This window comes from Rosa chinensis, chromosome 1, assembly GCF_002994745.2.
Source record: "Rosa chinensis cultivar Old Blush chromosome 1, RchiOBHm-V2, whole genome shotgun sequence".
NCBI lineage: Eukaryota > Viridiplantae > Streptophyta > Magnoliopsida > Rosales > Rosaceae > Rosa > Rosa chinensis.
The window spans coordinates 36378113-36520734 of NC_037088.1; the positions used below are offsets into that span (position 1 = coordinate 36378113).

General features: G+C 37.6%; 9 protein-coding genes, 7 long non-coding RNA genes, 1 other non-coding gene and 2 pseudogenes across 48 annotated transcripts in view; 5 read left to right on the forward strand and 14 right to left on the reverse strand.

Annotated features, from left to right (window-relative positions):
• Positions 1 to 659: 659 nt before the first annotated feature.
• LOC112186884 lies at positions 660 to 10659 on the reverse strand. 10 transcript variants are annotated; one of them, XR_005804003.1, is made up of 9 exons: positions 10504 to 10659; positions 8749 to 10412; positions 8488 to 8614; positions 7960 to 8109; positions 5156 to 5267; positions 4989 to 5072; positions 4757 to 4820; positions 4542 to 4659; positions 660 to 998 (listed from the first exon to the last, which is right to left on the reverse strand). It is a non-coding gene; the product is annotated as an uncharacterized LOC112186884 (long non-coding RNA). The 10 variants fall into 10 exon arrangements; XR_005803985.1 differs by having other exon boundaries at positions 7960 to 8614; positions 8749 to 9540; positions 10288 to 10412; positions 10504 to 10655; XR_005803992.1 differs by having other exon boundaries at positions 7960 to 8614; positions 8749 to 8842; positions 8935 to 10412; positions 10504 to 10655.
• A 12653-nt stretch (positions 10660 to 23312) lies between these two features.
• On the reverse strand, positions 23313 to 23984 carry LOC112196180 (putative invertase inhibitor). The gene has a single exon (XM_024336486.2). The coding sequence runs from the start codon at positions 23964 to 23966 to the stop codon at positions 23406 to 23408; it is 561 nt and encodes a 186-aa protein (XP_024192254.1). The 5' UTR covers positions 23967 to 23984; the 3' UTR covers positions 23313 to 23405.
• A 10559-nt stretch (positions 23985 to 34543) lies between these two features.
• LOC112196189 lies at positions 34544 to 40615 on the reverse strand. 8 transcript variants are annotated; one of them, XR_005804948.1, is made up of 14 exons: positions 40234 to 40615; positions 39618 to 39835; positions 39387 to 39471; positions 39212 to 39272; positions 38959 to 39104; positions 38813 to 38847; positions 38563 to 38695; positions 38109 to 38268; positions 37774 to 37871; positions 36505 to 37219; positions 36069 to 36145; positions 35287 to 35372; positions 35057 to 35196; positions 34544 to 34837 (listed from the first exon to the last, which is right to left on the reverse strand). It is a non-coding gene; the product is annotated as an uncharacterized LOC112196189 (long non-coding RNA). The 8 variants fall into 8 exon arrangements; XR_005804954.1 differs by lacking the exon at positions 39618 to 39835 and having other exon boundaries at positions 39045 to 39104; XR_005804951.1 differs by lacking the exon at positions 39618 to 39835 and having other exon boundaries at positions 38813 to 38839.
• Positions 40616 to 43142: 2527 nt separating this feature from the next.
• LOC112196201 (putative invertase inhibitor) lies at positions 43143 to 43986 on the reverse strand. Its single transcript, XM_024336521.2, has one exon. The coding sequence runs from the start codon at positions 43934 to 43936 to the stop codon at positions 43373 to 43375; it is 564 nt and encodes a 187-aa protein (XP_024192289.1). The 5' UTR covers positions 43937 to 43986; the 3' UTR covers positions 43143 to 43372.
• A 1257-nt stretch (positions 43987 to 45243) lies between these two features.
• LOC112187778 lies at positions 45244 to 54273 on the reverse strand. Of its 5 annotated transcripts, none has more exons than XR_002931225.2 (5): positions 53417 to 54273; positions 53241 to 53320; positions 52481 to 52564; positions 49381 to 49438; positions 48187 to 49166 (listed from the first exon to the last, which is right to left on the reverse strand). It is a non-coding gene; the product is annotated as an uncharacterized LOC112187778 (transcript). The 5 variants fall into 5 exon arrangements; XR_005804955.1 differs by lacking the exons at positions 48187 to 49166; positions 49381 to 49438 and adding an exon at positions 51494 to 51797 and having other exon boundaries at positions 53417 to 53679; positions 53773 to 54273; XR_005804956.1 differs by lacking the exons at positions 48187 to 49166; positions 49381 to 49438 and adding an exon at positions 45244 to 45331.
• Positions 45625 to 48048, forward strand: LOC112196211 (acyl carrier protein 1, mitochondrial). The gene is made up of 2 exons (XM_024336527.2): positions 45625 to 45907; positions 47639 to 48048. Exons 1-2 carry the CDS (start codon positions 45707 to 45709, stop codon positions 47813 to 47815), a joined length of 378 nt encoding a protein of 125 aa, XP_024192295.1. The 5' UTR covers positions 45625 to 45706; the 3' UTR covers positions 47816 to 48048.
• Positions 49556 to 51387, reverse strand: LOC121048891 (putative invertase inhibitor). Its single transcript, XM_040512929.1, has one exon. It carries the CDS (start codon positions 50435 to 50437, stop codon positions 49877 to 49879), a length of 561 nt encoding a protein of 186 aa, XP_040368863.1. The 5' UTR covers positions 50438 to 51387; the 3' UTR covers positions 49556 to 49876.
• A 13138-nt stretch (positions 54274 to 67411) lies between the features above and the next one.
• Positions 67412 to 72034, forward strand: LOC112201538 (protein TRIGALACTOSYLDIACYLGLYCEROL 4, chloroplastic). Its single transcript, XM_024342470.2, has 5 exons — positions 67412 to 67758; positions 69051 to 69300; positions 69973 to 70354; positions 70878 to 71194; positions 71575 to 72034. Exons 1-5 carry the CDS (start codon positions 67487 to 67489, stop codon positions 71770 to 71772), a joined length of 1419 nt encoding a protein of 472 aa, XP_024198238.1. The 5' UTR covers positions 67412 to 67486; the 3' UTR covers positions 71773 to 72034.
• A 401-nt stretch (positions 72035 to 72435) lies between these two features.
• LOC112196242 (probable LRR receptor-like serine/threonine-protein kinase At3g47570) lies at positions 72436 to 80311 on the reverse strand. 7 transcript variants are annotated; one of them, XM_040517678.1, is made up of 6 exons: positions 76880 to 76950; positions 76669 to 76739; positions 76473 to 76563; positions 75938 to 76023; positions 73106 to 73599; positions 72436 to 72998 (listed from the first exon to the last, which is right to left on the reverse strand). In XM_040517678.1, exons 3-6 carry the CDS (start codon positions 76503 to 76505, stop codon positions 72637 to 72639), a joined length of 975 nt encoding a protein of 324 aa, XP_040373612.1. In that variant the 5' UTR covers positions 76506 to 76563; positions 76669 to 76739; positions 76880 to 76950; the 3' UTR covers positions 72436 to 72636. The 7 variants fall into 7 exon arrangements, with proteins under 7 accessions (XP_040373612.1, XP_040373609.1, XP_040373603.1 ...); XM_040517669.1 differs by lacking the exons at positions 72436 to 72998; positions 76669 to 76739 and adding exons at positions 74600 to 74703; positions 79060 to 80311 and having other exon boundaries at positions 73465 to 73599; positions 76880 to 78686; XM_040517675.1 differs by lacking the exon at positions 76669 to 76739 and having other exon boundaries at positions 76880 to 77021.
• Positions 80312 to 81293: 982 nt separating this feature from the next.
• Positions 81294 to 85351, reverse strand: LOC112196292. Of its 3 annotated transcripts, none has more exons than XR_005809263.1 (9): positions 85228 to 85351; positions 84936 to 85085; positions 84632 to 84745; positions 83954 to 84343; positions 83204 to 83857; positions 82523 to 82733; positions 82306 to 82446; positions 81830 to 81928; positions 81294 to 81703 (listed from the first exon to the last, which is right to left on the reverse strand). It is a non-coding gene; the product is annotated as an uncharacterized LOC112196292 (long non-coding RNA). The 3 variants fall into 3 exon arrangements; XR_005809262.1 differs by having other exon boundaries at positions 82291 to 82446; XR_002935110.2 differs by having other exon boundaries at positions 82291 to 82446; positions 82523 to 82750.
• Positions 85352 to 85589: 238 nt separating this feature from the next.
• LOC112196264 lies at positions 85590 to 99599 on the forward strand (annotated as a pseudogene).
• On the reverse strand, positions 92810 to 93562 carry LOC121052505. The gene is made up of 2 exons (XR_005809267.1): positions 93518 to 93562; positions 92810 to 93017 (listed from the first exon to the last, which is right to left on the reverse strand). It is a non-coding gene; the product is annotated as an uncharacterized LOC121052505 (long non-coding RNA).
• On the reverse strand, positions 94424 to 94989 carry LOC112196276. The gene is made up of 3 exons (XR_002935094.2): positions 94925 to 94989; positions 94668 to 94829; positions 94424 to 94485 (listed from the first exon to the last, which is right to left on the reverse strand). It is a non-coding gene; the product is annotated as an uncharacterized LOC112196276 (long non-coding RNA).
• On the reverse strand, positions 95563 to 96789 carry LOC121052501. The gene is made up of 3 exons (XR_005809265.1): positions 96509 to 96789; positions 96277 to 96321; positions 95563 to 95613 (listed from the first exon to the last, which is right to left on the reverse strand). It is a non-coding gene; the product is annotated as an uncharacterized LOC121052501 (long non-coding RNA).
• Positions 99600 to 100033: 434 nt separating the features above from the next.
• Positions 100034 to 106693, reverse strand: LOC112196230 (putative disease resistance protein At1g50180). Of its 2 annotated transcripts, none has more exons than XM_040517655.1 (8): positions 105497 to 106693; positions 103317 to 105133; positions 102969 to 103191; positions 102302 to 102510; positions 102042 to 102221; positions 101514 to 101599; positions 100657 to 101014; positions 100034 to 100549 (listed from the first exon to the last, which is right to left on the reverse strand). In XM_040517655.1, the coding sequence occupies exons 1-2, from the start codon at positions 106557 to 106559 to the stop codon at positions 103326 to 103328; spliced, it is 2871 nt and encodes a 956-aa protein (XP_040373589.1). In that variant the 5' UTR covers positions 106560 to 106693; the 3' UTR covers positions 100034 to 100549; positions 100657 to 101014; positions 101514 to 101599; positions 102042 to 102221; positions 102302 to 102510; positions 102969 to 103191; positions 103317 to 103325. The 2 variants fall into 2 exon arrangements, with proteins under 2 accessions (XP_040373589.1, XP_024192307.1); XM_024336539.2 differs by having other exon boundaries at positions 102969 to 103197.
• A 1231-nt stretch (positions 106694 to 107924) lies between these two features.
• On the reverse strand, positions 107925 to 112927 carry LOC112196282. Of its 3 annotated transcripts, XR_005809259.1 has the most exons (4): positions 112789 to 112927; positions 112183 to 112521; positions 108622 to 111809; positions 107925 to 108460 (listed from the first exon to the last, which is right to left on the reverse strand). It is a non-coding gene; the product is annotated as an uncharacterized LOC112196282 (long non-coding RNA). The 3 variants fall into 3 exon arrangements; XR_005809256.1 differs by having other exon boundaries at positions 108622 to 112521; positions 112789 to 112925; XR_002935096.2 differs by having other exon boundaries at positions 111066 to 112521; positions 112789 to 112906.
• Positions 112928 to 113216: 289 nt separating this feature from the next.
• On the reverse strand, positions 113217 to 115675 carry LOC112165895 (annotated as a pseudogene).
• LOC121052494 lies at positions 115580 to 117276 on the forward strand. Its single transcript, XM_040517680.1, has 2 exons — positions 115580 to 116721; positions 117033 to 117276. The coding sequence occupies exons 1-2, from the start codon at positions 116211 to 116213 to the stop codon at positions 117068 to 117070; spliced, it is 549 nt and encodes a 182-aa protein (XP_040373614.1). The 5' UTR covers positions 115580 to 116210; the 3' UTR covers positions 117071 to 117276.
• A 23478-nt stretch (positions 117277 to 140754) lies between these two features.
• LOC121049375 overlaps positions 140755 to 142622 on the forward strand; it is a 3405-nt gene continuing 1537 nt past the window's right edge. Inside the window, exon 1 of the mRNA XM_040506292.1 lies at positions 140755 to 142622. This exon is cut by the window's right edge and continues 573 nt beyond it. Coding sequence (XP_040362226.1) covers positions 140755 to 142622 — 1868 coding nt within the window.

Here is a 142622-nt window from a genome sequence, read left to right on the forward strand (position 1 = left end):
AGAAAATTACATATATATAAGTGCATATTTGAATGTTTCTTTAGCTTTAAGGCCACCAAATATTTCTTGTTCTCATAAGGCCACTAGGTTAGAAATGATGTTAAATTTTGGATATAAATACCAACATATTTACATAAATGCCACTAGAGTAAAAAGTCAACAATCATTCTCCCTCTTCTCTTCGGCAAGGTCTCCGGCCAACTCCGGCATGTCTCCGGCTAATTTCCGGCGACCACAAAAACTACTGTCACCAGCAACAAAAGCTACTCTTGTAAGATTTCCGGCGACCTCCGGTGAGGTTACAAAAGCTACTGTCACCAACAACAACAGCTACTGTCAAAACCAAAAGATACGCTCCCCAAAACCAAAAGGTACTAACCCAACCAACAAAATTTACTCTCACTATCACAAACAACCTCCGATGTTTAAACGCTACTGTCACCAGCCAACACCAGAAAGATACTCTCACTAATAACAAAAGCTACTTTCATCATCACCAAAAGTTACTCTCATCAACGCCAAAAGCAATAACCAAGCAAAACAAAAACTACTACCAAACAGAATAAAAGCTACTCCTAGAGACTGAGAAAGCTATTGTCAACGACTAACAAAGTTACAGAAATGTAAAGGATACAACCAAAATAAAAATGCTATTGCAATTGAGAAAATAAAGCATATTCAATGATACAAAAAGTATACAGGGTTCAACAATGATATAACTATGTAAAACGCTACTTTCATAGTTGTAAAAAGTCATTACCATAGTTGTGAAAATCTATTACAATAGTTGTATAAAGCTACTGTCAATGTTGTAATGCTACTGCTATTTTTCAATGGCGACGCTCTAAACCTATAGGCATAATTTTACCACTTTCAGCACGAGACTTCATTTCAACATTTCTTGGTTCGCCGAATGATCTCTTGGTCAATGGAGGCTTCAATATCCAAGTTCACATGATTTTTGAAATCTACTATTACAAATGCAAAGGGGAAGAATTCTACAAGAACAAAAATCAACAAAATATTAGTATTTGAAATGAAAACTAAAAACAGCAATGTACCGTTGCGCCGCAAACGTGGCACTCTTTATCAATCAGATAATCAGAAACAAGTAATATAAATAGCTACTAACATAGTTACGAAAAGCTACTATGACACGTGTACAAAGCCACTGAACCAATAATAGAAAGCTACTAATATACAAGTCGCAGAAAACTTGCTGATTATCCATGTTGATAGTGCAACACAAATCTCAAACAAGAATGTTTAAGAGGTACGAAATCGTAACAAAAATTAAATTAAATTTCATTCAGAATCATGTTTTCCAATTTGATAACTTATTGACAGATGATCACTTGAAATCAATCAAAATGAAGAAAAAAAAAGCTACTGACATTAGATTGAAAAGATACTAGCATAAGGATAACACTACAACAAAAACGTTAACACACAACACTTTTTGCACAACGAAAAAAAAAAAAGTGTTGTGTGATGAAGAAAAGTGAATCACACAACATATTTAGTAAACTTACGTTGTATAAGGTGGTTAAAATTCTGAAGTTTTTGTTTAGAAGGTCATTGCACAACGGTTACAAGAATAAGCTGTTGTGTGAATCATAAAAAAAATAGTGGCAGATTTCCCTCCTAGATCAACTCAAATTTAGCTCCAAATTGGTACTACATAGTACAACAGTATAGTTATATCTGTTGTATGAGAGTAGCATGCAAAACATGATACAACGGTTTTTTACCTTTTGTTGTGTGATAAAGAGGGAAATATAGCACCAGATTGATGATCTCACAACTGAATGAGTTATTTCCGTTGTGTAAATGAGTATTGCCTAACATGTTACTTTGGTTGCATACTATAGCGGGAACTTTTCCCTCTTTAGAACCTTAGCTGAGGTTTAATTTGTTCAAAATCAGACAACAAAACTTCATATTTGTGTTGTCTGATTCATAAAGCAAAAATAAAAAGCCCGCCTTTGACAACTTAAATAGGTAGCTAGGTTTATTGGATTTGCTGTCTCCTCGTTAACACTTTGTCAAAACAGCCGTTTCCTGAACTCGTCGAGCAGCTCTCTTCTAAATATCATCAAAAACCATCGATCTCTCATCAAAACACCATAGGTCTCTCATGAAAACACCATAGCTATTTGTCTCCTCTCACTCCCACTTAGATTTTCTTCGAATTGTTTCCATCAAAGACTTCTCCGTCACTTTCTTCACACTTTACAGTCCCTTCCCAAAAACCTCGACTTCTCTTAAACATCACGCTTTGGCACATATCTGTCTCTCTCTCTCTCTCTCTCTGTCTCTCTCTCTCTCTCTGTCTCTCTCTCTCTCTCTCTCTCTCTCCCACAGATCTCAGATCTCAAATCTTAGAAGAAGATTGAAAGAAGGGGAACAATCCTTCTCTCAATCTAGACAGTAATGGCTTCACTCTTCAATCTCCATCACTCTCCCTCGCTTTCCTTCTCCCCAAGATCCCACCTTTACTCGCCGAAATGGTGCCGTTTCCGAGCTCAAATTTCAATTAACAACGGAGCGAAAACGGCGCCGCCGTTGTTTGGCTAAAGTACGACCTCCGAATCAACGATCATCCAGCTCTTCTCGCCGCCGCTGATCATTCCTGAGCAATTCCTCTCTGTCTTCGACCACGGTATTCTCTCCCGTAAGTCTCACCGTATATATACACTGTTCAGTACACGAATATGTATAGCAAATTTGATTTGGAGTATAATCAAATGCGTAGGTTTTGAAGACGAAATGCTAGAAATGGTTGCGGTTGCTTTAGAAGATTTGAGAAACTCGTTGAGAGATAAAGGTACGAACTTGATGGTGAGGTTTGGGAATGCAGAGAATGTGATACAAGAGATTGTACAAAAGGTTGATAATTTTTGTGAATTTAAAGAAGATATTAGTTTTTTGATTAATTACTGTGTATGAGAGACTAGTTGAAATACTCAACGGACTCATTGTAGAGGATTGGAACAGGTTTGGGTTGTGAGCACTATGTATGCTGAGGCGGAGGTGGAGTTTGGTCGTTTGAGGGACATGGTTGGTGTTGTCGAGGACAGATTGGGAACAATGCCTTTTGCCCCTGAGTTTGTGCTATGGCGAACACCATTTTATGATGTGAAGGTAGTTTTGATTTTCTTGATTGGGTTTTTGGTTTATGTTGAGAGATGTGATTGATTCTTGGATGAGTGGTTAACTTGGCTATTGTGTAGAGCTTGAAGGGCATTCCTGATTCGTACAATGACTTTAATAAACTTCGGCTGCTAATAACCATGAGCCTTCCGCCAGCTACATTTTCCGGTAGTGCAATAGAATTGGACTGGGTTAAAGTTCTAAGACTGTTAATGCTACTGCTTCTACTTCTCCTTGATTTCTTTTTTAGTAATTTCAGCAAGAATATATTTTGTAACTAGTACTGATGCTAATGGTGACTGTACTATGATTTAGGTCCTATGCCCACATTTAATGATTTGAAGGAGTTTGTAAACACAAAGCCATGCAAAATGCGAGAGAGGTGGACTTCAATCAAGGTAATGTTGACTGAAACAGTATTGATGAAAAAATTTTAAACCCTGGGGAAGCAATCAAAACCATTTGAGGTTTAGGTGTGTTCAGGCCCAGTCAAAGAGTCGTGATAAAGTGTTTGTTTCCACAAAAGAAAATTCTATGGGGGTCAGACAAGCACGGTATTGAATTCTTTGGGTGCATACTTGAGATACTTGGATGGAGAATCACGGCATGACTTTTGGCAGAAGTATGTGGTCACATTTTCTTAATACTTTTAAATTAAAAGTCCCTAAAACAATGAGATTAATACACTTCCAGATGACGATTTGGGTTCGGGGGTATTAAGTTGAGGGTGAGGTTTTCAAGTTTCTACTTTGTGGTCTTCTACATCTATTTTTGTACTTTGATAATCTCCCTATTGATTATTACTTTAGAGTATTGGGTTGCAGTTTCTGGTGTTGAATATGTGTTATGTTATTCGTCAATTCCGTAGATACTTAGGTGGCAGGGTTATGGAAACCCACTATAATAGCTATAGAGAGCTACTGACCTAAATTAATCAAACTGAAAACAAAAAAGCTACTGACATCAGATTGAAAAGATACTAACGTATGGATAGAAAGCTACTATCACTACGTTAAAAAGCCACTATAACACTTATGAGTCATTGACTTGAAATCAATCAAAATGAAAACCAAAATGCTATTAACTTGAAAAGATACTAACATAGACATAGAGCTACTATCAATGTGTTGAAAAGCCACTATAACAATTATAAAGAGCTACTAACTTGAAATCAAATAAAATGAAAAAAAAAAATATTGACATCACGTGGATAAGATACTAACATAGTGATAGTAAACTACTATCACTTTGTTGAAAAACCTCTATAACATTTATAGCGAGCTAGCTACTCACTTGAAATCAATAAAAATGAAAACACAAAAAACAAAACTACATAAAAAAAATTAAGGTCGCACAAGGAACAGAAGTATGATTAAATGATTATGTACCTGTAGATAACAAGTAGAAGAACATGCAGGTCCCTTGCAAGACAACAACGCATGGAAGCCAATCATCAACATCAGTATCATCAAGTGGAGGAGGTTCTCTTGGTAGTGTTTTCCACCTCTACTAAAAAGAAAACAAAAAATGGATCAATAATAGGAACAAATCATATTTGACATCATCCATTCAAAGTAAAATTTGACTTGGGGATAGTCATTACAGTTTGAAAGTACATTTAGCCAGAGATACGAGCTGATTACAAAATTTCATCAACGTATTCCAATCTGCATAAAACATAAGCCTTTTAGTGATTTCATTATAACATTGTGTTGAGAGTTTATGAACCAAGGTACAGCTAACGGAAGTTGCCTCCAAAAATCTCAGAATTAGCATTAATATGTAGTTTTCAGTAAGTACATCACATTAAAATGGTCAAGCATGAAGTTTCTTACTGAGCTTTCAAATGAGCTTCCCTCTCTTCTATATCAGCAAGCTTTTGTTCGAAGTGATTCTAGTTCTACAGCAGATAGCTCAACCTGCCAGTTACATTACTGTAGCAGTCAGATACATGGAAATATCACAAACACAATTGAGGAACTGCCAAAACTACTCAACCAACCTTTTTTTTCACCATCCGTGCTAGAACCCCATGGCAGCCCCCTTAGACTAAACAAGTTCAACATGTATGCAGCAGTTCTTAATTTTCTTCGACTCCAGCTATAGGACCTATCCTACACCAGATCAAGCAAAGTGAAAAAAATTAACACCTAGCCTCTAAATTTACATCAAATTTCGATCTGAAACATATGAAATTGGGACACTTGCTTCATAGAAATAGTCGTTCCCAACTCTAAAGCCCAATGAAAACTCCACATCTACAAAATCCCAGACCTGTCAACATGAATAGTAAATAATGATTTTACATGTGTCCCAAATTGCAAGCAAGCTTGAGCTTCTTGCCGCCGAGATGAACATACTTCACCATAAAATCAACACCTAGGCACACAGAACCAAGCCAGAAAACAAAAATATTACACAATTTCAAGAAAGACGAAGGAGATTTGAGAGGAAAAGGTAAATGGGAGAGAAAGAAAGGAAATGCGAACCGATGGTAGGAGAAAGGTTTTCGAAGGAATCAGAAGTGAAGCTGAGGAGAAGATGGTGAAAACCAAACAGACCGTTTTGCCTGGCTTTGGATCACAAAACAAGTAGGATAACCAAGCTCACCGATTGCCTCACCAGATGCACCTCATTGGAGCACCTCAAGTGCCTCGCCGCCGCCACTGAAGGATAATAGAGAGGTAGGGCTAAGGCTCCAGAGCGAGTCACCAAGGCATCGACTCAGACTGACAGTATGAACGAGTCACCGATTAGAGCTAGATTGAGCTTGATTCCGAGAATGGCGAAGGTCTGAAGATCGAGAGACGAGCGGTAGGCGAGGTTGGTGAGACCGAGGAGCTATCCAATCAGTTCGAGCTCGAGCCTCGTCACCAGATCTGATGGTTCCGTTTGTAGCTGTAAATGTCTTAGCCGCCGGTCGGTTCGAGCTCGGTCATCGTCACCGGATTTAATGGTACTGTCCGTAGCCGTAGGCGTCTTGGCCGCCATCGCCGGAGGACGAAGAGGAAGAGAGAGGGCATTTGAGGGTGAGTCGGGGGGAGAGCGAATCATTTATTTTTTTTATTTTTTTTGAAAGAGAGAGAATGATTTATCGGTCTATCAGATATGAGCAGTTGGTTTTGTCTGGTAAAAGGGCAAAATTGTCAGAGACGAAATTATTTGAAGATGAAAGTGGCCTTATATGTACAAAAAAAATAAAGTGGCTTTATGGCTAATTAAAGTTTCAAAATGACACTTATGAGTAATTTTCTATTCTTCTTTTCTCCTCTTCTCTCTCAGCTCTGATGGTTTCTCTCTCTCTCTCTCTCTCTCTCTCTCTCTCTCTCTCTCTCTCTCTCTCTCTCTCTCTCTCTCTCCTCCCTCTCTGTCCTCTCCTCTTCCTGTCTTCTCTGATCGAGCTCTCTCCTCACCTCAGCCTCCATCGCCTTCTTCTTTCTCTCCCTCCTATACTCTGCGTAGTCGTTCGACCTGACTAGATCATACTCTTCTGGCATCTTCATCTTCGTCTTCTACGATTTTTTGGTTTCGTTTTTCCATTGGGGGAGAGATGGCCAAACTGATTGGAGATGTTTGGCTTAGGATTATCAATCTCCATAGACGACATTGCCTTGGGATTGTCGATCTCCGATGTTTCTGCATTTTCCGGTGACTCCGACCACTGTTTGACTTGCATGTGGTATGAAAATTGATCCTCTCGTCATGCACTTCACTTTAGTCTACTTAGTTTTTCAATTCGATCTATTTTGACTGATTTTGGTTTTGGGGTTGCTTTGGCCTCGTGGCTGTCTTTGACGCCGGCAAGTTTTTCCGGCGCTTTTGGGCTTGTTCTGGCTTGACAGGACTCGTAGATCAAACATTGAGAAGCTTGCGGGGTTGCAGCATCAAACATCATCAGTTCATCATCAACCCAGTTTAGGCAGTGAGTCAAGGGAGCTGAATTCGGTTGATCGAAGTTGATTTTCGAATGTATATCCTGAACCTTGAATCAAAGTGTGGAAGTTGAATGTATTGTGGCTGATTAAGTTCAGATCGAGTTCTGCCTGGTTATTGCTTTTATTAGATTGTCGTAACTATACTAGTTATTTGAGTTGAGAAGAAAATTTGGATGAGTTAATGAATTTGTTATTGGTTTTTGGACTGGATTCGAATTCAGGATTTGCCAGAAGCTGGCAGATCGAGGCCAGCTCAACATTCCATTCATCTTCATCTGGATTTGTTGGGCGCCGGAGATAGTTGCGAGGAAAGGAGGATCAGAGGAAGAGAAGAATAAGAGTGTATTTAATTTTTTTTAATGTGGAAATTAAGTGAAATGTCGAATTTATCCCTCTATCTGGGCCCACTAGCTAAGTTTGTCGCTGCCACGTCAGCATTTAACATCTGATTTGGACGCACAGTAAAATTTGGATACGGCTGATTAAAATTGAAAGCACAGGGGTGTTGCTGATCAAATTGAAAGGGCAGGGACTGACATGATCTTACCCCCAAACCTCAGGGTACTAAACTGAAATTTTTACAAAAAATAATTACAAAAAGATGCTTTGATCTGAAACCCTCAAAATAACACATTCTAGCAGTGTGGATTGCGAAAATGTTCACCTGATCAGTTATTGACCAAGAAAATAATGCTCAACCACCCTTGGATGTAAATCCAAGGGCAGAGAAAATTATTATTAAGTTGAGGTGTTTTGTTTTCCACCCTTGGATGTAAATCTGTTGAGCATAAATTCTTTGGTCAGCAACTGACCAGGTGAACACCACTGTTGATTGATATTCATTTGAAAATCCATCTCCTTGCTTTCTTACCTGCAAACTGATCAATTAGCTTATCACAATTGATTTTTCCAAGATATTCGTTCTCAATCGAAATCAAAGCAAGTCCATTTAGCCTTTCTTGTGACATAGTTGATCGCAAATAAGACTTCAATAACTTCATCTTGGAAAAACTCCTCTAAGCTGAAGCAACAATAACAGGTACAGTTAACAATATTCGATATGCAAGTCTAACAATTGGGCAAGTATTCCTTTCCTGTAAGAAATTCAATATATCACTAGCTGTCATCTTTTGTTTTGGTAATATCTCCCTTAAGAGTTTTAGCTCTCTAAACAGATCTTCCCCATCAACATCTGAACTCTCTCCATGTCTCAAAACATTCTCAAGATGAATACAAGCAGCTTTCATATCATTATCATTCAAGGAATTCAAAGTTTCTGAAGTGAATAAAAATCCAAAGATATCATCATAGTGTTGATATTGTTCAAACCTTCTATTTAATGATCCCTTAGCTTGATCTACAATATACAAGAAATAATGCAATCTAAAAGATTCCTCACCTGAAGATGATGGAGATGGCTCACTGCTGCTTTCATCAAAAAAAAATTCTTTGTATTGGACGCTTTTCTGGAAAAATAGGATCAACATCTAATGCCGCAGTAATTTCTTTAGCAGTAAACATTGCATCTGTGAAGCCAATTTCTCTAAACTTATTAAGCCAAACAATTAGACCTTTTACTTCAGCTATAGCAAGACTAATTTGCATATCATTAGACTGCAGCATTTTGCTAACCCTATTAAAAGCAAACAACATCTCATACCAAATCACCATGCTTATCAAAAACTCAAAGTCTCCCAAATCATTAGTTGCTCTTGACTTTGCACCACTTTTAATTTTGGAATCCTTGTCAATTTCTGCCAATTGAAGTAATGTTTCTCTTAAACAATGACAACCACACGGGGTGTATAATGCTCTAGGATTGATATTTAACAGTTTTTTTTTGTACCCCTTGGTGTTTGCCTTTCATGTTTGACCCGTTGTTGTATCCTTGTCCCCTCACATTGTTAATATCAAGATCCAATGATTGTACCACAACCTGCAGCTCTTCAAATAGTCCCTGACCAGAAGTGTCATGTACATTTAAAAACTCCAAAAGGAACTCTTCAATTTGTATTGGACTCTTTGAAACATTTACATATCTAATTATCAATGACATCTGCTCTTGGTGACTAATATCTGGTGTGCAATCAAGAATAACCGAGAAATATTCAGCATCTTTAATTTTTTTTATGATTTCAGCTTTGATTTCAATAGCTATCATTTGCAGCAACTCATTCTGAATGTTATGACCAAGATAGTGATGATGAATTTCTGAACTATTTATGCGTCTACAATGCTCCTCCATCACTTTTTCACATTCTGCCACCATTTCAACCAGGCCTAAGAAGTGTCCATTATCAAGTTCATAAAGCCTCTCATTAGTTCCACGGAAAGCTAAGTTATTTTTAGCAAGAAATTTGACAATTGCAATTATTCTTTTAAGCACGTTCCTCCAGTGTTCTTTCTCTTTCCTAATCTGGTCTTTAAAAGCTTTATCAATTGTTTCATGCTTCTGCAATCAAAGACGCAAATCAGTCCAAGTATTTGCATTAATGAGATGATCAGTACTCATTTCATGCTCTTTAAGTCTTTTTACTAAGATGACCCCAATCATTGTACCCATCATTCGATAACTGACCTCGCATTGGCCCCCTCTTAAACAACTTGCAACAAAAACAAAAAATCTTATCAAGTTCCTTTGAGTACACTAGCCACTCTTTATCATATTTCTCTCCATTTCCTAAAAATTGAGTGTAGAATTTTGAACTGAAACGTCTATTGAACTTGTCTGGAGGACCATTTTCTATTGAAAGATCTCTATGAGGACCCTTTTCTACCAACAAATCTATCAACTTTTTATCCAAACTATCCCAATTTCTTGGGTCAAAAATATTCATAGGAGCATCATTCACATTATCATTATGTCCTGTACCATTCTCATTTTCATCATGACCCAAATTATTGACAACTACATTGCCATCGGTGTGCTCTTCCACATTATCTTCCCTATCAGTGTGCTCTTCTGCCACTTCATTAACTAAATGTCCACCCAAACCTTCTGATTTTTTACTAATGAACCTATCAAGACTTCCCCTTAAAGAATTAACCAACTTTGCATCTTTTTTATTCTTTAAGCGTTTTGCATGTCTAGATAAACATTTTCTTTTAGGAGGCATGCTTCTAAATTTTAGCAAATCAATTCAAGCAACATCCCCAAACAATTCAAGCAAAATTAGCAAATCAATGTGAAGGAGAGAACCTGATTTCTTAAACTCAAATTATAGTCTGTGACTCTGAGTTTGTTCACTGCTCGACTTCTCCAATTTCTCAATTCCAGAATCCCACAAAATTGCTAGATGGCCTACTAACCTAGACCTTTGCAATCTGGAAACCAAATCAAACCATTAGGAATAACGCATCAAAGAATCATTATGGGGCCGAGTAAATAACGCAACAAATATTGATTCAATCATACCTGAGTGGCTGGATAGAGAGGTACTGAGGTCGATGAGAATTGAGGAGAGGAGAGACAGAAGTCACAGAACGCAGAAAAAAGAGGAGGATAAGGTTTGGTTGTGTTTGTGTGGCACACTAGCACCCAATTTCATATCATCTTCAGTTTTAATATTTATTTATTAAATATAAAACCATTAAAAAAAATGGGCCCTCTAAAGAAGGTGTCAGGTGTTGAAATTGTGAACGTAGCAAAAGGACTATAAGGGCCCTATTTTATATTATTTATAATTTTTAATATTTATTAATATATAGGATTAATTACATATAAGTACATATTTGAATATTTTTTCAGTCATAAGGCCACCAACTATTTTTTTTCCCTCATAAAGTCACTAGATTAAAAATGGTGTTAACTTTTGGATATAAAAATCAATATATTTACATAAATGCAATGAGAGTAAAAAGTCAACAATCATTCTCTCTCTCCTCTCCGGCAAGGCCTCCGACGAACTCCGGCGGGTCTCCGGTCGACCTCCGGCCAACTTAGACGGGTCTCCGGCAAACTCCAGTCAATTTCCTGCGAACTCAGTCGACCACAAAAGCTACTATCCCTAACATCAAAAGCTACTGTCGGTAGCAATAAAAGCTACTATGGTGAGATTTCCGGCGTCCTTCGGCGAGATCACAAAAGCTACTATCACCAGCAACAAAAGCTACTGTTACCAACAAAAGCTACTGTCACTAGCAACAAAAGCTACTCTAGTGAGATTTCCGGCAAGGTCTCCGGCGACTACAAAAGCTACTGTTACTAATACCAAAAGCTACTGTCACCAGCAACAAAAACTACTCTGGTCAGATTTCCAGCGACCTCCGACAAGGTCTCCAGCGACTAAAAAATCAACTGTCAGTCTGTCACTAATACCAAAAGCTATTGTCAATAACACCAAAAGCTACAATCACTAAAAACAAAAGCTACTCCAGTGAGATTTTCAGAGACCCCCGGCGAGGTCACAAAAGCTACTGTTACCAACAACAAAAGCTACTCTCATTGATGCTAAAAGCTACTCTAACACCAAGACCAACGCCAAAAACTACTCTGACTAACACCAAAAGCTACTACCACCCCCACCTTAAGTTACTATCAAGCAGACCAAAAACTACTATGACTAACACCAAAAGCTACTCTCACAAATACCAAAAACTCTACTAAGCAGGAAAAAAGATACTCCCAGAGACTGAGAAAGCTATTCTTAGATACTAATAAAGCTATGGAAATTTAAATGATTTAACCAAACTAAAAATTGCTACTACAATCGGCAAAAACAAACATATATATTCAATGATACAAAAAGTATGTAGGTTCAACAATGATATAACTATGTAAAAAACTACTTCCATATTTGTAAAAATCTACTACCATAGTTGCGAAAATTTATTACAGTAGTTGTAGACAGCTACTGTCAATGTGTTAAAAAGTCATTATAAAAGAAGCTACTAACATCAGCTTAAAAAGATACTAACAGAGACATCAAAAGCTACTATTACCGTGTTGAAAAGCCATTATAACAATTATAAAGAGCTACCGATGTGAAATCTATCAAAATGAAAAGTGAAGTTACTAATATCAGCTTGAAAAGATACTAGCATAGGCAATCAAAAGCTACTATCAGCTTGAAAAGATACCAGCATAGGCAATCAAAAGCTACTATCAGCTTGAAGAGATACTAACATAGGCAATCAAAAGCTACTATCATTTTGTTAAATAGCCATTTATAACAGTTATAAATAGCATCAGCACTCCTTGAACATCAACAATTTGATTAAACACGAAACGATTCATATCGACATATCCATTCAACAGCAACACAAATCTCAAAACTGAATTTCTAGTATATTTCTATAAAATGTGAATTCCACAACTTGGTATAAGCAAATTCATAAAGAACCAATTAAGAAGTCGGGACCTTGACAAACTTTGTTATAAAGCTAATTAAGAATGTAGATGCAATTTGCACCATGAAGCAAGGCCACAGGGAGGTATCAAAATCCCAATGAGTTATTATTACACATATTACTGACAATAAATAAAACCAAACTTGCAAAGAAAGCACCAGCCTAATGGTTGATGGGATGCCAGAGATAACAAGCCCTTCTAGAATTTAGCAAATACAGTGAAAAGGTCACCATGGATGTAGTCATTATCTATCAAGCTGAGCGAGAAGTAGCTCTTATACACCTGCAAAGATAAATTGTGTCAACATTACTACAGTAAATGCTACTGATTTTCAGTAAAGAGAAATGAATCAATTTGACCCAAAAAAAGAGAGAAATGAATCAAGAAAGCAAACCTCTTTAAATAAATTCCTAGATGAGTCGCCCTCAGGATAAAAGCTTCCCCATCCTCTTGACTAGATTTCAAATGCCTCGTCCTTCCAAACCGCCTAACTTTTCCGGTGGCTTGCTCAAACAGCCGACCTGAGCCACCATCGGATCCTTCTGGACCATGACGGATAGCTCATTTCTAAAAAATCTAGGAATGTGCTGCAAATTTTAAACCACCACTTCATGTCAACAAAATTTATAGTCTAACTACAATTGCTGCAAATTTTGAATGTGAACTATTATCGACAAATGCATAGACAAATCTGCAAAAGAGAATTTACATGCCTGACTTTAGATCCTCCGATCTGCACGACTCAACAAGAATTGGACAATCGAACTGAGAAGAAAGAAAAAAGAAGCGTCGGTAAAAGTGATCGGAGATTGTGTAATGGAATTTTGAGGAAGAGATTATGAAAGAGTGCGAGTTACCTTTACAACATGGCTTCGTCGGAGAGAAACTGAGATTTAGTGAAGATGCGCCAAAAGACTGTGAGTTACCTTCGCTGGAGAAGCAGATCTCGGTGATCTTGGAGCACATAACCGTTGACGACCTTGAGATCCGGAGCTTGGCCGGTTGGTGATGTCGCCAGAGATATAGTCGCAAGTCGGAGAGAGAGAGAGAGAGAGAGAGAGAGAGAGAGAGAGAGAGAGAGAGAGAGAGAGAGAGAGAGAGAGAGAGAGAGAGAGTGAATAGATAAGAATATATCGAAGAGAGAGAGAGTTTGAATCAGATCAGAATATGGGGATATTTTTTGGGTGAAAGGGTAAAATTGTCAAAAAATAAATAATTTGAAGTGGCCGGCCTTATGTGAACAAGAAAAATCAGGTGGCTTTATGGCAAATTAAAGTTTCAAAATAACACTTGTGTGTAATTTTCTATAATATATACATAAAACCCAAAAAAAAAAAAATTTGGGCCCTCTCAATTAGGGGCCTTGTGCTGTCGCCCTTGTTGCACACCTTGAGAGTCAGCCTTGGAAAGGACAAAAAGGGTCGAAACCCGACCTAGCTAGAGTAAAAACCCAAAAAGGTGAGAACCACATTCCTTGAAAACCAGAATAAGGGCGAGACAAGTTATAAGGGAGAGACCCTCATTGCCGACGAATCTCAAGAAGGCCAAACCCGAGAAAGCTGCCGAAGGTGGAGAAATTTAGAAAAGTAACCTTTTTCATGACAGTAAATTGAGTTATGACCTAATTTTTTTCAAAGGTGTTGAAATCCGACATTCTAAGACAGTGAAAGCATGCTAAGCTGCAAGTGAGGCAGACGCTGCAGGACTTCCCCTGCAATAGGAGGTCTCTGGTTTGAACCCCAGCTTGTGAAAAACATCTCTTAAGGAGGGTCATACCCAAGTTGCTCCCGACCATGAAGTGGTAGCTCACTCAGTCACCATTTTCTTATAAAAAAAAAAAATTCGTAATTATCCTCAGTAATTTATTCTCTTCAATTTCAATCTCATATGGCCAATCAATTTCATCTTTTTTCTTTGTTGCTGTATTGCGTGAAACAACTTCACTACTCAAACACTATTTTTGATACATGGATAACTTTATTGGCCAAATATATATACATATATATATATATATATTTATATATATATATATATTTATATATATCGATGCCTTCAGTGAGATTGAAGAAACACTAAATGAAGAAGCAAAACAAACTTATCAATTGATTCCATTATTTTGGGATTAAAAAGAACTTAAGGTTAGGATTTCTAATATTGGAATAATGGGGCTTTGTTCATCGATATATGACTTGTTCTATACTAGGGTTTCAGAGTTCAAACAACACTCGACAAGCTTTGAGCAATTTCAACAAGACATTGAGGAAGACTGAGGAAAAGAGCTCCTTTTTGACTATATAATATCAATTAATGTACTTCTTATAAACTCAAAGCCTTATTGTTATATATCAAATCTATTTTATGGAACAACATGAGAAGTACGTATTTGAGAGAGACCTAGAAGTATTATGGAGAGCAATCAGGCCACTAGGCCAGGGTGCAGTGTTGAGTATCGTCGCGGGAAGTAGAGCACTATTGTGGTGGTGGCTCAGAAAGAAAAAAGGGAAGAGGGTTTCAACATGGTAGGTAGACTACTAAAGTATGTTTTGTCAATGAATTGAAGATGGAGGAATGACCGATTGAGATTTTAGGAAGGAGGTGAAGACTCCAATTTTTAGTTGAGAAAAAGAAAAAATTACCTCCAAAGGGTGTTTAAGTACTTTTCACCTCCACTTAGGTTAGATTTCAATAATTTAAACAGTGAGGTTAAAAGTCACTTTAAGTATTGAAAAAAAGTTTTCATCCCATGATGCAAACTCTAATGGGAAGGGTGGCCTCCAGGATTATTTCCCCAAACCAGAGTGCGTTTATTAGAGGCCGTACTATTGTGGACCCAATCTCCCAAACCTCAGAGTGTGTGAACTTACTTGACAGGAAGTGTAAGTATGGCAATGTGGCAATCAAGTTTGACATACGAAAAGCGTTCGACACTTTAGACTGGGATTTCCTATTGAGAGTGCTTAATGCTTTTGGGTTCAATGCTACTTTTGTCAGGTACATTCAAAATATCCTAAGTTCAGCTTTTCTCTCTATAAGTGTGAATGGTAAGGGTTGTGGTTATTTCAAGTGCTCTAGGGGAATCCGTTAAGGTGACCCTTTATCACCACTCCTTTTCTACTTGGCGGAGGAAGTCCTAAGTAGGGGTATTACTTCTCTAGTTGATCTCAATAAAATAAAACGTATATTAGCTCCTCTGGGAGTCACTCCCCCGTCACATGTGCTCTTTGCAGATGATGTAATGGTTTTCCTACAAGGGCATACCAAGCACCTTCAGAATCTAGTCTCTTTCATGGATAGTATGCGTCAAACTCAGGTCAATCAGTAAACAAGTCGAAATCCAACCTTTTCTTAGGGAAATTTGTAGTTCCAAGGCAGATTCAGATTAAAAGCATCTTGGGGATTAAACTTGGGAGCTTCCCTTTCATCTACCTTGGGGTACCGATTTTTATTGGAAGACCAAGAAGTGAGTACTTTCTCCCCATTACTGACAAGATCAGATGCAAGTTGATGACGTGGAAGGGGAAGCAGCTCTCACAGGCAGGTAGGCTTCAGCTTATTAGCTCTGTCATTCAAAGTACACTCATTTATTGCTTTCAAATTTATGAGTGGCCAAGGGAGCTTCTGTTAAAAGTGCAACATTGGACAAATAATTTCTTTTGGAATGGGGATCCTCTTAAAAATGGTTCTGCTTTGGTGGCTTGGAGAACATGTTGCATGCCAAAATTACATGGTGGCTTAGGCTTGAAGAATATTTTCACACTAAATCAATCTTTGTTACTTAAGCGCTGCTGGGAGGTGGCTAAGAGGTTATTGCCATCTACAATTATGATCCATGACAGATTCATTAATGAGGGGCTTCAACGAGTCAATTCCTACAAAAAGTCTTCTATTTGGCTTGGCCTCAAGAAGTTATGGCCTTCACTTCTTCATAATGTGTAGTGGGTTATTAGGGACGGTAAGCTGGTCCGGTTTTGGAATGATAGATGGTTGGGAGAGGAGCTCTTGAAAGTTGCAAATTTGGATCAGCAGGTTCACCCTTTCCTCAATGATATGGTTAGTAATTTCATTAAAATAATAGAGTGGCTCATTCCCTAGAGCTTCCAAAGAGAATACCCTGTTATTGCGGACGCCATTTTGGGGATCTCATCACCAACTGAATATAGTATTGATAAGCTAGTGTGGGCTTCGGAGAGCTCCGAGACTCTTACCACAAAAACAGCCTATGCTTTTCTCTCAGGGTTGCAACCTACAGCCACTTAGGGTAGGAAAATATGGCACCGGGCCATTCAACCGCGGAAGAGCCTGGTTACATGGAAAGTCCTTCTAAGAAAGATCCCTACAGAGGATAATTTGCAGAGGCGCGGCAGGACGCTCTGCTCACGCTGGTACTTGTGTGCATATGAAACTGAATCGCTTCATCACCTCTTCTAGAGTTGCAATGCTACTGCTGCCTTTTGGAGCTGGTTTTTCCCTCTCTTCCGCCTTAATTTTCGGCCAAATTTAGAGGTTAGCGATCTTCTCCAAGACAACTTAATCTCGTCTCTGTTTATTTCTTCCAAAACCCTCTAGATTATATTCGTCTGCAATATTCTTTGGTGCTTGTGGAGTGAATGAAATGGCTTGAAGCATGTGGGGGCAACTTTTGATTTATTCAAGTTTAAACATAAAGCAATGCTTTCGGTCAGGGAGTCAGCACATATAGTCTTTGGCATCTCTAATCAACCACAATTGGTGCCCATCTTTGACCTGCTTGGATTGTCCCAAATGCGACCTTCCGCTCCAAGGATTGTCCAAGTACTTTGGGAGCTTCCTCCGGATCATTGGATAAAGGTAAATACGGACGGGTCCTTCCATGATCAACTGAATGCTGGTTACGGGGTTGTTTTTTGCTGTAGTGAGGCATCCTTTTTAAGGTCTTTTGCCACTAAAGTGAGTGTCTCATGTGCTTCGGATGCGGAGGGGCTAGCGGTGATTGAGGCTATACGAGTTGCGAGAGTGAAAGGATGGTATAATTTATGGGTGGAAGTGGATTCCATGGTTGTGCTCACATACTTCAATGACCCAAAAAAGGTTCCCTGGCGCCTTCGCATGAAGTGGAGGAACTGTTTACATCTATCTGGGCAAATGAACATTCGTTTCTCTTATATCTTTAGAGAGGGCAATTCGGTGGCAGACAAGCTGGCAAATTTCGGTGCCTCACATGATGGTTTCACTTGGTGGGACACGGTTCCTCAGTTTTTACTTCCGGTATTTGGGCATGATTTTTGCTTGCCTCCATCCTATAGGTTTTCTTAATATATCTAGTTACTTCTGGCTAGTTCTCTTCATGCCTAGTTTGTTTACGTCATGCTTGTTTTCTTTACTGTTCTTGCGTGCTTTGTTTCTTAATCTCTTTGGTTTGGAACTTTCTGGAATGTTCCATGATGTGCTAGCTTATTTTTTTGTAACCATGATATGCTTTGTTTCTTAGTCTCTTTGGTTTCAACGTCCTCTCTTTGGTTTGGCATAGTCCTCCATCCCGTTTGTATTTTTTCTTTCAGTTTTAATTTTATTCCGAGAGAGGACGCTGAGTTTGTCCTCCTCTCGCTTCCATAAAAAAAAATATATAATAATAAAAAATAATAAAAATAAAATTAAAAAAAAGTATTGAAAAAAAGATATTTTTTAAAATTTCTCCTTTTTGGAGGACTGGAAAAAAAAAAAAGTGAAAACAAAAACATGTGCTAGACACGTGACTATAAAGCTTTTGTTCAGCAATTTTCTCCAACAGCAAACCAAAGACCGAGAGCTTGCTAAGAGAAGCAGTACCAGAGACTCGGAGAAAGTGAGATAGCGCTGAGAGCAGCCCTTCTGCGGCACGTGCGAGTTCCAATACAAACCCTAGACCCAGCCGTAACCCTAACCGGACCCAAATGAGGCCCACGGGCCACCTTCTCTCAGGTGGATGTCTTCGCACGACGATCATCTCACCAAAAACAAGTATTGTTGGAATGTAGAAATTAAATGTTGGTGTAGCTATTCTAAGTGTGACCTTTAATGATGTTGTCATTTGCTGCATTGTCCTTTTAGATTGTTTGGTGGTAAATTTGGATATGTTTTTTTATCAAGGTTGATAGGACCTCATGGGTGGAAATCACTTGCCGAGGATTTCATATAACCAATATTAATCTTATGCTTTACTGATGTGAGATAAATAGAGGCTAGGTTCTTTGTGAATCCTGCTTTTTAGGACTAGTAGAAGTGCTCATGTAGGCTCGGGGAGAACAGCTAGCTCGGGGCTTGAGTGGCAGGTCACTCCTAACCAGAGCTTATCCACTGATTCTAATACACATCTTATGCCTGATTTTATACTCGGCACTGTGCTTTCTTTGTTTGCTTTGTGTTTGTACTTAAATTTGGCAAGGCCCACGTGGCAGACATATAGGTCCAACCAATAAGGCTTAATGACTATGGCTAACCAGCCGTGGCACATTAAAGATTTACAAAGTTGATTCTCAAATTTATGGCAGAAGATAGCATGTTCAAAGAACTGATCTGAAGAGATCAAATGACCCACAACGCGTAATGAATGACCGCAGACCTATAAGGCGTAATGAATGACCGCAGCTGTGACTAATTAGCTGCGGCGCATCAAAGAGCTTGGTTGTCAGTTTCATGGCAGGAGAAACGTTACCAAAGCTTGGATTAATTAACTTGAATGAGCATTAAGAGGTTTTATTGCCAATCATCAGTTACAATACCTGATTGATTGCTCATGAAAGCATCGATCATTGGTAACGTAAAAAATATCAGAAATGTGAATATTGTTATATTTTTAATCAATGCGGTCTTAGCTGTAAAGGCTGAGATTGCGTCTTTTCCCTCATTCAGTAGTTTAGCTTCACTATAAAAAGGACCATAGGATTCTTTGTTAGAGGTCTTTGACCAAACGCTCTACGCGATTACTCAAATTTTATCTCAATACATTTCAACATTTAAGCAACACTAATCAATTTTTACGTGTTTATCTTATCGCTCTCTTTACCAGTATTTATCTTTCTTCTTTCTTGTACTTTACATTGTCGTTCTTTACATTCCAACAATTTATCTTTTGGCTTATTACTTTGCTGCACTTTATTTCAGTCGGATTACATTCTTGTTCTTTATCTTCCTGCACTTTATTTGTTGCACTTTTACATTCCTGCACTTTCTTTACCTGCATTTTCGTTTTTGTTATTTATTTGCTATTTTTTACATTACGTCATTTACTTTATACAAAATCACAAAAAAGAATCATCATCACTTCACTTTCACCTCAATCACCGAGTTACACAACATGAAGACTGCGGCTAGGTAAGGCCGATCCGTGCTAAAGTTCTTGCATTCAAGGCAGAGAGAACCCCGCGGCCGAGATCGATCCTTCCTCAGCCCACAATCAGCTTATCAGAAGTCAGATCGGCGCAAGATCTATAATCTAGAACAAAACCTCGCTTGGCCTACCGGCCTCTAGTTGGCACACCCGCTCACACGTCACCACTCTAGAAGGACACGTGTCAGCCAAAGAAACCCTCGGCCTAGTGACACGCGGCCGAAACGGTTTTTGAGCGAACACTTTGATACTAAATGATGAAATTAGAATTTGCTTTTGGAAAGCCTAGTTATTAAGGAAAGGTGCATAGGCGTTAATGCAGAAATGTTGTCCTGGTCACCTACCACTGGTTTTAGCATCAAGGGTTTAGATTAGATTAATACATTTTTAGTTTTGTAATCTCAATTAGATAGATGAGGTGACCAGAAGATCATGACTCAGAGTTGATGATATACCCAGAACTAACCCCATAAATTGCCGATGTGGAATAAGAATATGCACTAAACATAACAATAATAGATGGGTGTAATTTACATTCTTCATCATCTTTGATCTTTATTGTGTAGTTTTTATTAGGGCTAATTACTGTTTAGTACCCTGTGGTTTGAATCCAACATCGATTCAATCCCTAACTTTCAATTTCATCAAAAACACCCCTGCATTACCAAATCTCATCTAATAGGTCCTTCCGTCAATTGGAGCTGTTAACTCGCTGACGAGGCATGCCATGTCAGATTATGTGGGCCCCACCTATCAAGAAAAATGTCAAAATTGCCTCTGCCTCTATCCTAGATCCCACACCCACACACCGTCTCTCTCTCTCTCTCTCTCTCTCTCTCTCTCTCTCTCTCTCTCTCTCTCTCTCTCTCTCTAAATACCCAAAATAACGGCATCCTTCTCAAATCAAAACCAAACCTTCAGACCAAATTTAAGTTGGGTTTTTCTGATTTGATTCAATTGAATTGGAATGGTGGTGAAGCTGATGAAGTGGCGGCCGTGGCCGCCGCTGAATACTAGGAAGTACAAGGTGAGGCTGGTGGTGCGACTGGAGGGGTGAGATCTGGTGCGGCAGGAGGAGGAGGACAAGGGCGGCCCCTGGGAGAGTGAGTTGGCCGTTGAGATTAGGTGGAAAGGGACCAATAGGGGGAAAGTGGGGCCCTTGAGCTCATGGTGATATGCAGAAGTGGCCGGCATCAGGGATGTGTCCAACGAGGAACATGTCGTCCGGGTACTCTCGGTCAGTGTAGGCAGTCTGAAGCAGGGGTCTCAAGGCCCTCTGGAATAGACGAACTTGGTTCAACTCCGCATGAAATCAGAGATTTTGCCTCTTCTTCGCAGAGGACGACGAGATGGTGGTCTGAGTTTCATCAGTGTCCTCCACCTCTTCCTCCTCTGATGAAAACGCCGCCGCCGTCGCCGCAGACATGGCCTCAAGCTGATAAGATTGATTCTGCAAATCTGGCCACTGAGTACATCTATAACGATCCAATGGCTTCGTAACTACCTTTAGCAGCAGGCTTGTCTCATTACATGAGCTGTTGAAACGTATTTTTGTTATCGATCATGAGACATTTGTAGGAATTTGCTCATCATGTGGGCTGGAAATAATTTGCATCTGTCTGAAAGAGAGTATTCTTCCTGGAACTGTTGTTTAAAAATCTTTGCAATGTTTTGATTGTAAACAAGTGACATGTTCTATCCAATCAGTTTTCAGGATTAGTTGTGTTCCTGCTCATGTTTTAAGTGCTATTTTTCATTATATGGTTTCACCTGCTAGCTCGTGGTTAATGTGTCTTGGAGTTGAATGTGAATCAACCCCAATTAGCCTTATGGCCATGGCTGGCCCCAATTTGACTACATTTTTCAAAAATACTAGATGGACGACTTGTTTTTAGTTTTCTAGTGATCCGTTGAAGTGTTATTCGATCAGTTGCCAAAACCGTGTATTAAGGTTCAGTTTGAGAGAGCTTACAGTTATGTTAAAGTCATTTATTTGTTAGAAGCACATGAAATTTCAATAGAGCTTTTAGGATGTTGATCTGGAATGCTTTCTAGAAAGCACCTGCCTAACTTTCCAGCTCCTAAAAGAACACATTACAAGTTACAAGAAGCCTCTTGGTCTCTTTGGAAGCTCTTTTCACAGTTTGAAAATCACTCTCCACATGCTGAAAAGGTAACTTGGAATTGGCACTAGTTTTATTTCTTGATGGAGCCTTCTCATCCATTTATATTGCTTTGGTAATAATGTCCCATTTCTGCTTCAAAATCTGTACAATTCCTTCAACATTTTGAATTGACAGTACCTCATCAATCATCATGTAGCTTAGCTTAGTGTTATGAAATGCTATAATGCTGTTTAGCATTGAAGTCTAAGATATCAACCAAAGTAACTCTTTCTTGAAGTTACTCCAAAACACAGATTTGATTGACTTGTGCCTTGCCAAAATTATAAACTAAATAAAATAAATAAATAAAACTTATACTGGTTTTTAATGTAACTATAGAATGGATGGGTACCCATAAAGATAAACAACACTTTTGAGTCACCTGTGCTTCACAATAGTTGTCATATATATGACTTGTATTAGGGTTAATTGGTCACATTCCTTCGAAAGTTATCATATCCTTTAGCTAGCTACTTATAATAGACCACATGTCACATACAACAACCAAAGCACACATGTAGAATTCTTGTATCAACAGCCAGTTTCTACCTCATCATTCCGAATATTATTGAACCTAGACAACATTGTTTTGGAAAGTGTTTCACGTACAGGAGCTAATTTCAGCTTTGGGAAATGACACAGAGAAAGGTAATTGGAGAATCTACCTTTTCTCATTGAGTTTCATCGCATTCGTCATCTTCTTACCAATGCCTCTAGAAATTGGATCTCTCGTGAAGCTAACCGTGCTGCCGATACAGTCGCAAAGATAGCCAAATCGAGGTTGTGCACAGAAGTGTGGGTTAATCTACCCCCAACCTCCCTAGTCTATGTTTTAACTAGTGATGGGCTTCCTTGTCCTCACTAAGTGTTAATTGTTTATGTGTTGTAGTTTTGCCTGGTATTCTTACCAGAGATTTAAGTTGTATTTGGTTTATGTACTTGTTTGTGCCTTCTTCCTTTTGGGTTTTCAATTGAAGTATTTTCAGATTAAAAAAAAAAATCATTCCAAATATTTGTTTTCAAAATTTGCATATATTTTGATTGTCAATAAGCCCTGTCACGAAGTTGCATCAACAATTGATAGTCGTCCATAACACTAGCATATCACTACTGATACTAATACATCGTATTGATGAACAAAATTCCAACACAACATTATTGAATAGAAGCTTATAGTTATCGATACTTCTTAGAATAAGAGAACTTAATATGATAGGATCAGTGAGAAGCTAATCTCTCTTGATATTAGCTAGCTTCAAATCTCACCGATTAGGATTTTTCTAATTATTTCTCTATGATTAACTAAGATTGTTGTTCAAGTTACATGCTAGCCGAGTTCGATCAGAAACAGCCTAACAAACAAGTAGCAAATAATGGACCATAATAATCCAATAATAAGATTACAAATTCATGAAACACAGCCAGCCATGCATACATATATATTATCACCTCTTTGTTTAATAAAACGGCGAACTGACCATATTGATAATCAGAAGCGCTAAAACACACAGCTGAAACATCTCGTGGTTCCTCTTCGTTAATGGCGAAACCAACCCTGGTCTCTCTTCGAATCCATCTTCGCAAGTCGTGGCGGCACCGGCGACCGAACTCACTGCGATATTGGCGTGTCTGTTGTCCTTCATTTTGTAATCCTTGACAGCTTGCTTGATGCTAGGTATGGCGTCTGTGTAAAGGTCCAAACAGTCATCCAAATACACCCTTACGAACTTGTCAAGCTCCTCGTTCTTGAGAAGATGCTTGATGAAGCGCCTTGTGTTGGTCACGTTGTGCTGGACTAGATTCATGGAGATGAGGCCGAGTTGCCGGAGATCGGCGTCTTGGCTGTTTGGGGCGGCTTGGAGAGAAGTCACGCAAAACTTGTAGCTCAGGTTGGGGTCTTTTTGAGCACATTTCTTGCAGGTTTCAGAGATGAGATTGTTGGCTGTTATGGGAGTCAACGTTGATGAGAAGAGGAGGAAGAAAGGGAGGAATGTGAAGGTGAATATGGGAGTTGTCATTTTGTGGGGATGAGAACTATGAAGTTTTGCGGGGTTGCGGTATTTATAGGTAGTTTGGATAAGTTATGGAATTAAATTTGCTCATCATCTTTTTTTTTTGACTAGATTTGCTCATCATCTTTGGTCTGGTGGTGATACCACCATCTCATAAAGTTTCATCACGTGTTTAACAACATAATTATAATTAATTCTTAAAATTTTATTATAATGAACTAATAATATTTATAATTAATGAAGAGAAAGAAATAAAAATTACTCTCTCTCTTCCTTCCCAATTCTCAGTTCTTCCGGAGTTTTCATCTTTCTCCCAGCAAACTCAATTGCAGACCACTTCATAAATATCCTCACTCTTCTACTTTATAATTTAATATTCTTAAAGTATGGCAACTCTAAAATAAACAAATAATAACCGAAAAATCCATATTAGGACCCGTCCTCTACTGTTCGTCGTTCATGTTTAAGCAAGACTTCACTAATTTAATCCAATCCTGATGAAAGCCGGCCAAAAGCTTGTAAACAAGTTGCTAAGTAGTCCCAATTTAATAAATCATAGGTTTTCTCCAAATCAATTTTAATGGCCATGTGACCTTTAATCATGCTGTAATGTGCTGCATTGTGTTTGCCCTCTTAGATTGTTTGGTGGTAAATTTGGATCTATTTTTTTTAAATAAGGTTGATAGGACCTCATGGGTGGAAATCACTTGCCGAAACGACTACTAATTATATACATTACTGATGTGAGATAAGTAGAGGTTGGGTTCGTTGTGAATCCTACTTTTTAGGACTAGTAGAAGTACTCATGTAGGCTCGGGTAGAACAGCTAGCTCTGGGTTTTTGAGTGGCAGTTCAACTTATCCACTGATTCTAATACACGTCTGGTATCAGAGCCAAAAGGCCGAGAGGGAAGTTAGTGAGAGAGAGACCCAAACCTTAGGAGGTTGTCCTTTGAGGAAGTAGCAACTTGTGTTCCCGGTAGTAAGTCGCACAGAGGCGCAGTGAAACCGTTGGTAAGCTTGGGTGCCCCATCAAAGACCTCAGCCTAAGAATTAAGTCCATCTCCCTCTAAAATCTCTTAAATCCCGATGACTTCTGAATCGAGTAGTATTTCAGATACTATGCTAAACTGTGAGGAGTGGTCTTCTCATAGTTTAACTGAAATTGTAGGAAATTGGAAATTACCCAAGAAAAGCTACAATGAAATATACAAAATAGGAACTTTTGACTTCAAAACTTTATACTCAATTAAGACACAAGAACAAACTATTGAAGTAGGTTCTGACCATCAAATTATTCAACTGTTTACTCAAAAAGCTTTAGCAGAACACAAAAAGAAAGACTACAAGTATTTGCATATAGGTGCAGTACAAGTAGGAATTCAACCCTTGACCAGAAATGGTCTCAAAGCCTCTGTTTTTGTTGCTCTACGTGATTGTAGACACAGAAACTTTGAAGACTCAATTTTAGGACTAGTTGAATCAAGTTTATGCAATGGTCCTATTCACTTTGAATGTTTTCCAAACTTTCCTGTGTCACTTAATGATCCAGGACTTTTAAAAGCTTTAACCCTAAATGTCAAAACACATGGTTATGACATGTCTCCAGGTGAACAACCCTTGGCTGTCATTTACCGAATTCACTACAGAGTAATGAACACTCTGTTAAGTGCAAAAGCTAAATCTACAGATCCCAAAGGTCAAACTCTTTTATTAGAAACAGATATGAGAAAGTCAAATATTGTCATACCCAAAATGATAAAGTGGACTGACATCGAGCTACCCTCTGAGTGGAAACTTGATGAAGCAGTTCCTCCAAAACCCATAGAAAGCCATCAAGTAGATTATATTTCCAAAATTCTGATGGAAGTGTAAATATACGCTTTGCATCAAGTAGTTCAGGAAACAATCTGCTCTGCAGACAATTTTCAAGCTCAAATAGATCTACCCGATCAACCCCAATCTCACATGAAAATGAAAGAAATCTTAGAAACCTTAATTTAAGAAATTTAGATGAATCCTCTACAATACCAAGACCCTTCTACACAGTAGTAGAAGAACAAGAAACTAGACAAGCTTCTCCAACTCAATCCTCAATGGCTGCAGAAGAAATAAGAGATCCTCAAATTTTTACAATATTAAAACCCTTTGAAATTGACAAAGAGTACCTAAGGAAAGACTTTTATTCTGACCAAAATAGTTCCAAACGTAAAGCCTTCTTTGCAATCTTTGACAAACAAGAAAGAGACCAAATTCAAGAAGAATACTATGCTTTTATGAACAAACACAAATTAAATATTTATTTCTTTGATTGGTACTTTGACTTGTCCAAAACTGAAAATAATTCTAACAAGAAAATTAATGTAACAAACAAAGTTACAAAAACTTGGACTCTAGCAGATAGGAAAACCCTAGAAGCTAAGAGACCACCAATGGAAGAAATAAAAATTCCAATAAGAAAAGAAACAATTATTGCTTCTCCGTACAAAATGCAAAATGCGCTAGATAGACAAAAGGAAGCAACAAAAGATGATATTCAAAAAATTATGGAACAAAACAATTTTACAAACCAATATTTAGATACAGTAGGAACCCAATTGGATCGTATAGAAACATTGATTAGGTCTGAACCTAGACCAGACCCAAAAGGAAAAATAAAGAAATCAATGAGCCTATACTCAAACCCTTTCAACCAGATGAAAACCTTTCTCTAAAAAATGATAGTCAACTACTAGAAGAAATTGAACAACATTTAAAAAGATTAAATTTAAGTGAACCCACTAGTTCAAATCCTTCAAACTCCTTAAGAATCAATACCCTTTCTGACCTTAGAGAAGATTCGGATAGTGACTCTGACGTCAGCCAAATTGAAGAAAATTTCAAAATAGAGAAACTAAAGTTTCCCCCTTCAAGAAATTATTATCCAAGACCGACTCCAATAGATTTACAATTTGAAGAAGCAAAACTTGAAAAACATGTTGGATATTCTGCTGGTACTTTGTACGAGTGGAACATAGATGGCATGAGTGAATACAGAATCATCCAACACATCAATGAAATGTTAATGGTTAGCAATGTTTACAAAAATACAAAAACAGATAGAGAAATCGGTAACATCCTCGTAGCAGGATTTACTGGCCAATTGAAAGGATGGTGGGATAATTATCTCACATCTGATCAACGTAATCAAATTTTAAGCAGTGTTAAAATAGAACAAACAACTGGTGCAATGATTGTTGACCAGCAAAATCTACCTGTAACCGATGTAGTAGCAACGCTTTGTTACTCCATCATGACTCACTTTATAGGTGATCACAAAGCAATCAAAGATAGAATGGCCGAAACCCTTACAAATCTAAGATGTAAAAAGCTTCAAGATTTTCGTTGGTACAAAGATGTTTTCCTCTCAAAAGTCATGCTTAGAACTGACTCAAACCAACCTGTATGGAAAGAAAAATTCATATCAGGATTACCAAATCTTTTTGCTGAAAAAATTAGACAAAAGTTAAAACAAACTTATGGCAATGAAATTCCTTATGGAGATTTAACCTATGGACAGTTAATTAGTACGATTAACACCACAGGTTTAGAATTCTGTAATGATATTAGGTTAAAAGCCCAAATGAAAAAGAATCAAATCACAACAAAGAAAGAACTAGGATCTTTTTGTGAACAATTTGGATACCAATCTCTCAAATCTCCTTCTAGAAAAAAGCCAAAGCATCATAAAAAATATTCAAAGTATTATAAAAAACGTAGATCAAACCCAGAAAGAAAAGTCACATCTAAACCCTATACAAGCTCAAAACCTTATAAAAAATACAAAAGAAAATTTGTCAAGAAAGACTCAGGTCAAAACCCAAAACTTCCTATTTGCTACAAGTGTGGCAAAGCAGGACATTACAAAAAGGACTGTTGAGTCAAACAAAAAATCAACGCTTTAAATCTTGATGAAGAGACAAAAAACAAACTTCTCAAAATCATGCTTGATTCAGAATCAGATAGCTCAGACTATGACGACTCTGATTCAAAAGAAGCTTTGCAAATAGACGAAATTGACTTCTCAGAAACTTCAAGTTCTGATGAAGAAGAAACAGAATGTAAAATCTCAAAAGAAGGTATAAAAATTTGTAACTGCAAAAACAAATTAAAAATCCAAATGATTTCCCGAAAAACAAAAAATGAGTTTTTAGAAATAGCTGCAAAAATGGAAGACACAGAACTTCAAGCTCAATTTCTTACTATCTTCAAAGATTTAATTAAAGAAGATATAGGAAAAGATAATCAATCAAATGACCTTTATAACATAAAAGATATTTTTCAAAGATTCGATAAAAGACAAAAATCTGAAGTAACAATTTCAGATTTACAACAAGAAATAATCCAAGTTAAGAAAGATATAATTCTCCTAAAAACAGAAATTGCAGAACTCAAGAGTAAACCTACAAATGAGGAACCATCCAAAATTGAAGAAAAAGGAGAAAGTAGCCAAAACGATCAAAATATTCAAGAAAATGTGTTTAATGAACACAAGTTTAATGAACAATTTATTGGATTTATTACTAGAGTAACCTACCAAAAATGGAAAACATTAATAACTCTAGCAATTTCAGATTCTTATACTATTCAAATAGTTGTCTTGATTGATACAGGAGCAGATATGAACTGTATTCAACAAGGAATAATACCTACCAAATATTGCGAAAAATCAAAAGAAAAACTCACTGGAGCAGAAGGATCAAAATTGAAAATACGATACAAATTACCAAAAGTTCATGTATGTGTAGATAACATCTGCATCCAAACATTTCTCACAGTTGTCACCAACCTAGACACTGAACTGATTCTAGGAACCCCTTTTATCAGTTTAATCCATCCATTTTTGACAACTGATGAAGGTCTAGAAACAACAATTTTAGGTCAAACAATTCGTTTTCCTTTTATTGAAAAGGCAAAAACTAGAAACTTAAACCTAATTCGAAATGCTGCAATCACCAAAAGGGTCAATTTAATTCAAAACAAAGAAAATCACATAAACTACCTCAAAGAAGATCTACAAATCAAAAGAATTGAACATCAACTTCAACAGCCTTATTTACAAAATAGAATTAAAGAATTTAAAGAAAAATTAGAAAAGGAAGTAAGCTCAAACATCCCAAATGCTTTCTGGAATAGAAAGACCCACATGGTTGAATTACCATATGAAAAAGACTTTGACGAAAGAAAAATCCCTACAAAGGCAAGACCAATTCAAATGAACAATGAATTATTAGAATATTGCAAAAAAGAAATTCAAGATCTTCTAGACAAAAGGTTGATAAGACCTAGCAAATCTCCATGGAGTTGTTCAGCTTTTTATGTTCAGAAGGCTTCTGAACTAGAAAGAGGAGCACCAAGACTTGTAATTAATTACAAACCTTTAAACAAAGTCCTTCAGTGGATAAGATACCCAATTCCAAACAAAAGAGATTTACTCAAAAGACTAGTTCAAGCAAATGTTTTCTCAAAATTTGATATGAAATCTGGTTTTTGGCAAATCCAAATCGCAGAAAAAGACAAGTACAAAACAGCATTTAATGTTCCCTTCGGACACTACGAATGGAATGTTATGCCCTTTGGACTCAAAAATGCCCCTTTAGAATTTCAAAATATGATGAATGATATTTTTAATCCTTATTCAAATTTTTCAATTGTTTACATAGATGATGTTTTAATCTTTTCAGAAAATATTGATCAACATTGAAAACATCTCTATAAATTCTTTCAAATTATTAAAACCAATGGATTAGTGTTGTCAGCACCAAAAATTAAATTATTTCAAACAGAAATTAGATTCTTAGGACACAATATCAAACAAGGTACTATAGTCCCAATTTCTAGAGCAATTGAGTTTGCTAACAAATTTCCTGATGAAATTAAGGATAAAACTCAATTACAAAGATTTTTAGGATGTCTCAATTATATATCTGACTTCTATGAAAAGCTAACAGTTGTGTGCAAACCCCTTTATCAAAGATTAAAGAAAACCCCTCCAGCATGGACAGATGCTCATACTCAAATAGTTAGAGAAGTCAAAGCTTATGTCAAAACCCTACCATGTCTAGGGCTACCAGACCCAGAGTCCTATAAAATTGTCGAGACAGATGCGTCCGACATCGGATATGGTGGAATTTTAAAACAAAAATTAGGAGACAACCAACCTGAACAATTGGTTAGATTTACCTCAGGTTTATGGAACCAAGCTCAGCAAAATTATAGTATTATTAAAAAAGAAATTTTAGCTATAGTGCTATGTATCACAAAGTTTCAAGATGATCTTTTAAACAAAAGGTTTTTACTTCGCATTGATTGCAAAGCAGCAAAATCAGTTTTAGAAAAAGATGTTCAAAACCTTGCCTCTAAACAAATTTTTGCAAGATGGCAAGCAATACTTTCAGTATTTGATTTTGACATTGCATTCATCAAAGGAGAGAGCAATTCCCTTCCAGATTTTCTTACAAGAGAATTTTTACAGGGAAGATGAGTGAAAAAACCCATCCAACTTCAAAAGAATCCTATGCAATGACTCCCACAAGACCACAGCAAAGCAGACTGGTTTCCAGTCTAAATACTTTAAATGTTGCTGGACAATTAGTTCCTATCAGGAACTCTTTCACTCCCTTAGTGGAGCAACCTCAAACGTTTGCTCAAAAATTCACTCAACCAAAATCTTTTGTTTTACCTTCTTCAAGTCAAACAAAATCTTCAAACCTGCAAAAACCTTTTAAAAGCCCGTATTTTATCAAACCTGAAACCAAAACCATTCTGGTTATTGATCCAGAAATTTATGATACTGAACCGTATCAAATTCTTAGAAAAACAACTTATCCTCATTATTTTGTTACCAATGACCCAAACAAAAGCCAAAGGTTTTATGAATTTATCTTGGTTGATACCAATTCAATCACAATCACCCACAACCAAGACAAAGCAAGTGGCCAAATCTCTCATTCCAAAATTCAAATTCGCCAAATTTTAACATTCGATGATTGGAATCAACACCCAATGACTCCCAAACGGTTTTCTCAAGATTTTATTCCTCAACACTATACTTACTGGGATTATATTGATGCCTGGTCAAATGTTTTTTATCTTCAAAATAAAAACAGGAAGCATTCCTGGTTTGTTTTCTTTTGCAAAAACTTTCGCCCAAAATTTCCTTCATGGTTCAAATCATGGTGGCAGTACTTCGGTGCAACCGAAATCATTTTGCCTCCACCAATGAAAAGCTTGTTCAAATTCTTTCAAGAAAATTGTGAACTTTCTATCATCAAACCCTTTGATGCAATTTTTACTTTTTATGCCTTTCAAAATATTGCATGGATCATCTCGTGGGATATAATTGTATCTCCACGAAATCAAGACAGTTCAATGACACTGGTCAGAAGATTCAAACAGAAGTGGTGGGATGGCTTCACAGTTGACAAGTTCTCTGAAGAGTCCCTCCTCCAATGGTTCAAGACCCATCCTCAATATTGGAAGCAAGGATCAATAGTCCAAAGTCAAGAGCAAAACCAATTCTTGTTACAAAAATCCAAGATTCAAAGTCAGCTAGCAGGCATCTCTTCCCCTCACGAGTATGCCATGAAGCTCAAAGAAGTATTATCTCAAATATCACAAAGTGACAATGGAGATGACGACAATGACATCACGGATGAGGTTCAATCTCATTTCGCAAATCATGATCCAGATGCTTTTATCTTCGGCGAGTTTTAATCGCACAGCTATCTCTCAAAAGATCTCAAATCAGACAAAACCCAAATCAGATCTGCAAACGGACAAGACCCAATGTTTACAGATGTCCTAATCTTGATAATTGGGACATATGTGAATAGTGCCACCTCCCTCAAAATTCACCCTTTGATGACACGTTCCATGCTAGGAACACTCAAAAGCAAAAGCAAAGATTTCAAGCAAGACTTTCTTTCCAAAAGCAAGTGATGGTGACATGACCAAGATTTTCAAAGATGGTGACTTTACTCTCCAGCATGACTAGATTCATGCATGGCAAAAAACACGTCAAAAGTTGATACACCAAAGTCTTCAAAGTCTGTCAAGATTGGCAGAATCACGACAAAAGTCTTCAAAGCCTGACACGAATCACAACAAAAGTCGGCAAGATCTTATCTTGACGAATCTCTTCAAATCCAAAGAAGATCATTTTACTTTCCAGCTGTAAACTTGTAACAGTATTGTAATCGGCTATAAAAGGCCATCCAATGTACCAATATAGGCAGAGTCTTTTAGAGACCTGAAGAGTTAATATCAGAGTTCAAAAGAACTGAAAAAAGAGTTTTTGAGAGTTTTAGAGTTGCATAGTAGCCTGCATACTTGCTCTCATCAAGATCAATCTTGTATTCAATTACTTTCATCAATCAAAGTTTCAACTCTTTCAAGGTATCTTTATTCTATTCTGACATTATTTTATACAATCATGTCTTTATATTTGCAATTAAGATTAGATATTGCTGAATATCAATTTCAACTTCGAAAAGTGCGCTTACAACAAAGATTTGTTGAAGGAAAATATCCTGTTGTTCTTCTTCATACAGATCCAGAATCTTTTGATTATGATTGTTATAACTTATATAATATTCCTTTTGAAAACTTTCAAATTATTATTTCAATGATTAAGAAAAGACTAGATAGGTGCAAACGACTACTAATTATATACATTAGAGGTTGGGTTCGTTGTGAATCCTACTTTTTAGGACTAGTAGAAGTACTCATGTAGGCTCGGGTAGAACAGCTAGCTCTGGGTTTTTGAGTGGCAGTTCAACTTATCCACTGATTCTAATACACGTCTGTTAACATGACAACAAAGAGATATCCCACTTTACACATGCTTTTATACTCGGCACGGTGCTTTGTTTGTTTGCGTTGATACTAAATGATATGAAATTAGAATTTGCCTTTGGAAAACCTAGTTATTAAGGAAAGGTGCATAGGCATAGGCGTTAATGCAGAAATGTTGTCCTGGTCACCTACCACTGGTTTTAGCATCAAGGGTTGAGATTAGATTAATACATTTTTAGTTTTGTAATCTCAATTAGATAGATGAGGTGACCAGAAGATCATGACTCAGAGTTGATGTTATACCCAGAACTAACCCCATAAATTGCCGGTGTGGAATAAGAACAGGCACTAAACATATAAGTAATATTTGGGCATGAAATGTACATTCTTCATCATCTTTGTTCTTGAATGTGGATGTTTTATTATTCTTCTATTGGGCTTGTATTGCTGGTGTGGAATAAGAACAGGCACAAAACATATTAGTAATACATGGGTATAATGTACATTCTTCGTCATCTTTGATAGAAGAATAGTATTGTTTTTACTATTCTTTTGTTGGGCTTGTACAGATGATGAAGCTTTGTACAATTTATCATCCGAGTAAAGTACTTGCTGTTGTTAACTGGGATAGTTGAAAATATTTAAAAACTCACTAGTACGAGGCATAGATTGAATCCTTGGAATTTCATAGGTCAATTGGTGAGGCAAGTTTTCTCTTGATAATGAAACTGATATCAGCCATCCTAAAGTAATAATATATTGATGGTAACTTTATAATGAAACTTACATTGTTGGTCTTTTGAAATGACACTTAAATTTTGGTCCTTTGTACAGAAATTCTATCACAATTTAGGTCCTCAACTACTAAGATTCGGAGATATTGGGTTTCATAGACAAAAAGTGGATTACGAATGATTGCTCTTCATGTGGATAACTCTGCTTCGATATGTCAGTACTCTACTAGTTTAACAGTTCTAAATAAATAGTAGAAGCTAAGAATCAAATTAATATTACTCGCAGATCAATTTTGACCCTTATATACTACTAGATAATCTTTCCCGCACGATGCTGCGGGCTTGGTTTTTCTTTCATGAATTAAAGTGTACTTTTGCAATTCCTCCTTCATATTTCCTAAATTCAGTGGTCTTTTCCACCATGCTTGCAATCTCAAGTTTCTTCAAGGTAGCATTGGCCAAGTTTCTCCCCTCCACCATATAATATAATTGATGAAACAATATAATTCCAAGAGGTCTCTTGAAATTCTTTTGTGTGTATTCCCTCAACTTCTTTCAAACTTCATTCCCTAAATGGTGAGCTAATATTTATATAAGACTCTAGAAAAGAGACAATGTCCATTGGAATTGCCCAATGATTTTATTTTTATTACCAAAATCCAATAAGCTATAGTACAGAAAATCCATGTCTACAGAATACTAAAAAAAAAAAAGTCGATTTGTAAATGGGAATCAAATAGAAAAGCTCAGAGTCTAATCAATTTTGTCAACCATGTGAAAGAGAAACAGAGGATATTTTTAGATAATCCTGTATGTAATATTCTAAGTCATGAGGTAATACTTTGCAGAATGTCACAGAACTATTGAAACCGGCATATATTTCCAAATGAGGTGATTGAAGGAACTTGGCAACTCATAGCTAGCAGGGATCTAGAATTTGTCTAAATGCATAATATCCAAAGTCAATCCTAACATGAGAGACAAAAATAACCTGTCGCCAATACAGATTTCTAGCTATGCATCTACCCAAAAGCACTTTGCATGAGTAGCTATTTTTAGAATATTAAGAAAGATATCTATACACTGGCAAGCCAATTTATGCTAAAATTTAGAAAGCCAATAACCAATACTTACTCTAAACTGATCAATTTCTAGCTTGCCAAAGAGGTACATGATTTTTCAGCTTTCCAATTTTTACATAAGATTCCTGTGCAACCTTTGCAGCTGCTTCCAGATCTTTGCTGTGTGGAGCTTTTCAGTTAACTTTGCTTTGTTTCAAAGCTGCTTCCATGTTTCTGGTGCTACCATTCTGTCAAGAATGCTCAATTACTGAGTACAACTTATGGCATACGTATATGTAGTTATATACATATATACATATGTAGTAAAGCCACTTACTTCCTAATCTTATAAACTTAATCTCAGTTTATAAGATTATAAAAAAATAAAAAAACAAAACCTGAAATTCAAAATCTCGAAGAATTTGTGTTTTCGTCTTTGCATACCCACAATATTTGTTTGAACTAACCTTTAAGATAACATCGCTTGCCTCAAACTTAGCTCCTCCACGCAGTACAACCTTATATGCTTCGATGCGGCACACAACATGCTTCCAATAGACATTGTCTTCAAAATTCCAGTCATTCCCTCATTCAGTACTCTTACATTCTGTAATGCAATGCAAGGGTAAGAATGGGGAGGGTGCAATGCTCAGCAATTGGAGTAATAACAGAACACAGATAGAATAGAGGTGAGTACCTATGCGATTTCAGCATGAGGTTTATTATCCATCTAATTATGATAGATTCAGGTTTAATTCCCATCTCCTTCAGAGAATTGAAAACCTAGTACGATAAGGTAATACAAAAACATTTGGAAGAAATGTAAGAGTATGTTCTTAAAAAAAAACAACCATTAGAAATCAAATCGACAAAACCTACCAGAAACATGTAGACTAAAGATGCCTAACAATAATTCTGTTTTGAGATGATAGTTCTTTATCTACAAAAGTTGGACATTTTAGATTCATATAAAAAATAAAAAAAGATAAAAAGAAGTTAATTATGTGGCAAAGCCTTATTATGAGGAAACTTCACTGTTCTAAATAGATCAAGCAGAACAGGAATGTATTAACAAAAATATCCTTGACCATGAAGTTGAGATCACTTTCTTGTTAGGAACACCCTATCAGTTATACTTGCTATCCCATACTATACATTGATCAATTAGGCATACAAATAGGTGCTTGGTAAACAGTTGTATGAAAATATGGACTCGGTAAACTTTGCATAAACAAAATATGGACACGGTATGTTTTAAAGTTCCATGCTGCGAAGTCTATCAACTAAGCTGTATCCCTAAATACCCCTATCATCTTGACTTTTCTGTATATGTTATAAGTTAAACTGAAGTCATGTTCAATACAGTAAAAGATGCAACTGTTACTTTCTGTTGGGGGGTTGAATACATGCTGAGTCAAAAATGGGTCCTTCATTATTGAAGGCCTTAAATTGTAGATATTAAAAGCAGCAGGCTTCTACCTATGTCCATATTGTAAAACAGGTTCAGCATCTTCATCAACCCTGCTTGAGCCCATAACATTATCAACCTCAATCACCTGAAATCATGTCAAGAGTTAAAAAGGAGTATGGAAACATTAATCTCATTGCTCAGCTTATCCCAAACTATTACATACTAAATTCCCAAACTATAACAACCCCAACATACTAAACAAACTAATACCCAAGCTAAATTTGGCCAAGTTTTCTGTTATTAGCTCCACCCCTTTCCAAACTTTCGTTAAGGCAGCATTGCCAAACTTGTTGCTCTAAATAACCCAATTGAATAAAATTACCAGAAATCAAATAACAAAAACAAAAGTACCCAATTGAAACCAAGACTGAAACTTTAGTGTAGAATCCAATCCAGATCACCGAACCCATAAACTAAATGAGGAGAATCAACAAATCTACTTACAGGAGACGTCCAACGACTTGAACAGCGGTCACAAACCTCAAAACTCTTCTCTGCAAATGGCGTAACCCTAACCAGTGTCCTGATGTAGTTAATAGAGATGAGAAAGGGATCTGGATAATTGGGTTAGGCAGTGATGGATGAAAATCGGAGAAGATTGAAATTGTGGACCAGAAGACCTCTCCCGCGAAAGACCCAGAAGACCTATATCCCTCTCTCGCAGTTGGTTCCATGGCAGCGTTGTAATAAAAAAAACAATGAGGGGTAAAAATGTAAATCAATTTGCCAGATACTGTTCATCCGGAGATAGCGCTTTAGTATAGGTAACTAGAAATGTTTGCCCGCGCATTGCTGCGGGAGTTAGAATTGGGAGTGAATTGTTTGCAGAAGTGAAGAGAGGGACGTTGGCTTCACATTTTATGATTCAAGTAATAGCATTTCAGTTCATTAGCACAAATAATAGATCAAAAACTCTATCAGGCCTTTAAGAGCAAATTGTGGTTGTCTGTCTCTCTCTTTACTGTCAAACCGGCGAGAGCATATATTAAGAGAGAGCAAAGGTATTTTCAAGCTTCTTGATAACCGAGTTCAAACTAAGACTAATGCATTGTAACTGCTTTCTTCTGTATATCTTCTTTGGTGAGTTTGTGCTTAGCTTCGGCGTGATCATTATGGTCTCTAGCTTCCTTCTTACTCCATGGTCTGCATATATATTTAGCTGCAATTTATACCGAGATGAACATAGTTTATATGGCTCGCATATCTTGGGAACATTTAATCATGCAAGCATTTCATATATATATATATTTATATTTCACTCAGTCCCAGAAAAATGAGCAGGAAATTAGATTTAAAAGCATAAAACTTTATCCAATGAACAAATGCAATTACTTCAGCACAGGTTAATTAGGAACTAAACTAACATATAGTACTCGCTCAACCAATGCTATCTCTCGATTATGTCATCGATAGTTAGGAGAATTTTTTTTTACTATTTTCAGAATTTGATCTGCAAACATTTTCAAACAGTTAATTAAGTATAGTCAATGGGGAAGGAGCAAAGAGGATGACATTGTTCTAGCAAACATAGTGAACAAATAGATAGAATACCAATAGGAATCCAAATGAGGATAAAAGAGGCTGAATACGTTGATTCTAGCATATAAACTGGAAACTGGAATAAGGGGTCTAGAATCATATATTTTAATCCTTTAAATCACTCAAGAAGTAAACTTTGAAGAGAGACAGATCCAAAATTTCCAGAATGGTTACCTGTTTGAGCTCTCCATTTTTGCCTCCCGTGGTTGTGGAAATTATATGACCAGTTGCTCTTCTGAACTTCCTGAATATGTGCAGCGTTTAATCCCCAACTACACAGAAAAAAGAACAAATTAGATTCACAAACCTGGACTATATATGCTTTAATTCCCTGCTTAACGTCGTCTGCAATTTATAACTATCAATCAAGTTGTAGCTGATAAAAATACGACATAAACTAATGTCATTACAGAAAACAACATTGAATGTTAACCATTGCTGCCAGCATTAGGAAAGAGGTGGTTACCAATAAGTAAAGAAAAAAGCTTGCGCATATCGACAAAACTCACCAGTGATCAAAAGTAAGCCAGAAGAAATCCACTTCAAAAAGACAACCCCTTGTCTTTCAACCTTCCAGCCAAGATGATGGCAGCCAAGAGCAACCTTCAAAAAGACAACCCCTTGTCTTTCAACCTTTCAACCTTCCAGCCAACATGGGTAATGCTTGCTCTGCATATAAACACAATGGATAAATAAAAATTTTCTCTTGAAATCACAACCAAACATTTATCCAAAAAAGAAAAGAAAAAAAGATGTTTGTTCTTTGAAGCGTTCTGTACTTTGGGTTTAAATTTGAAAAAAAGAAAAAAAAAATAGATGTTTGTTGTTTGGATCATTAGTTTTTGATGATTCAGTGTTTCTTGCAAAGTGGTAGCTCTTTCTAGGGTTCGGAAAAGCTAGTACAGACTGAAAATAAATAAAAGCTAGTAATTGTGTCCGTAATCAATATTCAAGTACTATTACCTTCTCCTTGAATGCTTTTTTCATGCTTTGAAATGGTAATGCTGATGCCTTATCATATGGATTAAGAAGCTTCTCCATTGAAGTTTTAACTTGGCTTTTTGTACTATTTGAACTCTATCTGAGAATGATTTGTCTGTCAAATGAAGAAAATCAGCCAAAGCTTAAGACAGGTTACCATATTATAATTGAAACACAGAGAGAGAGAGAGGCTTAAACTTTCATCTAAATATAAGAATGTATAAAGCTCAACCTCAAGAATTCAGAGATGCTGCAATTCCTGGTAACCTGATAATCAGGCAGAAGATAGCAAAAACATTTCTTGTTAAGATGAAATTCAATCAACAAATAACCAACCAGAGACTCATTAATCACATTATTCTGAATCAAATTTGATACCAGTAAAAAAACAAATTTGTGATGCTGCGGGTTTGTCTTTTTTCCTCAAAAAAGAAGAAAGAATTGTTCATCTCTTGGCTTCTGACCTTAGCAATTTTGCTTTTCAGCCAGGCGCTTTGCTTTTTAGCAAGGTTGGAATGACATTCCTATTCACATGAGAGCAAGAGCAATGATCATATCAATGAAGAATCGACTCCACTTAATTCAAGTTTTAATTTCTTTAGAACCTATCCAATAGTTATCTATATCTTACCTCACAACTTCCTCAAATCAGTTGAAGAAAGTAGGTCTGCAAAATTATGGCAGCAAAATTTCTGCAAACGACAGACATAATTTATTTGAAGCTTCAATTGGCAGGCCATACAGTAAGATCCTTTATCACAATAAAGTTGTAAACTTTTGATATGAGATGGAAGTATGGAACTCACTTGCCGATGCAGACATACATCAATTTCAGAAAAGGAGTGGTTGATTGGATATGGACAAAATGTGAGATGGTAGAGACCCAAAAAACTGTAAACATTTTAAAACAGCTAATTAAGTACAGTCAAACAGCTAATGAAGTATAAACATTTTCAAACAGATTGATGTGCGATGCCAAAGATAAACTAAACTGATCTAAAAAAACAAAGAAAGTCAAAAAAGAAAACCACATATACCTAAGCATCATTCCAGCATCAGTCTTCAAAAAACAACAAAATCAGTGTGTTTTAAATCGTCAAAAGTTTTTTAAGCTTTGCAGATGGTGATGGGAGTCTGAACGAAACTGATAATATGGCCTTCATTTAGTCAATTACCTCTTTTGTTGGGTCTTTACTATAATATTTGTGTGTGTTGAAAATTCTAATTATCATCCATGTTGAGATTTCTTCCCTTCCTGTTCAAGACCATATTATCAAATGGCATATATAGTTATACTGTTTGAGATTTTGAGTAACCTTACGTGCTACAGAGATCTTCTGAAGAACTCTTAGATCTCATTGTGTATCATTTTCTTTTATTACTTTTGCTATGTTTTATTGACTTTTCATGATGTATTGTGCGATGATTCCTTAACTTCCCTGTGTCTATGTTTTGTAAATCAAATAACCAAAGTGGATCTCATTCTGTGAGTTAGTCATCAACAATTCAACACCTTCATACCCACCTTCAAATCAAATTGTTCAATCATATGTATCGGTGAACAAAAAATACAAAATCCATCTGATGCCGGCGAAAAGAAAATACAGAACCCAGAATCAATTTCAATTAAAAGATTCGAAATTAAAAAAATACCTTCCCCTTCTTCCCTGTTCTTGTCTCCCTCTCTCACTCTCTTCTCCTTCTAAGTCGTATAAAAAAAGATTTCATTAGCTCTAATTTGATAACTGAGAAAGACATTGTTGAACTTCATTGAACTTTGGTCGATAGCTCAACCCGATAATCTCGAAGACTTAATGTTATCAAGACGAACACAAAAGAAGCTTTGATGGATGACTAAACCCGCTGGTGTGAAACAGTAAATCTTCCCGTGGAGGCGTGGACAAAAGCTTCTGTCGGTGTAAATAAACGCTTGCAGATCCAACATCTAAGACTATTCTGAAAAAGGAGAGAGTCGGTGTAGATAGACGCTTCCAGAAAAGAGGAGAGAATGGCAGCGCGTAGTTATGGCAAATAGAAAGGGTAAAATCGACAATCCCGGATGAACAGTATAACAGTGGATCCGTCTTTAGATGTATGTATAATAATTTGTTAGGGGCCTCATAGATGCAATGACGTAATGCACTTTTACCCAATACAACTGTTCCTCCCTTTTCCTTTCTGATTGTGAATCTTCATCTCTCTTATTTCGTAAGTATAAACGTGTTTCTCCCTTTCTGAATGTCTTTGTCTCCTCATCAATGAAGTACTGTAATTTTGTTTTGGCTGAAATTTTCTGGGATTACGGATTTTTCTGCAATTATCTGCCGTAATCTGCAATTATCTGCAGGTGACTCCTGATGTACATTTCCAAAAAGATTTGGGCTTATATAGCTTGGATAATGTGGAGATTGTAATGGCTCTAGAACAAGAGTTCAAGCTTGAGATTCCTAACAAGGAAGCTGATAAGATTGATTCTGCAAATCTGGCCATTGAGTACATCTATAACCATCCAATGGCTTCGTAACTACCTTTAGCAGCAGGCTTGCCTCATTACATGAGCTGTTGAAATGTATTTTTGTTATCGATCATGTGACATTTGTAGGAATTTGCTCATCATGTGGGCTGGAAAGAAAGAGAGTATTCTTCCTGGAACTGTTGTTTAAACATCTTTGCAATGGTTTGATTGTAAACAAGTGACATGTTCTATCCAATCAGTTTTCAGGATTGGTTGTGTTCCTGCTCATGTTTTAAGTGCTATTTTTCATTATATGGTTTCACCTGCTAGCTCGTGGTTAATGTGTCTTGGAGTTGAATGTGCATCAACCCCAATTAGCCTTATGGCCTTGGCTGGCTCCAATTTGACTACATTTTTCAAGAATACTAGATGGACCACTTGTTTTGAGTTTTCTAGTGATCCATTGAAGTGTTATTAGATCAGTTGCCAAAACCGTGTATTAAGGTCCAGTTTGAGAGAGCTTATAGTTATGTAAAAGTCATTTATTTATTAGAAGCACATGAAATTTCATTAGAGCTTTTATGATACCGATCTGGAATGCTTTCTAGAAAGCACCTGCCTAACTTTCCAGCTCCTAAAAGAACAAATTTCAAGTTACAAGAAGCCTCTTGGTTTCTTTGGAAGCTCTTTTCACATTTTGAAAATCACTCTTCACATGCTGAAAAGGTAACTTGGAATTGGCACTAGTTTTATGTCTTGACGGAGCCTTCTCATCCATTTATATTGCTTTGGCAATGTCCCATTTCTGCTACAAAATCGGTACAATTCCTTCAACATTTTGAATTGGCAGTACCTCATCGATCATCATGTAGCTTAGCTTAGTGTTATGAAATGCTATAATGTTGTTTAGCATTAAAGTCTAAGACATCAACCAAAGTAACTCTTTCTTGAAGTTACTCCAAAACACAGATTTGATTGACTTGTGCCTTCCCAAAATTATTTAGTTTAAAAAAAATAAATAAAACTTATACTGGTTTTAAATGTAACTATAGAATGGATGGGTACCCATAAAGATAAACAACACTTTTGAGTCATGTGCTTCACAATAGTTGTCATATATAAGACTTGTATTAGGGTTAATTGGTCACATTTCTTCGAAAGTTATCATATCCTTTAGCTACTTATAATAGACCACATGTCACATACAACAACCAAAGCACACATAGAATTCTTGTATCAACAGCCAGATTTTAATCGTGGAAGCAATCTACTAGTTCATAAAGAACTTATGCTGCAAGGTTCTACACTTCTACCTCATCATTCCAAATATTATTGAACCTAGACAACATTGTTTTGGAAAGTGTTTCACAGGAGCTAATTTCAGCTTTGGGAAATCACATAGAGAAAGGTAATTGGAGAATCTATCCTTTTCTAATTGAGTTTCATCGCATTCGTCATCTTCTTAGCACTGCCTCTTGGAATTGGATCTCCCGTGAAGCTAACCGTGCTGCCGATGCAACCGCAAAGCTAGCCAAATCGAGGTTGTGCACAAAAGTGTGGGTTAATATACCCCCAACCTCCCTAGTCTCTGTTATAACAAGTGTTAATTGTTTATGTGTTGTAGTTTTGCCTGGTATTCCTACCAGAAGTTTCAGTTGTATTTGGTTTATGTACTTGTTTTTGCCTTCTTCCTTTTGGGTTTTCAATTGAAGTATTTTCAGGTAAAAAAAAAAAAAAATTCATTCCAAATATTTGTTTTCAAGATTTGCGTATATTTAGATTGTCAATAAGCCCTGTCACGAAAGGTACATCAACAACCGATAGTCGTCCATAACACTAGCATATCAATACTGATACTAACACATCGTATTGATGAACAAAATTCCAACACAACATTATTGGATAGAAGCTTATAGTTATCGATACTTCTTAGAATAAGAGAAGTTAATATAATAATAGGATTAGTGAGAAGCTAATCTTTCTTGATATTAGCTTCAAGTCTCAACAATTAGGATTTTTCTAATTATTTCTCTATGATTAACTAAGATTGTTGTTTATGTTACAGCAGTTACAGCTAGCCGAGTTCGATCAGAAACAGCCTAACAAACAAGTAGCAAATAATGGACCACAATAACCCAATAATAAGATTACAAATTCATGAAACACAGCAAGCCATGCATACATTTTATTGTTTTTGTTACAGCAGTTGCAGCTAGCCGAGTTCGATCAGAAACATCCTAACAAACAAGTAGCAAATAATGGACCACAATAACCCAATACTAGATCACAAATTCATGAAACACAGCGAGCCATGCATACATATTATCACCTCTTTATTTAATAAAACGACGAACTGACCATAGTGATAATCATAAGCGCTATATCACACAGCTGAGACATCTCGTTGTTCCTCTTCGTTAATGGCGAAACCAACCCTGGTGTCTCTTCGAATCCATCTTCGCAAGTCGTGGCGGCACCGGCGACCGAACTCACTGCGAGATTGGCGTGTCTGTTGTCCTTCATTTTGTAATCCTTGACGGCTTGCTTGATGCTAGTTATGGCGTCTGTGTAAAGGTCCAAACAGTCATCCAAACACATCCTTACGAACTTGTCAAGCTCCTCGTTCTTGAGAAGATTCTTGATGAAGCGCCTTGTGTTGGTCACATTGTTCTTGACTAGCTTCATGGATATGAGGCCAAGTTGCCGGAGATCGGCGCCTTGGCTGTTTGGGTCGGCTTGGAGAGAAGTCACGCAGAACTTGTAGCTCATGCTGGTGTACTCTTCTTGAGCACATTTCTTGCAGATTTCAGAGATGACATTGTTGGCAGTTATGGGAGTGAAGGTTGATGAGAAGAGGAGGAAGAGAGGGAGGAATGTGAAGGTGAATATGGGAGTTGTCATTTTGTGGGGATGAGAACTATGAAGTTTTGCGGTTGGGGTACTTTTTTTTTTTTTTTGAGAGTATTGCGGTTGGGGTACTATTTATAGGTAGTTTGGATAATTATGCACGTGCCACGTGTTTAACAACATAATTATGGTTAATTCTTTAAAATTCTATTAAAATAAACTAATAATAGTTATCAGTATTAATTAAGCCAATAAGGCTTATGGTTAAATTTTCATAAACCCACAATTTACCCTTCTTTGATTATAGTCTAAAAATTTATAATTTAACATATGAAGGATAAAATAGTAAATATAATAGCAAACTGAATTGAAAGAAATTACCAAAAAAAAAAAATCTTAAACGTTTTGTTAACTGCAATGGCAGTTTTTTTTTTTTTTTTGAGTTGGCAGTTTAAATAGAAAGATTATTTATTAAACAAAAAGTTATTCATAATTTCATAAAAAATAAACAACTTTTTTATAGAAATTGCTAAAACAAATAAAAACTCAAATAAATATTGTAGATACAAATAAAGTATAAAAAAATTAAAACGGCCAATTGACACACACGTGAGCGTGTGTTAAGAGGCTAGTAATTAATGAAGAGAAAGAAATAAAAATTATTCTCTCTCTCTTCCTCTCCAATTCTCTGTTCTTCGGGAGTTTTCATCTTCCTCCCAGCAAACTCAATTGCAGCACACTTCATAAATATCCTCACTCTTCTACTTTTATAATTTAATATTCATAAAGTATGGCAACTCTAAAATAAACAAATAATAACCAAAAAATCCTATAGGATCCGTCCTCTACTGTTCATCGTTCATGTTTAAGCAAGACTTCACTAATTTAATTCAATCCTGATGAAAGCCAAAAGCTTGTAAACAAGCTACTAAGTAGTCCCAATTTAATAAATCATAGGCTTTCTTCAAATCAATTTTAATGGCCATGCTACCTAGATAACCTAGCTTTTTTCTTATTAAACGAAGCGAACAATTCATGAGCTATCAAGATATTATCAGGGATGGATTTACCAAGAGCAAAAGCTTAGCTTCTTGATTAGGAGAAATACATTTATGGAGCAAAGGTTGAAGACTTTGAATCATAATCTTTGTAATAACTTTATAGGCAATATTATATAGACTAATTGGTGGATAGTGATTAATTGTTTCAGGATGTTCATTTTTAGGGATCAAGACAATATTAGTTCTATTGATAAGAGAAATATCTAAATTATGATGAAGGAAATTAGAAACCAAATTAAATAATGGGATGCGAATTTGATTCCAATATGTGTGATAAAAGATAGCAGGAAGACCATCAAGGCCAAGAGATTTCAAAGGTCCAATAGAGTGAATAGCATGATATACATCTTCCATGGTAATAGGAGCTATAAGATACAATTGTCTTCTTCTGCAGAAATACAAGGATGAATTAGAGAAAGAAAAGAGCTCAAAGCATCATTAGAAGGAGTAAAGGAAGTGGTAAATCGAGATTTACAAGCTTTCAGAAGAATAGAAGCTATTTGATAATTTTCATGGTTAGAAGGAGCAAAAGTGTTCAAGTACTTTTCACGGTTATATTTCAATAATTTCAAATAATGAGATCAGAAGCCATTTTCAGAAAAGAAAAAAAAAAAGTGAGAGTGAAAACAAAAGCATGTGCCAAACACGTGACTTTAAAGCTTTTTAGTTCAGCACCACTATTTTCACCAACAGCAAACCAAAGACCTCGAGAGAGAGCAAAGCTTGGCACAAGAGAAGAAGCAGCGGCAGTTGAGAGAGTGAGATGGCGGTGAGAGCAGCTCTTCTGCGGCACGTGCGAGTTCCACTACAAACCCTAAACCCAGCAGTAACGCTAACCGGACCCAAATGGGGCCCACCTTCTCTCCGGTGGATGTCTTCGCACGACGATCATCTCACCAAAAACGAGGTCACCGATAGAGTCCTCTCCGTCGTCAAGTGCTTCCCCAAAGTCGATCCTTCTACGGTAATAACCTTCTCCTATTTGGGCTTTGAAATTTCTGAATTGTTTCAATTTCAATTTGGGGTCCAATTTGGGATAAGAGAGAATTGAGATTTTTGGATCTAATTGACCTGTTTTGGGAGTTGATTCGAGTGTTGAAGTGTTGTTGGAATGTAGAAATGTTGGTGTAGCTGTTCTAAGTGTGACCTTTAATCATGCCGTAATGTGCCCTCTTAGATTGTTTGGTGGTAAATTTGGATCTTTTTTTTTTTTTTTTTTTTAATAAGGTTGATAGGACCTCATAGGTGGAAATCACTTGCCGAAGATTTCATATAACCGCTACTAATCTTATGCTTTACTGATGTGAGATAAGTAGAGGCTAGGTTCTTCGTGAGTCTTGCTTTTTAGGACTAGTAGAAGTGCTCATGTAAGCTTGGGGAGAACAGCTAGCTCTGGGTTTTTGAGTGGCAGTTCACTCCTAACCACAACTTATCCACTGATTCTAATACACGTCTGTTAACATAACAACAAAGAGATATCCCACTTTACACCGGCTTTTATACTCGGCACGGTGCTTTGTTTGTTTGCTTTGATACTAAATTGTATGAAATTAGAATTTGCCTTTGGAAAACCTAGTTATTAAGGAAAGGTGTGGAGGGGATAATGCAGAAGTGTTGTGCTGTGACCAAGAATTCATGGTCACCCACCACTGGTTTTAGCTTCAAGGGTTAAGATGAATGCATTTTTAGTGTTTTAATCTCGATCATTGGTATCAGATAGATGAGGTGACCATGAATTCCTTGGTCACCAAGTGACCAAGAGATCATTAATCAGAGTTGATGATATACCCAGAACTAACCCCGTAAATTGCCGGCATGTAATGTACATTCTTCATCATCGTTGTTCTTGAATGTGGATTTATTATTCATTAATTGGGTTTTTATTACTGGTGTGGAATAAGAACAGGCACAAACCATATAAGTAATAGATGGGCATGTAATGCACATTCATCATCATCATTGATCTTGATTGTGGATTTTTTTACTATTCTTTTGTTGGGCTTGTACGGATAATGTACAATTTATCATCCGAGTAAAGTACTTGCAGTTGTTAACTGGGATATTTGAAAATATTTAAAAACTCACTGGTACGAGGCATAGATTTAATCCTGGGAATTTCATAGGTCAATTGTTGAGGCAAGTTTTCTTTTGATAATAAGACTGATATCAGCCACGCTAAAGTAATGATATATTGATGGTAACTTTATAATGAAACTTACATTGCTGGTCTTTTGAAATGACACTTAAAATTTTGGTCCTTTGTACAGAAACTCTGCCACAATTTAGGTCCTCGACTACTAAGATCCGGAGATATTGGGTTTCATAGACAAAAGTGGATTATGAATGATTGCTCTTCATGTGTATTACTCTGCTTTGATATGTCCGTACTCTAGTAGTTTAACAGTTCTAAATAAATAGTAGAAGCTAAGAATCAAATTAATATTACTTGCAGATCTATTTTGACGCTTATATACTATTTGTTAGGGGCCTCATAGATGCAATGACATAATGCCCTTTTACCCAATACAAGTGTTCCTCCCCTTTTCTTTCTGATTGTGAATCTTCATCTCTCTTATTTCACAAGTATAAACGTGTTTCTCCCTTTCTGCTTGTCTTTGTCTCATGAATGAAGTACTATAATTTTGTTTTGGCTGAAATTTTCTGGGATTTCTGATTTTTCTGCAATTATCTACAGGTGACTCCTGATGTACATTTCCAAAAAGATTTGGGCTTAGATAGCTTGGATAATGTGGAGATTGTAATGGCTCTAGAAGAAGAGTTCAAGCTTGAGATTCCTGACAAGGAAGCTGATAAGATTGATTCTACAAATCTGGCCATTGAGTACATCTCTAACCATCCAATGGCTTCATAACTACCTTTAGCAGCAGGCTTGTCTCATTGCCTGAGCTGTTGAAACGTATTTTTGTTATCGATCATGTGACATTTGTAGGAATTTGCTCATCATGTGGGCTGGAAATAATTTGCATCTGTCTGAAAGAGAGTATTCTTCCTGGAACTGTTGTTTAAACATCTTTGCAATGTTTTGATTGTAAACAGTGACATGTTCTATCCCATCAGTTTTCAGGATTGGTTGTGTTCCTGCTCGTGTTTTAAGTGCTATTTTTCATTATATGGTTTCACCTGCTAGCTTGTGGTTGATGTGTCTTGGAGTTGAATGTGCATCAACCCCAATTAGCCTTATGGCCTTTGCTAGCCCCAATTTGACTACTTTTTCCAAGAATACTAGATGGACCACTTGTTTTGAGTTTTCTAGTGATCCATTGAAGTGTTATTAGATCAGTTGCCAAAACCATGTATTAAGGTCCAGTTTGAGAGAGCTTAGACGGTATACCTATGTGCATTTATTTGTTAGCACATGAAATTTCAATAGAGCTTTTCGGATACTGATCTGGAATGCTCTCTAGAAAGCACCTGCCTAACTTTCCAGCTCCTAAAAGAACACATAATTACAAGTTACAAGAAGCCTCCTGGTTTCTTTGGAAGCCCTTTCGACAGTTTGAAAATCACTCTTCACGCGCTGGAAAGGTAACTTGGAATTGGCACTAGTATTACTTCTTGATGAAGCCTTCTCATCCATTTATATTGCTTTGGCAATGTCCCATTTCTGCTTCAAAATCTGTACATTTCTTTCAACAATTTGCAAAATCTGTACATTTCCTTCAACATTTTGAATTGACAGTACCTCATCGATCATCATGTAGCTTAGCTTAGTGTTATGAAAAGCTATAATGTTGTTTAGCATTAAAGTCTAAGATATTGACCAAAGTAACTCTTTCTTGAAGTTACTCCAAAACACAGATTTGATTTACTTGTGCCTTCCCAAAATTATTCAGTTTAAAAAAAGTTATACCGGTAAAAATAATTTTTTTTAGAATTTTTACTCTACTTTTGCTCCTCTGTGAGAGCGAAACCCTAGAGAACCGCCTCTACAGTTGTTAGAAAAACCAGGCGGCAGCGTCGGACGGGTCAGAATGGACCCAATGTCCGGTGATGGATGTTCGTGGAATAACCCCAGTCGGTGTGGTTGTGTGGTAGTGATTGTGCTGTCCAAATGGCGACGTGGTTCTGTCAAGTTAGGTGGCCGGCGGGGAGGGTTGGTGTCGTCCTCCTCAAGAGCGGAGATGAGCCGATGAGGTCGTCCCGTGCTTCAAAACATAGAATGGATGGGAACCCATAAAGATAAACAACACTTTTTGAGTCACCTGTGCTTCACAATAGTTGTCATATGACTTGTATTAGGGTTAATTGGTCACGTTCCTTCGAAAGTTATTATCCTTTAGCTACTTATAGTAGACCACATGTCACATACAACAACCAGAGCACACATGTAGAATTCTTGTATCAACAGCCAGATTTTAATCGTGGAAGCAATCTACTAATTCATAAAGAACTTATGCTGCAAGGTCAAGGTTCTACCTCATCATTTCAAAGATTTGTTTTCAAGAACTGCGCGTACTTATATTCTCAATAAACCCTGTCACGAAAGCACAACTGATAGTCATCTATAACGCTAGCATATCGATACTGATACTAACACATCATATTGATGAACAAAATTCCAACACAACATTATTGAATACATGCAAGCTTATAGTTATCAATACGTCTTATAATAAGAGAACTTAATATAATAGGATAAATGAGAAGCTAATCTTTCTTGATATTAGCTTCAAATCTAACCAATTAGGAATTTTCTAATTATTTCTCTATGATTAACTAGATTGTTGTTTTTTTTTTTTTTTGACGATAACTAGATTGTTGTTTATGTTACAGCAGTTACAGCTACCCGAGATCAGAAACAACCTAGCAAACTAGAAGCAAACAATGGACCACAATAAGTCAATAACCCAATAATAAGATTACAGATTCATGAACCACAGCCAGCCATGCATACATATTATCACCTCTTTATCTAATATAAAGACGAACTGACCATATTGATAATCGAAAGCGCTATAATACACAGCTGAAACGTCTCTTTGTTCCTTTTCGTTAATGGCGAAACCAACCCTGGTCTCTCCTCGAATCCATCTTCGCAAGTCGTGGAGGCATCGACGATCGAACTCACTTCGATATTGGCGTCTTTGTTGTGCTTCTTTTTGTAATTCTTGATGGCTTGCTTGATGGTGGGTATGGCGTCTGTGTAAAGCTCCAAACAGTCATCCAAACGCGCCCTTACGAACTTGTCAAGCTTCTTGTTCTTGAGAAGATGCTTGATGAAGTGCCTCGTGTTGGTCACGTTGTGCTGGACTAGCTTCATGGAGATGAGGCCGAGTCGCCGGAGATCGGCTCTGTGGCTGTTTGGGGCGGCTTGGAGAGAAGTCACGCAGAACTTGTAGCTCAGGTTGGGGTCGTTCCGAGCACATTTCTTGCAGGTTTCAGAGATGAGATTGTTGGCAGTTATGGGAGTGAAGGTTGATGAGATGAGGAGAAAGAGAGGGAGGAATGTGAAGGTGAATATGGGAGTTGTCATTTTGTGGGGATGAGAACTATGAAGTTTTGCGAGGTAGGGGTATTTATAGGTAGTTTGGATAAGCACGTAGTACCATATCTGTGAGATTGTGGGGAAGGAGCGTAATGTGGGAGACTTGGAGCGAACAACTATCTAAACAGAATGGAATGAATAACATGAAAAATGAATATAAAGGTTGACCTAGTTTGTTGGTGACAAGAACTATATGGTGACTCATTGTTGAATTTGTTATGAGAATTGAGATTAATATTTTAATTGATTTAAATTTAAAATTGGTGATGAAGTCTTTGATCACCGGGTGACGCTTTTTCGATGCAATTCAATGACGGGTGTTTCCAAATGTACCCAGAAATATCTTAACACACCCAGCCCTAGAATATTGTGTTTAATTTTTCTAAATTTACCCAGCCAAAAACCCAGCAATCTTCTAGGCAACAAGCACCATTCAAACCTAGCAATCATCATTCAAAGTTTCAAACCTAGCAAACATATACTCGATATAAACCTAAATGTCATCTCCATCATCACAATTAAGACTTGAGAATTTAGACCAAAGAGAGAAAACACTAGTTTTGTTTCTAGAGGAGCCCACTGATCAAGAACTTTCATGAATCAATCAAAGTCATCAAACAATGCTGCCAACAAAAATGTGTGATATGTCCAGCTTGTATCCATGAGTCTTCTCCCTGACAAGTTCAGGTTCCAGAGTAGTATTGAACTCAATGAAGCAGCAAATAGTCCATGGTCTTCTGCGTTTTGGGTTCAAGAGGCATCCAAAATCCATCTTCCTTGATCAGTGGGCACCAGAAGGTTATTGCTAGCTTGCTGTAAATTATGTGAATGACATTTCAAGCTTCTCAAATTTCTCAATCAGTGTAGTGACCTGAAAGGGGGGTCCCACATCGCCGCGACCCCGAGCCAATGAGAAACTGACATGTCACGAATGACATCCCGATAACTCATCAACCCGAAATCGCAAGGCCTTTTTGGGTTCAAACTGTTGGTTTACAAGACACTTTCTTGGACAAGTCGTTCTAGCAACCAAACAACACATTTTCAAAAGCGGAATTTGAAATGGGCTAAGTGTTATGGGCTTGCAATCGGAGCCCAATTTGGAAAATAAAACAAATAACTAAATAACTACAAACATGGGAGACGCGCCCCAGGGTTACGGGTCTCCCGGAATTTTGTGAATGAGCGAATAGAAAACAAATAAATTAGTGAGGAAATAAATAACCAAATTACTTCAAAATCCGATAAAGGACCAAAACCATTTCTTGATAAAGTCAAAGATGAATACGCCAAGCCAGGCATGTGCCTCCTCTATATGCTCCTCGACCACATCTTCGAAACCTGCACACTGTTGTAGGGGTGAACTTTCGTCCTCGCATGCCCAGTAGGGGCCGACCCAACCATGCTAGGTTTGAAAGATAATATATTTGAAAATATTTACTACATAATATTGTGCACGTTTATCGAAAATACTTTAAAAATAGGCAACCACAAACATTTATTTCTTTTATAAAGCATATGCAGTATGCTTCACACAATTTGGAGCTCCGAGATACTTACCAGCCGGCTAAAATAAAATAAATCGGTGACCGACCTGGTTCGTCCTGAATTCGAGAACCAGCCAACTACTCTGTAGTACTTCCGACTACAAGTAGCGAAAGTGTCCATTTCCTGGCTCTGAGTCTCCTATGACTGGTTCACTGTCTATACGTATCTTTCCTCGACAAACATAGGAGCACAGCCCCCTCCGGAGGTTCACGGTTATCGACACCGTGGGATCCCTAGGAATCTAAGCGTCTAGGTCCCATTCACTTTCAGGTCACAAGTATAAACATACAAGGGTACAGTATCTCAACATGCAAGTCTAGCCTTGGTTTTCGTAATTAGCAATTATCAGTTCTGAAAACACATGTATCACGAGGCATCGACTAATGAACAACCAAAGACGTTCTTGCAGGCAACTTACTATCTTAGAATAGCATTCCACATATATCGAAAAGCCTCTAACAAGGAAGGAACAGCTCACCCTACCTGGAATTGGAGTGCTCGTCCACACTTGGGTTCGTTCCCGACTTTCGATCCTTTATCCAAGCCCAAGTGTACATGCTCGAGTCCCTTAATACATAATTAGTCGAATAAGTAACTAATTAATGACATAACCACATCTTTGGCTAAATAACAACCTTTATTTATTTCCTTTTGCAAGTCATGGTAATTTCCATTTACAATCTGGAACTAGTTTCCCAAATAAACTTCCTTTAACAAGTAATTAATAACGTCCATTCCCAAATAATGACTTCATTTATTAAAAACTTTACTTATTTGGGATATGGATATTCTGTTTGACATCAAACCGAAGACTCTAGATTCAAGTTACCTCATTTAACCTTTGAACTTTCAGATTTAATTCCGTCGATCATTTATTCCTCTCTTTTCAATACTTGTAATTAAATTAGTTCCTAAATAGGAACAAATCCCTCTTAACTGATATAATTGTACAAATTCCTTGTAGGCTTAGTGGATTGAAAGCTTCCTTGATTAAGTTCATTCGCGTCCAAAAAAAAATCCAATTACTTATATGTTTATGCACTTAGCCAAAACATTCGCATAAAATAACTTTCACCAATAATCCAAATTATGCCACATTCTTTTCTTATAATACTTCAATCACTTATTGATTAATTCTTCGCCAAGAATATTGGTTCACCAACATTGATTTTTCTTTAACCATATATTCTTTACAACATCATAAAATCCAAATAATTCTCCAATCCAATTACCATAAATTTACCTTCATCCATTCCATATAAATCTCTCCAATCTCTTCCTTTAATTGCTTCGGCATTTCCATGTTCACAAATCTTCCATAACCTTCAACATAGCAATAAAATAACTTCCTTAACTATTTTGTCAACACCAATAATCCATTTAATTCCAGATTCACAAATGGAAGGTTACGATCCTTACCTTGTCAATCATTTGTCAATGCTGCGAGTATAATCCTCCCCATTAATTCCCTTAACTCCTCCACTTCGAAAAATCCTCGTAAATCACATTTATGAAATTGCACATTAATACCCATTAACACTCTTAACGGAAACTCTACTAATGGGGAATATTGTGATTCGAGCTTACCCAAAACGAGATGATCAAGCAAGTGGTAATTGCAGCGGTGAGGAGGTGTTTCACGGTGGCCCTATTGGTGGTTGCTTCAACCATGGATGGGTCCTCTTTTCAAACCTCAAAACAACGTTTGCATGTTAATGAATCGTTGTTAATTAAAACCCAACGAAACTCACGATTTAGGCCTAGGAAGACAATACCTTACCCTTGGATTCACGGATCTTCACAAAATCTTCAAGCTTCCTCCACCATGGATTCGGCCCTAGTAAATTAGAGACTCTAAAGTGGTTTCGCTCGATTTAGACTGGAGGTCGGAAGACGAAGACATGCAGAGCTACGGTTTCCGGCGAGCTCGTGCGGCGTTTTCCGGCGTTGGAGTTTGAGGCCACGGTTTGGTTTCTGCTTTCTAGGACTTGGTGCTTCGATTCATGATAGTGGTGGTTTGAATCGATAGCTGGAAATCAGAGGACTAGGGGAGACAGCAGCGTCGCAGCTTTGGTGGTCGCGGGTGGAGGCCGGAGGCGGTGCATGTCGACGGCGAGCCCCGGGTTAGGGTCGGTTTTGGGCGCTGCATCGATTGGTGGAGGCAGTGTGGTGAGATGGTGGCCGGATATGTGCTTTCCGATGATGGCAGAGGGAGGAAGGAAGAGAGAGAGCGAGAGGTCGTGGAGGGAAAGAGAGGGAAGAACGCGGCTGAGGGAGAAAATGAGAGAGTTTAGATTTTAGGGTTTCTGATTTCCTATTTATAGTTGCGCGTGTGAAATGTCCATTTTACCCTTGCGACGAATTACGAAACCCTCCTGACTGGTTACTTTCGGGTTTTGGGGTTCGTTACTCTACTCGTTTTTCGTCAACGACTACTTTAGTAATTTCTCGACTTCGTCTAGAGTCCAAAACTCAATTTTCTTAAGACTCAACATTCAGAACTTTGTTACAACCCAACTCATCTCCTTCTCAAATTTACTTCGACAATCTCTATCTCCATAAGCTCTGGTAATCCTCTAGGCCCAAATGGAAGAACATTGGCCCAAACGAAAATTATAGAGCCCAAATTGTGATCTCGACACCAAAATAATTTCCAAAATCGATTTCTTCACTTGAATCACCTTGCGAAAAATCTTATTGGTGAAAAATTACCTTCGAAAATTAACTAAAATTTTTCAGGGGCTCACAATCAGAACCACCGGAAGGTTATATCAACAACGATTATGTTGCCGAACTTGTACTACAGCTCCAAATTAGCATCGTTGCCGATTCCTTTAGCGTCACGTGGAATGCCGAAGGTTTCTCTATGAGGGAGACGGATGGAGTTGAGGTCCAATTGCGAGAGCAATTCCTAGTCTTGTCGACGTCTCTTGGATTTGGTTGCTGGGTTTGTAAATCAAAGAAAGGGTAAAGTTGGAAAGTACATGACAATATTTTAAGTGCTGGGATTGTTGGGTACATTTAGAAAGACCCTTCAATGACTCATTGGTCAGTTTAGATTTTATATTAAACAACAGTAGTTTTAGAGTATCTCCAACAATATTACTTTATTTTTTAAAATATACCTTAAAATTATTTTAACTAACAAATTTTAAAAATATGCTCAACAATATTATTTAAAATTTACTTATATTTTCTTCTAAAAAAAAAATTTTACTTATATTTGAATTAAGTCTTTATTTTAATTAGTTAATTAAAAAATTATTAAATGTCTTTAGTTTGCGAGGGAGAATTCCACAAATGGTCACTCAACTATGACTCATTTGATACTTTGGTCACTTAAGTTTCAAATATATCACTTTGATCACTCAACTATTATACTGTCAATCACTTTAGTCACCTAAGGGGCATTTTATCTCAGTTTGATCCTTCTCCCAATCATTTTAATACATATTTCTCAATTTTTCACAATTGGTTGGACGAAAATATCATTAATATTGTGGTTGGGGTCGTGACCACTTACCCAATTTTAGCCTAAAAATTGCCCACCTGCTCCACTAAGAGTTTTTAAACCCCATTTACCCAATCTAACATTCATTGACAGTATTACCCTCATTTTAATTAATAAATTACATTCATCTCTCTCTCTCTCTCTGAGACTCTCTCTCTCACTTGGATCTCTCTCTCTCTCACCTGGATCTCTCTCTCTCTCCCCTTCCCCACAACTCATTCACCATGGCGAACGACTTTCGGTGCCGACTGACCGGGACGATCTCACCGGCCCTCCCTCGTTTCACTCTCACCTCAATCTCTCTCTCTCACCACCAACTCCGACGCCGCCTCTTCTCCAGCTCTGCCGACAAACTTGATCGCACTGATCCTTCGTTTTCTTCTCCCACCGCTAATCAGGTCCTCGCAATCTTCTTCTTCTTCTGCACCTGCCACCGCAATGTCGACCAAGCCTTCCACCTCTGTGGCTACCACACCGACCCGCTCAACCTCAGCAGTGTCATCCATGTTCTCTACGACTCCAACGGCCTCGAAGAAGCCCACCACCGCTTTGCCCACTCCATTGACTCAGATTGCATCTTTGACCAGCGCACCTGCAACGTCATCATCGCTAGGCTACTTGATTCCAAACCCCACACAACACGTTGGGTGTTCTTCCAGTTTTGAGTGCACTGAAGCCTGAATTTGTTGCCTCTTTGGTTAATTACAAGTCTGATGGATCAGCTCTGCTCGCTCCGCGGCCCAATGAGGCTGATAGAGTGTTGTTTGATGAATGGTTATTGCGAAATTGGCAAGTTGGGTAATGCACAGAAGGTGTTTGATTAAATGTGTGGAAATGGTTATTGGAAGATAATAATGAGATTATTGGGGGGCAGTAAAAAGATTATTGAGGGGCAATAAAATATTTATTGGGCAATAATACGATTATTACGGGGCAATAATAAGATTATTGGGGGGCAGTAATAAGATTATTTATTTGGATAAACCTACTAAAACTTTCAAAATTAAAAACATCTTCATTTTTCACTAATTATTGATCCCTAATAAACTTGTTATTGGGGGGCAATAATATGTTTATTGGGGGGCAGTAATATGTTTATTGGGGAGCAATAATATGATTTAGGTATTACTAGGGGGCAATAAAATCAGACGCTTGAATCCGGACATCAGTCCGGCAAGGTCTCCAATAACTTCTCTCACTAAGTGACAAAGAAGGAGAGGGCAAAATTGTCCCAAAAATAAATAAAAAAGAATAAAAAAAACTTAATTGGGTATTAGGGAAATAATCTCTTAGAGTTTTTGGGTAAGTGGGCAATTTTGAAGCTAAAATTGGGTAAATGATTATTTTCCCTAATTTTTTTAATGAAAAAAAAAAGTGAATAAAGTGAATAACTGAGTTAAAGTTGAGTGACCAAAGTGATATATTTAAAAGGTGAGTGACCAAAGTGTCAAATAGGTAAAAGTTGAGTGACCATTTATGATATTCTCCCTAGTTTGCAACATAAAAGGAAATAATTGATTACTTGTCGAAACTATGTCGGTTACTTGTCATTATCTATATTCTCTATTTTCAATATATAAATAGGTGATAAAAACGTAAAATTTATTATAGTTCCCTTTGGAGAATGAAATCCACACTCTCCATTTTATAATCCACACTACATTTTTTTCTCAGTAACTGAAAGGAAACATGGAGTGTGAATTTCACCCCCTTCTTTTTTTTTTTTTGCTAGGTTGTACTTAATTGTAGGCCTTTTTGGCTAGTAAGAAACATTTCCAGTATTAGCACTAGTGTTGGATGGTGTCTTTTGGTCAATTTGACAAATGAGATGCCTTTCCAATACTATTTAAGTTCTCTTTTATGATGTTTTTGCTTAGATTTGGGGATCGAGAAAAGATACTCTACGGTTGGTTGAGGCTAGGTGTTTGATCAATATGATGATGTATATAGTGGTAACTTGTCAAATACAATACACTGACATGAAGAGGTAGACCGAGATGATTGGTCTTCACTCCTCCGATGTTTAAGTTAGTCAATGTCTTAATGTTGATAGAGTAACGTTAGGTGAGTAATGAATGCTTACCATAAATGAGGAGAGATGACGCCTTGTGTAGAGACGTTGGGGTAATTCTTCTTATCTGTCTTTCGAAGTCCTATTCCTTGAGTAACTGTGTGTTACTCCGATGGAATTGAGCCTAACCGGAACAGTCACTAGATGTGTTCTATTTTATGCTTGGTGGTAGGTTGTATGTACAAGTCCTAAAGTCATCAATCAAGGAGGGTTTTCTTAGTTGGGTGTTGATAACACTAGAGCGTTACTCTGTGCTATAGCATCAAGTATAAATAGTACGCATGAGGTGGCTACCACAGATTTCTTGTTCGGGCACCTGCTTTTTACCCTTTTGAGTGGGCCCAGGGTAGACCTTCCAGAAGTCCCCACTCCCTAGCTAAAGTCTTTATAATTGTCGACAATTGTTTGATGCGGGGGATGTTACTCGTAGGCAGTGGACGTCAGATATCGAGCCTGGTTTATGTGGCCCAACCATCTAGGCGGTTGTAGGTCTATTAATTCATCCCTTAATGAAAGGCCATTGGTCGGGAATTATGAAGTGTGGACTCGTTAATTAAGTCTAGATATGTTGGGTGTCATACTTGTTAGTATTTTGAATATCTTGAGTTTCAAATCTTATTATAGTTGCAACTGAGGTAGCTCATTTTATAAAGAAGCATCGAAGACAGGCTGATGGTTTTTTCTCTTTGAAGTTGGACATCAGTAAAGCCTATGATCAACTTGAATGACAATATATTGAGGTAGTTCTGTACAAGTTAGGATTTTGCAGAAGATGGGTGGACATTGTCTTAGCTACCATGAAATCTGTTAGTTAATCTATTATGATTAATGGCGCACTAACAGGTTTTATTCTTCCAACAAGGGAAATTAGACAAGGTGATAATACTCAGAATCCCGCCACTTGGTGTCAGCTTCCGTTAACGCGAACAAGGGTCCGGATTCTCCGATATCTTGGTAGAGTAGCAAAATGTCGTTACCTGTCAAATGAAATATTACACTGGCTTCAAGAGGGGAGATAGTGGTTGGTGGTCTTCGCTCCTCTGATGCTAAAGTCAATGAATGTATTTATGTTTATAGATTAGAAGTAGGTATGTATTGAATGCATAATCAATAAAGAGATAAGAATTGACCTTTTATATGTGAGGAGGAAGCTGACCTCAGTCTTGTTTTTGATGTGGGATTGATATGCTTCAATCTGATGCTTTCGGACCTCCCTGAGAGGTCGACTTTGAGTGACGCTTGGCTACATATTGCGGCGTGTCAAAACATATTTTGGCCTGAGGCTTGGCTCAGGCAGAAGGTTGGCTTGCAGTGTACCCCGGGGATCATACTTGCCTAGCCATTCTGACAATGGGAGGTGGACTCCAGTTTGTGCTAATTATGGCCAATAGTGTCATGTATGTACACAAGGTGACCCCTTATCTCCTTATCTATTTATCCTCTACTTTTGTTCAGAATGGTACTGTAAAGGATTTATCTATGTCACCCTTAGCTCTTGTTATTCATCACCTATTAATTGCGGATGATAGTTTTCTTTTTGGAGAAGCTAGTGTTAGAGAATGCCAAGCTTTCCTGAATATTCTATCCATTTATGCCAGAGCCTTAGGTCAATTGATTAACTTCAAAACTCTAGTGTGGTATTTAGCGGTAATGTCAGCTTACAAATCAAAAATCATCTAGTTGCAGTCCTTGGAGTTAAGTGTGTAAGGTAGCATGGTCTTTATTTGGGTTGCCTATTCATATTGGACATAACAAGACCGCTACCTTTGCTTATTTGAAAGAGAGACTCATCAAGAAACTTATCAGCTAGAAGTAAAAAAATTCTTAGTGTAGGAGGTAAAGAATTGCTTTTTAAAGTTGTAGCTCAAGCTTTACCGAATTATGTCATGATTTCTTATGTGTTGCCAAAATCCCTTTGTGATGATCTCTAACAGTTGTGCTCTCAATTTTTTTGGAGTAGTACTAATGAAAAAAGAAAGATGCATTAGTGATCTTGGGAGCGGATGTGTCTTCCTAAAGAGGTTGGAAGTATGGATTTTAAGCATTTACACGCTCACAATCTTTCAATGTCGGAAAAACAGAGGTGGAGATTTCTTACCAATGGGTTTTACAAGCCAATTTATTTTAGAGAATTAGCAATGGTACTTCTATAAAGAATTGGGAAGATGAATGGATCCCTAGTGTCTTGGCTCTTTCTTTGAATAGACTTGTGGATACTGTCTTTGAACTGGTGTTCAACCTGATCTGTACTTGATCTCTATCTTGGGATACTGCTGTAGTTCACGCCTTTTTCCAATCTGAGGTGGTAGCTCAGATACTATCCATTCATTTGAGCAGGCGATATGGAGAGGACCGAGTTGCTTAAAAGCTTGAAAAAAGAGGTTGTTTCTCAGTTAAATCTGCCTACAGAATAGCGCAGGATATGTCCATTGGCAATGTCTTAGCTTCAACTTCTACTATTGACCCTTATGCTCCTATTTGGAAGGCTTTATGGAGAGCGAAAGTGCCCAACAAAGTAGCTATTTTTAGGTGGAGAGCAGTACATAATCTCATTCCCACTAGAGCTGCTTTGACTACTAAAGGGTATTTAGGTGAGTTACACTGCGTTGTTTGTTCTGCTATAGTTGAAACAATGGAACATATTTTTTGTGCTTGTAACATTGCTAAGGAGATTTTGGGTGCTCCACCCTTCTCTAGCCCTCCTACTAGCTCTTCAAACCTTCACTACAAAAAATAATTGCAACGGCTACCCCGTTTTGCGTCGGCACCCTTTTGCCGTCGCAAAAAATTGACTTTTTGCTTCGGCAAAATTACGCCGTCGTAAAACTTGCGACTGAGTTGCTACGCCGTAGCAATGGAGTAGCCAAACTTTAATATTTATCTTCGGCGAACGTTTGCAGTCGCAGACTTCTAATAATTGGCGACTGCGTCTAAAATGCCGTCGCAACTAGAGAACAACTACGAGCCCATTCTCTTATTAAATCTATTTTCTCATAAAAAAAACCCTAGCCTATTTCTCTACCGCATCCCTCTTTCTCTTTCTCTTTCTCTCTGTTGTCGATCTCTCTGAAGCAGATCGGATAGGAACTTCCCGTCGCTGGTCCTCCGTGCTCAGTCTCTCCGCTCAGTCCTCTCTCTCTCTCGCTCAGCGGCTCAGTTGTTGTCGCGCTCTCTCTCTCTTATATATCACTTTGTCTCAGCGGCTCAGAACCAGATCGGAACCGGCGGCTTCAGCTTCTTCATCGCTCAGTAGCTCTTGCTCTCTCTTTCTCTCTGCGCGGGCGGCTGCTCTGAAGACTGAAACCATATCTTTCCGAACCAAAAGAAAACCCCCAAAGCCTTCTCTCTCAGCCTCTCTCACATCTAGCCCTAAATCGCTCTTCGTTGGTATGAAATTTCAACCCTTTCAAACTTTAATTGATATGTTTGATTTGCAATTCGCAGTTTTCAACGGAGGAAGATGAACAAAATCTCGACAATTAATTCTTCCTGCTCTAATTTTCTCTCCTGGGCCATTTGATTATATGGCTTTGAAAGTGGGTATCTTGGTTTTGCATCATGGATTGAGATAAACATACAAAATCAGGTATCTGATGATGTGTTAGAAAATTAATTTCTGCTTTCCAGTCGGTTTTGGATTTGGTTCATATATACAGTGCTCCATAGGCATCTCTGTGACGCTAGTTTGTATGCCTTTCTACAGCCAAGTGAACGTACTACTTATGCAGATAGTGAAGCTGCATATAAGTGTCTCAAAGAGAGATATGAGACCAAGTAGGAGGACATAATCCTCTATGGTCAATCTATCGGAAGTGGCCGTACTGTTGATTTTGCTGCCCGTTTGCCTCGACTAAGAGCAATTGTGCTGCATAGTCTGATATTAGAAGATAATCGAGCTGGTGAGCGAGTCATTGTTGATACAAGGAAGAAAAATCCTGCTGATTTTGCTTTATGGAAGGTAATGTCTTGAACTCAAGTAACTGATGGTAGCTATTGGTTATGCTCTCTTATTTTTGTTTATTAGTTCAACTGCAGAAGTTATGTTACAGTCGATCTGCAAAGGAAGGTGAACCCTTCTGGGACAGTCCATGGGCACTGGAAGACCTGGTTGGCATATCGAGTGCAGTGCCATGAGTACTGCTTATCTGGGTTACTCTTTTGACATACATGGTGGAGGGATGGACCTTCTGTTTCCCCCACATGAGAATGAAATTGCTCAGAGTTGTGCTGCTTGTAAACAAAGTTATATAAGCTACTGGATACACAATGGTTTTGTCACTATAGACTCTGAAAAAATGTTCAAATCACTATGGAACTTTTTTACAATTCGACAGGTACAAGTGGTCACAATTTTTTCTTCTAAATTGTTGGGAACCATCATTCTAATGGTTGAGTATCTAGCTTTAGAGTCAAATCCTTGTCTGATTTAATGCTTACGTTATAAATATTTGATATTTCAGGTAAAGTGACTCAGTCACCAGCTCGATTATCCTCTATGTATTCTGTGAAGTGCAGTTGTTGGTTTGATATCCACATGGTGATGTCCTTTAGCTGATGAGTATTATCAAATTACTTTATCTAGATAATATTGAAGCCTGTGTATGTGTCCCTAACCTGATTTTTATTTAATGTGCAGAACATTGATAAATTCCCTCTGGTGAAATATCTTGTGCTGGTAATATATGTAAGTACTTGGATATGTTATTCTGCATTTTCTTCTATTGTTGACTGCTCAATATAGGGAACTTGTGATTGTTTCTGAACATGTTATTCTTCTAATACAGAGAAATTGTTTTTACAAGGTTATGTGAACAATTTGATGCAAGGGAGAAGTAACAGCAGTCAATGGAAGAGTTTGTGTAAATTGTTCAGCAGCATTGGGAGTCATACCGCCAATTAATGAGTGCTGAAATTAATGAGTGCTGAAGCTTTGCAAGTTGCTAAGGCATACCGCCACCTTCTCAAAGCTGTCAAGAACCATGTTGCCAAAGAAGACACTAAGCGGCATTTCAGAGATTATGTAACTGAAGAATTTAGATTCACATGAAAAACCCAGTCCAGACTATCTGCTGCAACAATAGATTCTCTGAAGTTGTTTTGGATATGACTATCTGACTATCATGAGGCTGGGTCAGATCTGGCACTTACAAGTGAGGTATCTGATATTATGTTCTTGTTTTTCTTTCTTTTAACAACGTCTGTGTTTTTATCTTCTTATTTGGTTGTTTGTTTTCATTGATTTTGGATGTTGATCAATTCTGGGTCAAGTAACTGTAACTATTCATGTAACTGGTCATGTAACTGACCATGTCACTGACCAAGTAACTGTAACTGGTCATGTAACTGGTCACGTAACTGACCATGTCACTGACCAAGTAACTGACCATGTCACTGACCAAGTATCTGTAACTGGTCAAGTAACTGACCATGTCACTGGTCAAGTAACTGATCAAGTAACTATAACTAGTCATGTAACTGGTCACGTAACTGACCATGTCACTGGTCAAGTAACTGATCAAGTAACTATAACTAGTCATGTAACTGGTCACGTAGCTGACCATGTCACTGACCAAGTATCTGTAACTGGTCAAGTAACTGACCATGTCACTGGTCAAGTAACTGACCAAATAACTGTAGCTGGTCAAGTAACTGACCATGTCACTGACCAAGTAACTGTAACTGGTCACGTAAGGGATACAATTTCTGGATTTGTCTTCAGCTTTCTCATTTCAATTTTCTTTTCTTCTCACAAACTCATAAAATCGTTCATGTCTCTACAAATTACCAACTTTTAGTCCAATACACAAACAAACATGGGATAAGACTATTTTGACTATTATACTCTTTAGTCCTAAGCAGTACCAAACATGGGTCAGATATTAACATAACATATCCCAGGTTAGAAGAGTCCTAGATTATTATAGGAAATAAGGTGGGGGATAATAGTCCCACGTAACAAACACCACCTAATTGTAATACTTTGGTTCAGGTTTAGTGGTTGATTCTATTATAATTGTACTTTTTCTGTTTTCTGTGTGGTGATTAAGCATTTCTTCTTTCCTCTTTTTTTTTTTTGGGGGGGGGTTCCTGAACAGGGTAGTGGTAAACAATTCTGGTGTGGAAGAAAACAAGGAAAAGACAATGGTTATCTAAAGCTTGACTTGTACGAGAATTCTGTTATCTAAAGTTGGGTTACTGCATATTTACCTTGCTTGCAATCTAATTTCATGGTATAATTTCTTCATTTTGTTTCTGTTTTTACTAGCCTTTCTGTTTATACTTTTGAAGTATGTCATTAGTTATAATATCAGTTGTTACGGATTCTGCTTAGTGCTTATTTACTTGGGGTAGATGCCATGGATAATTGATTTAGTGCTGGATGTGTTGGATGAGGAATTTATATATGTTTGAGGTCTTGAATATATAAATTACTGATTATATAAAGTACTGAAATCAGTAATATCAACTAAATAGAAAACTATGCTCAGGATACTGCCGCGAATGCTAGTCTACCTGTTCGGAGATTCAAGTTTATATAAGCAATATCTGAAATCTCCCTTTTGCCATAAGTCAATCATTGCAACCTGCGATGTTCATTATTGAAATTGGGTTATGGTGTGACATTGAAAAAGGGTGATATGCAAAGCCATACATGATATATCAATTTTCTTTTTTTGATGTCTTAGGTTCCGGATGCAACTAGTGACCATGAAATTCGGAGGGAATCTATAGGAGAAGAAGGGAATCCAGATTCAAGCTGTGATAGAGCAATGGACTGAGTTTCAATATGTTCATATTCTGATAGTGCAATATTGGAATTTTTGTTAAGTGTTACTCTTGGTTGTCTTCATTAGGTGCTTGGTTTTGGGCATAACTTTGTATTTCTTCTAATTACGTAGTTGGATGAATGCAGCAACTTAATTACATTGCTATGAAATAGATGAGTTAATCAACAATATGTGTTGTGTATTGATATTTTTATCTCATTTTTGGATGTTGCAAAAATACAGGTTTTGTTAAAAAAAAAAAATTGTTGGTTGGCTACTAGCATCGGTGAATTGCTGTAGCCAAGAATATATTTTTATATAACACGAAGCTACGGCAACGAGACCGTAGCAAAATTTGCTATTGAAAAATTAGCGGGAAGCAAATTTGGCAGGAAAAATTTTAGGCGGGAAACAAATTTGGCAGGAAAATTTTTTGGCGGCAAGTAATATATTTATCACAATATTAATTATGCTGTGACGGGAATTTGCCGTAGTAAATTTTGTAATGGCAACGGCATTAAGGGTAGCATGAAACCGTAGCAGAGTAAGTGTCGCAAATCACTTTGCCGTCGCAAAAGTGGTTTGCGACGGCATTTTGCCGTGGCTAAAGGTTTTGGCGACGCCACCAACGGCGTCAGAAGCTTTGCCGTCGCAGAGCCGTCGCAAATGCTTTTTTGCCACGGCAAAACAGCTTTTAGCTACGGCAGAGCGCCGTGGCTATTGCAATTTTTTTTTGTAGTGCTTTAATGGAAGAATTGGCTTTTGGAGAGGGTTACTTTTTTACCTCAAAATCTGTTTGATAAGCTGCTTATTTTGGTTGGGGCTATTTGAAGAAATCGAAATAACAAAGTATGGAATGATCAATCCCAAACTAGTCCAAGTCCGATTGCTTCTTCTATGACATAGTATGAAGAGTATTTGCAAGAAAATAAGAGTTCCACCGTCTCTTCTCTTGCTAGATAGAACAAGAGCAACTGTTGGACTGCTTCTGACGGCAAGGTTTTGAAATTGAATGTGGACGGCTCTTTCCTCCCTAACGTCCAGTTTGGAGGCACTGGTGGTGTAATAAGAAACTCTCATAGTCATTTTGTTGCTGCATTCTCCCACAGAATAAACTTTGTAAGCTCTCCTCTCCATATTAAGTTGTTGGCTTTAAAGGTTAGTATTGAACTGCTGCAAGGATTGGATGTTACATAGGCTTTGGTTGAAAGCAACTGCTTGCTTGCAATCCAAGCTCTTAGTACCATGGAAAGTGACATTTCTCCTCTGAGTGCGTTAATTACTGAAATTAAGGGTTTACTAGGTGCAAACTTGGGATTTCGTGTTCAATTTGCCCCTAGATAGGCTAACAGAGTAGCTGATAAACTTGTTAGCAATAGTTTTGATTCAAATGGTAATCTTGATTGGTTTGTAATTGCTCCAGAACTAATACTGAATGCCCTCATGTACGATGTTAGTAGTATTAATTAATAAAATTTTCTATTTCCTTGAAAAAAAAATCTTATTATAATCAATATCTCTTTGACAACTCTTTGATCATTCATCTGTTTTTTATTTTTTATTTATAATAATAATAGTAATTATTATTAGTTTTTAAAATTTTTTTTTAAAGAATATCATATCGATATATATTAAAATTCAGGCCAAAAAAGACCATTACATATCTTCTCTCTACCATCTATGGGTAGATAAAGAGTTTGTGGTAGTAGCACAGTGATACATAGATTATGTCCGATCATTTGACGGTTCCATGCTCGTACAAAGAGCCTATAAACTAATAAACTACATAGTAAATAGGCAGAGTAAACAAGACTCAATGACGCTCACTAAAAACCTTGAAGCATAGTTCCCTAACAAAATAGGGAATTATTTAGAGAAAAAAACCTATCTAATTAGAAGCCCAATGAGCTCCAAGAGAAAGAAGTCCAGGTCCAAGTTCAACAAAACAAATCAGGCCCAGACCCAATGGCCATCTCTGCACCCAGTCATCGCCCACTCAAGCCGAGGTCCCATCAATCCACTCCGACATGACCTGTGCTGCCTTGAGCCTGCCGCTCAAGATCTGCGTCGTCCAAGACGATACTGTCTCGGTGCCGCCACAGCCCGCCCTGCCACTATCCACACCGCCTCAGTTCCGTGCTTCCACGGTCCAGCGTTGCACATCACCACAAACCATGCCGGCACTAAACCGCATCACCATGAAAACGCCACCGGGAAGAATCAGCGCCACCACGAACCGCCTCCATACACCACAACCATTGCGTCTCAAAGACAACCCATTGAAACCTGTCCCCAATTCAGTTTGGTCATCACTCCAACCCAAACAACTCCCCGTAAAACTCACCAAGCAATAGCATCTAATACCCGTCCGGCAGCAAACGGCAAAATGCCGGCGTGGCCATAGGCCTGTCCTAGCAACGCCGGACGAGATCGATCTCCCGGCTGGATAGGTTCGCCGCCGCCGCTTTAGGGTTTCTTGATAGAGATATTTTTTTTTTAAATCTTAGACAATAATTAAAAATTTGAATTTTACCCATTCCTTTGCAACGGTAAGTTTCGAAAGGGATATGTAATATATATATATATATATATATATATATATATATATATATTTTGCTGAATAAGGGATATGTAATATTTGATGAGCACAAAGAGATAAGTTACTAGGAACCATTTTTCTCCAAAATAGTGGGAAAACTAAGATTTTAGTAATTATGCTTCGTTGTAATTGAGTTATCTTTCCAGTATGTCACATCTATGTCAAAGCAAATGGAGTAGCCAGTAGTGCACTCTTTGCTAATTGGTGCTTGTTAGAATACATGTCTTTTGAAGAGACTCTTGATATTATTTTGGGACGTTTTTTAGATGCTTATTGTAATAAGGGGGTTTAGGCTCAACGTTCCTCTCTTATATCCAGTTTCATTAATCAAGGCTTGAGAGTAACCGCACAAGAGCCCTTTATTCTAAAAAAAACAAAAAAAACAAAAAACCAAACAAACAAACCAGAGGGCTCTCGCGTATTCAAATTTTCAGGACAGATAAGGACCCAAAAGAAGAGACAAATAAAACCATCACAAACCTACCCAAAACAAAATACTCACTGTCCTCACTCCTTCACTCCTTCACTCCCCCCATTAACAATGGCGAATCTGAGGACGGCGATGGACTCCGCCTTCTGGGACCTCAACGTTTCTTCACCTCACACCCTCGAAGGCTCCGCCAAGGCCATTCCCGGCGACCCATTTCCTCTCGACGGCGCCCGCGCCAGCCGAGCCCTCAGAATTCAGCAACTCTCTCTCCTGGGAACTGGGTTCCCTCTCGGTATTATTCCTTCTTATTCTCCTGCTTCCCACAAGGACTCGGGCTCTTTCTCACTTCAGTCCCTCTTGCTCAGACCGGCCACTTCTAACTGGTGAACCATCCCTTAAACCCTTTCGCTTGTTTTTTTCTTCAGGGTTTTGTTGTCTCTGTGTTTGTTTTGGTTTATTGAAATTGGGGAAGTATGGAGAAAACGGTACTTGAGATTTGAGTTGTGGAAGTCAATTGGTTTGTGAGAGAAGGATAAAAGACTTTGTTTTGATGGTTTTTGCTTTGCAAGTTTGTGTTTTGTCAATGGTTTTTGTCTGACCAACTTGTGAAGGGTCTAATTCTATCTCTGTTTCCAGGCTTGGTTTGTGCTATGTGTTTGGTATCTAGGAGAATGAGGCTTGTCTTTTAAACTAGTATACTTGGGTTATTGATGATTTTATTCAATATTGTTGTTGAGAGTTGGTGAATAAGAACAAGATGTTTTAATGGATTTGCATTAGTTCATGTAATAGATGTCTTAATAACTTTTGATTTATTTTATATATAAAACAAGTTATAGGATGGTTTGCCATCACTTTAGGCCAATCTTTTATGTGACGACCCTCAAGGATGCACAATCGAGTAGCATTTGATTGTTGTAATGGGAGATTTACAAAAAGTACTATAATATTTTAGCTACTTATAGCTAACCCTTTCTTCTATGGGTTGTCATCGTTTTAAGGTGGTTCTCAATATCTGCGTGAGAGCCATGTTTTGTTTTGACTTTTGAGCAATGGTGGGGTTAGAACCTACTATTTCACAAAAACTTACTCATTTGCATGCTGTATATAGAGGGAGAGACTGCTTTATTGAACAGCATGTATGTGATCCAATGATGTATTTTATTTTCTCTTTTCTTAACAGAAACTGGGTTTTGATTCAATCTTATAATGTTACAGTTGCATTCTTAATGGGTTTTATTGGAAAGAGTTAGGTATCTTACAAAGATTATATTTCATAGGGACCTTTTTAAATAAATAAAAAAGGTTTTCATGTTCTGAAATTTGAATGACATCCTAGCTAAACCATCCTCTTATTTTTTCTCTCATTGTGGCACAAATATGATGTTTGCATTGATAATTAAAGTGACATCTGCATATTAGAGTAACTCATCGAACCGTTTCTACATGTTTCTCACTATTATACCTGATCATATTTTTGTCATATATATTATCAGGCTAATAAAACTATTGATCTAATATATCAAAAGATGGAGGCAATGTCCCAATTCTTTGAGCATGCCTCCTGCTAAAGGAGAATGCGTTCTGAGTTATTATTGCTTAAACCAGATCATCTTTCACTCTATCAACTATGTGTACATTCTCAGTTTTTTGATTCCATGATGCATAAATATAGGTGGCTTGGTGTAATTGGGCAGATCCGCCCGAAGAAACTGATTTCCTCTATTAAAGCTGAATTTTTCACTAATGATGAGTTGGAGGTCCCTACATTCAAAGATGCAGCAAGGCATTTCTTGGACAAATCCCTTTATTCGGTTGGATTATGCACAGAGTTTCTTTTGACTCCCGCATCATCTGTAAAGTTGAGCACAGAAAGGGATGGTGAGAAAAAAGGACGCCGCAGCAAAGTGATGCTCTCTCACGAGGCATGGATTTGAATTCACAGTTTTAGATTTTATTAGATTATTTAAACAGTAATTTGGGAGCATCTCAATTTCTCTGTCTTCTGTTTCATTTACTGTGGAGATATTTTAGGTAGCATGATGATTTGGTATTGATTGTAGTTTTAGATGTAATGTTATCTTTATGGTTTGCTGATACCAGGTTGTAGCTCAACTATTCAACTTCTAACTTGTTTCACATTCTGTTCACATTCTGAAACAAGTTTCCTTCTTATGCGGATTAAAGTTTAATGTAAATAATCATCAGGAGCCATGATCAATCACTTGGAGATGATTTGGCCATTAATTTGGTGGGTGGTGGGTCATATTTCTAGTGTAGGTTTACAGACTGTATGTTTATAAAGTATTACTTTCCTGATTTTCTGAAGTGTTCAGAAATTGAAATTTAAGTTGTGTTTGGCTTATATATCGAACTTGCTTCAGAAATTCTTAACTACAAGTTTTATATGTTTAGACATCTGTCTTTTATGTAGACTATGCTAGTCAATAACCTTGAACATGTGGATTACTCTGAACATATGGCTAATTGTGACAAATTTCATGTCTGGAAGCTTTATATTCTTCATTTATCTTGCTGTTTTAATATTGGGGTATGTGCTACTGAACGATTTTTCTCAACTTCTAAGATGTTTACAGCTACCTTATCATGACATCACACTAGAGGCTGCATGGCCTGAGCTGTTCATTGACCATAAAGGACAATATTGGGATGTACCGGAGTCAATTTCCTTAGATCTGTCATCACTTGTTTCTGAATCTGGATTGCGGTACCGGGTTGGTATACATAAAAATAGTGGCCATCCCCAGGCAGTTAATGCCGTAAATGATGAGGCACCTACTTCTCTGATGCCTGGATTGTGTGCAAAGGCTGCCTTTTCTTATGAAAAGAGCAGAGACCTTTGGAGGCAGAAGGAGACACAGAATGATCTCATGGTAAAGAAAGACAGGGGTTGGTTTTGGCGGCCATCATATGATGTGCGTCTCAAAGAACCTCATGCTGCAGTATCTGGAATTTTTGGTAAATTTACTGTCTTAGAAGTTGCTCAATTTATGTATAATCATTAATTTGTTATGTTTCCACACACACACACACACATTCGTTTGAGGACTGTAGCATGTGTGCGCAGCTCATTAAAAGAAGCATCATAACTAGAATGAAATTTAGTCACACACACACACACACATTCGTTTGAGGACTGTAGCATGTGCGCGCAGCTCATTAAAAGAAGCATCATAACTAGAATGAAATTTAGTCTGGTGATTACAAGATATGTTACTCTCTCTAAAATAAAATCTGTGTAAATAAAATACATGAGTTTATTGTTGACGACCAGAAAAATGCGTTCATGCATGCATGACAAACAGCAATAATAGAAGTATAGACTCTCAGTGAACAAGGCTCAATTAAACTTTTTGTTTTAATTGTTAATTTTTGTTTAAATCAGGATCATTGTATCTAATTTTCTTTTGCTTACCATGTTTTGATTGTAATGCCATTTCTCACTTGTTTTTTGCCTTACCATGGTGGCATTACATTTTAGGTGGGAGCTTTGCAGCCTGGTTTCAGGATGGGCACAGCCCAGTGGCTGTTGAACTTAGAGGAGATGGGAACACTTCTTCAAGTACTAAGAAGAGAAGTCCTGTCAGTGCTGATTTTTTTGGTTCAATTTGCTATCGCTTCCAGCATGGGAAATTTCGAGAGCTTTATGGGGATCTTACCAGGATAGATGCCCACCTGGATATTGGTTCAGCTTCAGCTCTTGCTAAAAGGGTTGTGAATGGCTTCAAGAGTTCCTCTGCTAATAGTGCTATAGATCCTATGTCCTCCCCTAGGATCAATCTAATCTTTCAACAGCAGGTATGTCTGCATATAGCTTATTGCCTTGTACCTAGATAGAAGAGAACTTGTATACTCGATTGTTTATTGCAGTGCATAGGTCAAATTAAAAAAAGAAAAGAAAAGAATATATGTTTTGGACATTGATAACTGGACTAAACACACTAGTATAAAGTGTTTTATTTGTGGAAGGCCAAAGGGTCTAGTTTCAGTCTTATAACCTGGTGATGGTAATTAATATCTAATTGCCATTTTCTCTGTTGGTGGGCATCTGTTCTCCAGTTTACTGCCTATATACTACAATATATGATTGATAGATTGTCTTTAAAAATGTGAGGTTCTTATTTTTGTGCTGGTTATTGAAGCAATTAGCCAATTCTAATGATACTATACTCCTGTAGGTTGTGGGGCCAATTGTCTTTCGAGTGGATTCAAGGGTTTCACTAGCCTCTTTGCCTGGGAAACGTGGTCCACATATTGAGGATTTCATTTACAGCTTGAGCTACTCCTTGAGGCTTTTACAGTCAGGCAAGGTTGTTGCTTGGTATTCCCCAAAAAGAAAAGAAGGAATGATTGAGTTGCGGGTGTTTGAGTTTTAGCTCCTGATTTTTTGTCTCGGTATTTCTTTGGATTCTGAAGCCTATTTCTAAGAGGAAATTAGACAGTAGAGAGTGAAAGAAGCTTTTCATGTTTTAGTGCCTTCTAGTCCCTATATATTCTGTATAGAGATGGAGGTGCACTCATTAATTAGAGCTAATTACTGTTGTAGCATTTATCAAATGGATTTGAAGCAATACTTGTGGCTTAAGTTGTGGTTATTTGGTTATATATAGCATAAATGAGTTTGATTCCTCATGACTACTTGATCGTGATACATTCCTCATTTTTTTTTTTCCTTGGGGTCAAAATACTTTTCTCATTCAGCCGTGATACCTGTGTAATGAGAACAGTAAAAAGGTAAGTTGAATGAGAATTGGGTTATTTGAGTTCGTTAACAGCATAACAGAGAACATGCAGCATGCCTCTGTGGAACTGCGAGTCGCGATTTCAAACGTTGGTTCGACCACTTTATGTTAATTCCTCTAGGTAAATGCCCAAATTTCTGTGCAGACCTATTCCTTGAAGTCAAATGCAAACCTATTAGGTATATCTGAATCTATGGAAACATTCATGTTCTGTAACACATTGACTGTATCGGCTTCATTAAAAAAACCAGACTGAAAACAAACATATGGCGCTGACACCACAAACCAACAACAAAATTGAAAGAAGTGGAAAAGAAAGGAATAAAGAAGCAGGCAAATAGCTGCAGGTCTTAAAATCCAGCCATAAACACAAAAAGATTCAAGTTACAGACAGGCAACCAAAATGCAACACCAGTAGGTCGGCATGCAAGCCATCAAAAGAATCTGCAGCTACTGCAACCTGCAATTTGCTTAGCTTAGCTGCAAATACGCATCTATTCACATCAAGTTTGCATGAAGTTTGTTTCTTATCCGACACATCTCAGCCATAGCATCACGAATGGCCAACCGTTCTCTAGGCAGCTCTGCAGAACAAGCAACACCAACTTCTAAAATTGAAATCAAGCTGTCTTCGATTTTGATCCAAGCGCTAATCTCTGCTTCAATGTTCTGTGGAACTAGAGCAGGATCAACAATCTCTCTCACTTGCTTAGGTAGAGCTTTCCTGACAAAGCTATGAAGGTTCAAAGTTCCCTGGAACATGTTATCTGTTGGTCTTTTTCCTGTGAACATTTCCAACAGCAGGATGCCAAAACTGTACACATCTCCTTGTGTCCAAACTTCATTGCCCATACCATACTCTGCATTTTACAATTCAAAATAGCATATTCTAGTTAACTCTTTTTAGCTTCAAACTAGAAAATCAAGACTGGGAATAATTCAAGGGATAATGAAAGAAAGTAGTCACCTGGAGGAGCATAACCAATTGTCCCTTTAACTCCGACAGAGCTTGATTGATTTCCAGAAGTTCTGGGAAGGAATCTTACCAAGCCAAAATCACCAACATGCCCGACCATATCATCATCGAGAAGAACATTGCTTGGCTTGAGATCACAGTGAACTATTGGCGTTTCACAATGATTATGGAGATAATCCAATGCCATAGAAACGTCAATAGCAATGTTCAACCTTTGAGAAAACATTAAACTCGTTGGTCTCTCATTTGTCACACCAATTCTCTGAAGTGGATGCAACCATTCCTCTAAGCTCCCATTAGCCATGAACTCATAGACTAAGGCCTTGAAATCATCACCTTGATAGTCAAAACCTGAACATCCAGACAGCACCTTCAAAAGGTTACGGTGTCTAATGTTTTTCAGGGCCTCACACTCGGCTGCAAAACTTTTGGAAGCTCCACGATGAACAAGGTTGAGAACTTTGACAGCAATTGTTGTCTCACCACTTAACAACACAACCAGAATAAGTATATATAACAGCTTCACAGGAATACGACATTCTGAAATTACTTGAATGATAAGGTAGAAGCATTCAACTCTCCTAAATTTACCACCCTCTGCTTGCTTCAGTTATACTAAATAAACTTACTTCAGTTATACTATAAATAAACAACTTGCTATAATTTATAAGTGTGCATTAAATCTTCCATGACCTTTTCATATATGCTGTTAGTTTTCAAATTTTGCTCATATTACTTTGGAAAGCATTCTTGGTCCTTATGTTTATATGTTTGCTTGAACTGGAAAAATTAATGAATAGAATGCATCACTGCAGAGTGTGATACTTTGGCTTTTCATTTATTATAAAAATCAAAAACAGAAAAGTTGATTCAATATGAAGTCCAATACCATTATGCATGTACAGCAAAACATTACTAGGATCAAGCATTGAGAACTGGTTTGAAACACTGCATCAATGATGTTGTATTTGCATTTGAAAATCACAGTAAAAGAGACCTGTTTTCATTGTTATTACTACAAGATCTGAAGAGATGTTGAAATGATTGTTGATTCACTGTTCTAATTTTCATAATCCATTATTTTAAATAACACAGTATATGAGTCATTTTTTGACAATCAATTCAGCCTGAAAAGACAAACACCCATCTATATTAGCCTCTTGTATGTTTGATTTTATGCAGAACACTAGCTGCCAAGGATTCACACTTGAAAAAATCAACAGAGATAATGCTACTGTAAGAAGAACTGAACTACTTAATTGGAAGAACAACTAGAGCTGCAAAGACAATCCAGACTGAACTTGACAGACTATTAGGCCCGACCTAACATCAAGAGCCTGATATCACTAAGGTAACTACATTCTGCAGATTGGAAACTAGATGTATGCCGAACTAAATCAGTAATTCTATATTCTGTGTTTAGCCCTACACCAATTTCATATTCTGTTGTTTTATGCAAAACAGACACAAGCACGATGGGAGTACCTGTAGAAGCATAGCTTGCACTCCTCCTATAACAGTAACCTTCTACCTAAGGCATTGCACTTCTTAACTTTCGCGTACATTTGGTTTTGCCTGAGTCAGTTATTCTGTCAAGTATATTGAATAAAGTTTATCATATTTTTATCTAATTCAAAGTTGGATAGTGGTAATAATTCTCATTTCATGTTTATATTTTTCATATTCTTCTTCAACGTCATCCAAACATTGATCCTGATACTTAATCTTTTGTTTGAAGCATGTTATGTCAAAGATCATTTTTCGAAACATTAATTTACATCATGTATACACTACGTGATCAAATTATTTTCCCTCTGTCAAATTTGGATTAACTTGGCTTAATTCAAGCAGAGAGAGATCAATGTCTGTAAACTGCAAGTCAGACTCCTGCAACCTCTTACTATACTACCTGATCATCAGACTACTTATAGTCTTTGATTTGAACTTATAAGTACGAAAGACTATAAGTAGGGTAGATCCAGGTAGTGTTAAGATGATCAGGTAGTATAGTTACAAACGTATTATCAAAATGACTTCTTACTATACAAATCAAACCGAATAACTTTAGCTAAACTTCGTTCAATTATCCGAATAATATGTAATAATTGGTATTCCAGTGTTGTTGTCTATACAAGCAGTTCTCTCCTAAACAATCTCCACCAATCACTTTAGCTAAACTAACTTCAATTCATTGATAAGAGTACGTTCCGCGGCAAAGCGCGGGCACGATTTCTAATATAACTGAGGTAAAGATTTTAGGTATCGGTATTGTACTTCAAGTGAGAGATGGCATTGCTCGTATTTATGGTCTTGATATAGTAATTTGAAGATAGTACGACAGGCATTGCTCTGAATTTGGATCAAATACTGTTGGTGTTGTATTAATGGGTGCCGGTTTGATGATACAAGAGGGGAGTTCTGTTAAAGAAATGGGAAGAATTTGCTAGTAAGTGAGGCTTTATACATTAGTAGACAAATTAACACACTTGAATCCAAAATATAAAAGCAATAATTCTTGTATATCTTTTATAATCTCTTAGTTCATTACATCATCAGAGTCACTTGCTTGAGTTTGATAAGAAGTAATAGGCCTACTCATAGTGGTTGAATGTTCGTGACATTTTGAGTGCTCTAGTCAAGCTCGTTGAAACTTTTCTAGCAAAGATAATATGTTCACCCATGAAACAATTTGATAAATGAAGTAAATAGGCGAGTAGGACATTGTTAGTGTGCACATATATACATCTAACTTGAGGCCAACATGGGTAGTATTCAAATATCTTAACATTGTTCAGGACTAACAGTGTTTCTTCCACAACTTACCTCTCCAACAATGTCTTCTTTTCCTCATTTTTAAGATCCTTATCCTCAGGAACTAGAACATTTTCTTCAACCAACAATTCTGCCTCCTGAACCATTAACAGTTAACTAAGAACAGATTCAGAATAACTAATGTTTCATTTAATGTCCATGCATACTAAAGAGAAGTCGTATATAAACAAATGTTATGTTTCCACACCAGCAAATCTTCGAGTACAACTATTGTTGGTTCGGACTTTCTATATAGAATCTATGCGTCCAATTCGTAATTCTTAATTTAGGGTGAAACCTTCTCATCATCAGAACAACAATATTAAGCAAGTGATGACATTAATTGTCAACCTTAAGAGGCCTTGGAATACAAATAAACCAAGCAGGCTATCCACCATAGACCTGTCATCTTATAGTCTGCATGTTTCTGATACCAAGTTTCTGGTACCTTACATGCCTGTATGTTTAGTTAAAAGAGGATAACGACATTCACGAGATATCAAGAACAGTCAATTCAAACAATAAATTAAGCAATTTTAAACTTCACCTGGAAAACCTCCAAGTAGTACTTTGATCTCATCTCACTTATGAATCGTCTTGACCCCTATTTTTGGTTCATCAGGGAAAAACACATAAATCTGGTACACAAGCACCAACAATAGTTAGAAGTTGAACAACACTAATTCTACAACATAGAACGGGCTAGCCCAAATATTGATAAAACAGCAGCTCGTGGATTTAACTGAGGAGGTTAGGAGGGGATGCAACTTGTATTTCCTCTGTTTTCTCATCAGGAGCAGAAGGAGCTGGACAGCTGGTCATAATCAAGAATATATAAATATATATATATATATATATATATTAATAAAATTTAGAGGAGTGATCACTAATCAGTAAATAAAATCTTTAATTTGATCACACAATAATACGGGATTGAGTCAATTAGTCACATACCATCCACACTTCATTCCTGATGAGAGTCACCAGCTGGACCCGCAACTACTTGAGAAGCACCTGCTGGCTCCTTCAGCTAGAGCCAGGTTACGATATTTGTGATTATAAGAGAAGGCACATGTTTGATTTTGTAGAAATCCTCTCCTCCTTCCCCTACTGCAGAATCTACTGGGCATCCCGTCAATTGTTAATTCCTTGAGGGTTGTAATCTCCTGAAGCCCATCTGGAACTGCCCGCAATTCTCGGCACCTTTCAATGCGCAATCTCTGAAGACTAGGCATGGCTTCTTTCTCCACCCTCCACTCCTTCAAATCCTCCAAAGTTCCAAGGTTAAGAAATTCCAGATGAGGAAAGCCTCCTTGGGAGAAAACCATTGTTTCTGATTCGAAAGAAAGCCAACCGAGGTAAAGCACCCTTAAGTTGGGCAGCGTCTCCAGTATTTCAATCTGGTCACCCTTCAGTCTTGTTCCAAACAGCGTTAACTTGGCGAGGTTTGGGAGCTCTTTCGGGAACGCTGTAATTTTCCCCTCCAGTTGCAGCTTGTATAAATGAGGACACCTTAATACTATATCACTTGGTATAATATCCCCAGCAAACGGTCGGTTTACCTGCAGAGATAGAGACCGAAGATGTTTATATGTTCTATTCCTTGATATCAACATGTCCTTCAGCTTTTCCAACTCACTAGTCTCTGATGCCCTTATGCGTAGTTTCTTCAGATTGCTTAATTGAACAAGATCATTCCAATCACATTCCTCAATTCTAACATTGACCAACGTCTGCAAATTGCACAGCCTTGCAAATGACAGTTTTCCAATGTCACTATACACTGGTAAATACAAATGCCTCAGTTGCTCCAAATTCCAAAACACATTTCTGATTTTGGTACGTATAGTTCCTATACCCCGCAGATCTAGAGTTTGCAAGAGTACCAGATTAGATACAGATGATGGCAAGGCACGAAATTCACTATTCTTCAGACTCAGAAACCTCAGGTGGACTAGATTCCCAATCGTCTTTGGCAAGTCAAAATCTCTAAATATATTTTCAAACTGAAGAACTCTAAGCAATTTGAAGTCATTGAATACTGATCGTATTATTCTTTTGTTCCACTTTTGGTTGATCTCTCCTAGGCCAAAGTATAATAGAGATCTGATGTGGCCATCTCTTCCATCCTCATTTTCGTCCAAATAGAGGGCAAGTCTTCGAACCTTACCGATCAGCGCTGCATTAGATCCCAGACCCAAAGAAGAGTTAACAATACCGAGAAAGTTCTCCTCTTTTGCCTTTTGCAAGCACAAGTCCCGCATAAGATCATGGAGACGGAAACGTTTCACCTTCCCACTAGAACCATATATTCCAACTTGAACCATAGATCTTTGCACCAGTTCAGTTAGGCAACCATATGATACATCTTCCATTAATTCAATTGAACCATGTATTTCTGATGTTGAAGGTATAAACCCTTCTGCAATCCATAATTGAGTCAATCTTGTTACCTGTATCTCATGATCCTCAGGATATTGGGCTAAATACAGAAAGCAGAGTTTCAAGTGAGATGGTAAGTCATCATAACTCAATGCCAAGACACCTGAAACACCACACTCCTGACTTGTCTTTTCTCTTTCAGGGACATTTGTGCCTCTCATTATGTATACATTAACATTTCCAAGTACCGTCTTCCATTCATCAACCGTCTCTCGTCTACTAAGAAGACCAGCGAGCACAGTGATGGCTAATGGTAGACCTGAACAATGTTTAAGCATCTCCTCTCCTAATTTTCTCTTCTCTGCATCAATTTCGAAGTCTGGAAAAGAAAAGAAACAGTGCTCAAGTAAGAGAGATTTAGTCATTACTGAAAACTGATAACATTATATGTCACATTAAAAGTTCTTGCGATCAAGAATCTATCATATACAATAAATCATTTTTGATCGGTATCATATTCTTGAAGAACAAACAAAAGAGGCCCTTTCATGGTCATTCTTTCCAATATTTACTTCGGCTAGAACATATAATAATACTGTTCTTGCATATTATTATAACATTCATAACATGCATATGATATGTTGAAACAGAAAGTTAGAAACAATTGCATATGAAAACACTGAGGTTTTCTATGGAATGCAAAACTTCCTTGGGCTAGAAAAGCACAGTATTAGTTGGATGAAAAATAATACCTGTTTTGTCGCTTCCACATATGGCTATCTTTTCAAACAGTTCCCAGCACTGGTTGTCATCTAGTTGCTGAGGTTGGTGGAGATGATCATTTCTGGATGCAAGCAAGGCGACTTCTTTCTTGCGAGTAGTGAGTAATATCCGGCTCTCTGTTTCCTCATTGATTGGGAATCCAGCTTTTATCGAATTCCAAGCCTCTTGAGTCCATATGTCATCAAGGACCACCAAACATCTCTCTTCTCGTTGGATACTATAGACCTCCTCTGCTATTTCATCCATTTTCATTTTGGATATTTCTTTCCTTTTCTCTATTGATGGGGAAGTGAGTTTGATTAAAATCTCTTCCAATACAACCTTTCCTTCCCATTGTTGAGATATAGAGACCCAAGCAAAACAATCAAAATGACGCTTAATTTCATTTTGACGAAAAACCTGTTTTGCAAGAGTGGTTTTTCCTGAGCCGCCCATCCCCCAAATAGAAATAACTAGGTGACGCTTTCCTTCTTTCACCAACTTTTTCACCAGTGTTCCCGTAATTTCCTCCAACCCAACAATATGACTTTCAACTTCATGAGCGTAAGTTCGCCTCCTATCTGGTTGCCTCTTGAAACCTGAAGCCACACTTTCACCCCCACTTATTTGTCTTATGTTATAAGTCTCCAAATTCGACCTCAGACGAGAAAGTTTGGCCATAATATGCTCAATTTCGGACCCAATCTTGTATCGATTAAGTCCTTCATTAAAGATGCAGGCAAACCTTTTGAGAACAATCCTCTTCTCAGTACCTCCTCTCCTCCTGGAAGCCACTTTCAAGTAAAAAGATTCAATGACATCCTCCAAGTCATAAGCAGCATCTCTGATAAGTTCAACACAATTGCGTACGCGTTCTTCATCTTGTTGCCTCGTATCTGCATCTTTTAGAAATCCCCGGATCACGTGTAGCTCGTTCTGCGCAAGCTCAATTTGATTGCTGACTCCACCCAAGAATTTCGCTTGCTGAATGATGAACTCTCCAAGGGGCTTGATCCCTTCAGCCACAACTGTAACAACGCCTTCAGCCATGGTTCTGTTTTTGTTTCTCCGCTTCTCTCTCTCTCTCTCGTTGGTGGAATTAATCTTCTTAGCGGTGGATGGAAAACAAAAGTTCTTCTATATGTAAAGATGCTTTTTAGGAGTTACTTCCAATAATGCAATCCCGATGTAAACGTGAAGATAGGGTGCAGCCAACCATACGTGAAGATAGGGTTAGCTTTACAGCGGGAATCTGTCTTTCCAGTCGTTCAAAGATTTTGTGATCTTAGTGGGCTTATCAACTTTGGACGCTAATCATCTGTCTCCAATTTTGACTGGCCCTGTTTGTCTTCTAGTCAGAATTTTCAAACCTTTATTTCCTTCCACACAAGACCGTCTAACAGAATCTTACTGTATCGATGCTTACCTCCCCTTCCACCTCAATGCAAATTGCAAAGTGACCAGAGCAAGTGCACTTGACTTCAGACCAAAAAAAGTGCGCACTTGACTTTTCGCAAATAAACGACAAACATTTCGTCCCCAAGTCCCCAACTCTCTGGCCCATCTCAGCCCACTCCTCACGCAAAAACAACATGCACCCCCAACCCAGATTTTCATTTTCTAGTCAGAATACCAAACCTTCATCACTAACCAATTGGACTGGCAGGTCATAACAAGCTTCGCTTCTTGGAATAAAAATACAATCCTGCCTGGCCTTTGAGCCTGGGAAAGAAATTCATCCGGCGTCCTCTCGCTTGGTCTATCCAACATCTGAGCAACCCACCGTCCTCACTGGTTCATATCCTCCGCCTCCAATCAACGCCGGTGACTTGCCCTAAGGCCTACCGGAACCTACCCGCTGCACGATTTCATTTCATTGGGCTTTTAAGGTTGTGCGCTCGGACCACAAAGGCCTGGTTTGTCATGAGAATGGGCTGGCGTATTTAATCTCAAATTCTAATTGGACCACACTTTTCTTTTTCAGTCACCAGAAAATAAGCCCCATAACTTTCCCTTTAAAAAAGCCATGTTTTAAGCTGCGGCCATAACATATGTAATGGAGATTTAATATCGTTGAAAATGAAAAGGAAAAAAAATTAAAAGAGATTTTTTACAGTGAACTGTTAAAATATAATTCTTTCATGAAAGTTGAATCACAAAATCTTTTGACAATATGCCCAATGATAAATCAAATATATTATTTATCATGTTTAATACATTAATATAAGAAATAAATACACTCAAATTAAAAATATATAAGCATCCGATAAAATCTTGGGATTTCATTTGTACATTAAAGAATGAGTATAACTTGTATGATATGGTACACGAACTGCGACTTCTTCCAAGATCTCATTTGATTACCCTCTATTGACTTCAAATGTAAGGGCTACACTCAGTTTCCATAGCAACTAGAGCTTTTATTTTGGATCAGAAAATGGCATCAAGATATCAAATTAAACACTACTGTTGGAGTTTTAGGTAAAATGGCAGTTATGATATGTGTTGTACTTAGACCAAAAAAAAAAAAGACTTGTCGTACTAATCTTGGTAAGCCTCAAACTTCGTGACATTTTGAGTGTTCCAGTCAAGCTTGTTGAAATTTTTCTAGCAAAGATAGTCTTATGCTCACCCCTGAAACAATTGGATAAATGAAGTAAATAGACAATTATGATGTTGTTGGTGTGTGCATGTATCTAATTTGAGGCCATGGCATGTGTTGGGAAGTATTCAAGTATCTTAGCATTGTTTAGGACTGACCTGTGTTTCTTCCCTCTCCAACAAAGTCTTCTTTACATCATTTTTAACCTCCCGATACTCTGGAACTAGAATATGCTTTTGAACCAACAATTTTGCCTCCTGAACCAATACAGTTAGCTATGAACACTTTCAGAATAACTAATGTTTCAAGTAGTGTCGATGCATCCTAAATAGAGGTCATATAATACAATCGTTGTTGGTTGGGCCTCTTTATATAGAATCTATACATCCAATTTGTAATTCTTAAAACAGGGTGAATCCTTTTCATCAGAACAACAATATTAAGCAATTGATCACCGTCAGAGGCCTTGGAATACAAATAAACTAAGCAAGCCATTCACCATAGACTACGTATAGTCCGCATGTTTATGATACGTAGAGTTAATAATCACTATAATGACATTCACGAGATATCAAGAACAGTCAATTCAAACAATAATTTATGCAATTTTAAACTTCACCTGAAATTTTCTTACTTATGAAGAGTTTGGCAAAAGGAGTCAGATTTTGTTGAAATCCACGATGCCTTTGTCCGTATCCTCCTGAACCAAGCGTTTGATGTAATTCTTGATTGTCTTGACCCCAACTGTTGGTTCTTTAGGGAAAAACACATAAATCTGGTACACAAGAACCAACAACAGTTAAAAGCTGAACAATACTACTTCTACCACATTAAATAGCAGCATCAAATACCTGATCAGAGTTGCGACCTCGCTTCCTTCTATTCATAGTAAGGTCTTCCCTTTTCATTTCTCTCCATATTTGTTCTTGAACAGTGGCAATGTAATGTTGATATCACAATCTGAAATTATGTAGTCCCGATCTTTCAGCATTTGCATATATCACTGTTTTTCTAGCTCTAAAAAGCCTCGTACTTTCTTCTTCAGTTCAATCCATCATTTAGCTGAAAGATTATAAAACCTATCTTTTTGTTAGTGAGGTTCTTTGGAATTACAAGAACAAAAATGGTCACAAATTAAACATGATTGCAAAAAATTCATATTTACACATGTGGGTGCCTCAAGTTGCTTCTCCATATCATTAGAGATAATTCTACTACATGATCAACTACAAATATTTATAGAAAAGTTATCATAGACTTGGTCCTCTGTACTGTATTCTTCTTTTCAACAGTTAAGAGGACAACAAACAACCCTAAAACTTTTGTGAGATGAGGATGATGGATAAATAAAAGTTATCATTGTTCTATTATCAGTACAAAATTCCAGTATGAAAAGTCAAGCTAACCAGAAATTACAATGTAAACATAACTGTAAAACAAAACCTGAAGTACTAATTATACCGAAAAATCAAAGTTAGAGGTAAAATAAGAAAGGTATTTATGAAAGCATAACTTAGAAGAAAGAGACATACCTGTGTGACTAATCTGTGTGAAGTGATGAGGGAGACTCGGGGTTGAAGATTGAGGAAGGAGGAGACACAACTCACAGCAGCGCTCAGAAGAAAGAGAGGGAATGGAGAATTAATTAGGGTGAGGAAGAATTAAAGGCGGGTCCTATGGGATTGTCTATTTGAAAACGCCCAAAGAACATAGAATGGGCTACCTTATGTGAGAAAAGGCCATAACATGTGGGCCAATTTTAGTGTTCACTGTTCAGTGCACAATCTCACAATAGCAAATAGCCAATAAAAAACAGGCTGCCAAAAGTACCCAAGCGCTGCTTGGTTTATAGAACGAACTAGTTGATTTCAACAAGGAGTGGAAGCAGCTTGTGTTTCCTCTGTTTTTTCATCAGGAGGAGGAGGAGGAGCTCGTCATAATCAAGAAATACCAGCAGAAATACATTAATAAACGTTAGAAAAGTGATCAGTAAAAACTTTAGTAAATAATATCTTAATTTGATCACAATATCAAAATAAAATAAAATAAAAAATGCAAGGTTATGGTATGATAAAACGGGATTGAATCAATTAGTCACATACTGCCCACATTTGATTCTTGATGAGTCACCAGCCCCACAACTACTTGAGACACACCAGCAGCTTCCTCCATTTCCCGCTCATCATCTAATCAATATTTGTGATTATAAGAGAAGTCACATGTTTGATTTTATAGAAATCCTCTCCTCCTTCCCCAACCCTACTGCAGAATCTACTAGGTACCTGTAGGGTAGTAATCTCCTGAAGGCTGAAGCCCATCTGGAACTGCCCGCAATTGTTCGCACCATTAAATGCGCAATCTCTGAAGACTAGGCATGGCTTCCACCCTCCACTCCTTCAATTCTCCAAGAGGCATTTTGAACCCATTTCACTAATGGAGATCTTCGCAAAATCCTAACTGCAATGTTCATTTCTGAGCTAACCTTCCATCACGACAATTATAAATAAGATTAATGCAATCCAGGTTTCAGCTTACAATAAAAGCACTTAGATAACGTAACGGTAGGTAACATATCATCCTGCATTCTCACTCGGCCGGATTATCTTCACAACTTGTCCACACTTAAGCCCGTAATAACTTGCAATTGGATCAATCAGCTGAATACGAGGAAGCTGAACACCATCCACCGAATATGAAAATGAATTAGGCATCCAAATTCATCAGTTTGGTAACCACGGAAAAGAAAACTAAGATGTGTTTTAAACATTCCAATCTAGAAAAAGATCAACAGTTTGTTAAAATTGTCAGGAGGGTGCAAAGATAGATTAAGCAGCACTACCAACAAAATATGGCCGCCCCGAAACAATAAAAAGAATTTACTAAAGAGACTTGTAACACATTGTTAGTGTGTATATGCATCTAACTTCAGGCATTTGTTATTATTCAAATATAGCACCGACCTGAGTTTCTTTCACATTGTACCTCTCCAGCAAAGTCTTTTTTTCCTCATTTGTAAGAACCCGATGCTCAGGAACTAGAACATGCCTTTTAATATTCACCAACAATTCTGCCACCTGAACCAATAGACTTAGCTCAGAAAAAAAAAAAACTTCTAATTTTGTGAACAGCATACAGAATAGCCAATACATATTAAGGTGAGATGAATATATAACAAAAGTAATAATGTGATTGCACCAGCATTAGTTAAAGATGTTCCGCCAACAAAATAAAAAATCACACAGTGCAATCTAATCCTCAAAATACCCTTAGTTTTTTCTCTTAGTGGAGACCGTCATATTAAACCGATTGTTATTTTGTTCTCCCAATGTGCAAACACCACACAGATATATGCTGCATTAGATAGCAATAAGAACATCTTTCTCGGCTTCGCTTGGAACCCAAGAGATTTATAGTCTGCATGTTCCCATACGTAAAGTTAAAAGAGGATAATGACATTCACGAGATATCAAGAACAGTCAATTCAAACAATAAAATAAGCAAAATGCCAAAAAAAAAAAACAATAAAATAAGCAACTTTAAACTTCACGCGGAAAACCTCCAAGTAGTAATTTGATCTCATCTCACTTATGAAGCGCTTTGCAAACGGGAGTCAGATTTTGTTGAATAAGCACGATGGCTTTGTCCGTATCATCATGAACCAAGCGTTTGCCATGATCAATCACTTGGAGATGATTTGGCCATTAATCTGATGGGTGGTGGGTCTTATTTCTAGCGTAGGCTCACAGACTCTATGTTTATAAAGTATTATTTTCCTGATTTTCTAAAGCGTTCAGAAATTGAAATTTAAGTTATGTTTGGCTTATATATCGAACTTGCTTCAGAAATTCTTAACTACAAGTTTTATCTGTTTAGACATCTGTCCTTTTTTGTAGACTATGCTAGTCAATAACCTTGAACATGTGGACTACTCCGAACATATGGCTAATTGTGACAAATTTCATGTCTGGAAGCTTTATATTCTTCATTTATCTTGCTGTTCTAACATTGGGGTATGTGCTACTGAACGATTTTTCTCAACTTCTAAGATGTTTACAGCTACCTTATCATGACATCACATTAGAGGCTGCATGGCCTGAGCTGTTCATTGACCATAAAGGACAATATTGGGATGTACCAGAGTCAATTTCCTTAGATCTGTCATCACTTGTTTCTGAATCTGGATTGCGGTACCGGGTTGGTATACATAAAAATAGTGGCCATCCCCAGGCAGTTAATGCCTTAAATGATGAAGCACCTACTTCTCTGATGCCTGGATTGTGTGCAAAGGCTGCCTTTTCTTATGAAAATAGCAGAGACCTTTGGAGGCAGAAGGAGACACAGAATGATCTCATGGTAAAGAAAGACCAGGGTTGGTCTTGGCGGCCATCATATGATGTGCATCTCAAAGAACCTCATGCTGCAGTATCTGGAGTTTTTGGTAAATTTACTGTCTTAGAAGTTGCTCAATTTATGCATAATCATTAATTTGTTATGTTTCCAGTATGAAATAAAAATAAACAAATAAATAAAAATCTGTTCTATAGCTAATGATATATGCATTAGCCTTGTAAAATATTTTTCAATGGGTTTCAGAGCATGTATGGAGTTGAACCGTGACTTTAACTCCTATTTACAGTTATATTATTTGTGGGAGCTATATAAATAGCATACCAAGGTTGTTTTTTCTCAAGGACATCAGCCTCAAATTTCGTTTGGGGACTGTAGCATGTGCGCGTGGCTCATTAAAAGAAGCATCACAAATATAATGCAATTTAGTCTAAATTACAAGATATGTTATTCTCTCTAAAATAAAATCTGTGTAAACAAAATACATGAGTTTATTGTTGACGACTAGAAAAATGCATGCATGCATGACAACCAGCCAGTGGCGGACGCACATAGGGACGAGTGGGGCAGCTGCCCTCAGTCAGCTGTTGACATTTGGCAACTGAGTGTATATATATATATATATATATATATATATATATTTAATTGTCTGCTATGTTTCAACGTTTAATATATATGTTGTGGTATAATTATACTATATACTAAAGGTCGGTTACTGTTACTACTGTTCATAAGGGACGGAAAAGACGATTTAGTCCCTTTTTTTTTTAATCACAACGTTGCCATTGGTGTCCGGCTAACCTTTTTTTCTTCTCTTGCCCCTCTCCACTCTCAAATTCAGAAGAATCAGAAACGACTCCAACTGTTTTCGCAATTCAAAAGAAAGAAAGAAAATCCAATTCCAAACAACTCCGATCGTCTTCTTCAGCTTACAAGGTAGCCGATCTGTTTCTCTCTCTTCTCTGTCTCCGATCGTCTTTTGATTGCTTAAGATTCGGATTTTGGTTTCGTTTTCAAAGCTTTTTGCCGTGTCTTTAGGTGGTGGAGGAGGTTTTGTTGGTGTGATTGAAAGGGGAAGAAGAGGGATTGAAATCGGCAGTGTTGGAAAGTTTGAAGTTTTGATCGGCTAATTTCATTGCGATTCTCAGGGCCCATTGCAGCTGTATCTGAATATTGTCTGGGTTTGATCTGTGGATGGAAGTTGAGGGTTTCGGGGTTGTTTGGCTCCAATTTTGTTTGAGCTGGTCAACAGTCTCTTTTCTTGCGCGGGCGTGCCAGCACCGTGCGGGTGTGGTCGTCGGGGATGTCCCTTGACCTGACTTCTATCAAGCGATTGTGGACGAGGAGAGCACCAACCTCGTCGTGGGATTCTTTGTGCCTCGTGGCGAGGACTTTTGCTGAGCTTCTTGAAAATCACCAAATCGATACTCGATGTTGTAGATCGAGCAGAGCGAGAACCACTGGGAAATGAGAAGAACTTGCTAAAGCGTGACTTTAGCTTGGCTGGGTTGCTAGGGCGTTACCCTTGCTTGGCTGGTTCTGTAACCGTTGTGGTCGCGGCACTACCGTCGGCTCTCGAGGAGACTAGGACCGAAGTACGTTGACAGAGGGTTTAGTGGCACTGAAAGTCGGCTCCTGAGAAGACTAGGACTAGGAGTGTGATCACCGGTAAGAGAAAGAGAAGGCGGGGAGTTGCTCTTAGAGAGGTTGCTCTAGAGAGAACTTAGATCATCTTAGAGATGTTTGTTGTGAATGTGTTGGCGTCCTTGTTGTCTTGTTTTTGCCTCTATTTATAGGCTTCCAAGTAACACTATTTGGCCTTTAAACAAATCATAATGGGTTAGGTTTGAGCACTTAAACACTTAATGAATTTGTTAGGTGAGAGCACTTAAACACTTAATGGATTTGTTAGGTGAGAGCACTTTCTGCTCCTTTATTCCTTTAATTTGTATCTCCACCAAGAACTCAGATTTAGCCTTCGACTTCTTCATATGAAATTATCCACCATGAGTGTAGATTACTGTAGTAAAATTTCAGAATTTATTTCCATGTGGTTGGGCCGGAAATGCTGCTGGACCTCTTACAGGTCCAGTTTTCCAGTTTTGCTTCTGCAGAAAATTGGACTGATTGTTTGAAGGCCTTCCACTAAAAAATAACTCTGGCACTCTTCATAAGAAATGATCCTTGGGCTTTCTAGATTTAATCTGGAAATTTTTAGCTCATTTAGATTTCATTTGGTTAGTCTGTCACCCCTCCTTCCTTGTTTAGCTCGGTTTCTCCTAGCCGAAGTAGGAAAATATGCTAAAGTTGACTTTTAATGCTTCCATAGTAGGCTTTATTTAGCCTCTAAATATATATATTTCGAGCTTGTCGAAAATATATAGCTTGAGCCACTGATATTGGCTCAATTTCTCCAAGACGTGCCTTGTCAGGCAAAAATGTTCATTTTGGGTCCAAACGGGGGTTGTGTTGTTTTTTGGTCAAATTAAGTTTTGGATATGGTTTGTTTCATGTTTGATTGTGTAGTTTTGATAAAGATAAGTGATAAATTTATTGTGTGTATTAGCAGCTATAGTAAAAAAATTGAATAGGTTTTTGTCATCAGAATTCAGAACGAACAAACTTGGGAATTTTATTTTATTTATTATTATTTTTTAATTCATGTAGAAACTAGTTGTTTAAATAGAGGTATAAGATTGGAATGATGTGGACATCATTCATATAGTTATGGAAAGGACCGATGAAATAATTAAAGCATGTTAAACATTAGAAATCAACTATATAATCTGTAAGCTGAGAGGTTAGATGTGGTCTATATATAAGCCATAGTTCTGTGTTCTTCTCTATGTCCATTAATTTTATATATGAGAACTTTAGGTGATATAGTTGATGTTTCTCTATAGATAGGTGCTGCTCAATTTTTGCAAATTTCACGTTTTAATCTCTGTATGTTTCTTTTATTCTGCTTTTTAAATAATTGTGTGTGGAATTTTGGTATGGCAGAAAAGGAGATGGACTATAGGGTTGAGTTGTTCAACAAATAAGTTTTATGCATTGTATTTTAGTTGATGTCACAAACAAGTAATGGGGGTTTTTGCAAGTTAGTATTTGAATCCAATTTCTTTTCTGTCTCAGCTCCAATGGTTTGAGCAATTAGTTCCAATTTCCTATCAATGTCAGCTCCAGTAGTTTGAGCAATTAGTTCGGGTGCTTCTTTGCCATGTACATCGTCTTCCAATCATTCATTTATTTTGGCTTTTCACACCTGCTTCCTTCTATTTCCATTAGCTCTCATACTTTATTTGATGAGCATATCTAATCATTGTACAAGACAACGTGGTTCAATAATACTTTCTACGCCTATACTTCTAGCTGGTACCGATAAGAGTAATACTGGATTTTATTCTATGCAAAAAGGAAACCCTTCAAGATTCTTATAATTTGAACAATCATATGCATCAGTTCAAGGGAAGTAGTGCAAAGTAATCATCTCAACCTCATATACGGTTTATTAAAAAAGAATCTATTAGTATATTTTGTATTCACTTTAAAGAGAACAAGATTTATCTCACAATTTCTTTTGCCAATTTGTGCAGCTTCACTGGCTTTTATTTGAATGTTAATAATCTAGGTGGAGAGATTCCTCTTGAGATCGGGAAGATGGGCAGCTTGGAAGGTTTACTCTATTTCTTTCAACAAGTTTTTTTTTTTTTTTAATGAATTTGATTTTTGTGCGCATTTGATTAGTTTGTTGTTGATTGTGTTAAATGACTTTATGAGTATTTTTGTGTAGTTTGTAGGTAGAAAAAGAGAGACTATTGGTAAGTACTTTTCTGAGTCATATTGATCATTGTTGGTTTCTGACAAATCTTTTCTTGCTAAGAACCCTAATTTAACTGTAGGTGGGTATATTTGATGCCATAAACAGTACAAAGAAAAATTTGGTTTAGGTATGGTGTTTATGATGGTTTTTGGGTGGTATGTTCTGTTTTGAATGCAAACTTTGAAATCAGCATAGTTTTGTACCATAAGATTGCCACCTTGCTGACTTGATTATGTGTCAAAGTGGAGAGGGCAACAAAACTAAATTGAAAATAAAGGTTGCAGAAGAAATGCAGGCAGAGAAGAAAGGGAAAATTATTGCTGCTATTCTTCTTTTAGAGGCTTTAGGCTTTATCCCAGCTTCTGTATCTTTGGGAAGTTCCTTGGTATCTGTTTTGTATCTTTGTACTTATTGTTTTAGTAGTGTACTGTTTTGAATAAAATTTTGATATACATCAGAAAGAGAGGAAAAGCCTTTTGATGGTCATTGGTTTCTCCTCATTGTTTTGAATTCTGTCTTCTTTAATTATGATTGGTTTAAATTCTATGTGAAATCATAGAGGTAAATCAAACAGTATGTAGGTAGGTAGAAAAGTAAAAATGGATTGATTCTAATGAAAATTGTATCAGTCTTTGTAAATGAAGATGAAGGTTTTCCAATTGGACAGATAATGATAATACTATTGCTTCATAATTAACAACGAACAATTGTATATAGACTTGAATCTTACTATGGGGAAGAAATTAAACTGCAATAATGTGTATGTCTCTTATTTAATCATTTTAATCAACAATCAATGCTTTTCATTCACATATGCTATTATTGTAATTTGATAGTAACAATAAACCCTGCTGCAAAGCGCAGGCACTATTGCTAGTTGTTTTATATTTGCAAGCTGCCAAACAAACTGACAAGTGTTCTCGTTGAAAAAATAAGTTTAATTAATCAACTTATTTAAAGACAAACGAGCCTACTAAAGAACTAGCTAGAATCTTGGTTAACCTAGCCCTCATAAGTAAAACTAGTCGCTCAAAGACCTCAATTGATGTAAAACTAGATAAATTAGAATTAAGTAGACAAATGGCAAAAGTCAATTTAATAGGCAAATAAAACTAAGGGAGGATCAGGATAGTTTTATGGCTCTTAAGTTGGATTTCAGCAAAACTTATGATCGTATGGAGTGAGCCTTCTTGTGCAAAGTACGTACTGGTAAGATTTGGCATTGCACAAGAGTGGATTGATGTTGTTTTGCAATATGTTAATTCTATCAGATACTCATTTCTGTTTTGTGGCAATCTGAGAGCATATGTACGTTATTCCTTGTAGAGGCCTACGATAAGGTGATCCACTGTCACCATATCTATTCCGACTAGGGCTGAAGGTTTTTGTGCTTTGCTTAAGCAGAAGCAAAGGTTGGGTTTATTACCTAGAATTGCAATCTGTCAAGGAGCTCCTTTGGTTAAACACTTGTTGTTTACAGACGACAACATGCTTTATGCTCAAGCTTTTCCGGCAGCTTGTTTTCAAATCCATAATGTCATTGAAATTTATGGAAGAGCTTCTGGTCAAGTTGTGAATTTCCACAAGTGCTCCTTTTTGTTTTGCGTTAGAATGTTTGTGAGGCTGAACAGCTTGTGGTGACTAACTTATTAGGTGTGATCGTGTGACTAACTTATTAGGTGTTGAGATAGTGTGTTCACATGAGCATTACTTGGGATTGCCGATGTTTGTGGGTCGGAAAAACACTGCCACTTTTGAGTTTTGAATACATCAAAGAAAGGTTGATTGAAAAAATGAATCACTGGCAAGGCAGATTGCTTAGTGGTGCAGGTAAGGATATTTTGATCACATGTGATATAGATGAGTATATAAATTTTCTCTCTCTGTTGTTGTTGTTGTTTTTTTTTTTTTTTTTTTTTTTTTTGAACATTTTCTTCAATATATGTATATAAAGGGAACATTTGGCCATTTTCTTAGTTTCAATTATGTTTTTTTTTTTGGGAGATATGTTCTTAAATATATATGTATGTCTTATGTAAATATGTACCTAAGCCCACAAGAGTAATATAAATTGCAAATAAAAAGAATGCACAAAAGAAAAAAAAAAGTTGAGAAACTAAAATTAATTACTTAATTAAATGCATGTGAAATTAAATAAGGATAAAGAGGGAAGTGAAAACTTGTCTTTTAATTATATTAATTATTTGAATTTTTATCTTAGTAGAATACACTTGGCATGCAATGAATAATGAAGGTAGAAATGAAAAGGTTGAAGGGGAAGGTTACTAACATTCATTCTCTGCACAATTTACCAAGGATAAAACACTGGAAATGGCACCATTAGGAAAGAAAAAAGATAGTCATTTGGAATTATACATATCCGTTACAGCTACCCAGAAAGGAGGCTTTGATATTGGGTGGGTGGTCCGGAGCTATCTAGTAGATATAGATAATTGACTAGAAAGAGCACCCGCGCTATGCTGCGGGACTTATCATCGGTAACAATTTTGTGTGTAACTGTTGATGTGAATGATTGAGAGAAGTATAATTATAGATATACATGGTTGAGATTTTCTTAAGAAATGAAAGGTCATTTCAAGCATCATATTCACAGGTATCATATTTAGTTGCTCACTGCTAGTAGCAATGCAGTTCTCATCGTATATTCCCATTGCCATTTGTTTTGTTTATTATAAAATATCAGTTGCTTGGTTGATAAGTAGTTTCTCAACTCACAGCAAATGATTGTGATTGATATCTTCCATATCTAACATCTTTCTTATTCTCCATCTCGCCATAACATGGCACCATTCCACATGGAGTTTAAGGAATCTAGGAGTTTAATTTGTTCCAGTAAGACAATCTGAACCAACACAAAAAAGCAAGCATTATCATCAAAAATGAAATCACCAGAACACTAATCTTTGTAAGAGTAAGAGCACACTATTATTACAGATTATGGCGATTGTTCAAGAGAGTAATTTCTTGTATAGGCATTAATAATATTGATACAAACCAATCTTGAAGACCAATTGTTTTTGTTGTGGAAGATAATCAAGAAAGCAGGTTTTCAAAATTTATGCCGGGCGAAGCTCCAGCGTGTAAACTATTGTTGCTTCTGTAGTATGCAGCCATTTGCGTTGATAGAAGTTCCAGGATGTAAACGATTGTTCCTTCTGGATATATGAATTTAGGCATATATCATAACCAAGAAAGCAAAAATGAAATAGATTAAATATGATATATGAATTTCAGAGAAATCAACACAGTATGAATCTTTAACAATTCAAAAGACAAAGAAGCTGCCTCACAAAAGTAACTAAACATAGAAAACAGAAATGAGAATTTCAAGATCAATTTTTTTTATTCAAATCTCTATCTGCCAGTGATCTTTGTGCTTGGTGAACTCATACATATATGCAAATGGTCAGCACAATTGATGCATGACTTGAAACTGAAAAGTGGGTGATCAAGTTGTGGCAAAGAAAAAAAGGAAACGAAGGACACTTGCTGAAAGTGAATTCAATTTATTCAGTGTAAAAATGCAGAAGGAATGTGAATTAGCTTAAAAATTGCAGGTAACTGAATCATATCTATTAAGTGGATAAGAAATGATCTAGATAACAAAGATAAACCGAGAACATACTTGTGTGAGAGCAAATTTAGATATTCTCACCTGGACATCCTTGTGTGAGAGGAACTTTGCCATGTTATGGATTATCAGTCTCATATCTTCAACCTAGAAATAAAAGAAAAACCACTTAAATTTATGTATTGATGTCACAAAACAAATGTATATATAGAAGAATCTCAAAGCCTGTTTTAGATAGAAAAACAACAATATTCAAGGTTGTCATAAGTTCATTGATATTTCATCAGATACCTGAGAATATACTTGCAGTAATGTCTCTGTCTGATAATGAACCTGCAGTAGTTTGTTATCAACAGTCTCTTAATGCCAACTTCCACAATTTCTTGCATGTATCAACTTTCATTCATTCCAGCAATCTCATTGTGATAGCAGTCTTGGTACAGTCCTGATGATTATCAATTCTTAAATAGCACAATACTGTTAAACATCTTGAAATAAAACACTTTCATCATTTTCAAACATCAGAAAGCAAAAAAGATGTAAGGTGGAGATCAGAAGTGTAAAAAGTAGTTTGAATGAATAAAGTGGTACTGCATTCATATTTTAGAGTCCAAGTGAAGTAGCATATTTGCACAAATGTTTTTTTCACATCCATCTCAATTTATATAGCTTTGAATTCTCAGAACAACAAATGGAGATAAGCAATATAGCTGCTTAAACGTTGACAATGGATATGAAAATATTTGTAAGAAACTGGAAAAAGAATAGTCCTATTCTCCAAACAAAGCAAACCCATTTGTTCTGAAACTATCCAATAGTCTCTGTTTTTGTCTAACAAACAAAGTTCAAATCTTTTCACAACAAAAGCTTATAAACTACACAAAAATGCTCATAAATTAATTCTACACAATCAACAGTAAACTAATCAAATGCGTACAAAAATCAGAATCATGAATAGAGAAAAGAAAAATAAAATAAAAAACCTTCCCAAAAGAAGTAGAACTAACCTTCCAAGCTGCCCATCTTTCCGATCTCAGGAGGAATCTCTCCACCTAGATTATTAACATTCAAGTAAAAGTCAGTGAGCCAAGTTAAGTTGGCAATCTCTCTAGTTCCTAATTTAATGACAAACCATAGCGCTGAGCATAAATTAAAAATGAACAAATTTGCTTCCTATAAGTTCACCTACAGGCATAATAACATTAGGACTGATGCAGTTTGATTTGAATCTTACCGCTATATATTCTTTTTGGATTTCTTTAGGTGACTGGCTTTTTTAGCGCTTTTTGAAGCTGTTTACATTGGCAAGGGTCATTTCATTAAATTTAGCCACCTAGTCCATAGAAAACAGTTTCAAGCATTCCTCTGCATCCTCTATCTCGGACTTTTGTATCACCTACAAACATGTGAGATAATTCTTTTCATCAACATTTCTAAGATCTAGTTAAATTTTCTATTTTGGTCCATACACGTGAGATGAATTGAACTTACAGATGAATAGCTTGAGATGCGATGATCAAGATTTCGAAGCAAAGCTGCCGTTGCCCTTGAAACTGAGAGCATAAAAATTGCATTAGGAAAGAAAAATTTAAGTAAAAGGAGTAGCTCATTGGCTTGAGTTTTTGGGTATGGGACTAAAAGTTTCATTGCAAAATGTTTTATGTCAATTTTGTGCCAAAGCAATCAAACCCAGTATATGTCCTTTTCAAAACCTTTGATTGTTTCAAATTTAAATAACAGTTGAATATGGTAAATAATCTCTTCTACAGAAATGATCCAAGGTTAGCTTGCAAATTGAGGTCACAATACAGTCAATACTTGCGCATAAAATTCAAGTCATCCTAGATGATGCTTTTATCTTATACCCCTATCATTTATGGATGGGCAATTCTAAATGGACTCTCTAAAGCTCAGGATTCAGTAATTGAATATACATTATTGTAGTGCTCACACTTACCTACCCTACCAAATCCTCAAATCCAGTATCTATTTCAATAAGAAATCACCAATGCTCAAACACAAAGACATGTAGAGTTCCAATTCAAGGGCTAAAACAGAAAATTGTGAGGCAAAACAGAAATAGGTGAAGTTTTGTGCAGGAAAAAAAAAAGAAAAAAGACTCACCTTGAACCTCCTCCAATCAATCACTCAAATCCCAAACTGAAGCACGAACAGTACCCCTACAAAATCGAAACTCAAGTCAATTGAAAACCAACCACAGCAAAAAAAAAAAAAAAAAAAAAACCAATGAAAACTACAAACCAAAGACACAAATAAAAAACCCAACCCAAAAGGTACTCAACAGAATTATCCAAAACGCAGAATACCAAAACAGATTGTCAATGCTACTTTACTCAAATGATTCTATAATTGACAAATATTAGATTGCTCTGTCGACTTTCATAGCATAAAAAACAATGGAGAAACAGCAGAAAGCAGAAAACTTTATTCTCAGAAATAAGTCAATAACTCAGCTCTAAAAGGGCTTACCAACAGTAAAAGTAAATCTCAGAACGCCACTAAAATTCTCACCTTTTTGACCCAACGAAAAAAAAAAACCCAAAAATCATCAAAACCCTTACAAACGGTTTTTCTTTCTCACACCCAAAACCAAGAATTCCAACACTGACACAACTTCAAAAACCAAAACCAAACAAAGCCAACAAAACTCAACCAATCAAAACGCAGCCGGGATCAATAAGAAGACTTGGGTCCAAATTGAACACAAATTTAATAACCCACTGATCATTTCGATGTCACTGAAATTTAGTTTTCTTTTAAAGAGAAAATTTCTGAGTACGTATGAGCAACAACGATTCAGAAAAACAAAAACAACTTCATACCTCAGTCCTTTTAATTTGATAATGCGTTGCTCCTCCTTAAAAATTCTGTAGAAAATTATTTACAGATTCGTTCAAAATCAATAACAATCTCAGCCAGGTCTTCATCACCAACAAAACCAAGTATTGACTGAGTTAAAATTCAGAAAACAATAGAGATTAAGGAGTTTACAACCTCCAATACTATAATGATTCTCTAACCCATAATTTAACACAACTGAAACACCAAACATACCTCAGTCAATTTGTTTCCACACTGCCCTCATCTCCTTTGAAAATCCAAAATTTTCAAAATGAATAACAATCTCAGCAACGCCTGCATCACCCAAACCGAAATCGGTGACATGCAAATATTCAGAATGAATTTGAAGAAATTCTTAAAAAAAAAAATGTATTGTACTCTCCTTCTGGGAAGCAAACCTGTCTCAACCCATCTCTCTCTGTGTTTCTGCAGATCAAAGAAAGAAAGAGACGGTGGCTCAGGGATTCAAACGTTAACAGCAGAAGAACAAAACCCAGATAAAAAATAAAATCTCAAACCTTGGGATTCAACAGTGAACCAAACAACCCAACAAATCTTTCACGAAAAAGACTCATCAAACCTACCTGAGTCCCTGGTAGGATTGGGATCAACGATTTGGGTATTTGGGTGTAACAGGAGATGTCAGTGTAAACAGATGCTTCCCGAAGAAAAAGATACAGTCGAAGGTTGAAGTCGATGTAAATAGCAACATACCACATGAAGTTCTTCCCTCTTTCCAGAAACTACTTGCTTACTGCTGAATCCCTTCTTCTTCCTCTAGTCTCTTCGCTCTCTATCTCTCTCTTTGTGCGGAGGAAAGAAGCAGACCCTGTATCTCACCATCGCTGTTTACCTCTCTATATTTCTGCAGAGCAAGGACGCGCAGCCACGCCAACACTCATCGGTGGCAGAAGAAGCAAACAGCTTGCGGCGACTCGGTGCCATAGAAAACGCACATGTGTCGGGGCAATTTTGTAATAGATGGATAAAAAAGGGCAAAACAGTCATTACGCACGCTTATGAACAGTAGCTGTGAACAGTGGATTGGCGTTTAGTATTTGTTAAATATGCATGGTGTTGTTTCACAAAGCACTATGCCACTATCATTCATATATAATTGTATATATGTAAGGGCTGAAGCTTGCCATGTTTTTTGCCATTCCCAGACGACCCCATTTCCCATTTCAGCATTTCTCATTCTTTTTGTTCTATCGAGAATCCCCAAACAACCAAACTCAATTCTTCCAGACTTCCAGTCTTCGATAGTCCGACTTCGACTCTCCGCCGTTCTGCAATTCAATCTTGGATTGATGATCTTGAAGGTCAGTTCTTCATCTGCTAGTTTAATTCCCAAATCAATGACTCTGTTGATTAGATTAAATTACCTTTTTCTATTAAAATTGCAGCTGTGAAAGATTAAAGATGGAGAAATTCTTTAAACGAACATCAAACGAGTTATCATCACCCCTCATAGAGAGTGAAAGATCAAAACAGAGTTGTGTAGAAATTGATTTGGCTAAGCTTCCTTCCGATCCTGGAGAAAGAACTAAGATTTCAGATTATCATCCCAATCTTAGGGATAAAATTAGAAGAGAGTATCTGCTAAGAGGTCCTTGTCAGCCTAGTAATCATGAGTTCATCCAAACACAGTGCGGAGAAGGGAAACGAAGGTTTGTCTCTGATTGGTTTATTGACTTCCCTAATTGGTTCGAATATAGCATATCCAAAGATGCTGCACTTTGTTTGTGCTGCACTTGAAATTTTTTATTAAATTTGGTTTCTTTGATTGCACTCTTCTACTTCCATTTGGTACAAATATGTTCCAGCTTGCCCCCAGAGATACATATTCCTGCGTCCGCCACTGCAACCAGCAATAAAAAAAAGCATAGACTCTTAGTGAGCAAGTCTCAATTAAACCTTTTGTCTTAATTGTTAATTTTTTGTTAAAATCAGTATCATTGTATCTGATTTTCTTTTGCTTAATTGCCATGTTTCTGAAGATTGTAATGCCATTTCTCACTTGTTTTTTCCTTTCCATGGGGACATTACATTTTAGGTGGGAGTTTTGCAGCCTGGTTTCAGGATGGGAACAGCCCAGTGGCTGTTGAACTAAGAGGAGATGGGAACACTTTTTCAAGTACTGAGAAGAGAAGTCCTGTCAGTGCTGATTGTTTTGGTTCAATTTGCTATCGCTTCCAGCATGGGAAATTTTGAGAGCTTTATGGGGATCTTACCAGGATAGATGCTCGCCTGGATATTGGTTCAGCTTCAGCTCTTGCTAAAAGGGTTGTCAATGGCTTCAAGAGTTCCTCTGGTAATAGTGCTATAGATCCTATATCCTCCCCTAGGATCAATCTAATCTTTCAACAGCAGGTATGTCTGCATATAGCTTATTGCCTTGTACCTATATAGAAGAGAACTTGTATACTCAATTGTTTATTGCAGTGCATGGGTCAAATTAAAAAAAGAGAAAGAAAAGATGTTTTGGGCATTGATAACTGGACTCAATACACTAGTAGAAAGTGTTATAGTTGGTTTGAGACAAAGATGTCATGGTCCTGGTTCTGGTTAAGTCACAAATTTGAGACCAAGTCCTATTGTGCTGAGACCAACTCCCCTAAAATATGGGATAGACCCCCCCCCCCCATGGTTGGAGTTGCCCTGATGGTACTTGTGGAAGGCCAGAGGGTCTAGTTTCGGTTATGGTAATTAATATCTAATTGCCATTTTCTCTGTTGGTGGGCATCTGTTCTCCAGTTTAATGCCTATATATACAATATCTGACTGAAGTGAGGTTCTTATTTTAGTGCTGGTTATTGAAGAAATTAGCCAATTCTAATGATACTATACTCTTGTAGGTTGTGGGGCCAATTGTCTTTCGAGCGGATTCAAGGGTTTCACTAGCCTCTTTGCCTGGGAAACGTGGTCAACATATTGAGGATTTCATTTACAGCTTGAGCTACTCCTTGAGGCTTTTACAGTCGGGCAAGGTTGTTGCTTGGTATTCCCCGAAAAGAAAAGAAGGAATGATTGAGTTGCGGGTGTTTGAGTTTTAACTCCTGATTTTATGTCTCGGTATGTTTCTTTGGATTTCAAAGTGTATTTCTAAGAGGAAATTAGGCGGTAGAGTGAAAGAAGCTTTTCATGTTTCAGTGCCTTCTAGTCCCTATATATTATCTGTATAGAGGGGAGGCGCAGTCATTAATTAGAGCTAATTACTGTTGTAGCATTTATCGAATGGATTTGAAGCAATACTGGCGGCTTAAGTTGTAGTTATTGGGTTATATATAGCATAAATGAGTTTGATGCCTCATGATTTGATCGTGATATATTCCTCGTTCCTCTTTTTTTTGGGGTCAAACTACTTTCCTCATTCAGCCGTCATACCTGTTGCTTAGATACAAAATGAGAAAGAACACTAAAAAGGTACTCAAAAGTTGAAAAGCAAGAATGAGAATTGGGTTATTTGAGTTCGTTAACAGCATAGCAGGGAACATGCAGCATGCCTCTGTGGAACTCCGACTCACAATTTCAAAACGTTGGTTCGACCACTATATGTTATTTCCTCGAGGTAAATACCCAAATTTTTGTGCAGACGTATTCCTTGATGTCAAATGCCAACCTATTAGGTATATCTGAATCCATGGAAACATTCATGTTCTGTAACACATTGACTATATCAGCTTCCTTAAAAAAACCAGAGGACTGAAAACAAACAGATGGGGCTGACACCACAGATCAACAACAAAATTGAAAGAAATAGAAAAGAAAGGAAAAAAGAAGCACGCAAATAGCTCCAGGTCTTAAAATCCAGACACACACAAAAAGATTCAAAGTTACAGACAGGCAACCAAAATGCAACACCAGTAGGTCGGCATGCAAGCCATCAAAAGAAACTGCTGCTATTGCAACCTCGATTTGCTTAGCTTAGCTGCACAATACACAGCTTTTCACATACTAGATGTATGAAGTTTGTTTCTTATCCGACACATCTCAGCCATAGCATCACTAATGGTCAACCGTTCGCTAGGCAGGCAGGCAGCTCTGCAGAACAAGCAACACCAACTTCTAAAATTGAAATGAAGCTGTCTTCGACTTGCTTAGGCAGAGCTTTTCTGACAAAGCTATGAAGGTTTAAAGTTTTCCCTGGAACATGTTATCTGTTGGTCTTCTTCCTGTGAACATTTCCAACAGCAGGATGCCAAAACTGTACACATCTCCATTGTGTCCAAACTTCATTGCCCATACCATACTCTGCATTTTACAATTCAAAACAGCATATTCTAGTCAACAATTTTTAGCTTCAAACTAGAAAATCAAGACTGGGAATAATTCAAGGGAAAATGAAAGAAAGTAGTCACCTGGAGGAGCATAACCAATTGTTCCTTTAATTCCGACAGAGCTTGATTGATTTCCAGAAGTTCTGGGAAGGAATCTTACCAAGCCAAAATCACCAACATGCCCGACCATATCATCATCGAGAACATTGCTAGGCTTGAGATCACAGTGAACTATTGAGGTTTCACAATGATTATGGAGATAATCCAATGCCATAGAAACGTCAATAGCAATGTTCAACCTCTGAGAAAACATTAAACTCGTTCGTCTCTCATTTGTCAGACCAATTATTTGAAGTGGATGCAACCATTCCTCTAAGCTACTATTAGCCTATGAACTCATAGACTAAGGCCTTGAAATCATCACCTTGATAGTCGAAACCTGAACATGCAGACAACACTTTCAAAAGGTTACGGTTTGATGATACAAGAGGGGAATTCTGTTAGAGAAATGGGAAGAATTTACTAGTAAGTGAGGCTTTATACATTAGTATACAAATTAACACACTTGACTCCAAAATATAACAGCAATAAATCTTGTATAATGTTATTAGTTCAACTTTTATAAACTCTTAGTTCATTACATCATCAGAGTCACTTGCTTGAGTTTGATAAGAAGTAATAGGCCTACTCATAGTGGTTGAATGTTCGTGACATTTTGAGTGCTCTAGTCAAGCTCGTTGAAACTTTTCTAGCAAATATAATATGTTCACCCATGAAAAAATTTGATAAATGAAGTAAATAGGCGAGTAGGACATTGTTAGCGTGCGCATATATACATTGTTAGTGTGCGCATATATACATCTAACTTGAGGCCAACATGGGTAGTATTCAAATATCTTAGCATTGTTCAGGACAACAGTGTTTCTTCCACAGCTTACCTCTCCAGCAATGTCTTCTTTTCCTCATTTTTAAGATCCTTATGCTCAGGAACTAGAACATGTTCTTGAACCAACAATTCTGCCTCCTGAACCATTAACAGTCAACTAAGAACATATTCAGAATAACTAATGTTTCATTTAATGTCCATGCATACTAAAGAGAAGTCATATATAAACAAATGTTATGCTTCCACACCAGCAAATCTTCGAGTGCAACTATTGTTGGTTCGGACTCTATAGAATCTATGCGTCCAATTTGTAATTCTTAATTTAGGGTGAAACCTTCTCATCAGAACAACAATATTAAGCAAGTGATGACATTAATTGTCAACCTTAAGAGGCCTTGGAATACAAATAAACCAAGCAGGCTATCCACCATAGACCTGTCATCTTATAGTCTGCATGTTTCTGATACCAAGTTTCTGGTACCTTACATGCCCATATGTTTAGTTAAAAGAGGATAACGACATTCACGAGATATCAAGAACAGTCAATTCAAACAATAAATTAAGCAATTTTAAACTTCACCTGGAAAACCTCCAAGTAGTACTTTGATCTCATATCACTTATGAAGCGCTTTCCAAAGGGAGTCAGATGTTGTTGAATAAGCACGATGGCTTTGTCTGTATCCTCCTGAACCAAGCGTTTGATGTAATTCTTGATTGTCTTGACCCCTATTTTTGGTTCATCAGGGAAAAACACATAAATCTGGTACACAAGAACCAACAACAGTTAATTAGAAGCTGAACAATACTAATCCTACCACATTGAATAGCATCATCAAATACCTGATCAGAATCGTGACCTCACTTCCTTCTATTGATAGTAAGGTCATCCCTTTACATGTTCTCTCCATATTTGTTTTGAAACGGCAACATTGTCATGTTGAGATCATGATCTACAATTAGATAATCCCGATCTTTGAGCATATGCATCACTGTTTTTCGAACTCGATAAAGCCTCAGTAATTTCTTCTTCAGCTAAATCCATCCTTTAGCTGAAATATATATTATAAAAACCCAACTTTTTGTTAGTGAGGTTCTTCGGAATTACAAGAAGAAAAATTGTGGCAAACATGACTGCAAAACCCGCACTGTAAAGATCATTTGGACATGTGGGTACCAAAAGTTGCTTCTCCATATCATTAAAGATCATTCTACATGATCAACTACTTGGTCCTCTATACTGTAATCTTCTTCTTTTCTACAGTTAAAAGGACAAAAAAAAAAAAAACAATCCTAAGAACTTTTGTGAGATGATGGTGATGATGGATAGTCAGTACAAAATTCCAGTATGAACTATGACGAGTCAAGCTAATCAGAAATTACAAATTGAACAATACTCACTCTAAAACAAAACCTAAAGTAGTAATTACACCGTAAAAATCAAATTTGAAGGATAAACAAGAAACGTATTGAAACCTTAATCTGAAGAAGAAGAAGAAAAGAGAAGTACCTTCAGCCACCACTAAAAGCTAGCAGACAGGAACGAGGAAGAGAGAGGGAAAGGGCGTCGAAGGAAGAATTAGGTGGAAAAGAATTATAGGCGGGCCATATAGGATAAAGCCCAAAGAACATAGAACGGGCCGGCTAGCCCAAAGGTTTGTGGATTCAACTGAGGTGGTTAGGAGGGGATGCAGCTTGTATTTCCTCTGTTTTCTCATCGAGAGGAGGAGGAGGAGGAGCTGGTCATAATCAAGAATATATATTAATAAAATTTAGAGGAGTGATCACTAATCAGTAAATAAAATCTTTAATTTGATCACTAATCAATAATACGGGATTGAGTCAATTAGTCACATACCATCCACAGTTAATTCCTGATCAGGGTCACTGCTGCTTCCTCCATTTCGTAGTCGCGTTGAATATTTGTGATTATACGAGAAGGCACATGTTTGATTTTGTAGAAATCCTCTCCTCCTTCCCCAACCCTACTGCAGAATCTACTGGGCATCTCGTCAATTGTTAATTCCTTGAGGGTAGTAATCTCCTGAAGCCCATCTGCAAGCGCCTGCAAGCCGTAGCACTCTACAATGTGCAATCTCTGAAGACAAGGCATGGCTTCTTTCTCCACCCTCCACTCCTTCAAATCACGCAAGTAATGAAGGGTAAGAAATTCCAGATGAGGAAAGCCTCCTTGGGAGAAAACCATTGTTTCTGATTCGAAAGAACACCAACCGAGGTAAAGCACCCTTAAGTTGGGCAGCTTTTCCAGTATTTCAATCTGATCACCCTTCAGTTTTGTTTTTATCAGCGTTAACTTGGCGAGGTTTGGGAGCTCTTTCGGTAACGCTGTCATTTCCCCCCAAAGTCGCAGCTTGTATAAATGAGGACACCTTAATACTATATCACTTGGTATAATATCCCCATCACCAGATCCGATTACCTCCAGAGATAGAGACCGAAGATGTTTATATGTTCTATTCCTTGATATCAACATGTCCTTCAGCTTTTCCAACTTACCAGACCCTGTTGGCAATATGCTTAGTTTCTTCAGATTGCTTAATTGAACAAGATCATTCAAATCACACTTCCTAATTGAAAAATTGGCCAACGTCTGCAAATTGCACAACCTTGCAAATGACAGTTTTCCACTGACACTGTACCCATATATAAAATGAGGTAAATACAAATGCCTCAGTTGCTTCATATTCCAAAACACATTTCTGATTTTGGTATCCCTGCTTATAAAACCACCACGCAGATCTAGAGTTTGCAAAAGTACCAGATTAGATACAGATGATGGCAAGGCACGATATGCACTACCCTTCAGACTCAGAAACCTCAAGTGGACTAGATTCCCAATCGTCTTTGGTAACTCAAAACCTCTAGATATATTTTCAATCTTCAAGACTCTAAGCAATTTGAAGTCATTGAATACTGATCGTATTATTCTTTTGTTCCACTTTTGCTTGAACTCTTTTGGGGCAAAGTATAATAGAGACCTAATGTGGCCATCTCTTCCATTCTCACTACTGAACTCATATTTAACATTTTCATCCAAATAGAGGGCAAGTCTTCGAACCTTACCAATCACTGTTGCATTAGATACCGGACCAACAGAAAAGTTAACAATACCGAGAAAGTTCTCCTCTTTTGCCTTTTGCAAGCACAAGTCCCGCATAAGATCATGGAGACGGCAACTTTTCACCTTCCCACTAAAACCATATATTCCAACTTGAACCATAGATCTTTGCACCAGTTCAGTTAGGCAACCATATGATACATCTTCCATTAATTCAATTGAACCATGTATTTCTGATGTTGAAGGTATAAACCCTTCCGCAATCCATAATTGAGTCAATCTTGTTACCTGTATCTCATGATCCTCAGGATATTGGGCTAAATACAGAAAGCAGAGTTTCAAGTGAGATGGTAAGTCATCATAACTCAATGCCAAGACACCTGAAACACCACACTCCTGACTTGTCTTTTCTCTTTCAGGGACATTTGTGCCTCTCATTATGCATACATTAACATTTCCAAGTACTGTCTTCCATTCATCAACCGTCTCTCGTCTACTAAGAAGACCAGCGAGCACAGTGATGGCTAATGGTAGACCTGAACAATGTTTAAGCATCTCCTCTCCTAATTTTCTCTTCTCTGCATCAATTTCCAAGTCTGGAAAAGAAAAGAAACAGTGCTCAAGTAAGAGAGATTTAGTCATTACTGAAAACTGATAACATTATATGTCACATTAAAAGTTCTTGCGATCAAGAATCTATCATATACAATAAATCAGTTTTGATCGGTATCATATTCTTGAAGAACAAACAAAAGAGGCCCTTTCATGGTCATTCTTTCCAATATTTACTTCGGCTAGAACATATAATATTACTGTTCTTGCATATTATTATAACATGCATATGATATGTTGAAACAGAAAGTTAGAACAATTGCATATGAAAACACTATGGTTTTCTATGGAATGCAAAACTTCCTTGGGCTAGAAAAGCACAGTATTAGTTGGATGAAAAATAATACCTGTTTTGTCGCTTCCACAGATGGCTATCTTTTCAAACAGTTCCCAGCACTGGTTGTCATCTAGTTGCTGAGGTTGGTGGAGATGATCATTTTTGGATGCAAGCAAGGCGACTTCTTTCTTGCGAGTAGTGAGTAATATCCGGCTCTCTGTTTTCTCATTGATTGGGAATCCAGCTTTTATCGAATTCCAAGCCTCTTGAGTCCATATGTCATCAAGGACCACCAAACATCTCTTTTCTCGTTGGATACTACAGACCTCCTCTGCTATTTCATCCATTTTCATTTTGGAAATTTCTTTCCTTTTCTCTGTTGATGGGGAAGTGAGTTTGATTAAAATCTCTTCCAATACAACCTTTCCTTCCCATTGTTGAGATATACAGACCCAAGCAAAACAATCAAAATGACGCTTAATTTCATTTTGACGAAAAACCTGTTTTGCAAGAGTGGTTTTTCCGGAGCCGCCCATCCCCCAAATAGAAACAACTAGATGACGCTTTCCTTCTCTCACCAACTTTTTCACCAGTGTTCCCGTAATTTCCTCCAACCCAACAACAATATGACTTTCAACTTCATGAGCGTAAGTTCGCCTCCTATCTTGTTGCCTCTTAAAAGCTGAAGCCACACTTTCACCCCCACTTATTTGTCTTATGTTATAACTCTGCAAATTCGACCTCAGATGAGAAAGTTTGGCCATAATATGCTCAATTTCGGACCCAATCTTGTATCGATTAAGTCCTTCATTAAAGATGCAGGCAAACCTTTTGAGAACAATCCTCTTCACAGTACCTCCTCTCCTCCTGGAAGCCACTTTCAAGTAAAAAGATTCAATGACATCCTCCAAGTCATAAGCAGCATCTCTGATAAGTTCAACACAATTGCGTACTAGTTCTTCATCTTGTTGCTTCATATCTGCGTCTTTTAGAAATCCCCGGATCAAGTGTAGCTCGTTCTGCGCAAGCTCAATTTGATTGCTGACTCCACTCAAGAATTTCGCTTGCTGAATGATGAACTCTCCAAGGGGCTTGATCCCTTCAGCCACAACTGTAACAACACCTTCAGCCATATTTCTGATCTTTGCCGAAAGAGAGCAACGGAACCAGCAGTGTTTTGGTTTGTGTTTAGAGTTTAGATTATGAAATTTTGTGAGCACTGGATATGTAAAATATCTTCCGTTTCTATATGAAGTCTGGTAAACCAGGTGTTTACCCTTGGCATATTCTTTAACTAACTTGATTACTAATATTATCCCTTGTGTGATACGAACCAAGGCCTAAAGCCAAAGGAAAAGGTTAAAAAAAACCAACGAAAAGCAAACTAAAGCAATCAAAGCACTACCACCATTGCAAGCAAAGTTATATTCAAAAGAAAGCATCAGGAACTATAAAGATAACAAGAGAAGCCTCCATTCCAAAGTTTCTGACATCTTTGCACACCGCATAAAGAAGATCATTGATACCAAATTCATATGATTGGACTGCCTAAGCTAGATTAGCTAATGCCCAACTAACCAATCTTTATAATTTAGTGAGTCGATCAGTATTTAGTATTAACCAAGAGCAAGATTTAGTCACCTCAATTGGGAGAAGATAGAGTAACCAATCTTTATAATTTAGTGAGTCGATCAGTATTTAGTATTAACCAAGAGCAAGATTTAGTCACCTCAATTGGTAAAAGAAATCGCCAAATTCGGGCTGCGGACCTCAAACAGCGAAAGAAGAATCATGATTTATGTCCCAAAAAATTATACTCTCTTTCTATCAACTCTATTGCATTGTTTCGTAGAGTTTGCTAAGAAACCTAACAACTAATTAACCCGGCCGTTTTGAAAAAGGAAAAAAAAAAAAAAAAAGCAAAGTCAGGAAAATGAAAACCAAATTAATGAATTATATCCACTTGAGCTATGGGAAAGGAAGATCAACTACACTAATTATGTATGTTGCCCTCGCTTCTTCTTCTTCTAATAATAATAATGTGTGACATATTCACTTGTACACTCTATTAGAACAAGGACTGCCATCAAACATAATATCAGAGTGACCCTATGCTTCATCTGTAATGGCATTGACATGCTGCAGAACTGCAGTAAAATAAATTCTGGCAATCTGAGTTTATACATAATAGCTAGAATCCCTTTTCATAAGTTTCTTATTTTGTTTTGGTTGAGTGACATAAATATTCTCTTTATAAATGGGAGATCCTGAGATGGACCAGTTGTATAAATATATATAGATATTATATAAATACACACATGCACACACTTTTGTTAGCCACCTCCCAATATACTCAACTACAGGCAAACAGATATTCACTCTTTTACTCTGGATCCTGGTTCAAAAAATCTACCCAAGTCCACCAATTTCTAGAGGGAGCAGCTATTTAAACACACGGAACTCTAAACATACGCAGCAACACCATTCAGCAATGGAAATAAACATCCCTCGTTCTCTCCCAATCTTATTTAAACCAATATATTAATTAGCTTCTTCTTTACAAAAGAAAGGGAAAAAAAAGAGTGATAATGTATAATAGAAAAGCAGAAAATCAAGATAATCCACAAGTAGGAAAGTAAACATTACATACGCATTATAATCGTTTGTGAAGGTGATATGATGGAATAGCTACTAGATGCTTGGCCCTTGGAACCGAGATTCCAAACTCCTCCCCATGATGTCCAATTCAAGCATTAGGGTCTCTCCCAATTTGCCAATACACTTTTGGGTATCTCCAACTTCTCCAAGTCTGGTTACTCCACCATCCTCTCCATTCCCACTACATTTGCTATTCAATTGCAAGCATTGAATCACAGACTATTGAAACCCCTCTCGTTAAACTCCTCATCCATATACTTCTTTCCAAACACCACTCTGTAACTCATGTCTGCACTGAGATACAACACCTTGGAGCTGAGATCAAACAAAACTTGTTGTTCCTTTGCTGCAGCCTTTCGAATACCAGAAGGTCGAGCTGATAATCAATACACCAGAAATTAGTGTACATTAATTATAAGTAGGAGAAATCAGAAAAGGTAAATACAAAAACTGTTAATGTATTAACTATATCACAAGTATGTATAGATATGATATTGTCAACTTATACCATCTACATCTACTTCTACTTCTACACACCTTTGTTTTTTGGTTTAAATATTTGTGAATACAACAGAAGGCACATGTTTGATCTTTTCAAACTCCTCTCCTCCTTCAACAAGTCTACTGCAGATTTCACTGTACATAGTTGATGCTTAGTTCCTTGAGGGTAGTAATATATATCAGGCCCCTCTGGTACTTCCCTCCTTTTTTTGCAATGATAAAACTTCAATGTTCACTAGGCATGGCTCCCTTCTCCAACCTCAACTCATTTAAGATCAATTTATCAAGGGTAAGACATTCAAGACAAGGAAAGCCTCATTCTGAGAAAATCATTGTCTCCAACTCAAAAGTACTAACTCCAAGGGTAAGCACTCTAAAGTTTTGGAGCTTCTGTAAAATGTCTAATTGGTGGTTCTCCTCAACCTCAGTTCCCTTCAGGATTATCTTGGTGAGGTTTGGAAAGCACAACAGGTCTTCCAGTAACTTTGTGATTCCCCTGGTCAACTGGAGCTTGTATAGATTTAATATTATATCCATTGGCACATCCCTTCACCGTTTTGCACATCCAGTGATAGAGATCGAAGTTGGTTAAATGTGATTCTTCTTGATTTCAGGATTTCCTCCAAATGTTCAACCTCTTGATGATTCCAATTGCCAAGATTAGAGAATGACAATTTTTCGCTTTGTAAATGATCTTGCGGTAATAACAAATTCCCCAGTTGCTTCATATTCCCAAACACACCCCGCACACATGTAAGTATAGAGTTTGCAGACATACCAAATTAGCTATTGATGATGGCAAGGGTTCCCTCACACTATTCTTTAGACTTGAAAACCTCAAGTGAACTAGAATCCCAATAGCACTCAGTAACTTTACCTTTCCCTCCATTTGTTCCAACTTCAAAACTCAAAGCAATTTGAATTCCTTGAAATGTGATGGTAACAACTTTCTGGTCCATTTATGGATAAAAAGTATAACAGAGACCGAAGGTTCTGACCCTACCTGTTATTGGTGCCATGGTTTCTGAGTCTGCAGATGAAAAATCAACGAACATGGAGAAAATTCTACTCTATAGCCTTTAACAAGGACAAGTCTTGCATAATATCATGGAGTCGGCAAGTTTTTAACCTTCCCATTTAAACCAGGTTTAACAACTTGAACTATGCACCTCTCCACCAATTCAATTGATCAGGAGACTATACGATACATCTTCCATTGTCTCCACTGAACCATGCATTTCTCGAGGATATAATATCTTCTGCAGTCCATAATTGAGTCAACCTTTTCACCGGTATTTCATAATCTTTTGGAAATTGGGCTAATATAGAAAGCACAGATTTAAGTGGGATGGTAAGTCATCAAAACTCAATGCCAAGATACCTGAAGCACCATTTCGTCTGGTGCCTTTCTTGATTTCAGACCAAGAGATTGATATCCCTTCATTGTATATGAAGTCACTTACTACAACAACTACAATAATGCAATTTGAAATTGTGAACATAAAATTTTACAATAATGCAATTTGGATCCAACAGACGAGCCCATCACTAATGAAGTAATAATAATTCGGTACAAAAAGTTGAGTTTACACAGAAGCTCTGTTACTATTGGTCAGTCACCTAATACAATAAGGGCTGCATTGCACCCATATGTGCGAGTACCAGGGTTTCCTTGTACTTGCTTTTCACAGTCCAAAGATACTTTGTTAGCTTAGAAGAACAAGTGAGCTGTCAAATATCGAAGCTGAATTAGATCCAGAACATAGATTCTCTATGATTCTCTTGATCACCAAAACATGAATACTCTTGGTCTCTTGACTCTGTAAGAATGAAGAACAGCATTGGATGGAAAGACCTATAGTGTGCTACTTAACTACTGGTGATGCTAAGACGAGGTTCTTTCACTTGATCACCACCACTTAAATTAGATGTTCTCTGCAGATGGTCCCTAGAAATTGAGGTGCTGTTCTTAATGTGAGGTGTATAACCTAAAGTTAACTAAATGAACCAAGATTTGAGATTGGCGTACTAAGACGGGTTTTGATGCTGGTTGGTTTCGACTAATTACCTGCTGCATAACTAAAGTGTCTATCTCAGTGGTTCTAAATGCGAAACCTGGAAAATTCCTCCAACCTGGGTTTAGACAGGGATGTCACACATCCATACCGATTGACAAATTGTTCCAGCAGTCGAGGACTACTGTTAAGTGTAAACCCTAAAGCTAATCATGATATAAACTTTTCAATTGTTCTAGCATGCAGTTATATTTCTACAAAACTCTTACAGTCCTGCATATATACATTTTTGAAAAGTCCCAGGACTCATATAATTCTATTGAACTCTCAACTTAACCTTTTGGTTTCCCTGAACCAGAGAAATATATTTAAAACATCTAAAAATAAGAAAATGTAAACTACCAAAACTAACAAAATTCAGGGAGGAACAAAAAGTTCACAATAAATCTGTAGTAGGAGACTCACCTCTGCCGGCAAATGAAGTATCCCAAACCACCAGGCAGCCTTCTCACTTCAAAATGCACTTGCAGATTTTCCCTCACTACATGCCAAAAAGATAGAGAACTTTATTCTGGATAATAGTTTCGAAAATCTATCTAATTAAACCAATTTACAGTGGGAACAAAAACTCAGCAAACCTCTAAACATACCCATTGACACCATTCAACAAAGATGAAAACAGCCCTCCTAAATTTAACTGTATTACACCATATTACTTCATTACTGCTTTCCCGTATCCAAAAGAAAGCAAACACAAGATGCTACAATAGTGATCACATAGAATAGAGAAACAGAACATTAAGATAATCCCGCCACAAGTGGGAACTAGCCATTACATACACATTGTGATCATTTGTGAAGGCGAATGACGGAATTGCCAGTAGATTCCTGGCCCTAGGAACTGTTATTCCAAATTCTTCCATCACGTCCAAATCATTCGGTGACATGTTTTCTGGAAGTTCCCAATCAAAACAATGCACAAGTTGTAACAGCACTAACTGGACAACAGTTAGGCCTAGTTGAATTCCAGGGCAATGCCTTCATCCAGAGCCAAATGGAAGAAGCACAAAGCAGTTTACGCAAAGAAGCTCAAAGTGGAAGAAGCCGATTGTTATTTTGTTCTCCCAATGTGCAAACACCACACAGATATGCCGCATTAGATAGCAATAAGAACATCTTTCTCGACTTCACTTGGAACCCAAGACAGGCCTAGTTAAAGTTTGATGCGTCTGTCAGTTGGTCATCTCTATTAACTAGCGTTATCAGATAACCCTATGCATCCAAATTGTCACTTTTAAGTGTCAGAATGACAATATGCTATTAAGTGCATTCAATCACATTACTTGTGAATCAAAAACGGCATTAGAATAGAGATAAACTAAGCTCTCGAACGCATAAGTCGTTGGTTATTAACGGTCCAATTATTCAGCATAGACCTATCTGCGTATAGTTTTCATATTTCTGATACTAAGTTTCTGGTACCTTAAGTTTCCAATATGTAAGGTAATAGACTATCATAACAATCACAATATTTCAAGAACAAAACTTCATTCTAAAAAAAATTTAAACAATTAAACTTCACCTGGAAAATCTCCCAAGTGGTACTTTGAACCCATCTCACTAATGGAGGTCTTTGCAAAAGGAGTCAGATTTTGTTGAGCAACTAATTAGATTGCTCTAATCACATTCTCCTGATTCATGCCCAAATCAAATACCTGATCAGACTCGTCACCTCTCTTCCTTGTATTGATAGGAAGGTCCTCCCTTTTCATGTTCTCTCCATGTTTGTTTTTAAACTGCGACATTGTCATGTTGAGATCATGATCAACAATCAGATAGTCCCGATCTTTCAGCATTTGCATCACTGTTTTTCGAACCCTATAGAGCCTCATAATTTCTTCTTCTGTCAAAACCATCTTTCCTGATAATTTACAAAACCCACCTTAGTGAGATTTCTTCGGAATTACAAAGAACAAAAATTGTCGCAAACATGTTGACACCAAAAGTTGCTTTCTCCATACCAATAAAAATCAACTACAATATGCATGGAAGAAACATCATACATTTGTATTTTCCTTCTTTTCATTTCCAGTATCAAACCGTAAGGTGTAAATTAGAAGAGAACTAAAAGGTAATATGAAAACGTAGGTGAGGAAGAGAAATGAGAAGATGGAAAAAAGAGAAGAACCTGGCTGAGTGGGAAGAGATGAGGACACACAAGTCACAGCAGCTACCGCGGAAGAAGACAGCCCTGTCTCTGCGGGATCAAGAATTTAAAGGAGGTCTGGGATGGGCTGGGTAGAAAAGCCCAGAGAATGTGGACCAGGATACCTAGGGGAGAATCCAAAAGAGTCTTTCCATGCGGCCCAAATTAGATGATCAGAATTCAAAGGTATTATGGATAATTATATAATAAAAATAAATAGAAAATGCAAAAATGTGTGTTGGTAACAATTTTGGGGGTGTGTTAGTACCTGTGGAAGGAAGAGTGTAATTACCTCCCGTATAATTACCAAAAATTCATTTCAGAGGTAGAAAATCGTTATGATGAATGCCATACATCAAAATCAAATGTCTATCATGAGAAACAAAAGCACAGGTGATACAAACAAATCAGTCTATTAATTCTGTAATTATTCAAAGAATAACCTCAAACAAAATATTAGAAACCAAACCCACAGAAGTGAAAGCATTAGCTTGGAAGAGCATAAACAAATGAGAATTGATGGTAGCAGCTAATGATCAAATAAGATACGCATCACAGGATTTCAATCTACCGCACCTAGCTAGTTTACACTTCTTATTTTAGATGCAAAGCAATTAATCTAATATTATGCATACAAGTCAAACAATGTTCTGTAGACATCAACAGTATGCTTCTGTTCACATACTCTTATCAGCTCAAAGCTAGTTGTCTCTTTCTTGTCAAACACTTCTTAGCAATATCATCACCAATGTCAAGGCAGTTCTGCAGAAGATTGACGGAAGTATCACGCTGATATGAAACCTTATGTCTAGGCACCAAATAATTAAGTTCAGAGACTTATGATGAATTTTTCTCTTCAATATACCATACTAGTTAAGTTAATGTGTTGGAAAATACCTCCAATATAGTTTAATGCGCATTTAGTTGGAGGATTTCCTTGCCACTATGATGGGCTCCTAGACCTTCAGTTGATCAATAATTAATCTAGGAAATATATTCACATTCCTCCAAGGTGTGCCTGGTGATCCAAGTCTATTTATTGATAACTGAAAGTGTCCAGTAACTGACCATATGAAAGTACAGGCTTATATATAGTGGAGGTCTTTCCCAATACAGATACTAGACTGGTGTCAAGTATAGTAGAATATACTCTGCTAAACAATTAATGAAAATGGTTAAAAGTTGGAACCAGATGCACCATTAGATGAAAAGAATCGAAAGATATTTTTCACTGACAGGCAATTTTGCAGACAAGATTTATGTGAAATACCTCAGATAGCTCATTATTACTGACTGGAAGGCCTTAAATAGCAATCAAAAAATTACAAGAAAGACCAACTTATCTCTAGTTTCTGAAATTTTTCTTCTTATCCGACGACACATCTCAGCCATCGCATCACTAATGTCCATCCTTTCTCTAGCCAACTCTGCAGAATAAGCAAGCAACCCCAACTTCTAAAATGGAAATCAAACTTTCTCGAAATTCGCTGAAAACCCTCATGCTATCCTCATTAGCATGATTATCTGGAATAATGTTGTCTTCCACTTTTTCTTGAACAAGAGTACTAGAGTAGTATCCACAATATCTACCAGTCGCTCAGGCAAAGCTGCCTTTTCCAAGTTGTGAAGGTTTAAAGTTCCTTGAAACATGTTGTCGGTTGGCCTTTTTCCTGTGAACATTTCTAGCAGAAGGATGCCATAACTATACACGTCACCTTGTATCGAAACTTCATTCCCCATGCCGTACTCTGCATTCAAACAATTCAATTAAATGCTATTAGGTTCAAGTACTTTCAAGCTATTGAACTGTTAAAATAAGATTGACAAAATTAGGAATAATCGTTGGGAAAAGTTTTAACCTGGAGGAGCATAACCAATGGTTCCTTTTACTCCGACACAGCTTGATTGATTACCAGAAGGCCTGGGAAGGAATCTTGCCAATCCAAAATCACCAACATGTCCAACCATATCATCATTGAGAAGAATATTGCTCGGCTTGAGGTCACAGTGAACTATCGGTGTCTCACAATGATGATGGAGATAATCCAACGCCATTGAAACATCAATAGCAATGTTTAACCTTTGAGAAAAAACTCAAACTCCTAGGTCTCTCAATCGTCTCAGCAACTGCCTGAGTTGGCTGCAACCACTCATCTAAGCCGCCATTAACCATGAACTCATAAATCAAGGCCTTGAAATCATGATCACCTTGATAGTTAACACCTGAACATGCAGAAAGTACCTTCAACAGATTACGGTGTCTAATGTTTCTCAAGGCCTCACACTCAGCAAAGAAACTTTTGGAAGCTCCACGATTAACGAGGTTGAGTACTTTGACAGCAATTGTTGTTTCTCCTTGGTCGAGGACTCCTTTATACACAGACCCAAAACTGCCTGAACCAACCAAGCTTGCAGAAGAGAATCCATTGGTAGCTTTTAGAAGAATTTGGTAAGAAACCCGGAGAAAATTTTCTGAATCATGGGAAATTTGATGCTTCTTTTCTATTAAAGGAAAGGATTCTAACTGATACGTAATTATCTTGCATTGAGTAGATATCCTCATGTAATCTTCTGTAGTTATTATTCTTGCTTTGTTTACCTAGAATAGCCCCTACATCAGCTCCTAGATGTGAGGACAGTAGTTGTACATATATGGCTTGTAACCTCGTTCTTGAGATATACAGAAATATTCATAATCCCAAATCTCTTTATGGTATCAGAGCATCGCTCTTGAGACCTTAAGAAGATAATACACCATTACCCCATGGCCGGTGACGAAGAACGCTCGATCATCAAACAAGACAAGGGTTCGAACACTTCCAGGACCGCAGAACCATGGGAGAATTCCAATCACCCGCTCTTTCTCCATCATTCGGATCAACCAGGGGCAGTTCTTGTCTCACAACCGTTGATGGAAGATAACTACACAACGTGGGCACAATCAATGAACATGGCGCTCACCATCAAGAACAAGAAAGGTTTCATTGACGGAACCTTGAAAAGACTGGTGCACAACGCCGATGAACAGAACCAATGGGATCGATGTAACACTCTTGTCAAGACTTGGCTTCTGGCAGCCATGTCAAAGGAGAATCAAAGCAGTGTGGTTCACTGCAAGGAAGCTCAAGGTATGTGGCTAGAATTGCAAGAGAGATTCTCTCAAACTAATACAGTTTTGTTGTTCAATATAGAGAATGCTATACATGGATGTGAACAAGGATCAAGCTCTGTCAATTCCTTCTACATGAAACTTAAAGGTCTATGGGATGAAAAGGATGCCCTTTGTTCCTTTCCTCCTTGTTCCTGTGAGGCTGCAACAGAGGTCAAGACTTTCATTGAAACCCAAAAGACCATGAAGCTTATGCAATGGTACTTTTGCACAAACCCGCAGCACTATCATAGGAATGGATCCTCTCCCAAACCTCAACAAAGCTTATGCAATGGTGTTACATCAAGAGAAGCAAGCTGAAACCATCGCTAACAAGTCCACGATTTCGTCAGAGTCCTCTGCCTTTGTGGTCAAGCGAGTGAACAAAGGCTACAGTCCTAAAGAAGGAGAGAACCGCACCTTCAATCCTAGTACGGGACCGTCAAAATTCTGTGAGAAGTGTGGAATGAATAATCACACTGCGCAGTATTGCAGGGCACATCTGAAATGCATATATTGTGAGGGCAAAGGGCACACCTATGCATATTGCCGCAAGAAGAAGAATGATAATGCTCTGGCTGCGGGTGGACAAATCCGGTCCAAGGCAAATCATGTCGAGACACAGAAGGATGATAAGGAAGCTGCCTCTGCCAACTTTCCATTCACAAGAGAAGAGTGTCAACATCTTCTCAACCAACTCATAACTCAAACAAAACCTGCATCTGCCAATTTGGTTGGTAGCATCCCAAACTATGAGGAACTCTCAGGTAACGTCCAACACCTTGAACAACACAATAAAGAGCCAATTTGGATCCTTGATAGTGGGGCTAGTGATCACATTGTTTGCAGCCCTAGTTTGCTCACCTCATTTCAATCAGTGTCTAATCGAAGAGTTAAACTCCCTGATGGAACCACAATGCATGTTACTCATATTGGCACCGTTGTTTTCTCTCCTCATTTTGTCCTTCATAATGTCCTTTGTGTTCCCCTCTTTTATCTTAATCTGATTTCAGTAGGCAAGCTAGCATTCGACTCTTTCTATATTACCATTTTTCTCAGACAAGTCTGTTTCATACAGGACCTACGATCGGGGAGGATGATTGGGACGGGAACTGAGCAGGAGGGACTTTACCGCCTCAATCTGGAACGGGAAGGAACATGCAATGTGGTTCATGCGAGCTCGGACACCCTGTGGCATCAACGGCTTGGCCACCCTTCGAATAAAGTTTTTTCATTATTTCCTTTTCTTACAAATAAAGCTTGTGATTCAAACTCTTGTTCTATTTGCCCTTTAGCCAAACTTACTCGGCAACCCTTTCCATTGAGTGTTACTCGTAGTGCCTCTTGCTTTGATTTAATTCATGTTGATATTTGGGGTGGTTATCGTGTTCCAACTTATTCAGGTGCAAAGTATTTTTGACAATTGTTGATGACCATTCTCGTAGCACTTGGGTGTATTTGATGGCACAAAAATCGGAAGCACGCACCTTGCTCATCCATTTCATTCATTTAGCCAAAACCCAATTTGGTAAAGTTGTTAAGGTCGTTAGAAGTGATAATGGTCCAGAATTCACCAATCTTGATTTTTATTCTTCTCAAGGTATTATCCACCAAACTAGTTGCGTCAACACACCCCAACAAAATGGTGTGGCTGAACGTAAACACCGACATCTATTAAATGTTGCTAGGGCTCTTCTTTTTCAAGCACATTTGCCAAAAAAAATTTGGGTTGATGCGATACTCACTGCAACTTACTTGATCAATCGCACACCTACCCCAAATCTTCAAGGGAAAACACCATTTGAAAAGCTTTTTAACCAAGAGCCTACTTATTCACATTTAAAGGTCTTTGGCTGTAAATGCTTTGTGTCCACCCATCCTACACGTCCTTCCAAATTTGATCCAAGGTCGACTGAATGTGTTTTTGTTGGCTATCCAAATGGGAAAAAGGGGTACAAGGTGTATGATTTGACAACCAAGTAACCCTAGTTTCAAGGGATGTGTTTTTCGTTGAACAAGAATTTCCTTTCCAAACCAATTCTGTTTCCCCTTCTTCACCTCGTCACACCTTGTTTCCTTCTTTGACTCCTTCTCCCCATTATGACGTCTTTCATACTCCAACTCCTACAATCTCTCCTTCGAATCCTCCACATGAGATTTTGGATGATGCTGCTCTTCCAAGTCCTCCACGTTCTCCAAGTTCTACCGCACATGCTCCTCTCTCTCCAAATCCCACACCTTCCGCTGACAATCTTTTTCTCTCTTCTCCTCCCACAAACATCACCGATCATGTCTCTTCTGCTCCTTCTCTCTCGGACAACAGTCCATCACCTACAACCTTGGCTGCACCACCTCTTCGCAGGTCAACTCGTGCCACCAAAATCCCCACGGCATTGCAGGACTTCCATGTTGAGGCGGCTCTTCCCTCACGTCCCTCTCAGTCATCTTCTTTGGATGAGGTTCATTCTCCTAGCACGACTCATAGTATATCCCAGGTTCTTTCTTATGCCCACCTTTCTTCTTCTCACAAAGCCTTTGCTACTAACCTTTCTCTGCAAAGAGAACCCACTTCATTTTCTTAGGCAGTTAAAGATCCTAAATGGAGAGAGGCCATGCAACTTGAGATTCAAGCACTACAAGCTAATCATACGTGGAGTCTAGTTTCCCCTCCAGATCACAAACAACCAATAGGTTGTAAATAGGTGTACAAGATCAAGTATCACCCTTATGGCACCATTGAACGATATAAAGCGCGGTTAGTTGCCAAAGGATATAGTCAAGTCGAAGGTCTTGATTACCGATAAACGTTTGCCCCAGTTGCCAAACTCACCACAGTCCGGCTATTACTCAGTCTTGCAGCTCAACAGAATTGTCATCTCCACCAATTAGACGTGAACAATGCATTCCTTAATGGGGATCTTCATGAGGATGTGTATATGCAACTTCCTCCTGGTTTCGAACGAAAGGGGGAGTACAAAGTTTGTAAGTTTCACAAGTCATTATACGGATTGAAGCAAGCCTCTAGACAATGGTTTTTGAAACTCTCCTCAGCTCTCCAGTCTGCTGGATTTCGACAATCGTGGTCTGACTATTCCTTGTTCGTCCGAAACCATCAAGGTATCTTTACAGCTCTGTTGGTTTATGTAGATGATGTGATTCTAGCAGGCAACAGTCTAGATGACATTACAAGAACCAAGGAATTTCTATCAAGTCATTTTAAATTAAAAGATATGGGGCAACTGAAGTACTTCCTTGGATTGGAAGTAGTGAGGTCTAAACAAGGCATTGTGTTAAGTCAAAGAAAATATGCACTGAAGATACTTGAAGACAAAGGCTTTCTTGGCTCAAAACCATCAAAGTTTCCGATTGATCAGAATAATGTTCTCACAAAGGCAGAAGGGAAGTTGATAGAAGATGCATCTCATATAGGAGGCTTGTTGGACGCCTTATCTATCTCAGCATCACACGGCCAGATCTTGTGTACGCAGTCCATATTCTCAGTCAATTCATGGACAAGCCAAGACAACCTCATTTGGACGCAGCATACAAGGTGTTGAGATATCTCAAGCCAACCCCGGGTCAGGGAATTTTTCTACCTTCTAAAGGAACTTTGGAATTAAAGGCATATTGCGATGCAGATTGGGCGCGTTGCAAGGACACAAGGAGGTCGACAACAGGCTATTGCATTTTTCTTGGAGATGCTCCTATTTCGTGGAAGACAAAGAAGCAAACAACGGTTTCGTGTTCAAGTGCGGAAGCCGAGTACCGGTCTATGGCCACCACTTGTTGTGAGATTACTTGGTTGTTATATCTCCTGAATGATCTGAATGTCAAACAGGTGCAACCGGTCAAGCTGTTTTGCGATAACAAGGCAGCCATACACATAGCATCTAACCCTGTGTTTCATGAAAGGACCAAACACATCGAGATTGACTGTCATGTTGTACGAGAGAAGGTAGAAAGAGGATTGGTTCGAACAATACATGTCAAGACGAAGGAGCAACCGACGGATATCTTCACCAAGCCTCTCAGCTCGAATCAATTCACTGCGTTGCTGCGCAAGTTAGGAGTGATCAACATCTACACTCCTAACTTGAGGGGGAGTATTAAAGGAAAGGATTCTAACTGATACGTAATTATCTTGCATTGAGTAGATATCCTCATGTAATCTTCTGTAGTTATTATTCTTGCTTTGTTTACCTAGAATAGCTCCTACATCAGCTCCTAGATGTGAGGACAGTAGTTGTACATATATGGCTTGTAACCTCGTTCTTGAGATATACAGAAATATTCATAATCCCAAATCTCTTTATTTTCCCTCTGTAAGACAAAATTGTACAAAATAGAAACTGCTAAAGTGACTCCAAGAATTCCACAAATTAGAGAGATCATCCATTTCAAGGTTTTGGTCAATGCTCCCCTTCTTGGATGTGGAAACTTGCACCTCAGTAATTGAAATTCAGGTATGCCATCACAAAGTTTACTATTTCCTTCGACTGACGTAGCAGTTGCATTCTTGAAAATTCCTTTTGTTGGTACCATGCCCTCCAAATTGTTGTAAGACATATCCAAAGATTGGAGACAGTGAAACTGCTCCAAGAATTCTGGAATAGTGCCGCACAAGTTGTTGCGGGAGAGATATAATTCTCGGAACACCTCTCAATGAACCCAAAGATGATGGAATTGTCCCCTGGAAGAAGTTTCCTTCCATGTCTAGATGTTCTATTTTTATACAAATAACAACTACCAAGAGTCATTGGAATTTGACCAAATAACAAGTTCTGAGAAACATTGAAATACTCGAGATTTATCAAATTTCCAACTTCATTTGGTAAGGCTTCTGTCAAATGGTTTCTTGAAAAATCGAGCTAGGTGATGAAGCTCAGTTGGTTTTTGCTTTAATGAGGTCAAGCTTGAACTATATTTTTTCAAGCTCAAACTCGCTCAGCTTTGATTGCTTTTTTCCTAGCTCAAAAATGGCTTGGCTCGATTAATTGTGGAATGACCACCAGCTTGAGTAGACTCCAAGAAAGACATATATCAGAAGGGAAAATCGTCCGTACAGTACCTGACATTTTCTTCATTCTAAACTTCAGTACCTCACGTTCAAATAATATTAAAACGGTCCCTGAGGTTCTGACCCCGACCGAAGTTTGGTACCTCGGGCCGTTAGCTCAGTTACGGAAAATGCATGCTGAAGGATATTTTTGTCTTTTCATGTCTTAATCCATTAGTTTTTTAATCTAAGTATTTTTTTTTTTAATTTCTTTTTTTTCTCTCCCTTTCTCTCCCTGTGAACCTTCAAACAACCCCACTTCAATGTCCAAGTCCCACATTGAATCCTCTCCAAATTCCACAACCCATTAGTCTCAACCATCCAAAATGAGCTTCAAGAAGCTCAAAGCTTCAAACTTTGGCTCCTTTCTTTTATATTCAACGATTTCCCCACAACCCAAATATATATAGTCCCTGAGCTAGTCCTCTTCTTCTCATCTTCTCCTGTTTCGTTTCCCAGAAAAAAGATAGGCCCCCAAAACACTTATAGAACTTCCCAGGAGCTTAAATGATCACTCACTCGATCATTTAATGCATGGATATGGTGAAGGCATAGTTTGCTAATCATCCGTTGTTCAAGGTTCTGTTAGAGGATGTAGCATTGGACTATGGGTACAAAATGCTGGTCCACTGTTCCTTCCTTGTGATGTGGATTTATTATATAATGTTTTGGCAGAGATGGAGAGCATGGATAACATCGACGAGGAAATCGTCAGTTCCAACTTGTCTTTGATTCAAATTTTCTTCAGTCCAACTCGCAGTCACCATTAAAATTCAAGAACCCATTAGTCTCAACCATCCAAAATGATCGGGAAGCTCAAAGCTTCAAACTTTGGCTCATTTCTTTTACTGGGTGTCTTAGCTTTGAGCTTGGTTCACTTGTTGCAGAGCCAAGATGTGGATCATCCACTGGATTTTCCAAACAACGAGTACTTGTTTTAATAAACATAAACAACCAGCAATTGGATTAACAAAACATCAATTGATTCAATTCCAAACAATCAACAACTCAAGCAAGTGATAGGAGCATTTTAATGCGGTATTTTAATAGTTAATTCCTTAACGAATCGATTTTTAACTCAATTTCTATTTTTTAGGTACATTGGAGTAGATGATGATGAAATGAGCTGTTTGGCCCCAAAATGAGCATTTTGGCCTGACAAACCGTGTCTTGGAGAAATTGAGCCAATGAGAAAGCGAGCTAGACAAGAAATGAGGGGTGGCAGACTAACCATCCGAACTTCAAATGAGTTGAAACTTTCCAGACTCATTCTAGAAAGCCCAAGGATCATTTCTTATGAAGAGTGTTAGAGCTAATTTTGAGTGGAAGGCCTTCAAACAATCAGTCCAATTTTCTACAGAAGCAAAACAGGAAAACTGGACCTGTAAGAGGTCCAGCAGAATTTTCGGCCCAACCACATGGATTGAAGCTCTGAAAATTGATCAGGATGATCTACACTCATAGAGGAACATTTGATATGAAGAAATCGGAGGCCCAATATGAAGTTTTGATGGAGAAATAATTGAAGGAATAAAGGGGCAGAAACTGACCTGAAAACAGCTCAACACCACATGTTCATGTTTCCTACCCACATGAGGAAAGCTAGATGCTTTTCTCTTTTTCCTTGGATATATTTTTCTTCTACAATCTCTTTAATAGATCATCATCACTTCCATGTTGCTGCACCTTCATGCTTTGCTTTCATTTCATCATTTCTCTATCTTTTCCATATTTTACAAGTGAACTTAGATCCACTTTCATTATTTTTCTTCCACTCATCATTTCACTCTTCTTTTTCTTCCCTATATAAACACCTTCTCCTCTCATTCTAAGACACATTCCTTCATCCATTCCATCTTCTTTGTCTCTCCATTTCCTTTCCATTTTCCCACACATTCTTTCATCCATTCCATCTCCTTGTCTCTCCATTTCCTTTCATTTTCCTTTCCATCCTCTAGAGCAAGCCACGAGTTCAAGCAAGGCCAAGGGAGAAGAAGAATTTCTGTGAGCATCATCCTCCATCATCATCCTTGAAGCTTGCTTTCGAGATTCAAGAGACTACATCCTCAATTCGTTCATCTCATCTCCATCTCACGGTGTAATCCGATTCTCCTTTGTAACCTTTGCTTTGATTTCGTTGGTTTTGTTCTAGTTGACATATATGGATGAACAAAGTATTATTTCTGGAATTTTTATGATTAATTGATATTTTCATATTCATATCATTGTTCTTCGAGAGTTGCTTATGTGGGTTTGCTTAATTAAATTTGCGTTATAGATATCCTTTGTGTATTAATCTTATTTGGGTCGACACTTATAGGGTTTATGCATAATTGTTGCTAGGTTTAAGAACATGAAATCGACTTTTCGTTTTGTGTAAACTTAAATCAAAGTAGTAAAGGTTTTGCACAAAGATCGAATTTAATTAACGAGGATTGCAATTAGGTGGACTTTTCCATACTAAGTTGTACACTTGAGTTGATAGCCTTTCTCTATGTGTAATGCATTAAACATGTTGTGATTAACTAGCTTTCTAGTGCTTGAATGCATGTTTGATAGGATTGATCTAGGTGCTTTCGCTTAGGTTAATTAGCATTGAAAAGTAAAATATGGGAAATTGTTTGCTTTTAACGTTTCACATGATCAACTCCTTTCTCATGACTTAGATGAACAATATTAGGGTTTGAATCAATTTTAATCATATGTTTCGATTTTGATCTTTGTTCTCTCATTCCATTCGTATTTTTATGTTTTTGCATTTTAATTATTTTGTTAACTTAGTTTTATTTTCGAAAATCCAAAAACAAAATCCCCCTTTTTTTCGTAAATAATGTTTATAGTTGTGAATATATTTGTGAATATTATACTTTGTTTTAATTTTAATTGTTTAATTGTTTGACAATGATAGGTGTACCCTCAATCCCCGGAATAGAACGATCCCTATTTGCTTATACTACTAACGATATTTTCAGGGTTAAATTATGCGCTTGCTTTTAGCGCATCAATTTTTGGCGCCGTTGCCGGGGATTGAAAAATCATTTGCTAAATTGTGTCATTTATTGTATATATTTGTTGTTTAAAAATTGTTTAAAACTTAGTTTAAATTAACTAGGACATTTTTTTTTTTATTGAACACGAATTTTAATTGTACGTTGTAAATTGAGAGGAATAGGTGAAGTCTCTTTTATTAATATTGGCCTAAACCCCTTATTGGTACCTAGCTCAGGTCCCTTAAGGTTGAGGGCGGCCTTTATTAACACTTGTTGAACTGTCTTCACACTTATGAACTTTTTCATCTTAGTAAGTATAGCCTATGTGGAATGGTGTCTAAGAAGGGGACAACGTTCATGACGGGTTTTTGAATACAGAAGTGCTTGCAAATGGGCATAAACCACAATGTGGGAGTAGCTCATGCCAAAATGGATTTTTCCTCTCGTGTTCGCCCTCCCCCACCTGGCCATTTCAGTAAGGTTGCCCAAACGATTTGAAAGGGAGTTTGTGTCTAGGCGACTATACTTGGGCCGCACGTCCACTTGATTTACCGCTTGGAATTTGATTCGATATCAATAATGTTTATAATAAAAGAAATACTTGTGAATACTCTATACGTGTAAATTATTTTGTTGTTTCACACTTTAAACTTGTAAAAATACTTTTCACGTTTTAGACTCACTTGAGTACTTAACTTGTGTCTTATGTACAATATACTTGTTAATTATACTTGTAGTTTGTAATTAATAGTTATACTTATTTTTATTTTGTATTTCTTTGTTAATTATAGTTACTAACTTTATTTAATGTAGGTACTGTCTGGCTGCAAGACGTAAAATACAAGCGCTACTTGGGAGGCAACCCAATTCAGAATATAATCAGATTTGCTTTCTCTTTCCCTATTTCTTTTTATTTTTCAATTTTTCTCTTTAGTTTTTATTTTAGGATTTGTTTTCGTAAATGTCTTCTATCTATGCTTACTTATTTCATTGCATGCTTTTAATTGATTACATTGAGGATAATGCAATATTTAAGTGTGGGGGAAGGGATTTATATTTTTGTCTTTTATTTTTTAGTCCTATATATAAAAAAAAAAATATATATATATATAAAAAAATAAACTGCATTCATTCAGTCTTATTAAATTCAGCTATTTACAAAAAAAATATATATATATATAAAATTAAAAAAAAAAAATTTATACACTATACTAAGACATGTCTGCATCTCCGTAGGAGTTGAGGCTGAGCTCAAGGGAAATGCGAGAGCCACCGCCATAGCCGCTACCTCCCTCAGAAGTAGTCTTCATGTTGCCAAAGATGTCCTCACCATGCATGGGGAATAGTGGAAGGGTTTCAATCTCCTGGTGATATTCTCCTCGTTGTTCCATGATCGATCCATCAACACCATAGCCGACACGTGACCCAAAATTTAGATCAATGGATCTGTCAGTACTAGTAGAACCAGTGGAACCAAAGTTTAGATCAATGGACCTACCATCATCAGTAGAACTAGTGGATCCAAAATTGAGATCGAGAGATCCACCAACCCGAACGTTCCGAAATTCCCTCAACTTCTACCTCTCACGAGCCTTGAGGTTCTGGAACCAAAAGAAGACGTTCTTGCCCTCGATCTGCCCATATTGTTGCAGATGAAGGCAGATCTCTTGAATCTGCTCTGGAGTTGGGGATTTAAGCACCTTGTCATAGTAAAGCTCCTGGAGGATTCTTAGTTGATCTAGTGTGGGAGTCCACCGGTTATTGGTCGGCCTGATAGGCGTGTTGGCACTACTCCCGGCTGCTTGGATGCTTCCTCCCTCCTCGGTTGGTTGCTGGGCTTGTAATTCCATTTGTTGCTGGGTTTGTAACTCCATTAGTTGCAGAGTTCGTGGTTCCATGTTGATGAAGAAAGGATTTGAGTTTCGAAAGAAAGGCTGAAGGGTTGAGAGAGAAAGGCTGGAACTCGGAAGAATTTTCTTTTGGAGTGAACAGTCGCTCCCTCAAAATGCACCTTTTTATAGAACGAGTGAGCAGATCTCCACCGTTGGATGGACGATCTCTGAGATTAAATCTACGCGTTGGATTAAAGTCACCCGAAAACACGGAAAAGCTGTTGGCGCGTGGAGGACACGTGGGGGAACCAAACGAATCTCGAGGAGCTGTGACAGACAAGCTACAGCCGAAAGCAGGTTTAATTGCCGTGAATCAAGGAAAAGAAAGGACGCGTGGGGGAATCAAACGAATCTCGAGGAGCTGTGACAGACAAGCTATAGCCGAAAGCATGCCATAAATCCAGGAAAAGAAAGGAATATTTACACGTGGGGGAGTTTCTTGGGCCGTGAACTGTCATAACTCTTCTCCTTCCCGGAGAAGCTTTGTTAAAACCGTGTGCCTGTTGAGATTTCTACCCTATTTTGTGCTTTACATATACATCCTTTTTTTGTCTCCTCCAGATTTTACTAAGGTTTGTCTAAGCGTGCAGTTTCAAATTCCTTCTACTTCCTCATGGCTCGAACCAAGGTTACCCCTCGCAGGGGCGTCAATCAACGCCGTGTTCTCTCTTTGGAGGAAGAAGGTCGTCAAGCGGCCACTAGAGCTGGGCTTACTCGTCCATGGGACCATTGTCCTATCCGTGAGCGTACCCGCAGTCCCCCTCCTCTGCCTCGTCGCTCTCCCAGACTGCATCCCGGAGAGTCTTCTTCCTCACCAACTGCTCGTGCTCCTCGGCCTGTGGCCACCCTGGAAAGCTTGTCGGATTCGATTGATGATTTGCGCTCCTCTCTCCGCGATGGTATTATGGTGACAGATTGGAGAGTCACATGCATGATCGATTACATCTCTGAGATGAACTTCTCTTTGATCCGCTGTCACACTGCAATAAACAAGCTTGCTCAGGAAGTCAATAACTTGCAGAGCTACCCTCCTGGGTTTCCTCGCAAGGACGCTACTGCATCACACCATGAGGACCCTCCTCAGGAGGCTGAAACCAGCAAGAAGGCTGCCACTCGCCCGCACACCGCTCCTCCAAAGGAGTAAATGGAGGTACAAGTCTAGGCTGAAAGACTTTAAACATTAAGCGCTGCATGGGAGGCAACCCATTTCAACTGTAGCTGTGGTGGAACCATCAAACGCAGATTTGCTTTCTTGAACTCTTCCTTCTATTTTATTTTCATGAATTTTAAGTTGTTTTAGGTTTCGTTGTGTTAACTTTCTCTTCTATGCTTGATTTATGCTTTGCATGCTTTATATTTGTTTATACATTGAGGACAATGCATGAATTAAGTATGGGGGACGGATTATTGCTTTATTGTGTTTTAAAGAAAAGAAAAAAGAAAATGTTGTGATACACTAAGGTATATTGGATTAAACATAGTCTTGAAAAAGGGTAGCTGTTTCAGTCCCATTGCACATCGAGACTCCCTGTTCCCGTACCTAAGTGTTGAAATTAAATTAAATTTAAAAAAAATGTGTTGGTTTTAGAGTGTTTTTGTTTGTTTGAGTTTTAGGATGCCCCTAACGTCTAGGATGAACATGTCTCTAAATTCATGGCTGAAGGTTTTCACAATCAATAAAGGACTTAATTGAATTCTGTGGTTAATCGACATTGTGATGCTTGTATGAAGATTTGAGATAGGATTGTAACTTGGTTCATTAAGCATGCTAGGATTAAGTCTGATTCATTTGACCCTAAGTGAGCTGTTGAGCTAAAATACTTTCTTTTCGAGTGCTTACTGATAAATTTAGAATTTCATGGCTGTATTTGCAAAACCTCATCATTCTTTGGAAATCCAATGATCATGTGCCATAGATTTTAATGGACTAGAGAGTACTAGAACTCGGCTGTTGTGATTGTCAAAACTTGTATGCCATAATATGCACTGATCCGGGATAGGATAGAAGGCATTAGGGTAACCATCATAGCCAAACAAGCATGTGTCCCCAATTGTGCCCGTCGTGGGACTCCTTAGAATGAACCCCTTTGAGCCTACGTTGAAAACCTTTGTTTCATCACCCTCACTACCCTACCATGAGCTTAGTACAGGATATCTCTACCCTTGTCTTAGGGAATTAGTAGAGCATGACATAGTATGTAGGGGTGACGATGAAAGACAAGTGTGGGGTGGGGAAAAGCCCAAGAAAAAAAAAAATCAAAAAGAAAAATTGAAATGAAAACTCTTGGGAAATTGTTGAAGTGTGGTTTTGGACTTTCAAATTTGTAGAAGGCTCAAAATTGAAAATTATGCCTTTGTCCATTCCCATGTTGGTTAGAGTGAAGGTTTGGCCCAAAACAATGCTATTTGGTCTACAAAAATGATGACATAAGGTGGTCCTTTTATGCTCTGCTAGGTCCTTAGGATTTTTTGTATCCTTAATCTTCATTTCAAAAACCCTAGCTTAGCCCCATTACAACCTGTTTTAAGTGCTAACTTGATCCTTGAGATGGGCAGTCTCTGGTTAGTGGAGTCAGTTACGCAGTCGAGCTTATGGTTTAGGTCCATTTGTGCACTTAGTCATTTCATGAGGTCTTTAAAAATTCTTCACAAAATGTGTTTATTGATGAAATATGCAAGTTGTTTGTTGCCTTACAATTTGTTCTCTTGCATATACTTGAGTGTGAAGCTTTTAAGCATAGCCATTTCTGAGAGAAAAATCGAGAGTATGCCCTGTGAGTTTGGATTGGACTTGTTCGAAACATGCTATCATTCACTGTATAACTTAAGTTCTCCATATCTTGCTTAGTCATATGAATGTCACAGGTTTATTAACCATGGAATTATCTATGCAATTTTGATTAAGTGTTTAACGTGAAAGCCATGAGTTTGGAGTCTCTGAGACAACAGTTAGGGAAAGTAGAGTCATTTACTTGCTTTTTGTCAAGCTTTGTTCTGTTTTGTATTCTTGTTTTGCTAAGGGACTAGCAAAAGCTAAGTGTGGGGTAATTTGATAGGAGCATTTTAATGCGGTATTTTAATAGTTAATTCCTCACATTTTGCTTAATTAATTCCTTAACGAATCTATTTTTAACTCAATTTCTATTTTTTAGGTACATTGGAGTAGATGATGATGAAATGAGCTGTTTGGCCCCAAAATGAGCATTTTGGCCTGACAAAGCGTGTCTTGGAGAAATTGAGCCAATGAGAAAGCGAGCTAGACAAGAAATGAGGGGTGGAAGACTAACCATCCGAACTTCAAATGAGTTGAAACTTTCCATATTCATTCTAGAAAGCCCAAGGATCATTTCTTATGAAGAGTGTTAGAGCTAATTTTGAGTGGAAGGCCTTCAAACAATCAGTCCAATTTTCTACAGAAGCAAAACAGGAAAACTGGACCTGTAAGAGGTCCAGCAGAATTTTCGGCCCAACCACATGGATTGAAGCTCTGAAAATTGATCAGGATGATCTACACTCATAGAGGAACATTTGATATGAAGAAATCGGAGGCCCAATATGAAGTTTTGATGGAGAAATAATTGAAGGAATAAAGGGGCAGAAACTGACCTGAAAACAGCTCAACACCACATGTTCATGTTTCCTACCCACATGAGGAAAGCTAGATGCTTTTCTCTTTTTCCTTGGATATATTTTTCTTCTACAATCTCTTTAATAGATCATCATCACTTCCATGTTGCTGCACCTTCATGCTTTGCTTTCATTTCATCATTTCTCTATCTTTTCCATATTTTACAAGTGAACTTAGATCCACTTTCATTATTTTTCTTCCACTCATCATTTCACTCTTCTTTTTCTTCCCTATATAAACACCTTCTCCTCTCATTCTAAGACACATTCCTTCATCCATTCCATCTTCTTTGTCTCTCCATTTCCTTTCCATTTTCCCACACATTCTTTCATCCATTCCATCTCCTTGTCTCTCCATTTCCTTTCATTTTCCTTTCCATCCTCTAGAGCAAGCCACGAGTTCAAGCAAGGCCAAGGGAGAAGAAGAATTTCTGTGAGCATCATCCTCCATCATCATCCTTGAAGCTTGCTTTCGAGATTCAAGAGACTACATCCTCAATTCGTTCATCTCATCTCCATCTCACGGTGTAATCCGATTCTCCTTTGTAACCTTTGCTTTGATTTCGTTGGTTTTGTTCTAGTTGACATATATGGATGAACAAAGTATTATTTCTGGAATTTTTATGATTAATTGATATTTTCATATTCATATCATTGTTCTTCGAGAGTTGCTTATGTGGGTTTGCTTAATTAAATTTGCGTTATAGATATCCTTTGTGTATTAATCTTATTTGGGTCGACACTTATAGGGTTTATGCATAATTGTTGCTAGGTTTAAGAACATGAAATCGACTTTTCGTTTTGTGTAAACTTAAATCAAAGTAGTAAAGGTTTTGCACAAAGATCGAATTTAATTAACGAGGATTGCAATTAGGTGGACTTTTCCATACTAAGTTGTACACTTGAGTTGATAGCCTTTCTCTATGTGTAATGCATTAAACATGTTGTGATTAACTAGCTTTCTAGTGCTTGAATGCATGTTTGATAGGATTGATCTAGGTGCTTTCGCTTAGGTTAATTAGCATTGAAAAGTAAAATATGGGAAATTGTTTGCTTTTAACGTTTCACATGATCAACTCCTTTCTCATGACTTAGATGAACAATATTAGGGTTTGAATCAATTTTAATCATATGTTTCGATTTTGATCTTTGTTCTCTCATTCCATTCGTATTTTTATGTTTTTGCATTTTAATTATTTTGTTAACTTAGTTTTATTTTCGAAAATCCAAAAACAAAATCCCCCCTTTTTTCGTAAATAATGTTTATAGTTGTGAATATATTTGTGAATATTATACTTTGTTTTAATTTTAATTGTTTAATTGTTTGACAATGATAGGTGTACCCTCAATCCCCGGAATAGAACGATCCCTATTTGCTTATACTACTAACGATATTTTCAGGGTTAAATTATGCGCTTGCTTTTAGCGCATCAGCAAGCCAACATGGATTTCATATACCCAATCAAAAAGAAACAATAATTTCACAAAACCCACTCAGTTACTCGAATCAATAGACCCAATTATAAACCGAAGAATTGAAATTGATTAAAAGCTGAATAACAAGGAGAGACAGAGACAGAGGCGGAGGCTGGAGATTGAGAGAAAGGAGCAATATCGGAGATGGAGTTCTGAGCCTCATAATCGGAATCAGAAGTCAAGAGCTGGGGAGAGAGAAGCGCGCGGTGGTCGACGACGGAGTCAGGGTCACTACGGTGGTTGATTAAGAGAGGTTGATTTCACTGGATTTTGGATTGAGAGAGATGCGCATCTCGCAGTCGCAGAGAGGAGCAGGCAGGCTGCTTATCTCCCAACCACCACCCGCCCAGCCTAGGCGGCCGTCGAATCTCATCCCGCCCAACTCCGTAGAGTAATCGTGTTGGAATGCCCAATTCCTCTGCTGCCTTCATAATTTTTTTTTAATTTTTTATTATATGAAAAAATTAACGAAAACAGAAACAAAAGGGTATATTGGTCATTTAATGATCAAAATCCTTCAGCTATCAGTTTTTGTAACGGAACTAACGGCATGAGGTACTATTCTTCAGTCGGGATCAGAACCTCAGGTACCAATCTGATATTATTTGAACGTGAGGTACTGAAGTTTAGAATGAGGAAAAGGTCAGGTACTGTACGGATGATTTTCCCATATTAGAAAGTAGAAAGATTCATATAATATATATATATATATATATATATTTTTTTTTTTTTTTTTGAAGGGGTTTGGAACCCAGCCAAGCTGAGAGACTCATCCCCACGCCTGACTTACTATATTAAAATTAGAAATATGCATAGAGGGGGATATGTGACCTTGACCTCTAGCAGTAGTACATGAATCCTCATAGAGTACATCCCGGATAATCACAGGAGACTCCTCTAACCAAATATTATCTAGATAGTTCAAACTAGTAAGGTGAGCTAATCTATTTGCTACACCATTTGCTTCACAGAAGATATGTCTAATCTGAATAGAGTGTAAAGATGTCAAATATGACTTACAGTCATCGATAATGCGCCCTACCTCAGATCGATCTTCCACATTCAGTTGCAATGCAGCCACCACAAGTGAGCAATCACTTTCAAGGTCAAAGGCATTCCAATATTGGTGAATAACCAAAAGAATTCCAACCCTACAAGCCTCCGCTTCCATGTGAATAGCAGAAAGAACATGAGGGAAATAACGTGCCATATAATATATTAACATACACGTGCCATGTGAATAGCAGAATTCCAGCCCTACAAGCCTCCGCTTCCATATAATATATTTACATACACGAAATAAACAAGGGTGTTTAATAAATTCAATCAAAACCCTAGGAGAGATTTTCTTTCTCACCCTAGCTTTCTACGGCGCCCTCGCCTCCTATTCTCCTAGCTTTCTTCTCTACGTCTCTCACCCTCAACCCTCACTCAGCCACATGGCCTCCATTGATGCTATCACCGCTAGCTTTGCTACCTCCCTTGCACTTGCAGAGGGAGGTAGTGCTCCTAATCTGGGCAGAATTGGTGGCGACCCTGTTCGTCGGTCTTCTAAATCTTTTCTGATATGGAAGCCTCTGACCAGCCGGCCGGTCAACCCTGCGACCTTCAAGGCTCAATTCCTCCTTACCTTGATGGATGACATTCTAGTGATGTTGAAAAAGAAGTCGGGCAAGCTACTCGGAAGTAGGAACAAGAATCATCGCCTTAGCAAGAAGCCGAATGTCGCTACTTTGTGACTCTCACTACTAGAAAAACAGACATTTTCACACAGATGAAATCTGTGTAAATAAGTACAAATTTACACGGATTTCCGTGTGTATTCGTCTTTTCACACAGTACACTCACAGATTTAAAATTTGTACGTGTTGCGAGCGTTGCTAATGCTCTTTCACACAGAAAAGGTTGTCCGTGTGTAATATTTATGCCGACCCCACTTTAATTTCAGCAACTACACTTGTGTCTGTATTTATATATTTATTGAATTTTAATTAATTTAACCTCATTTAGATTTTTTGTTTTTTTTTGGTTCCTCCATTTATTGTATTGTCCTTCATGTGATTTTCCAGATTTGGAGTCTCTCAAATTGTCTTGAGAGCTTCTATGATACGCCAGACGCAACAAAGCAGTGACTGATCATCTCAAGGTTGATTGCATCTTGATTGAAGCGCAACTTCTTGATCAAATCCATGGGCTTGCGCTTCAGACGGATATTTAACCTATCAACAACATAAAATCAAAACCAACAGCATAAAAAAAAAAATTCTCAGATCCATAAATAATAGATCCTATTACCAATTAAAATTAGCGAGAGGGTGAGTCCGGTAGTAATGAACCAACATTACGGGTATCACCGTCCAATACAAATCGATCATCTGCACCAAAAACCCAGATTAGATAAGGAAAAAGATCACATTTTTAATCTCTGAAAGCCAAAAATATCAAACTTTTAATGAAATTGAGGTACCCAATAGCTGGAGAGGACTTGGCTGATGACCCAGACGAGAACATTGACGTTGAAGAAGAAGAGGGCATTGGCTAAAAGAAGAGGGTGGTGAGTACTCCTATAGATATACAATAAAGAAACACAAAAATAGCAAGAAATTACAAAGAACAACAAAGAGAGGAAATTGAAATCCATACCTTACCCGCAGAGGATTTACAAATTTGGCATCTTGAAAAATACCCAATCCGAAACCCTAACCCCCAATTATATCATAACCATATAACGAAATTATCCAAAAAAAAAAATATACAAATTTACCCAAAAATCAGAAACCTTGCCAAGGAAGAGAAGGCGGTCTTGAAATCTCAGGTTTCGGTGACTTAAACCTTTCAATATGGTCGGATTTCTCTTATTTGTGGAGATTAGAGAGAGAGAGAGAGGGAGGTGGGTGGTTATGACTTGCGAGATCTGAAAAACTTGAATGAAGAGATATTGGAATGACTTACAACTTAGGACCCTATTAGAATTTGCAGAAAGCTATTGAAAAGAATTCACACGGGTATCCGTGTGAAACATATACCCGTGTGAAACATGCGAATAGTGTACTAGATAAAATTACACTATCAAAAATTCAAAATTATGTATTTAATTCTAAATGAGTAAATGTTAACACTATTCATATATAATTATATTTATATTTTAAATATCTTCAAACAGATATATGTAGCTAAATATCATTTACACAGATATCTGTGTATAATATATTTTTTAATTTTATGTTCACGTGTTTGCTCAAGTCCCATTAAAAGCATTCACACCGATGTCTGTATAAAATATTATAAAATATTTAATAAATTTAATCTTTCACATGGATATCTGTGTGAAACATGTATACACATGGAACTCTGTGTATAATATAGTACTTTATAGACAGATTTTTGTCCGTGTGAAGTTCTGTGATAGTGTTTTCCGTGTGAAAATGCATGTTTTGCTAGTATTGTCTCTTACCTTGCAGTTATTGGTATTGATCCTAACCCTAAAGACAAGAGCAGAGGGAAGCTTTAAGTTTCTCTAGTCTTCTTGCCTATCACTAGAAGTATGGTCTTTTACTACTTGCATCTGAGTTCCTCTAGTTGTACACCAATTGAGGTCTCTAAGCGACTAGAGCGATGATTCTCCAGAGGGTGCCAAAATATTTGGGTAGCTCACGCTATATATTGTCGACAAGTTCGAAATATATTATTTAGAGGCTAAATAAAGCCTACCTGCAGAATTATGGAAGATTATGCGAGCTGCAAGAAAAGGAAATGATGGAAGCATGGAAATGAAAAGTTAACTTTAGCACATTTTCCTACTTCGGCTAGGAGAAACCGAGCTAAACAAGGAAGGAGGGGCGGCAGACTAACCAAACGAAATCCAAATGAGCTAAAACTTTCCATATTCATTCTAGGAATCCCAAGGATCATTTGTTATGAATAGTACAAGAGGTAGTTTGGAGTGGAAAACCTTCAAACAATCAGTCTAGTTTTCTGAAAGACAAAACTGGAAAACCAGACCTGCAAGGAGTCCAGCAGTGTTTCCGGCCCAACCACATAGCAGCAGGCTCTAAAATTTTACCAGAATGATCGACACTCATGGTGAATCATTTGATATGAAGAAGTCGAAGGCTCATTCTGAATTCTAGGTGGAGATATATTTGAAGGAATAAAGGAGTAGAAAGTGACTCAAAACCACTCCAAAACTCATCATTTTCAATTCCATTTAGTGCTCCACTATCTCACTTCATGATTTATTTAAGGCCAACCAATATGGCTTGGTAGCCTATATATAGAGGCTACAAAAAGTAACAAGACACACAATTCATCAACAACAATTTCGTTTGAATGATCCTTAGGATGCCTAGAATGAATCTGGGATGCCTACAATAATCATAGAGATTGTTGTTGATGAATTGTTTGTCTTGTTACTTGTTGTAGCCTCTATATATAAGCTACCAAGCCATATTGATTGGCATTAAACTAATCATGAAGTGAGATAGTGGAGCACTAAGTGAGATAGTGGAGCACTAAATGGAATTGAAAATGATGAGTTTTGGAGTGGTTTTGAGTCACTTTATGCTCCTTTATTCCTTCAATTATATCTTCACCTAAAATTCAGAATGAGCCTTTGACTTCTTTGTATCAAATGATTCACCATGAGTGCAGATCATTCTGGTAAAATTTCAGAGCTTACTTCCATGTGGTTGGGCCGGAAACGCTGCTGGACTCCTTGCAGGTCCAGTTTTCCAGTTTTATCTTTCAGAAAATTGGACTAATTGTTTGAAGGTTTTCCACTCTAAACTAACTCTTACACTATTCATAAGAAATGACCCTTGGGATGCCTAGAATGAATCTGGAAAGTTTTATCTCATTTGAATTTTATTGGTTAGTCTGCCGCCCCTCCTTCCTGGCGTTACTCTTGCTTGGCTGGTTCCGTAACCGTTGTGGTCGCAGTACTACAGTTGGCTCCTGAGGAGACTAGGACCGAAGCACATTGACAGAGGGTTTGGTGGCACTAACAGTAGGCTCCTGAGGATTCTAGGACTGGAGTGTGGTCACCGATAAGAGAATGAGAGGGGTTGCTCTGGAGAAGCTTGGATAATCGTAGAGATTGTTGTTGATTAATTGTCTGTCTTGTTACTTGTTGTAGCCTCTATATATAGACTACCAAGCCATATTGGTTGACCTTAAACAAATCATGAAGTGAGATAGTGGAGCACTAAATGGAATTGAAAATGATGAGTTTTGGAGTGGTTTTGAGTCACTTTCTGCTCCTTTATTCCTTCAATTATATCTCTACCTAGAATTCAAAATGGGCCTTCGACTTCTTCATATCAAATGATTCACCATGAGTGTAGATCATTCTGGTAAAATTTCAGAGATTGCTTCCATGTGGTTGGGCCGGAAACGCTGCTGGACTCCTTGCAGGTCCAGTTTTCCAGTTTTATCTTTCAGAAAATTGGACTGATTGTTTGAAGGTTTTTCACTCCAAACTAGCTCTTGCAATATTCATAAGAAATGATCCTTGTGATGCCTAGAATGAATTTGGAAAGTTTAGCTCATTTGGATTTCGTTTGGTTAGTATGCCGCCCCTCCTTCCTTGTTTAGCTCAGTTTCTTCTAGCCGAAGTAGGAAAATGTGCTAAAGTTGACTTTTCATTTCCATGCTTCCATCATTTCCTTTTCTTGCAGCTCGCATAATCTTCCATAATTCTGCAGGTAGGCTTTATTTAGCCTCTAAATAATATATTTCGAACTTGTCAACAATATATAGCTTGAGCCACTGACATTGGCTCAATTTCTCCAAGACACGCTTTGTCAGGCCAAAATGCTCATTTTGGGTTCAAACAGTTACTACTCAAAGGGAGGTAGGTGGTGAGAATTTGTTTTCTTGTTTTTAGGCTCAATAATGGAGCGCATTTGTTAACAATGAGGGACTTGTCTTTTGCTTGGCGGTTTTTGTCATTTATGATTCTGGTATAAGCCAGCATCTGATGTAGGTGCCTTCTGGCCATGAATAAGTAATGAAATTGTATATTCTTCAAAAAAAAAAAAAGGTGTTTAATAAATGGTGTGTCTATTGCCACCCTACCATTATCTTTGTTCACCCTAGTTGCTCATTACACCCTGCATTTCAATTTCAATTATTGAATCTACTTATCAAACCCATTTCTCTTTTCAAAAATATCCTTATATGAATATCCAATATCCATTTTTAAAAAAATTATAACAAAAATCTCTCATTTGATTTATACCAATAAAAAAATAGAATATGTTAAAGTTTCCTAATAAAATTACAATCTGATTTAGTTTCATTTTTTTAATTTTTTATTTCAGTTTCAATATTCATCTATTTTAAGGGAAATTCTATCCACACATACTCAGTTACTAGATACACACACCCAAAAATTTTTTGTTCATTTTTTTCCTTAAACTTCCTTTAATGCCCTTCTTCTTAAGAGAGAGAGAGAGAGAGAGAGAGAGAGAGAGAGAGAGAGAGAGAGAGAAGGGACAGAACCAAAGGTTCAAAACAGAACTCAACCGCCGCGAAGTCGCTGCCCACCTCCTTGCAACCCAAACACTTCCAGTCTCAAGCTTACACTTCATGTACCGTATCTGTCTTAGTCTATAATCATGACATGAGCCTAACATCAAAACAAATTGAAACTCTCATGAATAATGAATAAGATATATATCAAGTATCAAATTCATTCAGTTAAATTCATCAAAGTACCAAAACTAATCAAGGTTTGGTCCCAGTACATTTTGCTCCTAACTCATGTTCTATCGAATTCATTCAATTACCCAAAAACAAAAAGTATTAAGGAACATGCACAGATGCAATAAGAAAGCTCTAATTTAATAACAATCACAAGACCTTGAATAACATCTATGGAGAAAGTGACAAACCCCCTTGACCAATTTCCTTCAACCCAGATTTGCCTCTGCCACTACTAGAAATCTGTTCATTTACATCACGTCATTTAAATCGGTTAGACTTGCACATGATGTAAAAAAGTAAGTTAACATCGTTTTAGAAAAATACCGATTTAAATGTATAACATTAACATCGGTTCTTAAAATGACCGGTGTTAAAAGTTTTGTTTGAAAATTTGCGGGAACCTCATTTTCTTGGACGCGCTAAGTGTTTTTATGAAATCAAGGACGCGGGGAGGAAAACTTAAAATTTTCACACTTAGAAAAAAAAAAGCACCCGGCCCGATCGACCCCAAAACCAAAACTCAAACCCTAAGAGGCTAAGCTCAGTCTCGGCCTCCATTTTGAACCCATACTCGAGCTCCTCCCAAAACTCGACTCAGTCGAACTCGCGGCCATTGTTAACCTTCATCCAGTCCTTCATCTTACGCGCCTCCCACTACGACAACGTCCGCTGCTACCCTTCATCGACGCCGACCAAGCATTGTTCTTCGAGGAGGAGGAGGACATCATCCAGGCTTTTCTAAACGGCGATGTTCCGTCTTAGTCTCTCGAATTAAAGGTCGGCAACTGCAAGAAATCGGCAGCGATTCGGCACTAGTGGCTTCAAAGAACGACCGGGAGGCCACTGGGTAATACAGGGCGACTATCGAAGGTACAGATCTGGACTGTTTAAGGAGACGAAGTAATCTTGTAAGTATGATTGTTTTCGTATCAAGTTGTCCAACTTTTATCAAGTTCTTCAGATACAAAGCAGCCAACTTTTATGAATTTGGTACCAAATTGACCGACTGGTAATACAGGGCCGCAATTGGAGTTTGAAGAAAAGCCCAACGGATTCCTGTATCGAAATATCGTTGCTCCCTGGAGGATTTCTCTCTCAACTCAACCACTTCAGGTACTGCTCAGATTAAATTTAAATGGTACTGAGTCGATGTGGGTTTTTGTATTGGAATTTTGAGCAAGTAGTTGATGTTAGATGGTTTAGAGTTTAGATAGATTTCTGGGTTTTTGTTGTGATATTTCGGCAAACCCGATGTTAGCTTGGGGTAAATGAGGTGTCGTTTCTCTTTGTTTGCAGATTCTTTGGTGTGTTTTCTGAATTGTGTTATGTTTGCCTCTGCATTTTATTGCAGCAAAACTTTCAGCTTTTGTGTTATAGGTTGCTTAGCAATTCAAAATGGCAGAGAACTTGTTGACTTGCAAGCTTATTTGTTTGTTGAATATCTGAATATCGATATGTTTTTGCTTTGCCTGAATTAACTTTAGTAATTAATGAATTCCTAGCTAGTATTGGCTATGTTAAAAGGTTTTGAGCTAGTGGTGACTTGTAGAAACTCTAGAACTATTAGCCCATACGGAATGGTTTCGATTGTGAGGAATTTTCCTGAGCTCTACATTTACTCCAATCTGAATATATGCTCCTTCTCTGTTGGTAGTCCGAATGCTATATTTTTTGGTAAAAGTTGGTAGAGTTTATTATTGCCCTAGTGAACGGGAGATGCAATGTAAAGCTATAGCTGCCTCTCCTTTTTCTCCATTTATTTACTTTCATATATGTGGGATCTTTAGGAAGACATAATGTGTGTCTGGTCCTATTGAGTGACTATCCACCTAAACAGTACAAGAGTTAACTACTCTTTCCTCTGATTCATTTGTATATGACCATTATTAGAGACTAGGAATGTTACTTTCGATATTGGATTAAGCCTCTTTCTCTTATCAAATCAAACGATGTTTAATTGTTGTTGATGTAGAATCCAAATATGTGTTGTATATAAGGACAGTGGTTAGGAGATTAAGAAGTTGAATGGATTTTCAGTTAAAAGTTATTAGTTTTCAATATCAAAGTAAGGAACTAAAGCTGTTTAGTACCTGCATTGTTTCCATAACATCTTCTGTGTCTAAGTGTGAAGAAGGTTTTGGGGAATAATTTTAAAGTGAGGGACTTAAAGATGAGTTATGGAGTTATAGTTTAAATGTTGTTATTGCTCTTAACAGCTCAACCCTACCTTTGCAGCTTTTGATTTCTTCATCTGTTGTTGTTGTTGTGGAGTTAATTTTTTTCTTTTTCTCTTTCCTTCTTAGTACTTTGCATTTCTTTTAGGTTCGTCACTCACATGGTTTGCATTCCTCTTATCCTATTGCTGTGTTCTGTGGATATTTTTATCTAACTCACCCGTTTCAAATTACGCAGTTGCAAGAATTTAAACAGCGTGCATTAGGCAACTTGGATGAACCCTTTGTCAAGCCTGCATAAATGAGAAGCAACCATTGCATATGTTGATGGTAAGTGTTCATTCAATGTTGATTCTTGATGGTAAGTGTTCATTCAATGTTGAGTAGTATATAGAGGTGCACTATGACTTAAAAGAATGAACTGAACTATCATTGGACTGTTTTTTTTTTTTTTTTCATAATCTTATGTCGTTGTAGTAAAGTCCTATTCAATTTTAATATTGCAATAATCTGATCTTGGTTATCTTAATAAATTGTAAGATACCAAGTTGGTTGGAAGGAGCAGCAGGTTAAGAGCGGATCTTTAAGGCGAAACTAGTGTTGAGTAGTGAAATCCAACTGTTCAGGTTAGTAACCCAACTTTTCTGCTTTGGTTTGTTTATCAACTGTGTGAAGTGTTTAGCTAATTTTCAGTTGATGATTGGTGTATGAAGTTTTTGAAGTGATGATTATGAGTCTTTTATTTGTGCATGAACTATATGGCAAGTTGAAAATCTGTCTTGAATATGTGTATGAAGTGTTGGACGATTGTAATTCATCTTTGGTTTGCTGTCCAGTTTTGATTGGTTAAATTAATTTACTTTTTCATGATGTTTCAGCAATGGATAAATCTTGGATTAATGAAGATAGGGATACTTTGAAGTACCAATTAGGTGTGGAGAATTTTTTGATTTTTGCTGAAGAAAATGCTAGTAACCATAAAAGAATTCCTTGCCCTTGTTCAAGATGTGTAAATTTCAAAAAAAAGTCTAGTAAAGTGATTAGGGGCCATTTGTATGATTACGGCTTTTGTTTGAGCTACACAAGCTGGATATGGCATGGAGAACCCTCTTTGTCCTCCTGTGGTAGTGCGCCTGGTGGTTTTGGGGCAGACCAAAACCATCAAGTTGTGTCTGAAACTGTTGATATGTGTCAAGCAGCCTTTAATGAGGGTGATTATGATGAGGAGTCATTTGAGTTTAATAAGTTTGTTGAGGATGCAGAGAGACCTTTATTTGAAAATAGTGAACGCACTAAGTTAGATTCATTGGTGCAACTTCATAACTTGAAAGCTAGGTTCGGTATGAGTGATACTTGCTTTTCTGAGTTACTTTCCACTGTTGGGTCATTGCTTCCTAAAGATAATGTACTCCCTCAAAGGCTATATGAGGCAAAGAAGACTCTCAGTAATTTAGGGCTGCAATATGAGAAAATTCATGCATGTCCTAATGACTGCATATTGTATAGGAAAGAGTTTTCCGTTGAGATCACTTGTCCTAAGTGTGGTTTGTCTCGTTGGAAGCTAAAGAAGGATAAAACTGTTAAAGTGGGGCAACCAGCGAAGGTGTTGTGGTATTTTCCCATAATTCCTAGATTCAAACGCTTGTTCAAATCTGCCGACACTGCTGAAATGCTTAATTGGCATGAGGACAAGCGAATTAAGGATGGACACATGCGCCATCCAGCGGATTCTCCCGCATGGAAGTTGGTAGATTATAAATGGCCTGACTTTGCTGCAGAGTCAATAAATCTTCGGTTGGCTTTGTCAGCTGATGGTATTAATCCACATAGTTCTCTAAGTAGTAGGTATAGTTGTTGGCCCGTAATATTGGTGACCTACAATCTTCCTCCGTGGTTATGTATGAAGAGGAAGTTTATGATGTTATCTCTATTAATATCTGGTCCGAAACAACCGGGAAATGACATTGATATCTACTTGGAGCCTTTGATTGATGATTTGCAAAGTTTGTGGCAAGGAGTTCATGATGTCTATGACGCACACAGAAGAGAATATTTCTCACTAAGAGCTGTTTTATTGTGGACCATCAATGACTTCCCCGCATATGGAAACTTATCGGGATGCACCACTAAAGGATACAAAGCATGTCCAATTTGTGGTGACAAAACTTCAGCCACACATTTGCCCCACAGTAGGAAAATGTCTTATAGCTGCCATCGCAAGTACTTGCCACGTCATCATCCTTACCGGAGGCAGAAAAAAGCTTTTAATAATGAGCAAGAATTTGAAGTTGCACCTGCACCGTTATCCGGAGAGGATGTGTTAAAGAGGGTAGAAGATATTAACTATGAGTACGGAAAGGGAAAAAAGAAGAGGAACTCAGATTCTACCTGTACTCCTTGGAAGAAAAAATCCATTTTTTTTAACTTGGAGTATTGGAAATCTCTTCATGTTCGCCATGCTCTCGATGTAATGCATATTGAGAAGAATGTTTGTGAGAGTGTGATAGGTACACTACTAAATATGCCTTCTAAAACAAAAGATAGTGTGGCTGCCCGCTTAGATATGGTTGACATAGGTGTTAGACTTGATTTGGGTCCGGATATAGGGGAGAAAAAAACATATTTACCTGCTGCCCCTTACACTTTGTCAAGGGCAGAAAAGATAAAGATGTGTACTTCTTTCTTGTTTATGAAAGTTCCTTATGGTCATTCATCAAACATAAAAAATTTGGTATCCATGGATGATTT

Bases quoted from the DNA above. Each gene is read 5' to 3' on its own strand.
- LOC112196180 (XM_024336486.2), bottom strand. From the start codon at position 23,966: ATGACAACTCCCATATTCACCTTCACATTCCTCCCTTTCTTCCTCCTC.
- LOC112196201 (XM_024336521.2), bottom strand. From the start codon at position 43,936: ATGACAACTCCCATATTCACCTTCACATTCCTCCCTCTCTTCCTCCTC.
- LOC112196211 (XM_024336527.2), top strand. From the start codon at position 45,707: ATGGCGGTGAGAGCAGCTCTTCTGCGGCACGTGCGAGTTCCACTACAA. The intron at 45,908-47,638 runs GTAATAACCTTC...AATTATCTACAG, and splicing joins CCAAAGTCGATCCTTCTACG to GTGACTCCTGATGTACATTT.
- LOC121048891 (XM_040512929.1), bottom strand. From the start codon at position 50,437: ATGACAACTCCCATATTCACCTTCACATTCCTCCCTCTCTTTCTCCTC.
- LOC112201538 (XM_024342470.2), top strand. From the start codon at position 67,487: ATGGCGAATCTGAGGACGGCGATGGACTCCGCCTTCTGGGACCTCAAC. The intron at 67,759-69,050 runs GTGAACCATCCC...GCATAAATATAG, and splicing joins AGACCGGCCACTTCTAACTG to GTGGCTTGGTGTAATTGGGC. The intron at 70,355-70,877 runs GTAAATTTACTG...ATTACATTTTAG, and splicing joins TGCAGTATCTGGAATTTTTG to GTGGGAGCTTTGCAGCCTGG.
- LOC112196242 (XM_040517669.1), bottom strand. From the start codon at position 80,119: ATGGCTGAAGGCGTTGTTACAGTTGTGGCTGAAGGGATCAAGCCCCTT. The intron at 78,687-79,059 runs GTATTATTTTTC...TTTCTTTTCCAG, and splicing joins ATGTGGAAGCGACAAAACAG to ACTTCGAAATTGATGCAGAG.
- LOC112196230 (XM_040517655.1), bottom strand. From the start codon at position 106,559: ATGGCTGAAGGTGTTGTTACAGTTGTGGCTGAAGGGATCAAGCCCCTT. The intron at 105,134-105,496 runs GTATTATTTTTC...TTTCTTTTCCAG, and splicing joins CTGTGGAAGCGACAAAACAG to ACTTGGAAATTGATGCAGAG.
- LOC121052494 (XM_040517680.1), top strand. From the start codon at position 116,211: ATGGATCCTCTCCCAAACCTCAACAAAGCTTATGCAATGGTGTTACAT. The intron at 116,722-117,032 runs GTAACGTCCAAC...TGTTTCATACAG, and splicing joins AAACTATGAGGAACTCTCAG to GACCTACGATCGGGGAGGAT.